General features: G+C 39.9%; 9 protein-coding genes, 1 long non-coding RNA gene and 1 other non-coding gene across 18 annotated transcripts; 5 read left to right on the top strand and 6 right to left on the bottom strand.

The window, feature by feature from the left end:
* Positions 1-20858: 20858 nt before the first annotated feature.
* On the top strand, positions 20859-23906 carry LOC124206136 (serine protease inhibitor 88Ea-like). The gene is made up of 7 exons (XM_046603807.1): positions 20859-21214; positions 21742-21880; positions 21959-22273; positions 22585-22878; positions 22956-23091; positions 23152-23372; positions 23456-23906. The coding sequence occupies exons 2-7, from the start codon at positions 21770-21772 to the stop codon at positions 23741-23743; spliced, it is 1365 nt and encodes a 454-aa protein (XP_046459763.1). The 5' UTR covers positions 20859-21214; positions 21742-21769; the 3' UTR covers positions 23744-23906.
* Positions 23898-26947, bottom strand: LOC124206137 (arginine and glutamate-rich protein 1-like). Of its 4 annotated transcripts, XM_046603808.1 has the most exons (8): positions 26639-26895; positions 26506-26566; positions 26327-26396; positions 25889-26064; positions 25677-25820; positions 25388-25613; positions 24415-24498; positions 23898-24337 (listed from the first exon to the last, which is right to left on the bottom strand). In XM_046603808.1, the coding sequence occupies exons 4-8, from the start codon at positions 26041-26043 to the stop codon at positions 24176-24178; spliced, it is 771 nt and encodes a 256-aa protein (XP_046459764.1). In that variant the 5' UTR covers positions 26044-26064; positions 26327-26396; positions 26506-26566; positions 26639-26895; the 3' UTR covers positions 23898-24175. The 4 variants fall into 4 exon arrangements, with proteins under 4 accessions (XP_046459764.1, XP_046459767.1, XP_046459766.1 ...); XM_046603811.1 differs by lacking the exon at positions 26327-26396 and having other exon boundaries at positions 26820-26947; XM_046603810.1 differs by lacking the exon at positions 26327-26396 and having other exon boundaries at positions 26639-26938.
* Positions 26948-27429: 482 nt separating this feature from the next.
* LOC124206135 (melanotransferrin-like) lies at positions 27430-30743 on the bottom strand. Its single transcript, XM_046603806.1, has 10 exons — positions 30592-30743; positions 30277-30413; positions 29963-30216; positions 29665-29893; positions 29498-29596; positions 29045-29419; positions 28763-28981; positions 28506-28707; positions 27883-28431; positions 27430-27821 (listed from the first exon to the last, which is right to left on the bottom strand). Exons 1-10 carry the CDS (start codon positions 30698-30700, stop codon positions 27577-27579), a joined length of 2418 nt encoding a protein of 805 aa, XP_046459762.1. The 5' UTR covers positions 30701-30743; the 3' UTR covers positions 27430-27576.
* A 517-nt stretch (positions 30744-31260) lies between these two features.
* On the bottom strand, positions 31261-32543 carry LOC124206139 (elongin-B-like). The gene is made up of 3 exons (XM_046603812.1): positions 32299-32543; positions 32094-32235; positions 31261-31670 (listed from the first exon to the last, which is right to left on the bottom strand). Exons 1-3 carry the CDS (start codon positions 32405-32407, stop codon positions 31559-31561), a joined length of 363 nt encoding a protein of 120 aa, XP_046459768.1. The 5' UTR covers positions 32408-32543; the 3' UTR covers positions 31261-31558.
* A 359-nt stretch (positions 32544-32902) lies between these two features.
* Positions 32903-36300, top strand: LOC124206134 (ATP-dependent RNA helicase DDX54-like). 2 transcript variants are annotated; one of them, XM_046603805.1, is made up of 10 exons: positions 32903-33232; positions 33291-33629; positions 33704-33885; positions 33966-34134; positions 34201-34411; positions 34480-34916; positions 34986-35329; positions 35393-35528; positions 35594-35819; positions 35937-36300. In XM_046603805.1, the coding sequence occupies exons 1-10, from the start codon at positions 33041-33043 to the stop codon at positions 36176-36178; spliced, it is 2478 nt and encodes an 825-aa protein (XP_046459761.1). In that variant the 5' UTR covers positions 32903-33040; the 3' UTR covers positions 36179-36300. The 2 variants fall into 2 exon arrangements, with proteins under 2 accessions (XP_046459761.1, XP_046459760.1); XM_046603804.1 differs by having other exon boundaries at positions 32907-33232; positions 34480-35329.
* A 625-nt stretch (positions 36301-36925) lies between these two features.
* Positions 36926-42482, bottom strand: LOC124206140. Its single transcript, XR_006879583.1, has 3 exons — positions 42216-42482; positions 37088-37143; positions 36926-36990 (listed from the first exon to the last, which is right to left on the bottom strand). It is a non-coding gene; the product is annotated as an uncharacterized LOC124206140 (long non-coding RNA).
* A 2542-nt stretch (positions 42483-45024) lies between these two features.
* LOC124206142 (thrombospondin type-1 domain-containing protein 7A-like) lies at positions 45025-75022 on the top strand. Of its 3 annotated transcripts, none has more exons than XM_046603815.1 (22): positions 45025-45602; positions 61121-61282; positions 61889-62048; positions 62907-63036; positions 63865-64034; positions 65186-65434; positions 66743-66954; positions 67230-67480; positions 68855-69575; positions 70244-70453; positions 70666-70867; positions 71136-71271; positions 71863-72032; positions 72184-72328; positions 72428-72669; positions 72795-72925; positions 72997-73142; positions 73424-73571; positions 73938-74042; positions 74167-74212; positions 74286-74330; positions 74396-75022. In XM_046603815.1, the coding sequence occupies exons 2-22, from the start codon at positions 61186-61188 to the stop codon at positions 74502-74504; spliced, it is 3825 nt and encodes a 1274-aa protein (XP_046459771.1). In that variant the 5' UTR covers positions 45025-45602; positions 61121-61185; the 3' UTR covers positions 74505-75022. The 3 variants fall into 3 exon arrangements, with proteins under 3 accessions (XP_046459771.1, XP_046459772.1, XP_046459773.1); XM_046603816.1 differs by having other exon boundaries at positions 67233-67480; XM_046603817.1 differs by having other exon boundaries at positions 45040-45602; positions 61895-62048.
* An 871-nt stretch (positions 75023-75893) lies between these two features.
* LOC124206141 lies at positions 75894-82283 on the bottom strand. The gene is made up of 12 exons (XM_046603814.1): positions 82043-82283; positions 81611-81704; positions 81337-81540; positions 81019-81245; positions 80700-80903; positions 80517-80627; positions 80155-80457; positions 79788-80091; positions 79498-79708; positions 77990-79427; positions 77570-77863; positions 75894-77495 (listed from the first exon to the last, which is right to left on the bottom strand). Exons 1-12 carry the CDS (start codon positions 82229-82231, stop codon positions 75975-75977), a joined length of 5100 nt encoding a protein of 1699 aa, XP_046459770.1. The 5' UTR covers positions 82232-82283; the 3' UTR covers positions 75894-75974.
* A 1287-nt stretch (positions 82284-83570) lies between these two features.
* Positions 83571-83643, bottom strand: Trnar-ccu. The gene has a single exon. It is a non-coding gene; the product is annotated as a tRNA-Arg (tRNA).
* A 74-nt stretch (positions 83644-83717) lies between these two features.
* LOC124206143 (protein phosphatase methylesterase 1-like) lies at positions 83718-86135 on the top strand. 2 transcript variants are annotated; one of them, XM_046603818.1, is made up of 8 exons: positions 83727-84014; positions 84072-84270; positions 84339-84694; positions 84781-84846; positions 84908-85097; positions 85178-85355; positions 85439-85571; positions 85638-86135. In XM_046603818.1, the coding sequence occupies exons 1-8, from the start codon at positions 83938-83940 to the stop codon at positions 85654-85656; spliced, it is 1218 nt and encodes a 405-aa protein (XP_046459774.1). In that variant the 5' UTR covers positions 83727-83937; the 3' UTR covers positions 85657-86135. The 2 variants fall into 2 exon arrangements, with proteins under 2 accessions (XP_046459775.1, XP_046459774.1); XM_046603819.1 differs by lacking the exon at positions 85638-86135 and having other exon boundaries at positions 83718-84014; positions 85178-85376; positions 85457-85575.
* A 590-nt stretch (positions 86136-86725) lies between these two features.
* On the top strand, positions 86726-88690 carry LOC124206144 (U-scoloptoxin(16)-Cw1a-like). Its single transcript, XM_046603820.1, has 5 exons — positions 86726-87744; positions 87829-87949; positions 88082-88196; positions 88310-88327; positions 88424-88690. Exons 2-5 carry the CDS (start codon positions 87847-87849, stop codon positions 88560-88562), a joined length of 375 nt encoding a protein of 124 aa, XP_046459776.1. The 5' UTR covers positions 86726-87744; positions 87829-87846; the 3' UTR covers positions 88563-88690.
* The last annotated feature ends 52670 nt before the right edge of the window (positions 88691-141360 follow it).

The following is a 141360-nucleotide window of genomic DNA, read 5'->3' on the forward strand; positions in this document are numbered from 1 at the left end:
TTCATAAATTGAATGTCATGATATTTATCGGTAAAAAATGCAGTATATAGATTTAGATATTGCGGGTTTATTGGTAAAAAATTACGATCAATCTAGTCATGAATTATCGTAGAAAAGGGAAAAGCCTGTAATGCCCCGCCCATCCCATGATGGCCGCTCCTGAGGACGTCACAGCCTGACGTCATACCCTGACGTCACGACCGGCAACACTGACGTCACCCCCGACGTTACGCGGGAGAACCTCAGCGCAGTCAGCACTTGCAGACTCTGAATGACTGGCCACACCAACCCGGTCCGACTCGCCGCGCCAACCTGTCCCAACTGTCCGCACCATCCTGTTCCGGCTGGCCACGCCGTCTCAAGGTGACTGTGTGTGGGAAGATGAGCTGCTCTGCAGCCGGCGTACACCCTTCCCAATATATAAACCCCATGTATTCATGTCCCTCTCTCTCTCGTTGTACTCCCGTCTAGTAGCTCACGCGCAATACATCTCCTGCCACTACTCAACCCGGTCCCTTTATCATAGTGTAATCTCTGCATTACAAGCCTCCGAATAGCCCCGGTGTCCCTTAAAGGTAAAAAAACATTGAATAAACAAACAGTTTTTGATAACATTTCAATCACTAATTCCATTGAAAGGATTCAATAGTACAGAGTGTTTTCAAGAAAGAAAAAATCAATCTCATGATCACTTATCTAATAAAAAAATGGATCACGCTAACAAAAAGGTTAACAGCAACTAATAGTAAACAGATTGAATTGGAAAAACATACATGTTGTTATGATAATTGTTACAGGGAAGTCTTTAAAAAACTTAGTACCCATTACTTAGTACCCAAACTTGAACGTGATCCCGAGAGTTAACTTCTTTTTTAGAAAAATTCTTATCTTGATCTTTTTAACCAAATATTCACTGACGAATCTGAAAAATCAGCTATAACAACATTTTCCGGAAAATTGCCCCATGAGAGGTCACCTGAACTGAAGTCAACGTTGGAAGAAATTGTATTGAATTGTATTGAATTGATAGGAAAATGGATTCCTTTGAAAATGTTTATGCTTCTGGAGTGAGTGGCACTCGTTTATTTGATACTCGAAGGGGAAAAAGGATCAAAGTTAACAGAAAAATTGCTTACAACAATTCGGCTGCCACACTACGAAGAGGCGAATCATGACAAGTTAGAAGTTTTCATCTTTTCCCGGAATTATTCAAATCTTGTTTATTGCAAACAAAATGGAAGTATTCGTCGGTTAATTCTGTTATGAATAACTCTCACTATTGTGAAAAAATGTCTAATCGCACAGGTAAAAAATTATTTGTTTGAAGTAAAATTAGTTGCTGCGAGCAGTAATGTTTCTTCTAGAAAAAAGTGATACTATTTGCTTTCCCCAAAAGCATGAATGTTTTTTTACCTGTGGTCGATACAGCTTTATTTAATGTAGGTTTGAGTAACAGATTTATAATAATACAAAAAAGAAAATTATTTAAATTATTATCTGGGTTACATGTATAGGGGTTCTTTACAGTTATCTTTTAATTTGCGAATACTTGGCAATCCAGAAGCAACATTTATAGCGCGAAAGCTGGGTCAGTCTGGGTGACCAAATCCCACTTTGGAGAGGGGGTACTTCACTTCACTTATCAAGCTGTAACAAGGGCTGCTGCGTTGCTAAGTACTCTGCGCTTCTGATAACAATCTGACAAGTTTTTGATGGTTTTTTTTATTTACTGTCACAAAAAAATATAGCTTTTCGGTTTTATCTTGTACATTTTTTTTAAGATCAATATGACATCCATTTCTCATCTATTCATACTTAAGTTTTGAAGAACGGCCGTTGAAATGTAATAATTTGATTCATTTCATTATTTCGTCAACGCAAAGTAACATATCGATGAAGTCCCAAGGGTACCTAAGTGAGCTACAAATACCCATAGAAGCAAACAACCTGATCTCTAAAATATATCAGAAGCTTCATTCTCTGGCTTTTCCACCGTTTCCCTAACCCATTTCTGTGTTGCAAGAAATATTTAAAGTTGTCCTGCGTCATCCACCAGCAGCGAAAGGGCGTTTAGTACTATCAGCGGTATCCTATTTTCTAGCACCAACGAGAACTCGAAGTAGAAATAATTCTAATTTGTTTGAAAAGTAACTTTTCTCGAAAAAGCCAATGTTAATTATTTTATTGTGTCAATTCAACGATAATGTTTGTCAAATACAAAGCATTGATTTCAACTGTAATTCAGTCGTTTCAAATTATCGATCTGCTGTAACTAACACCTCGTTCGTTGAGAGATCACATCACAGATCTTGTTTTGTCTGGAATTTATTTTCATGAGCAGTGATAGCAAAAGCCCTCAACACTAGAATCTGTTGTTTCGGATGGCAATGAAATGTTTTCATGATAAAATGATGGTATTTATTTGCAACATTTCAATACTGGATTTGAATTTTTTTTGAAATATCTTGTACGATTAGTAAAACAATAATTAACAATTCATTTGGTTGCGCTCATAAAATCCATTAGGGGTTAGCTTTATAGTTTCAATAAACAATAGATCTAGTGCTACTCTTACCATTATCAGAACAAAGGTTTCATTTCTTACCATTATTATGGTTTTCAAATCAGCGTCAGTTGTAAAATGTAGCACATATGAGAAAGTTGAACTATTAACTTCAACCATTTCAAGGGCTTTGTTTTAAATTTCATTGTGTGAGTCTGTGCAAATAAATTAGACTTAGTTTTGAAAAATTTTAATTTCAATATAGAAATGTTTCAGGCTTCATTTAACTTACAGTTCAAACAATTCGATGTTAGGGCTTATCCCACTCTTCCTTGAAACGTTTCAGCTTAAATTAATACATTATCTGTAGCAAAAGAACAAATGGATATTTTATCAAATATCTTTTGTTGTGTATAAGTTTTTTAACACACATACACCTTCATCTGACATTGTCTTACCATCAGATGCGCTTTTTGCCTGCAAGTCATACATGGCGTAGTAAACAGGCAGCACTGGTAGTCTCTGGTTCCTTTCAATGTTACATCCAAAATAGATCCATCAATATAGTGAAGATTCTACTTGAACTGTTGAGCTGACTGATATATATTTAGAAATATTGCCCATAACTCGGCAAAACTAAAAGATAGTTGGGTCTTCGTTACATTCCCATTGAAATTTAAAAAAAAAAGTCCCTCAACTATCTTCGGTGATCCGACGTTTCGGACCCTACCTTTTCGGATGAAACATTTAAAAAATACTTAATAACTGAGAAGTTGTTCGTTTTCCCTTTTGTTTATTTTGCATTTCCGGAGCTCAGAGCTTAATTTTTGTACAATAGTTTGGCCTGTAAATCAATTGATTGTTTGGCCTCTGAACACAATGCCAATAAATTTAATGAGATTAGGGGAGTTGGAGTTCACAAGAAGACGAAGAGATTTACTGAATCTTTCTACGTGGTTTTTGGTTCTGCACACATCTGCATGAACATTGACCAATTTTATGTGGGCCAAATCGAGCTATTAACACAAATGTGTTTTCTACATGAATGCAAAAGGATAAAAGAATAATCAAATCCTCTTCCATCTTAATTTGCTCTTTAATTTGAGAGAAACGCTTTCTGATTTTCTCAGCCGGTAGCACTTTTAAAGATATCAGTTGACGGAAATCACTCTATGTTTCTATGATCAATAAAAATTTGAAACTTGAAATCTCATTAATTGAAATATGGTATATTACCCCAATCAAAGCCAAAACCAAGGATTAGATAAAATATTTAGTCCTCTTCTGCGTTGAACAGCACGGATGACGTTTTGTTTGCAATTCTTTTTTCGGTGCGTCATCGAAGTTCTTTTGAACCATAGGCTTAACCATGCGTCGAGAACTTGTGCACCGCTCTTCTTTTCCCTTGGCTTAAGAATCGGTTACAATATTTTTTTATAACCACACATCCTTTTTTGGCACTTTTGCCTATTTTTTCCTGGTATGAAGGTCCTTATTTCGTTGAATCAACAGTGCTCTGCATTCTTTAGGTTTCGCACGATCGTTGCATGGCCACGTAGTTGTTTTAGAAGAAACTTTTTTTATATCGTAGCTATATCCTAGGCCGTCAATCAGGGCATTCCTATTATAAATGATTCATTATACTGAAACTAAACAAAAAAATTTAATAGTGGTACCTTTGCCATAAGTATACGTGTACCAATTAGGTTTCACTGTGATATCCTCTTTTCTTCATTCTATAATTATTGACGCGACCACACTTCCTCCACGTCCCAAGCCGTGGCTTGAAGAAGATACGGGTTGAAATTGTTATAGAAGTGCTCTGTGTTTTCAAATTCAGTTTCCGATCGATTCATGTGATGTCAATAAATCGTATCAGAACTTTTGTTAACCTATTTCAGTTTTTAACTATACCGCTGTTCTTGATAAATTTGGTTGGTTTAGCTAATAAAAGGTTTTTATGTGATGGTCTCATTTCAAACGTAACGTTCTATACGTCAGTGACAGTTGGTTTCTTATATTTTTGTTTTCTGGTTTCTTTCTTTCTTATTTTCTTCGGTGACATTTGTTTTATATTCCTGTTAAATACAATTCCAAGGGAATGTTTTCCTTTTTCTTTGTTGCAAAAACTAAAAAGTGACATTGTTATATTTTAAAAATGTGACTTGACAATGAATACGATGGCAATGTGGGAATATATGTGTTGAATTTTCCAATGGTTCCTGAAACTTTATTTTCACACAAATTTACTACTCTTGGAAAAACTGGGAACTGCAGTAAAACTTATTACTAACACAAGAGATACCTGTCAATGTTGTTTATTGTCATTTATGTACAAATGAACATGTAGACTGAAAATATGAGACTCAAGAAGGGAATCAAACATCTAATGTTTTGAACACAATTTTTTCGTCTTCTGGTCTTACTGATTAGCTGGATTGGTAGGCAGTTAATTCAACAAGAATGGCTTGGCTGCCATCTTCCCTCGTCTTTACTTCATGCTTAATGGTGTGTTTGGACTGGGATGGGAAGGTTGATCTCGATGGAGCCTTTGGGAGCTTGAGCCTTGTGCAGTCGGGTGAACTTCAGATCTTCTTTCAAAGCCAGAATTTTGGGAACACAAGCTGACATCTCTGCTTTTTTTATTTCTATAAAATATTCTATAACCGCCAACATTGACCCTGATCCAGAACCAACTAAACGAAAACGAATTTCGGTGGCGCCGTTTGGGAGGACGCAGAGCATGATGACTTTTTCTTGCTCTGTTACGTGGTCTTTGTAAACAGAGACGAGGATTGGTTGGTTATGATGATTAAACCTCGAGTCCAGATTTTCAAAAGCAGTAGCACCTTCTTCATTTAATTTGGAAACTTTTGTTACGCTTCTACTGCTGCTGCTAGACTCATTTGAGGCAGTCACTTCAGCTTGTCGCTTCCGTACTAAATAAATTAATATAAATGTAATTCAAATACTAAAAAAATTAAAAGGCAAATGCTTACATAAAAGACCAGTTGAGCTTTTCAATTCGTTGAACACATTACGAAATACAGCCAGCGAGAAGCCAGAAGTTTTAAAGATTTCATGTGCTTCGAAGATAGTTTTAGGTTGAGTAGTACGTTCAATGGCACCGTCCTCAAACAATTTTTCGAGAAAACAATAGCCGGATTGCTGGAATCACGAATCCAACGCGTAGGCATCAAAGCCATGAAAAAGCAAAGGAATTGAACTAGTATTTGCTGCACACGTGAGAAAAAACTAAAAGACTGTATGTCGTCTGCTCTATTATTGCCAGATTTGATAAAATAAGTGAAATTTTTTTTTAAATTCAATATCTGTGAAATAAAGCGTATTTTGACAAAATGTAAGCGTAATTATTTTTTAACAAAATAAGTTTTTACAAAATAATATCGAGAAAGAAAAAGTTGTGTTGTTTTTGGAAATTAACTTGTGGTGGGTTTTGCAAAACTTGCAAACTTTTGCTCGAAACTGAAAACGCAACCCACGCAAACTCGATCAGTAAGTGATAAATTGGCACAAGTGTAGCAAAAATTTGTTCTTCAGATTAAGTTACGCCTGTAAACATAATCTTGTGCCTGAAAACCCATCCAAACCATAATTTGTGCTATTGCAAGAACAGCAAAACCCTCTCGTTCTCTACTTTTTCTGTTTTCAAGGTTTTTATTTTCGAAAGTTTGCGTAATTTACGTATTTTTTTTAGTAATTTTCTTAAATTCGAATCGTTTAGATAATGATAAAATGATATTTCCCCTATAAGTAAAAATATCAACTTTAAGTAAAAAATATCAACTTCAAATCATGGGGATTCTTTCAAAGCAGTAGCTTCCAATTAGTTGTAATTTCACAACCAACAACAACTGCATACGTTTAAAATCTTAGCGAAACGGATATCCACCGACAAAATACGCTTCCCAATGTTGCTTAAAATAATAAGAGAATTTGAAGAAGGTAGCAATGTTTGTTTGTGTTTGTTTTATTTGTAATAACGAAGATAAACTGCCATGCAAACCTGTGGATTTGGTATTATTCTTTTTTTAGTTTAGTTTAATTACAGTGATAAATTAAATATTATTATTTCTTCCAGGATTTTAAAATTGATTTACTACACTACTACTTTAATTACTACATTACTACTATTTACTACTTTAACACAGAGCCATTTTCTTCCGAACCAATCAATTCGATGGAAAAACTGTTGAATAATAAAAAATAGATATGATACATAATGCAGTTGTACGAGGTTTTATTCAATAGACTCGTTCACATACGTGATATTTAAATAAAACAGATTAAATATTATGAGTTACTTTTTTACTGATTCACAGTCACATGAAGAACAGGGAATTAAAGGGATAAACAGTTTTCGGTGGTTTCAGCAACCTTGATACGGTTGCGATCCACACGCACACAGTGTATATTTAAACACCTCCTCTCATTTGAGCATCTATTGTTGAATTTCCATTTCCATTTCCACATGGTTTACTGAATCAAGGACTAGGGAGTGCCTTAGTGAATATATCTGCTCATTGCTCAATCGCATTGACATAGGAAAAGCGGAATTTTCCTTGTTAGCACTCCCAGATTCCCCTTGCAGTCCCAGAGACGTCCCAAACACGTCACTTTGAGACGTCTGAGATGTACTTGGCACATAGCAGATTCCCAAGTTTACATTCCTAGGACGTGTCTTTTACGTATGGCCAATGTCCGCTTCGCCGAGATCTCATTGCGGTCCCTATCCCGTCCCATTGGACGGACTTTAGACGTACTTGGGACGGAAAAGGGATCTCAAGAAGTCATTAATAATAAATCTTTTTCTGGACTCTGAATTTCGTTCCTTTTTTCCTTAGTCTTCTTTTTCTCATGAGTGTTTGTTGTTCCGACATTTTTTCACGAACGCTCATCCGGATATCCGGACGACAAGTTTTTTTGTCAGAGTATGCCATGGTTTAAATTTTAGAGAGAACGATTGAGGGTCGCTGAGTCGTGTTGCTTGCATCGTTCAAATTAAATAGTTACCATAGAGATATATATCTTCGAGTCCAGTCCTAATATTTGGAATTTTTTGCTGAAAGTCATGATAATCCTTCCCTTTTGATTGATTAACCCCAAACTTTAACTTATAAAGCATATAGGTATGTATATATTTTCTTTCTTGCCCTGTAGTTAACAATTACCAACTTAAGAGGGTAATTGAAAGTGTAAGTGAGGCTAGTAAAACCGAAAGTTTCTTACTTGATATTGATTTGTCACTTGAAGCACAAGTGGCGGTGTGTGGAAAAAGAAAAAAATATGTACTATATGTAACATTACTGTAAGATATTACAAAGAAAGGAGTTCATTTACCAAGCTTAAGTGATTCATCAGTGATGTTGTATTACTCGGGACACATTTTAAAAATTTTGACAAGGGTTGTATCGTATTCCACCACTGCCATGTTTATTCAACAGTTTTGAGTTAGAAGAATGTTCTATAGTTCATGTATGTTTATGTTTTTAGGAGGAATTAGGAAAGAAAACATCCGAATTTCAAAATGAGTGACGAAGCTTTTAAAAATATTCTCAACATGAGATGGCTCAGGAGGGGTGGTAAGCGCGGCGGACACGGTCGTGGCGGGCCCGGCGGACGCGCTAGACGAGGTTGTTAACTTAAATATTCTTGTTGAACATTAATTTTATCTTGAATTTTATTATAGGTTCGTTAAACGACAATGATTGGGTGTGCACAGCATGCGGATGTAAAAATTTTGAATGGAGGTCTCATTTCTTCCATTGGAATGTCCCACGTTCCGCTGCAAATATGGAGGAAGAACCCATGGTTTGGGAATCCCCCGTCGCATCCCAGATAGGAAATCTTTTCCCAAGGCGGGACCAAAGCCGTGCGGATGGTGCGGTGGGCACAGGGGAATCTCTAAGATGTCCCATTGCGAGCCCTTATTTGAACACGTTACTCATTTTCATCTTGTCGGATACGTGATTTTTTACTCCCTCTCGTAGAAGTCTCTGATGCGTCCCGTTTTTATTTTTTGGCTCCATCTCCAAACTTAGAAAATTTCGGAGAAACTGTCTTTGTTTTTTCGCGGCAAAGTTTGATTCTAAAATCTTATGATTAACTTTATCTTAAAAACTGTAGACATGAATTCGTGGCTCATCTGTATAGTATTGGCTTCCCACCACGACGATCCGGGTTCGATCCCCGGTTCAGGTACCTTATTTCATCAACTATGCTGTTAGTATGCAGAAGATTTATGAAGTATTTTCCGGTAACCCTTTGCGTACTCTGACAAATGAACTTGATGTCCGGATATCCGGATAAGCGTTCGTGAAAAAATGTCGGCACAGCAAACACTCATAAGGAAAAGAAGAGTAAAGAAAAAAGGAACGAAATTCAGAGTCCAGAAAAATATTTATTATTAATGACTTCTTGAGATCCTTTTTCCGTCCCAAGTACGTCTAAAGTCCATCCAATGGGAAGGGATAAGGACCGCTATGAGATCTCGGCGAAGCGGACATTGGTCATACGTAAAAGACGTCCTAGGAATGTAACCTTGGGAATCTGCTATGTGCCAAGTACATCTCAGACGTCTCAAAGTGACGTGTTTGGGACGTATATGGGACTGCACTGTGCTATCTGGGATGTTTCGCATGCCAAAGACCATTTGAAGCCTTTCAAGCTATATCCGATCGAAATTCCGCTGATAAGATGTCACAAGCTAAATCAGATCAAAATTCTGATGATGAGATGTTCTTGCTCCTTGAGTCGGTCGGACTCACGCGCTATTTGAGTAAAATAATTTGTTTATTGAAGTTATCCAATTGTTGAATTTCATTTTTCAGATCTATTCACTTCCAATGATATCGGGGTCATTCCGCTGAAATCGAATTAATTTTGGCGCTCGACATCACCGATTTTTTTAATTTTTTTACAGTGTGTTCATTGTGATCGTATAAAATTTTCTGTAAAGGGAAAAATTTTTCCCGTTTACAGAGTGGGAGATAAAAAATCCTAAAGTTTTGGTTTTTTTAATTAAAAAAATTGATTTTTTTCGTTCAAATTCAATTTGTTCCGATACCGTTTTTGCTATAGATTTAATAAACAGATGAAAGATAGAGAATTTTTTTCTCTTTTTTATCATCTATTTGGAATTCAAATTAAATTAAAAAAAAGTAAGGATATTGGGGTTTAAACATTTTTTTTTAAAAAGGTCTTAGCGAAGATATGTTAACTTCGATTTGAAAATTTTTTTACTCATCAATAGCTCTAATGTGTGCGCATCTCGTGTAAAATTTTCAAGTTTTACCCACGCTTTGTTAATTAGTTATGCATGTTTAAATATTTTTCAATTCTCCGTTTCAATTGCACAGACCCCTTCACTGTCATGGCAGGGTTTCCCTAGAGTAGCCACCGTGCCCGTTGAGTGGCGCTAGTGTTCTCTGTGCAAAAGATATGGCAAATAAATAAATAATAAGTGGACGACTATCTATGGTCCGCAAGAAGCACGAAGTGTTCGGTGCAGTTTGAAGTACCAATAACAGAGACGCTCTGGGCTTCCGGATAAATAACCCGACCACAGATGAATACACTTGTCTCAGTTTTACCAGCGAGGTTACCAGAATCTTCAACCCACTTGGGTTAGCAGCCCCTATAATAAAAAAGGCAATCATAAAAAGACTTCGTGAATTAGAAATCAAGGGGCTGAAGTAGTCCGACCCCGTGGAATGAGCCGATCGTGCGTGGTGGGAGTCGTGTTTCCAGATCATGCAAGAATTGGCCCATATATCCATTGAACTTTGTTTATTTCCGGAAGAAGAAGTCATCGCCGAGTCTCAGCTTCACATTTTTGGAGATGCTGCGGAGGAGGCATACGCCAATGTGGAAGATGTCCCTACCCATGGACTACTTAAGCTAGAGGACGGGTCTCTTCGACAAATCCTATGTCGGCTACCATTTTTTTTTGTTACTTTAATGAATCGAGCTTCAAAAATGAGCTAGAGTCTATTAAATTATCCCTATGCGGGAATTATTTAATTTCGGTGATATTTTAATTAGAAATTGACGTAGGTGTTCGTTAGTTGTCGCCGCCTAGCGGTGATTGTTGGTTTACCACTCTATGATTCTCTGGTTTTGTTTTGGTTTGGTTTAATTAGGTGCGTCTGCTATCTGTGATTCTCTGGTGATTCTCTGGATTCTGTTTGTTTCTAAAGACCATAGTTTAGAAATCTTAGCGCTAGGTGGAGACAACCAACGAACACCTCTCCCGTCCCCTCAAAATTTAACCGCAAATATCTTTTAATTTAATATCTTCACAAGAAAGGTGCTTTGGAGACTTAGAATAGCTTTTTAAATCTCTATCGATTGACCCTTCTTTAAAAAATATGATTAAAAATCCACCCGACAAGCTATAACACGGCGGGATAGGACGAGAGACCCGTCCTCTAGCTTAAGTAGTCCATGCCCTACCCAGTACCACAGCGGTCAAATCATCGCAATAATTTTGCAGGCAAGCAACAATTTGGCCTCAAAGAAGATATGTCGGTGCCAAAACTGGAGTTTAATGCAGCTTTATTGTCCTCCCGTGTCGCCGCCACCGTCTAAAGCTGCCACATCCATATCCCACACACCGCAGATATTTCTGAACGGACAGCAGTACCGCCCGTAATTGGATAAGAGCCACCGCCTCATTTTATCAAATCTTCGTTGCTAACCAAAATGGGGAAATACAGACGTTACCGGGGAGCGACGAATGGCGTTTTGTCCCCGGTAAACTGAACCCTGTCGACGCTGCTACACTTTCCGCCATCGGAGAAGAAGTTTGGCCAAGGATCTGGCAAGATGGCCCGGAATTTCTACTTCAACCCGAATCAGTCTGGCACAAGGATCTGCCTTGGATGGCCGCAACTGCAAAACTCAAAGCCACCAAATTATATCACGCCAAGACAACCTAGGATCATCCTCCTTTACTGCAAAGCAAACCCCACTCACGGGAAAATATTAGAAGTTGTGCATGGTCAGATGCATCACGCCGGAACTGACTATTTGTTCGCCAAATTATGTCAACATTTTTGGATTATTCACGGAGAGAGCTGATCAAAAAGATGCGTCGACTGTGTCCAACAAGGAGAGAGCAGTACAAATTGCTCAACTGATGGACGATCTACCAGTCGTGCGACTCAATTCTTATTCTCCACCTTTTTCTCACATGGCGGTTGAATATTTTGGTCCTATAGAGACGAGTCCTGGCCGTAATAGAGTGACAAAGCGGTACGGAGCACTCTTCACTTGTCTGGCGACAAATGGGAGTCCCTGTCCTCCGAAGATTTTCTACAGGTTCTTTCGTCATACCTGTCACTGCCCACTCTTACAATGGAACGAATTTCGTCGGAGCGGAGCAAGAGTTGAAAGATGTAATATTGTCGCGTACAGTTTAACACAAACGTCGATCATCGAGACGATTCTGGGAAACGACGATAAGGGGACGACTGTACTTAGACGATGATGACATAAAGTCACCTTGGATTTCCCTACATTTAAGACGACCCCCCTAGTAGTCGTAAGAGTGGAGTCGAGTTGGGACCTTTCTGGTGTGTGATGGGTCTCTCGTTTTACTGGTGTGTGATGGGTCTCTCGTTTTACTGCTGTTGGGCACTGTCGTCCGTTTTCGTGTCTTGGGAGTGACGGCAGTGCATGTGCTTTGGTGGAGGCTGGGCTCGTGCAATCACAGAGTCAGCTCCGTTAAACTACACCACTGGTCGGCCACAGCAACGTGAAGCCCGCATTGACCCGCCCGTGACAATATATATTTGACGAACAATATCGTCGATATTGTTAATCAACTAAAATAGGACCGAAGCTGTCGCAGTTCCGAAAAGAAACGGTAATCGACTTGTATTTAGCCTCCCCGAGCGCCGCATTTTGGAGGAGCTCTTGAGAGCTTGGCGTGTTCTACAAAACGCGTTCTGTACCATGCCTTGGATTTGGAGAAGAAAGCTAGCTCTACGCTACCCAGCGGACGAAATTTTACGGACTCTTTTTGCAAAAATCGACGGATTTCTCAATTCTCGTTCTTTAATCTATGCTAGTTCCGATCCGGAAGACTTTCTTGCTATTCCAAAAGAGCAATTTCGCAACGTCCTGAAGATGACTAAGTTGTTTTGGGACTTATGAACGAAACTGCCTCTTCCGTCGCTAGTTACGAGAAAGAAGTGGCAAAATCAGCTCAGAAGAACCTTGCCGTCGGTGATGTTGTCCTACTGCTAGATCCTAATCAACCGTGCGGTTTGTGGAAAATTGGTCATGTTAATCAAGTTTATCCGGGAGGAGACGGACCGAACGCGTACTAGTACGCGTACACGTCAAGATGAAAACGGAAGACGGAGAGTATCGTTCATCGTCTAAGTCTTTTCGAGCAAGCTACCGTCGCAGATGTTCATCCGAAATCATCATCCTTTATCAAAATAGTCTCCTTATTTCATTTTGAATTTACTCATCTGTTCATTCTTTACTTATCTTGTCCACCGGATGTTACATATTCGTGGGGAAAATGTTGCGGCGAGATAAGCGCAACTTAATCTCTGCCTTTTGGCAACACTTAAATTAACGTCAAGCGCGATTTCCAACTCTTCCCTCCCAAACCCTTAGTGTAAATTCTTCTGTTCTTTCCTGTGACGTGAAGCCCATGCTTATTTGTTATTTTCGAAGCAGACAGTTACGAAGTCCTGTCACGATTATATTCTTTACATTCTGTGTTTCGTGTAGTCATCTCCTGAGTCTCTGAGTATATTTGTAGCTACCAATTGCCTGACCAATTGTCTAATTTGTGAATGTGTTTGTTATTTCTAGTTTCGGTTTATTTCCGTTCTGCACTGTCAGTCTGAACGTAACTCTGAATGTTTAACTGACCTGGCTCTTGGTAACTATTCAAAACTGTTTGTTATCTATTCTATACCCATTGCTGCTTGTTCTAGGCCTTTTTGTCTGTATTTCCTATCTGTGGTTATATTGGTCTGGGTGGCCACTCATGCTTGCTCGTGCCATCCCAGGTACGATTTCTCATTATTCCGTTCCGTTCCACTTTATTAATTCTTTCTTTGTTGGTTTAGACACCTCACCATCTACACACATAAACTTTCATGCTTTGTGGTATTTTGTGTCGTGCATGAATCTCAACTTCAAAGAATAAATTCCATATGGCTGCAACAGTCTTTCGGAGGAAATCTCTGGAGGTTCTCAACTTATAGCGTCGGAACGAAATCTGAAGGGGTATTTAATCAAATAAAGGTTTTTCTTAAAAAATTTGAAAGAGGGGAAGGCGAGGAGTTTTCCTGAGTCCCAATTTCGTAAGGGAAGAGGTTTATAAAAAAAGGTTGTTCCTGGCTTTATTCTGTGCAAATATGATATAAAGGAATATTTAAAATAAACTCGAGGAGACAGCTAAGATGCTTCTTTTTTGTCACGTCTTTGAAAATGTCACCATAATTAGCCGTGTATTAAGAGAATCAAATTAAAATATCTCTTTAACGGGAGAGAAATGTCGTAAGTTCACTTACGCCAACAAATAAGGCGTGCAGAGACGAACACGCCTGAACATGTATTTATTTTGAATGTCTTCTTCTTTTCGGAATTCGGTGCACTTTATTGTGAGGATTTTTAATATTGTAAATAAAGAAATCAAAACAGCATCAAAATCCGAAAAAAACTTTAAAAATATAACAAAGCAAGTTCGTCTTCCCGCGTCTTATTGTTGGTATTTTCAAAGATCATGAAAATATATCATAAGCTGTCGCCTTATGATGTTTGTTTGTTCATTAGTATTCCTTTTTATATATTTACAAAAAAGATTGAGCGAGACAAAAACTTTTTTTTTCAAATACCTTCCCTTACGACGTTGGGACTTGGGACATGGGAAAATTCCTCACCTTCCACTCTTATATTTTTATGATCTTAAGAAAATTCCAGCATCAGACAAATGAAAATGTCACCAAGCCCTTCTCAAATCCTGTTGTTATTAATTAATTTAATCGATTTAAACTTATTTGTACAATTTAATTAATTTTGAATGATTCGAATGAAGATGGTGGGTGGCAACTGTTGTACTTTTTTGTTTGAGGGGGGGGGGGGGCGTTAGTTAAAGAAGCAATAGTTTTGGGGGACTTTTTTTCAATGGGGGAAATCGTCGCTATCCCATGTGAGGTGAGAAGGTATTACTGAACGAAGCGGAAGTCAGAAAATTGATCCAAACTTGACTGGAGAAAGGAGAAAGGAGTTAATAAAATTACTGTTTTTAGCGAAGAAAGGACGCGTGCAAGCCGCCGACGGTAGCTGGATAGCCGCCAACGTCTTTGCCAATGAAGGTAGCGACACAACTTTGATGAGGACGGCCTTTGCGTCCAGCCTGAAGCTGCAAGGATCGTCGCAAGTGTTAACAGTTGACGGAACCGGTGGTGTTATCAACAAGAACCAATCTAAACTAGTGCAATTTCAGTTACGTGCGGAATCCGGTGAAGTCGCCTCGATGGAAGGTTCGACGATGGAATTGGTAGCCAGTCCCACACCAATCACAGACTGGAGTAAAGGAAGGAGAACTGGCCGCATCTTCCCGACCTTCCGGTTGGTGTAGTAGGAGGAGAAGTAGATATTCTCGTCGGCACTGACTACTATCATCTATTAGTGGCACGTGAAACCCGAGAAGGACAAGACTACGAACCCATTGCCTGCAGAACCAGATTAGGCTGGATCGTTAGAGGAGTGATCGATCGAGATTACCAAATTTCATCTGCCCGCAGCTGCACGATTACTAGCAAGACCCCTCCGCACGATTTGACCATGGAATTCGGTCATTTTTACGACACCGAGGCGTTCGGGATCGAGCTTTACTGCTGGACGCGTGTCAAACGATTTCCCGCGGCCTTTTCTGAAGATCTGCCAAGCCGGATCTTTTGAAGAAGAAATCTGTCTCGTCCGGAAAGGCAAGCAGTTGCCGTCTACCCCCAACATCTTGAATCCGGAACCAGCCTTAAATTCTGGTGGAATCCTTTGGGCTGATGATAGAGTCGGGCGGGTACAGCTGACTTTTTACCAGTTACACCTACTCTATTGTCATCTGAAAAAAAACGCTTTTACCGAGTTGGGAGTCCTTGCGTTTCATTTAAATTTGAAAAATGCTGGAACGGATATCCTGCTAGCATACGGGCGCGGGGGGCGCCATCCTATTTGGATCACCAACGGTCGCGAACTGGCGAAAGGAAGGCGTCGTGATTGTTTCGTCTGCGACGACGCAATAAAGACAAACGACGGGGAGTGTTCTACACGTGTTTGGTGACATGAGCCGTCCTCGAGTTGGTGCCTTCTCTGTCCAGCGAGCCGCGTTATACTGTTGAAGCCTGTTAGATTACTAGTCTGGGTAGTTAATTAGATAATTAACTCAATGTATTCTACGAGACAGAACGAGCTCCTTCTACAAACCCAAGCCGAAACAAGACTGCCCCTCTCTCCGCCCGCTGCTTCTCACGGTTCGAGCGCGCGGCACCTAGCGGTCACGAGAAGAAGGGCACACTGACACAACAAAGCCCTGGACGCTTTCGAAGAAATTCCTACTTGCATGGAGAAGGCTGGGATCGATTGGACCTTCCAGTCACCTCGTACGGCACATTTTGGTGGCGCTCATGAATCGTCTGTCAAGTCGACTAAACACGCTCTTTATTCACCAGTTAGGCGTTCTGATGGTGCAAGCCCTCGTAACCAACGGGTGCTCAACTTATTCTGGAACATCTGGAATATTCCGGCGAAGAATTACGGAACTATGTCTACTGGAATCCAGCTCGGCCGACGAGCCAGCCTCGGGGGAGGAATTAGTAGAATTGACACCGGAACAACTAGTCCAGTCCATTCGTACCCTTATCCAGTGAGCATAGTGAAGAGAAAAGTGATTCAGAACCAAGTAAAATAAATGAAGAAAGGTGGCATTGTCACTTTATCACGGAGTTCTAGAGCTCGGAAGAATCTATCTTTGTCTCACACAAATAATGTAGTATGTGTCTCAGACAAAGATAGATAACCAGCGACGTAGTTGGCGATACCGAGCACTAGAGGCGCTACCTACCTGGAAGGTTGAACGGAAGGGGATGGGTTGGAAAAGCTACACTACAGCGGGTATGGCTCGATCTCCTGCCATTAGAGAGGTCATTAGAAGAGAACGACAGAGAAAGCGGCAGAAAAAAGATTTTAGTAAAAAAGGCAACGTTGCATAAGCAAAGCTTAAGCCGAATTTTGAAGCTCTCTGTGTCTCCGTGACCTCGGAGGGGGACCACGGAGACCAATTAGAAAAAATACATTCTCACATGGCAACGTTGCCTATGCAGAGCGGGCTTCGCTTTTTAGCCGCGAGGATCTCCAGCACCCCTCTCACGGCCACGGGAGTGGGGGTCCTGAAGGGGCACTCCAGCGGCCGGCTCTCTAACCACTACACCGTTGTGTCCCAATAATAGGTCTAATACCAATAGGAGTATTTCATCAAAGGTGTTTGATGTGACATAGGCGATGCTTGTCGTCTGGTCGATAAGAATGGCCGGGGTGGCCTAGGCCACCGAGACTAAGTTTCATGTGGCATGTGTTTTCAAATTACATGGAGTAAGAACAAAGGAGTAATCACTACACAACCGTGCTTACTCCTTTAGTATTATTTCGTGCTCTTTGTAAACACATGCCGCATCTGCTTCGCCATGCTGCGTTGCCAGACAAAACGGCAAAATAAAACAGACCCCGAAGAGCCCTATACAAAAATACAACTTTTGGAAAAATTAGTTCTTTTTTTAAGTCCGCTTTTTTTCCAAAAAGCGATACTAAAGACCCCCTTCCACCTAAATCGACGAAATTTGAAAAAAAACCTGAAGTTTAAAGTTAAATATCTCCTGAACGACAGAGAATATTTTCATACTGCGAAAACAGAGACAAGTCTGTATTTTTTTCAAATGTTTAGGTCCCATTTTGGAATGGGAAACAAAACGGGGGTCCATTAATTTGGTGCTGTTTAGTGATGGCAGAGCAATAGATGCCTGGTCGGTTCTCGGCTGTGTTGGCTTCCCTATCCCGGTTTTAGGGTAAACGTATCCCCGATTTTCAGACATTTTAGGGCGGAGCTTGTCAGAATTGTGAAGTAGAAACTGGAAACAGAGCCATCTAGGCTCTCAAAAGTAGCTGAGCGTAGTAGATGACACACTCACTAGAGCGCTCATTCCAGTTTCCAAATCGGACCACGTTTAGCCTGAAAGCTGAAACCGGGATAGGGAAGTCAACTCAGCCGAGAACCGACCAGGCATCTATTGTTCTGGTCGGATTGTTTGTTAAATTAATCGTAATTTAAAAAACATTTTGTCAGCAAAATTTTAATCAGTAAATGGCTGATCTGTTCACTTCAGTCAACGCTGGAATTTATGAAACCCAGGTTTGAAAAGGCACTTCTTTGAGAACTACCGAAAAAATTGTTTAGTTTTCACGTCCTGTTCTAGGTGCCACTTGATTTTCGTGTGCTAGTCCAGCTCGGATGTGTTTGTGCAGTCGATCGGAGTCAGCGTTACACCATAGACAACGAAGTGGAAGACCACGAAGGGGTCCATTTCTCCATCCAGGGCTGAGAGGACGGGGGGGGGGGGGGGGGGGGTAGCGATGCGCGTGCCATGCCGTATGGTGGCGCGTCGTAATATAATATAATAATTTCTGGTTTTATTCCTATTCTCTACTGATCCAATGCTTCACACACCGCCATTACCCCGTGTAACTATATCCACGATATAATTTTCGAATACGCATGTAAATTATGTAAACAAATTCCGCGTGTCCTGTGAATTTTTTCAGATTTTTAACGTTTCTTTAACCTTCATTCATAAAGCAGCTGATATTCCCCCTTCTCCCCCCTTTTCCGAGGACGGAAAAGGGGTGGGATAGGGAGGAAATAGGGGGACAATTTTAAAATTTTTTTTTACCGCGTTTAGCGGTCTTCCACTTCGTTGTCTATGCATCTACCATTACAAAAGTGGAAATAAAGTTATGTTGGTACTATTTTCACCGCCAGCCAAAAAGTATTTTTAAGAAAAAATAAGTAAACTTTGTGTTTTGTGTTAGGTGACGTGACGTGATTGTGTGGTGGTTTTTTGTTACTTCGTTAAATTATTATTTCTTTTTTTTTTCGTTCCTTAGGTTAAGATTTGTGTCGTTGGCAGTGTGCTTTCACAATCTGTTTTAGATTTTTAATTAGAGCTTCCTGGGGGCTGGAGTCTAAAACTATAACATCACAGAGACCGGTTCTGCGATCAATGGAAATAGGGATTTCCCAACCAGCATCACTCGAAAACAAAATAATTGCATGCAATACAAGGAAGCATGAAAGAAATTAAATTTAAATAAATGACAGGTTTAAAATGATAGTTTCGAAGTAATCGCATGACCTCCCGGCATAACAAACAGAGGTGTACCGACCATGAGGTTTTGTAAATTATTGAAATATCTCCCCATAAGAAAAACGGATCAAAATTCTTATATCCCGGAAAACAGCAGTGGGGGACATTCCAATCCCCCCCCCCCCCACCTCCCGGATAACCAATTCTGGTCATACGACAGCACATAAATACATAGTCCGTATTTTCGACTAGACGAATTAAACTAATTTTATTTCAATTACAATTTTATTTGTGTACCCGACTTCTGGTACCCGATTTACATTTTGTCAGCATTGGTTTCGTCTGGACGGAACGAAATAGAATAGTTTGGTTTATTCGGCAGGCATTGTAGAATCCATATATAATAAAAGAACAAGCTTTTTTGGGAGGAGCTTATTCATGTGCCTATGAGAGCACGCTGTGATTGGTCAGTCCAGTCGCCCATCAAGAGGGGTGAAAACCGCCGCAGGTTTTCACCCTCCTTGCTGATGGTCAAATAGGGGGGATTGCTGCAAAGGGGAAAGGGGGGAAAGACAATGGGGTAAATTTCCGCGCCGTTGCAAATAGAAGGGTGGGTACTGGCTCACACTCACAACGCAGTACGTGCATCGATTTCTACGCGGCAAATATCGATATGTCAAATAGCACCAAATTCAAATCGGCATTTCTGTTCGAAAAATACTGTTTTCCGCCCCCCTCCCCCCATAGATTTCCCCTCAGATCAAGTCACGTCTTATTTAAAGTTAAGCAATTGATGCAATTTTTTATCACGCGAAAATGTAGTTATTGGCGGGTAGAATAACGAATAGGAACCCACGGGCAGAATAACTTTGGACGAGATATCCACGGAATGATTTAAAATTTAAAAATATAGGTAGAAAATGACAATCTGTTGACTTGGCACGGGCAGATTTTTCAACGAGAAAAATTGGCGGGCAGATGGTAAACGGACATATCTGTCTTATAAAAAGAAATCAACTGAATTCCAATCGGCAGGCACCAGGCAGAAAACGAATAATTATCGAAATCACAACAATAGAAGAGCCTGTCACTACGCATGAAAAAAATTTCTTTTGTCTGGGAAGGGGCAGATTTCTACGATAACATTGGCACGGGCAGATGGGCAACGGCCCATGAGAATTTAGTAGTAAATGATCCATATTTATAATTTACCCATTTTGCTTAACAACCTGGGAAATAATCATAGGAAATTAATTAGTCGCAATCAAATTACATGGTTAAGTAATACGAATTGCTATCACAAGGCAACTACCTATGAAGAAACGGACGTTGCCAAAAAAGATTATATTTGAAGAAAAGCCTCCACGCAAGACCAAAATATCTATTGACTGGGCAGGGGCAGATTTTCACGAGAAAAATTAACAGGGCAGGTGGCCAACGGGACTACTTTTATGTTTACTGTAGAAATTAGGAACACAAGTGAAAATTGCTGATCATTTTATTAGTGAAAGTTGCATCCATCGTTTTTGTTCTTTACGTTCGACACTCACGTTCCCTTACGTTCATTTCCTTTAAAAAAGGTGAAAAGCAAATGAGTTCAAATTTAAGCTAGACCTAAGTTCCCCGGTCTCGACCGGGCCCAAGTTACTAGTAAAGGCTCGATAAACGAATTTTTTTTTTTTTTTACTTTGATCTTTTTTGCCTTTACACTTTTTTATTCCATCTATTTTAGGAAATCATCATAGCACAATCTAATTGAAAGGTCATAGATAACGTCGTTATTCGTTAACCTCGGAATGAAAAGGTTTTTTTTTTCATTATTTTCCCTTTTATAAATGTGGCCTCGAAATATATTCATGTTGTTTGTTTGGAAGACTATTCAACACTTCCGGTGCAATAGACGTGAATGGATGACGCGATTTTTTTTTTGTGCGTATTATTGCCAGAATTTTGGTGGGAGTAGTAGGAGGAGGTACGCTGGTAGATCGTGTGACGTGAGTTGCTCGGTGAGTTGTTAAGTCATTTGACGTCAGACGAGGAAAAGAGAAAGTGGCCTCGAGGCTGGACAAACCCCACTGTTTAAACGCATCATAAAGAACTGTTGTAAACATATCCTTGTTTGGGTTTTTTCTTTGCATATGGTGCAATTGGTGCATGCGCTGGGACCTGCAATAAAGTCAGTGAGTTGGGAGTAGTGGAAGCAGGTAGTTGTCTCTCATTACGACTCTACGTGACGTGTTTCAACAGAGAAAAAAAAGTATTTGCAGGACACAATTAAGTGTTGATTTATCGCAAATTTTGTAAGGTAATATTTAATTTACTACTTTAAAAAATACAGAATTGTAAGAAAATATTGATATGCTTGATGTTTTGGCATGTAATGTATCTCTCGCATGTGCATGTGTTTCAAAATATTTGTCACTAAGATCTATCGAGTTTTTTTTTATGGGGTTAGTAACGTAGTAAGTAGAAAACTTTCACTCACCAAGCTAAAAGCAATTTTTTAAAAAAGAATATACTAAGGGCAATAAATATCCAATGGGAGTTTACAGAGGTGAAAGTCCCTTTTCTCCCGGCTTTCCACTTTCTCCAGTCCTCCCTCTCGAGTCTCGATGAGCTTGAAACGACTCTTTTAGGGTGTGTTGTTGGAAAGTACTACTTGTGAAAGTTTCTAATAAATGATTACCCTACCTTTAGTTTTGGCGGCCATTTTCATTGTTTCCTTTCTTTCACTCTTGGGTAATACTCTCCAACAATCCACATTAAAAGCAGTAAAAAAAAGAGTAATTTTTCACCTGCTGTAAATTTGTGATGTGCTTTCTCCCATGGCAGAATTTTAGTGTAGCTGTCGTCTCTCAACATGGAAGGAAGGTTGTTTTTAGTGGTGCTCTGTGTTCTCGTGTCTCATGGGCTTACCGCGTCAGTCAGATCTGTTAAAGGATCACCCCCACTTGGCGAAAGAGTTAGCCAGGTAAGTTCCATTTCGTTTTATTTTTTTTATTTTCTATTAAATATGGCAATATTGAACTCGTGAATTATTTGAATGTAGGAGGAATGTTTGAGCAAAGGAATACGGTTGCTCGGCAACGGATCCGAATCAAATGCTACTCTGACCAGGAGATCGTCAAATCAAGATGATAAAGCCCTTACTGCTCTATTCGCTGGACAGATGCAGTTTAGTTTGAATTTCTTCAAGAAGGTCTTTGATGTAACCCAGTCCGATGTGCAGTCTAAAAGTGCCAGTGAAAACCTTTTCTTTTCTCCAATGAGTATATACTCGGCATTGCTCTTGGCCTATTTCGGCGCCAATAATCGCACTGAGGATCAGCTGACCGAAATTTTAGGACTTCAGAATATGGACAAGGTAGGATATCACTCATGAACTTTTTTCGCGACCACTCATTGACCATGTTATTTTGATGTTGTTCCTCATTCACTTTCTCTCTCCTCGCTTTATTGTTGAGCAAAGAGAAATTTAAAGAGAAAGGTAATTTTCCTCGACGGCTTAAGAGTAAAATTTTTCGTATTGCCTAAGGTGTTTTGTTAGGGAACATCCGGGTTTTATTACGTAGCGTCTGTTTTCGAGAAATTTTATAGAAAGTCCAGATTACGACATAGTGGCTACACCTTCCGACTCGAAAATGTTAAAACACTAAATTTTCTTTTATATCGCAGGTCGGAGCGGTACAGGCTTACAAGCTAGTAAAGTTTACTCGTCAGTTGATGCGCGTCGCTGGACTAGTTAAATATGATTTTGATATTGCGAATCGTTTTTACTTCAATGAAGATGAGAACATTCGCCCGTGCATTAAGGACATTTTCAACGAAGATATCGAAATGCTGAATTTTGCTTTTCAACCAGCTGAATCTAGGACTCGCATTAATCAGTGGGTTGAGGACATTACGCGCAACAAAATTAAAGATCTGGTTACATCTGACACCATCAACGCCAACACTAGAATTGCTTTGGTAATTTTTCTTTTGAAAATCCTTGAAGTATAACCTTGTAACATGTCCATGTTTATATTTCTCGGAAAAAAAAACAGGTTAACGCGGCTTACTTTAAAGGTCAGTGGGCCTCTCAGTTCAAAGTAGCCAATACTCGGCTCACCTCCTTCGCCATCAACAATAAGGAAGAAGGTGTTGCCAATATGATGTTTCAAAAAGGACGCTTCCGCCACGGTATTATCTATTCAATCTTGTGATTGTTTTATTGTTTAATTATTAAAGTTTAATTTACAGCTGCCGTCGAAGAGTTGCAAGCCAACCTGTTGGAAATGCCTTTTCTGGGAGGTGACGTCAGCTTCTTTGCATTGTTACCCGAAGGTAATAATGGACTGGAGGAAACCGTGAGTCGTCTGACGTTGGATACCTTGCGCAACGCGATGGCCAGCACCTTTCCTTTGACTGTGGATGTCGGTATTCCTAAATTTCGCCTGGAACAAACTCTTAGTCTCCGTAATGTGAGTCACAATTTCTAATGATTGCCCTTTTTTTCGTCTTTTTCAAGTTATTTATTTATTTACGTCCTTTGTTGCTTTTACAGGTTTTAGTCAAGATGGGCTTGACAGACATGTTTGACTCATTGGCGGCAGATTTTTCCGGTTTCAACGGTGTTCCCGGACTGAAATTTGATGCAGCTACACACAAAGCTTTCATTGAGGTGAATGAAGAAGGATCTGAAGCAGCCGCTGCTACTGCTCTTGTCGCTTTCCGCATGGCTCGACCTGTGAATGTAGTCCAGTTCATTTGTGACCATCCGTTCATGTTCTTCATCTATGACAACCTCTCCGAAAGCATTCTTTTCATGGGAGTCTACAGAAATCCAAAGTAGTGACTAATAGGGCATGTGAAAATATTCCTACGCGAAGCCCCATTGATTTCTTATTTATTGCTACTGCACACTGGTTGGTTGGTAGTTTGCATTGATCTATTTTTCCTACCTTCGCGTGAAATGATATGTAATGTGCACAAAATAATAAATAATATCCGTCGAACCATTACTGTAATATTGATGAAAATTTTGACGGTACGGTGATACAAACAAAAGCACAACATCGGAGGGCACGTACTACGCACTACATTTCAAAAAGGATTATTGAAAAAAAAAACATGATTTGCAGGTCAAATGGATGATGGGATTCGACTGAAATGAAATTAATGTGGAGCTATCGTGAAAAGAAAATTCTGTACAGCATAGCAATACTAGGCGAAAGAAATGGCGAGAAATATTAAATTTGGTTGCTTGGATACCCGTAATCAGTCATCACTGTTTACTAAGTGAAAAAGATAATTTGGGTCGAGCATTCTTTTTTCCCAAAATCAAATATTGCTCGTCGCGCATCCGTTTCTCGTGCTCGCGTTGCATCCTTTGTCGATCCTCTTCCATTTTTCTCGATTGCTCCACCATGGCCAAACGTTCCTCCGCCTAAAATTTAGGATAAAAATGCATACAATATTTTGTAAATTGATTATCTTTCAAGTTTGTTTTTGTATGAAACTCACGAGTTTACGCTGGGCTTCCTCGATTTTCTTATTATTCTCTTCCACGATCCGTTCGAGCTCTTCGCGTTTGCGCCTTTCCTCTTCCTGTTTCAAACGGGTATCCGGGTGCATAAGGGAAGATGAGGCAGGATAGGAAGGGACGATGGGTAAGGTTAAAAAAATCGATACTTTAGGACGACGTTAAACGGCACGCGGAACCATATACCCATCCAAGTCACGCCATTAAAAACGGGGTGTAGGGTAGTGATGGTGGCCGAAGTTACCAAGATAAATGGCATTTTTTTTTTAATTAACATAAATAGTGAAGCACAAATGAAATGAACAATCAGTCATGTCAAACGATGAGGATAATGTCAAATATATCGAGAGAGGGGGAAACAAATGTGTTTTGTTTGGTGATGATTTGCTGTTACCTGCACAACCCTGATGACCCTTGAATTGACACTGGAGGTCACGGTACCAGAAAATAACTGACCTTGCTCGGCGGAGAGATCTCACTGTCAGCATACTCCAGATGTCGATCGAAATGATGACCCACCATTAAAAAGGGCCTCAAACCGTTCAATTTCTCTCTCATCACTTGATAACATAAATCGAATTCTCTGCAAATCTTCTTTTTAGGTTTAGGAATAAAATGTCTTGTATAGAAAAAACAAAACAAGACAGCCCGCTCCTATTCGGCGCGGAATGCATATATGAACGCCGGGAGAAAAGAGCTATAAATTTGTGAACAAGATGCAAGATGGGAGAGAAATGTCGCCGATAGACTTCTTCATGTTTTGTATGCGCGGAAACGGCTGAATTTACAATTTTCCACTTTAACAATTTCCTAAATCTTGAGAAGATAACGACATCGCCACCATTTTAAAAATGTGGCAACTACATCGGGAACGAGCTGTAAGTTGATTGCAAATTCAGCGTTTCTTTGCCCGTGAGAAAACGGGAGATAACTGGATCCAACCAAATACGATACCTCGCGGCGGTTTTCTTCTTCCAGCCTCTCTTTCCGTCGCCTTTCTAGCTCCTCCAGCATTTGTCGTTCCATTATTTGTTTGGCTTCTTCGACACGCCGTAAGACTTCAGCTTCAATTTCGTCCTTCCGCTTTTCCAATTCTTCTGCCACTCGTTGCGCCACCATTTCCTCGATTCTTTTGACAGTTTCTTCTTCCACTATCTTTTGTTCCTGTTCCTTTTGACGCCTGAAAGAAACATGACAATTAACGGTTACCCAGACTTCAAAACAATTTATTGTTTTTTCTTACATGATTCTTGCATTATGGGCTGCTCTTTGACGTTCAATTTCAGCGAGTCTTTCGACTTCACTAAGTTTACTCCGACCAAGCCTTAATCTCCGGGAACCAGCATCAGAATCACTGTTGGAAGAGGACGATGATCTTGACCTCTTCCTAATGATACATTTCAAACGCTGAATAAAGAAATTCTATCTTTTTTTGAATACTGCAATTGAGTTAACCTGTATTTAGTCTCAGAAGAATCCTTGCGACTAGAAGGCATCCGATGTTTTTCATTTTTTCTCGATCGCGACCGTGACCTAGAGCGTCTTTTATGTTTGCTTCTCCTCACCCTGTCTCGTGATTTTGAGCGACTTCTGCTTCTCGATTTTGTCATTATTGTTTTTCAACTCTGAAACTGAGAATAGAAATAAAAACTTTTAGTAACTTCTTTATCTTTGGATTTTCTTCAATAACTTCATGCAGTTAAATAGAAAGGTATAAGAGCTCAAAATACACACTTTGATTTAAGAATTTCATTGACTACAGCTTTTATGATTAAAGTCTCATGCATGCGATCCAATCAATTTAATATGATAAAGGTTTTGGTGTACAACTAAGTTTTTTTTTAATAGCCAAGTTAATAGTGGTACGTAACAAATTTCGTTTTCGAGTCGTACACATTTTTTTGGTTGCTTTCAGATTAATCCATCCGAATTTAGGAAAACGCCTATATAACAGATGTTTCTTCTTCAATGGAAGTGCACAAAACAAAGGATTAATAGCATCTATGATACATTTGAACACCAAGGTTTCGATTAAGACTTCTTAAATATCTAGAAATATATTGAATTCATACCTTTTTATGAAGCACAAGATATTCTAGTCGAATTCAACATCAGCACACACACCACAGCCATCTAAAATCAGAAACAGAAATAAAACTGATGTGAAGATGGAAAACAAGAAGTGCACCAGAGGAAGTCACCAACCACATTGGAAAGCCTGAGCTACGCATGGCGAGCTCCACAGATGACGTTGCGGCTGGTTAGTTCGGGCATTTGAAGGAGGGGCATAGGTACATGGGAAATGGGATGTGTACATTCAGATTCAGGGAACTAGGGAAGGAATTTAGAGAACAGTTGATGAAAAGATGAGTAGGGAAGAATTTACCAAGTGGTTATTCCCTTCCTTTAATTTCCGACCACAATGTTATCTAATATCTAAATCTAATATCTATCTCTGAAGTCTGAACAATGCGATACGCAGCTCAGGCTGTCTTACCAAGTTACTACGTTTCTGCGTGAGTTCTCCTGGAGTGCTACTTCATGTTTCATGAAAATGTAATCGGGCGATTGAGCTGCCATCTGCCGGAAATGGGGTTTATTCAATAAAAGATTTAAAAGTCAGCTGAAAATAATAAACCCCAACCAAAGTAAGAAAAAAGCTCAAATTTTGAATTTAAAACTAAAATAATATCAGACAGCACAACTAGAAAGATAAGAACTTAAAAAAAAATATATATTATCCTGCATAAGAATGTGTCTGACCACAAGAAACATTCAAGCTCTTGTGATTATAAGATTTTTTTTTTCACGACATAAAAATCTAAAAGAAATTCGCCTGAAACGTTAGTTTAGATTCCTTTAAGCCAAGAAGACGAAACACTAGCAACAAGGTCATTTTGTTAAAATTACGGTAAAGAGTGAGGGTGAGCTAAAAATAACAGTCATAAAAAGGAGTCCACGATCGCTTTGCAAATTCAAATCAACCACGCATCAAGAAACGTAAATTGGATGTGTATTTCCAATTTAAAAAAAGTCGATCTACATCATAAACAGAGATTCATTGCAGTGAGAAAATGGACGGAAAACATTAGGCACTGTGTCTGTTCACTGAAGTCAAAGTCATTTAAAAAAAGAGGTAGATTCTATAACCTAATATGATTAAAAACGAATATAAAAATTGTGAATGCTGCAGTAATGCTTGATTTTAAAGTGGGGGCCCCAGCTTGGCAATCCACTAACTGTCTGGCTCTCAAGAACTCAGGTCCCAAATATTTGTGATAATGCCTTTGGCTAGGAGGGACGATTTGCAGTTTCTGTGTGGCGTCTTGAAAAATTACGTCGTTATAAGGAGGGTCAGACGTGAACAACGCAAAATCCAAATAATCTCCTAAATTACAGTAATTCAAGATTTTAATTTTTTGAAATAATTAAATGTAAAAATTGTTTACCTTTCAGCCCGTAAAATTGTTGCGCATACATAAAAACGTTTATGAACGCATCGATTTCTGTTTTATTGTAGCCTCGTCCTCCTCTTGCAACCATGGCATTAGCTTTGACCTTCCCTAGATTACAACGAGCGTAATCTGACACGGGAGCTCTTTGGCCATCACGACACAGAAGCTCATAATCTCGCGAAAGCTGATTTCGGGACCAATATTCTCGGCTTTTACCATCAGTGTTTTCTAGAACAGTAGCGTGTCGGACAAAGGCAACGTGACCTCCTCCCTCCACTAAACAGCGGAAAGCCCCAGTATTGCCAAAATAGTCCTCAGAGTGATCACGGCGGCAAAATCGAAAACTTGTGCCATGGCACAAGTCGCACATATGAGGAAAGCTTAAGCCTGTTGGTTGATATTCTTGATTCATTGCACCAGGTACACAAGCTTTGGTGAAGAATGATGCAGCAGACTGAACAGAATCACACCCGTAACTTCTAATCCTTTCGTTGGCTAATAGATGGGCTAACGGTATAATCCACCCAGCAGCATGGTAAATACCTTGATAATAGAAGAAAGGTTTAATGAAGTTACCCTACATCAACTTGTTATTTTATACAATTTTTTTTTTTTACCTGTGTGACATGTATTTTTGTTTTTGAGATAGATGAGTTCAGTTTCCGGATCAGTAGCCTTAGCCACAGCAACCACGTAGTATTCGGGTTTTCCAAGATTGTACACTTCCGAAAGAATGGAGATCATGTCAAAATTTAATCCTGCTGTGTAAATGTCACCAGCATCCAACATAGTCACGTCGGCTACTCCAGTTTGAATGGCCTAATAGAGAAAGTCGTCAGCTTAAGTTTACTCAAACATTTTTATTTATACTAACCCGCATGCAACCGATGTTTGTATCTGCTCTGTAGCAGTTCATTTCCGGCTGGAGTAGTTGAGCTTTCATCGCCGTTCGCATACGGACACATTTAGTCAACTCGACCGGAGAGGTGACACACAAAGTCATTGCTTTTACCGGGCATTGTCTAACACCCAAGATGGAATCCAGTGTACGACCCAAAAACCCTGAATAGGTCTGCTGATCAGCTGGAATAGCCTGGTCGATTCGAAACAAAAATCAGTTGTTGACCAGTTAGGGGGAAATAAATTGTTATACAACCTTCAGACTGACGCTGTCATCCTGAAACATTAGATTATTCAGCATTCCATAGCGAGGAGAAGATTGGAAAAGTTGGAATGGCCGCGGAGAAGTCGGTTGATTAAAAGAATCAACGGTATTAAAATCTCGGCTTGGAAAATCCTCGAAGGGTCTAAATGTTGTAGTGTTACGAAATTCCGTTCTTGGATTTGCCGTGCGCGATCCAAATATTTCCACTAATTTGGTTAAAAACTTCTGATATTTTTGACGCATTTCGATGCCTCTTGCTGAAGTAGTCACCACAGCGTCACCAGGAATTTGTCCCCAGTTACAATCACGATACTCAAGAATCGAACGGCGTGTGCCATCAACACATAAGAGTTCAAAGTCGTCAATCTTAAGAAAATGTTTACGTTATTTAGCCATCTATATGGAGATGATGGAAAAATAAAAACCAAAATTAACAAAAAATACCTTGATGGTTCCAAACTGCCCTGTGGCGAGCACTTCTGCTACAGTTGTATGCTTTAGGAAGGCGACTTCTCCTGCTTCGACTAAACATTTAAACGCGCCCTACAAACTCAAAACAGTTTTAGGACCATCATGATTTCAAAATAAAAAAATTTCTTTATTTTTTATACCTGATACCCTGCATAGGGGTCATGTGCAGTACACCTTTGACCAAGAACTTTGCTCGCGCACAATTGACAAAGATGATCCGAATTATCTCCCAATGGGTTGTAAATATCCGAAAGAGAGTCAACAGCACAAGACGGGCCAAAAAACTCACTGGCGGATTTCACGTGATTATTACAATCAACAATGTCCATATGTCTCAGTTGCATCAGTGTGAAGATAGGTTGGACCCAACTAAAATAAATATAGATTATTTAATTAATTAATTAAAATAGCTTTATTATATGTGTGAACCAAACTTACCCTCCATGGATACCAACACCAGGAAAACAGGCTTTCTTTCCTCTTAGTTGAGTAATGGTTTGTACTTCTGGTAAAGAAAATTTCTTTACCACAGCAACAGAGAAATAAAATGCTTGATTATTTGTGTAAACTTCTTGCATTATTGGCAATAAACTATGGTAGCGGCCTCCAACAAAAACATTTCCTGGATCTAGAGTGGTAACATCAGCCTCACTTTTGTCCAAATACTGCATGCATTCTGCTTTATTGAATGCCTATTGATTTATCAAAAATATTAGAAACACAAATAAAAATAAAAATATTTGATTCCTTACCCTGATGCACTTCACAACCATTCCTAGCTTTCCAAATTGTGAAAACTGAAGATCTACATTATGTGCCATTTCTTCACATTTCTCTTGCTCATTGACATTAGTTGTACACCATTTCAAAACATCTTTTTGGCAATGAACTAAAATGAACAAAATAGATAAATAAAAAGTTGTTCTTCCTCTTTTACCAATCATAGGGTTCCAATGAGGCAAGTAGGGTGGGGCATACAAGTAATACAGGGAACTTTACTTTATTAAACTTTACATTTTAATAAATACTTTTGTAAAAATTTAAATGATCTTCTAATAATGAATTACCAGTAACGAAAGAATAAAAAATCGCAAATATCCAACACAGTTGGGGAAAACCGATTTTTTTGTTGTTGGCCATGTCAAATTTTCTCAAACACACAACAGCATTTCTCATTCCCAAACCTACGTTGCCATGTATTCATTTGCTTCTGAATTTGAACCCGCTCGCCCACTCCGGACTGGACCACCGCGGAGCAGCCCACATAGACTCATAAGAGTCATAGACAAATCATAGGTATAAGTAAAACCAGAGCTATAGATCTATTGCTCTGGTAAAACTAGGATATGAGATACACATAGAACTAGGTAGGAGTGTAGAACCAGTACTTCCAGTAGGACTCCAACTCTAATTCACGTTAGAATTAAAAAAAACTTCATTCAATTCGAATTAAACTTACACTGTCACGACCTTTTTATCGTGACGTTATTCAACTAGCAGTTCAAACTTTTTCTCAACCATAACGAAGTGGCAAAAAAATGTGAAGCTGAAGCAGTTTAACAGTCAGCAACACAAACATTTAAAAAAATTACATATTTAGAATAATTAAACTTCTATAATACAATAAAGATTAAAAAAAACTAAGAATTAAGTGAGAATAGGTTTGCTACTATTAATTCCTGAATCAAATAAGAAAACCGTTAAAAAAAGAAACTTTTAATTTTTAAATCAACCTCTTGTCATGTGAACTCCTGTTTATTTATATAACCTTTCGAATGTTTTCTTGATCAATCAATTATGAATCAAAATATACCAAGGTGAAAGCAAGCCATGAAGTAATACCGTACTGCCACGTGTCTGCGTTCTTTCTTCAACGTTTCTTTCTTGAGAGGAAAATGAGGAATTATGATAGTATTAGAAAGGTGGAAAAGATAACGGGGTTGGGCTCGACAATAAGGTGTTACAAAGGTAGACAATTTTTAATTTGTTAACACTCAGTTGATGGCTTCCAATTATTCTTTTAAATGTTGCCCATTAATTGGCTGAAGTTTCATGGGTAGCCTCTTGACCTTTCATCACATCGGGTAGCTCGGGAGGCGACGAAAGGGGTGTTATGTCGACTGTTTCAAACTCTCCATTATCCAATCTGAACACAATAAGTAATATTTAAATTGTTCCAGTTATACATATTTTTTCATGAATACTGATTATCATCCCATAGTACACTCAAACTCATTAGCAAATGTGATTGGGTTCCATGATCATCATTAGTATTCCCTACACTGCTCTTTTTACAAGATGTAGCCTGAATATGAACTTGATTTCTATAACTTCAGAAATAATTAAGGGTACAATAAAATCTTAGAACTTTACAAGCAATACTACTGAATTACTTTAGAAATAGTATTCTATACCCAATTTCTTTACACTCAAGATTTTAGTGCGAAAAGGTAGAAAAAAACTTTCACATGCTTGTTTCAAGTTGTGATGAATTTACTATGTCATGTACTTAAAAGACTTTGAGAAAGAAGACGGTACCAGAAAAATTTTACAAACAAAAAATATTTACCGATAGGCCAAGCTGAGGGATGCAGGACTTTGGGCTCTAGCAGTTGTTGAAATTAATCCATAGTCTGCCAAACAACGATTATCTTCCATGACCCGATCATCTTTAAACAAACGTTGGCTTTCTGGTGCAATCTTGGTTATTCCTGTATGCATATTTTGGTTAAGAAAATGTGTGGGCAACATCATAAAATGAGAATTTTAACAACCTTGGATGATTTTTTTCAACTCAGATACATTTGTGGTTTCTTTAGCATCAGTAAATATTGTCGTTTTCTTCCTCCTTATCATCAAATAAACGCACATTCCTGCGGCCATTTCGGGACTTAAAACGAGTTTCCCGAATATTAAGTCAACCTCAAAATCTAGAAAACGTTCTCTCTTCTCTGTTTTCACGGTATAGTCTACTCTCCAAGACCAAGTCGAGTCAACAACGTTGTCAGCTCAACTTTTTCAGGCCAAATTGAACAGGAGAGGAGAGGAAGGAAAAAAGGGGGAAAGGAAAGGTAGACAAACGCCTTGAGATTTGAGAAGGATGCGGAATAAGGGTAGGTTCTCCAGAATTCCGCTACGAACGCCACCAACGTGGTCCACTGTAAACTATTGCTTGCACGATGGGCGTGGCGTTGTCCCTATATGCGCTATAAATAGTGAATAAATACATATTATATTTAATGAAAAACTTCAGATATACAATGAATAAATTAATTTTACATCATGTTATGTGTTAAAGTACAATAATATTTACTTAAAATAATAAATATAAATTGGAAACTTCACCTAGAGGGCAGAACTTGAAGACCTTCCTACTTTTCTTTGGAGTTCGGACGGACGAAAAGTCGTCTGCTGTGAGCCAGACCACGTTGTGTTTTAACTTTTAAGTTGTAAAGACCGAAGACCAGCAGTTTGAAGTGTCAGCACCTCAGCGGGTTACTTCAATTTATTTTAAAGATGCCCGAGCTTCAAGGGTTTGGAGATGGAGGATATCAATCAGAAGCTGAGCTTGATACACGAGCTCTGGTTCAAGAACAGAATCGTAAAAAGAAAAAATCAGGTGGTTTCCAGTCGATGGGCCTTAGTTACAATGTTTACCATGGAATAATGAAATGTGGTTATAAAATACCAACACCAATTCAAAGAAAAGTGAGCAGTATTAAGTTATTTGTATTAATCAGAATGTTATGTATTTTCTTTTTTATAGTGTATTCCTTTAATCATGGAAAAAAAAGATGTCGTAGCCATGGCCAGAACTGGCAGTGGCAAAACTGCCTGCTTCTTAATTCCTTTATTTGAAAGGCTCCAAGCACACTCCACCATAGGAACTCGTGCACTTATTATGTCCCCTACAAGAGAATTGGCATTACAGACTTTGAAATTTACTCGAGAGCTTGGTAAATTCACAGGGCTGAAAGCAGCTACCATTCTTGGAGGAGATTCTATGGAAGCTCAATTTGCGGCAATGCATGAAATACCGGATATCATTATTGCAACACCTGGACGATTTGCCCATCTTTGTGTTGAAATGGAATTAAAACTCAAGGTTTGTTTTAATATTCATAAAATATACATCTCTGTGTTTATGATAATAATCTACTAAGCAATATTTTATCTTAGGAAATTGAATATGTGGTTTTTGATGAAGCCGACAGACTTTTTGAGATGGGATTTGGGGAGCAGCTGTTGGAGATTTTGAATCGACTACCGGAATTGAGGCAGACTCTCCTTTTCTCCGCTACTCTTCCAAAACTGCTCGTTGATTTCACCAAAGCTGGACTAACTGACCCTGTCCTTGTCAGGTAAGAACTGATTTTCCAAAAATATATATTCATTTTTGCTAATTATTTTGTTGTAAATATGTTGTTCGCAAACTCATAAGATTGGATGTTGATTCAAAATTACCTGAAGCACTGAAATTGGGTTTTGTATTTTGTCCGTGTGAATCGAAAGCGTCTGTTCTTCTTCATTTACTACGCAATGCAGTCAAGTCGGGGGAACTGACACTTGTGTTTGCAGCGACCATGCATCACGTGGAATATTTGCACTTGGTAATCAATTTGTTTATTAAAATTTTGATAATATAAATGTTCTGATTTCGATTTACATCGTTCCAGTTGCTTGACAAAGCTGGCATCTCTAATACCTACATTTACTCCAGTTTGGATCAAGCTGCGCGTAAAATCCATGCAGCCAAATTTCAAACAAAGCAAACACATGTTATGATCACTACGGACGTTGCGGCCCGTGGTATTGATATCCCACTTCTGGATAACGTTATCAATTATAATTTTCCGGCTAAAGCAAAACTTTTTGTTCACAGAGTCGGTAAGTTTTAGTAAGCTACACTTTTGTTTGGTGTTCCATTGTCATCTTGCTGTGTTGAAACCTTTCAGGACGTGTTGCCCGTGCTGGACGTTCTGGTTGCGCTTATTCCCTGGTTGCTCTTGATGAACTACCAGCTTTAGTAGATCTGCATCTCTTCCTGGGACGGCCGGTTAAACAGATTCCGCAAGATGGACTCGGGAAGGATGTCGACTGGGACGGCTTTCTTGGTCGCGTCGGCCAGACTGTAATAGACGATGGAAGTAGTGCCATGACGCTCTGGCATCAAGAATCAGTAGAACTTCAAAACATGATCAAGGTCTACACTTCAGCTTACAAGCAATACAAACGTTCATGCCCACCTCCTTCGCACGAATCAGTCAAGAAGGCGAAAGAAATCAAGCTTGAACTTTTAGGCCCTCATCCTGTGTTTGTTGCAGAAAGTTCTGAACTCGAAGGAGATCGGCTAAACTTGTTGGAACAGATGAAGAGCTATCGTCCTCATCACGTGAGGCTCTTGACCTTGAAAGTTTGTTCAATAGATGTTGCTAATTACCTGTTTTTTTTTCGATTGCAGACTATATTTGAAATTGGTGTAACAGCCAATTCCGTGAAAGCTAAAGTTATGTTAGAAAAACGCATCAAACATCAAAGGATCATCATTAAGCAGAAAAATGCGAATATGAAACAGAGCGAAACGAAACCATCAGACGAGCCTGAAAGTAGTGGTGTTCCACAGGAAGAAGCCAACGAAGAATTGGTTCAAGAGGCTTTCAGTACCGTTATAGCCCAAAAGAAACGGACCAGCCGAAAACCATTTGATCCCAACCAATCCAAGAAGAGACGACTTCAGTCTCAAACAACCAAGGACGAAGAAAACTACATTAATTACAATTCGAAGGATCACCAGACGGAATCGGGGTAAGATGACTTACGTTTTATTTTTACTAGTCTAGTTCATTTTAACATTAAATTTAACCGTAGATTGGCCCTGGGTTGTGATTTTGGACGAGCTGCCGCTGATGCGGTTCTGGATTTGACAGGTGATGATGACCAGGAACTTCGTAAACAGAGGAGCCTCTTAAAGTGGGATCGAAAGAAGAAGAAGTTTATCGGAGAGGTCGTATTTGCATTACTTTTAAATATTTCTGAATAAAAATATATTTCATTCTTTTTGTACTATAGGACGATACCAAGAAGCGTAAGATCCGTACCGAATCTGGTGTTTGGATTCCAGCTACATACAAAACTGACCGTTACGAGAGATGGAAGGAAAAATCTAAGGTTGACCAAAACGACCCAGCTAGTGAGGATTCGGGTGATGATGAAAAGGTTGGCAATCGTAATGCACCTGCTCGGTTCGATGGAGGTTATCAGAGACGAGGTATCCCTATGGGGATGAATCTTGAAGGTACAGTTTGTTTATTTATTTTGCTTATCACCAACTTGCAATGGCGCCTACGGCTTATCACCAAATTTCAATGTCGCTTGCAAATCACTCATATTAACACTTTTTTCTTTTCTCTAGGACGATTGGGAAGCTTACCAAAGAATCATCCAGCCATGGTCAAGGCTTGGGCTGAGGTTAAGCAAGGTGGACAGCGTGTGCGTGACGAGGTGAAGCGCCCTGAGCAAATCGAGAAGGCTCGCAAATTGAAGGAGAAGGCTCGACTGCGTGGAAATAAGGAAATTCGGATAAAACTTCAAATGAAGCAAAAGAAGCCAACTTTGAAGACCAAACAAAAGAAGGGTGGTAAAAGGCGAAGGTAAACAACTGAAAATCGGTGCGTGCTACGTGATCTGTAAGGCGCTTCTTTCCTTTTTTGTCAATCGCAATTTCTATTGTGACGAGAATTAAGGAAAACTGCCAATACAAAGTATGTTGTCGCGTAGTTTGCATTGTTTTGTTTCTTACTTCTTTGCGTTTATTTCAGCAATGTTCAACGCGTGATGTTTCAAGTGTAGATGTTAGAAATCTTGCGTGGGCGTGTCAAACGAAATCGAACGCATTACAGCTGCAATATTATTTTCACGATTGGAAAGGACTTTGGAGGATATTTGTCGGAAATGGCGAAACGTTCTAGGAAATTTGTCAACATTTCAACCATGAATACCTCCTCCAATCGATTTTCCGCATATTTCGCCTCGTATTTTTATTCGAGTCGTTGAAAAAGCCTCAAGTGCAGATTTCCGGGGGGGTCCAGGTTTAGACACTTTGAATGACGAATTTATTTTATTTTTTTATAACTTGTAACAAGTTTCGTTGTTCTTAACGCCTTTTAATGTGTCACGGGTCAAAAGAACTTACGGTATGTCTGCAAAGAGCGTACTTTACGACGACTTAAGGTGCATTCACACTGCCACTAACGCAGCGTTACGGAGCGTAGCGTAGTGTAGCGCCACTGGGCTACGCTACAGTACCAATTCTTCCGTAACACCCAGTGGCGCTACGCTCCGTAACGCTGCGTTAGTGGCAGTGTGAACGCACCTTTACGAACTGCAACTTTCCATTTTCTGGTACTTTTCGAACGATGTCCACGATGTCTTATTCGGCCAACAAATGCGTATAGAATAAGGACAGCCTGACCAGAATTTGACCAGCGTAAAATAGAAAGGAAAAAGTCTAGTTCAGCAACACAACAGAAAAACGTGTAATCTGCTACAAAAAAAAATATTTACCGGAATTCGTAACGAAGCCCGTGCAGGACTTTTAATCCGTCTCCCATCGGGTCAACCTAAAAAAAGTGCAACAAAAAATTAACCTACGTGCTATACATAGTTCGTCCAAAAGAACTTGTTGAAAGTTCCTTGCTTATTTTTGGTATAACATAATTCTGGGTCCCAATCCCAATTATATTATTTCGATTTTCACGTCTAGAAAAAAAAGTGATGCAATCTAATGCATAAAGTATAGCCCATATCAAAATTGAGGTGAGTGTCTTGACCCCTTTATAGTAAAAAGATGATTAGTCACCACGATGAACGCGCAGTTGCACAGCCGTAAAAAAAGGCAATTGAAAGAGCTCGACGTTGTATCCTTACCACTGGGATGGATAAATTTTGCGCCCGCCACACGTCATTCCTAGTACCTACTCATAAAATAAGTTAGTGGCGTCGTCTTTCCCCCCACGAAGTGCATACCTTTTATTGCTATTGTAAAAACTGTATATGCACAACAGCACACGCAAACTTTGAAGATGTATTGGAAGTTTTGTCCAAAATAAAACGTCGAAGAAAACGATATCCATCACTTTATAATGGCAGTGCGTTCTCATCCTATATCTAAATTATACACTCTAGTGTTGGGCTGTGTGTGCTTTGTGTATTTCTCTATCATTTCTTTTTTTTTTTTTTACGAGAAAAGAAATATTTTCATCCATTTTTATTTTGTGGAAGCCGATGAGGATTTAAGGAGTTGGTAGCCTAAAGAGGACGAGATAAGGCAGGACGCCCAAACGATCACGAACAGCACGCACGGAGTAAGAGCGCAAACCGAGAAAGAGAAAGAAATGCGAGTCAAAGAATTCAACTCAAAATTCGATCGATCGCATTTGGAGTGTTTAATGTTCAGTGACGATCAAATATACGGAGGGTTTGGGATGACTTTTTTGGCCGGGATCACGATTGAACCTCGAAGCGTTGAAAGAACGGCGATGCGTGATAAGGTAGAGAAGCGATGAGTGTACGGCATGAGGTAATCGAATAGGTTGGGTTGACCGAGTTAGACGCTGCGTAAGAGCCGAATGGATGGATCGTGATGACAGTCGTCGTCGCATAAACTTTCAGCTTTTGCCAAGGATTCTTATAACTTTCTTTTTTCCATTTTGACACAGTTTGCTCCGATATCTTCTTCTCCCTCTTCGCTCCCCTCGCCCCTTTTCACTTGGAGTTTCCATTTGCCCGACAGGAAACGTCTCCTTCCCTCCAATCTCCCCCTCCACTCTCTGATTAATAGTGATTGCTTCGGGGGCGGGAGTGAGTTCAGAGAGGACTCTTGTCGCCCGTTTGAATTTTATGTCAATTCACCCCACATCTCCTTAGGTCTCTTTCTCTCTCTCTCGTTCTCTCTTTCCTTATTTTATCGCTGACCGAATGGACGACTTCACGGACCTTCGTTCCTAATTCTCTTTTTTTTTTATTTCGTGATTTTAAATTTCCCACTTCTGCTAGGAATAGACTATGACTACCTTAAGGTTCTACGTACTACGTAGTCATCCGCTATTTGATTGGTGACGCCTTCCAATTCCTAAAAGCACTTTGAGTTTGAAAAAATGATGCACGGCCTGAAATGACAGCCGTGGCCGTTGTCTCATTTTTCGTGATTCCCGGCGAATATTAGTGTACACCTGATTCGAGCCTTCTTTTGTACTATATCGCATTAAAAAATAACAATGTAAGTTTCTCTTTCTTCACCTTCGCTATTGTTTTTAAAAATGCCAATCGTGGGCCTATTGACGTTGACGTTCAAGTCGTTCAATAATTGAGCCTGACAACAACGTCAGTCCTGGAATCCCTTATAAATGTTTGACATCTTTTCTCCCTTTAACCCCGGCAGCTACTAGTCCTTGATCAAAAAGTACAGTGGGAGTGTGGACTGAAAAGGCCAGGAGCGACAGGACAGGGCTGCTGGTCCTCGAGAAGAAGCGTCAAGATCCACACGTGAGAATAATCGGGTAACAACGGCCGGCCGAGAGTGAGAAATAAACACTATTGACTATTTAATGGCTCCTCTCTCTCTTTTCTTCTAGCTCTCGGCATTTGTGTTGCATTGTCGTAATAGCGGCGCAGCCTTCGACCCCCGCCGTTATCAACCGCGGAAGGTTGTACACAAACTCGTAAAGTGCTCCAATCCGATTTGAAGAGGCCCGCACCTCTCTCCCTTTTGCCCCCCCCCCCCTGCCATTTCGTTTATATACTCGGACAGAGTCGCGTCGCCCAGCCTAGCTGCTCGGTAGATGCACGATAATGTTAGAGGGATCGAGTGAGGAAAGAAAAAGCCAAAAAGGGGCTTCTGTGCGTTTTGCCGCACGCGCGATTTATGTACGGTTCTTTCTCTATAGAAAAGAGAGACTGTCATTGTTGGCCGCTGCTCCGCTTCCATTGCCTCTGTCACCTCCGGCGCTGTGGGTGAATCACTGACGCGCCTTTCATATCTTTTCTCTTTTTATTTTCTTCACCCTTTTTTTGGCTTCGACTCAGGGACCGATATATAACGACGCACGACGATCAAGATAAGTCCAGTCTTTTCCATATCGATTGGCCGCAAGCCGAGAGACTGAGAGAGACTCAATAAAAAATACAAGAAGAAGAAAACGGAAGAGCGTAGAGAACGCGAAGCTCACACACACAGCACGCTCATCGTCTACCACATCCTGTGTAAAGCATTTATCTCAACGACAACCCCCATCAACCAACCCAAAAAGAAAAATAAGATGAAGAAAGGGAAAACGACAGGGAAGATAAAAGAGACATTTAATAATGCTAACATAATCATGTCGCGTTGATCAGCTGATTTCTTTCTTTCTTTCCACCCGCTTCCGGTTTTTCTCTCTCCATTTCGGCTATAACGAACCCGAAATTTCAAGTGATCGACAATGCGCTTCTTACAGCTCAATGACTCAATGCTGGAATTGGCACAGCCAAATCCCCCGATCCCGATCCCGAGAAAAGTCTAAAGCAAAGACGATAAAAGTCTCTAGGTTAAATATAGGATCTATCATTATTTTATTTTCGTCACTTTTCTGTTTTTGCTTGTTAAAGCTTTACATACATGGCATTACAAAACTATAGCAGAGAAAAAAAGACTCAATATAATCCTCTGAATGTCCAAATTGGTCCGCTTTGTTCCTACACACTCGCAGGCAGTGGCAGTGGCACCTGCCACTTTCGACCTTTTTCTTATAGACGGCGATATTATAGAGACGATGTGTTCTATATACGGTCTATTCTTTTATCCCCTTTGGGCATATCGCGCCGCCTGCTTCAGTTCCTATATACCCGTCAACAAAGTGTGTGTTCCAATAAAGAAAACCCGATAGTGTCCGCCCTATCCCTTTTGTAAGCGGTGGACTGGCGAATGTAATTCTATCTACATCCATGACGAGCAACTCCACGGCATAGAGTCTCTCAGCAGCTAGTCTACCCGCCGCCATACAGTGCGGACGACGAGAGTGAACGAGGGGCGACAGCAGATAGAGATATCTGATGACCGGATAGACAATCGCCAGAAACAGTACAGGAAAAGGGAGAAATGAAAAGAAAAAAGGAAAAATAAAGGAATATGAAGGAAAAAGGAAAACAAGGCTTTTTGTCATCGATTGAACGCGTGTGTGTGCCGACTGTCAAGTTTATCGAGTTGGTGGGAAGCATGTAACAAAAAAAAAAGAAAAGAAAAAGACAAAAAAAAGTAGCGAGAGGAAATAAAAATGTAAGGCAAGCAGCTGTGTATAGCTGGCATTAAAGGACAGCAGCACGGGCGAAAGAGAGAAAGAAAGAAAGACACGTACAGTAACGGCGTGTGTTGGTAATCCGCCGGAGTGAAATCGATGAACGTCACCCAGGGAACAGCGGAACAATGAGCGCAAAAAGAATACGAAAAGAGAAGAACAAAAAATAAAAAAAGCAACAGAGTACAGCTGAATATTTCGGTGACTATCCTATATGGAGAACAACGCCCATCATACAGCAGAGCGCCACCCTTCATTTATGAATAGACAAATCTGCCAGCGCGCACCCAGAATATCCTCTTCAATGGAGTGTAGTCAGTCTGAAGCAGCGGGCGAATAAAACACACAGGAAATGTCCAACAATCGAAGGATCGGGGAAAAAAAAACCCAAAGAAATTAAAAGATTGCGCATCGTCTTCTTTGATTTGGATTGTGTCTATTATGTGTGGGGGGGGGAGGTTTTCGGCGTCCCTTTTACCTATAGACACTGTCGATCTGCTCGTTATAATTTCCGCCTTTAATGAGCAAAGTCTCTGAAGTAACACGTTCACGGTGCGGGGGAGATGCGGCTGAAAACTTGTTCGCGTCTCTAACCCCGTGGCTGATGGTTTACTCAGGTTTACTATAGACTCCACCTGGATGTGTAGTGGCGCCCTAGGGGCGAAGCTGTCGCAATCAATACATCGCAACCGAGGCTCTCTCACTCTGCTCTGCTCTGCTGTGCTCTGCTCTGCTCTGCTGTGTGTATGTATATAGCGATTCTCTCTGTCTCTTTCATCTGTTCGCAAACCGTCACGACTATTATTCTCCTCACGGACGTGTACATTCACGCAGCCCCTTGGACCACTGCACAGAACAAGGCGGGCCGACGCCGGAACGCGAGAGAGAGAATCAAACGAGTGCAGCAAAGAAGTAAAGTGCAAAGAAGAGAGTCGCTCTCTGCTGGTCGGCAAAAACTTTGTCTCCCAAGTTGATGATAGATGAATGCGACGACTGCTGCATGTCCTGGGTTTTTAGTTTCAATGCAATTGTTAGATGTTCGCTTAGACCAGGGGACTTTTGCAACATGTTCGCTATTGATCTATTCTGAATGGAAGCTATTAGCCATTCAATAAACAGACGCCGTGTTCTTTATCACATTTCTTAACTTGGAACAATAATTCGTCAAGAGACCCTCTTACATGTCCGAGTATATACTGACCTTTACAACTGGTTCATTTGTGTGGCACTTTGACTTTGACTCACAGTATATAATAACAAAAGTCGCTACCTAAACAGTATTGTGCAGACTATGGTAGTTTTCCACCGGGACTAGGCTATATGAGGAACTTTTTGATGTACTTTTTCAAAAACGTAGTAACCTGAGAATGCCGAATCGATAAGAGTCCACTCTGGTAGATTTAATAAAAAACGACGTCGGATGGAATGAATTTTCTTTTTTTGGTAGATCGCCATAGGATTCATTTGATAAGAGATACAAGTCCATATACGTAGGCAGTATATCGATTGCCATCGATTTGGAGTAGAAACTTTCTGCTCCGGAATGAAAAGAGAATCGGATAAATACGAAATAGATATACTTTGACCTTTTTTTTCTAGTCCGATTTTTTCCCCGTTGAAAGCCTAAAATCCCATTGGTAAAAGGAGGGAAATCTAAAAGAAGAAGAAGAAAAAAAAAAAGAAACATTCAAAAAAAAGAGAGAGACGTCGGGAGACTAACTCGGATGTTTACCCATCGAGATGGTTGCGCTTCGACGCCCGAAACGGACTGACGGACGGCCGAGTGGACGGACGCATTTCCGTCTAGCTGCCGCTCCAGCAGCAGCAGCAGCGGCCTATACAGAGAGAAGGAATGCAACTACCGCTCGACCAAGCACACATAGACATTCTATATACGAAACTGTATTTTTACACGAGAGATTCTCTCGGCTGGCACACAGCACAGACTAAAAACTCTCTCGTGTGTGTGTGTGTGGATGAGGGCAGCGCGTTCTCTCTCTCTGTGCTAAGTCGGCCGCCGCCGCCGCCGTCTTGCACAAAGAAACATTGGCGGAAAGATGGAGCGCGGCTTTTTCCATCGAGATTTGAAGGAACTAAGCAAGACTGGCATATCGATCGATCGGCGAGTGAGAGAGAGACTGAGAGAGTCATCAGATTGTCATGGCAACAGAGTCGCCAATTTCTTTTGTTAGTCGTCATCAGTTGAGCTTTTGATACGCGTCCACATCCGTTTTTCTGTTTACGTCATCGCTCGTTTAGTCGTCGGCAGCCCGGCAGCTACATAACCGAGATGATCCTGCAATCTTGCTTATTTGCATAATAGTAAACATAACATTTGGTAATGTTCCGGGCATTTGGTAATGCATTTCATCATTTGGAAAACCACACAGAGTTAATCCCACGTTTTCAATTTTTCTCGATTGAATCAGATTTGTCAAATTCCAACAGGGGTTTCGTTTCAAGAATTGAACCGAGTGACTCCGACAAGAATTTAAAAAAAAGTAGGCCTAAAAAGAAGAACAGTGATATTTCACTGAAATGTCAGCAAAATGATCATAAGTTCAAACAAATTACCCTTTGACGTAAAATTCTCATGCATTTTCCCTGTGATTCTCTCTTTCTATATATAGTTCTACCCTAGAGAACTTTAAAGGGTACTTCCGATTCAGCGTATTCTCTGATGTATCCTGTACCTCCTACGCCTAGTACAAGTGACGAACGACAAAAAGGGAAATTCTCACATTTGTCAACAAACTGCAAAACTCTCGGGATTCAATTTCTCGTCTTTTTATGAGCATTCGTAGACGTTCTAGGTAATCGATTCCGTGCTTTTTTTTTCTTTTTATAAAACAGTCAAAATAAACCTCAAACCCTCAGGGCTGTCGAATAAGTTGGCCAATAATATGTTTCTAACCTTCTCCGTTTTTCTCTGCGCCTTGCGGCTAAACCGTCTAACGCTCCTTCATTTACATCGTATACCTTCGAGGTTAATAGCCCCTCCTCCCCATTACCTTTTTTCAGCAATTTTGTGTGACTCTTTTCAATGCGACTCTGCCGCCAGCTTCTAAAAATTCCTTGGCTGTTGTTCAACGCAATCAGCAGTTTCGCTCGCATTCTCTCCCCCTGCGCACCCAGTTGAACTTGTTCCGCCTTCTCTCTCTCTGCTATCCGTATCAAAATAAAATCAGAATTAATTGGTTCAATCGAATGCCTGCCAGAGATACTAGACGGCCTGTATACGCAGTAACCCTCCGCTTCTTCGCCCTTGACTGGATGATTTATTGTTCGAGTTCTTCTAAGATGAGTCTATCCTCGATCTATAATAGTGTCTTCAAGTCTTCTTTTCTAAACAGTGGCTCTTGACGGACCCATTATTATATATTTGTGTCGACTGGAGATACACAAGGGCTGGTATAACGTAGTATATACACACTGACACACTATAGGCTGTCGATGGCGCGGGTAATGATGGTCCCAGTTGGGTTTGTTTGATAGAAAACACACAAGAGTCACACACCATTCCGTGTACAAACACACACAGCTAGACAAACAACAACAGACGACTAACACACTCGAGAGGAGGCGAGTGCGGCTACTCTCAGGTCACGTGATACCCCTTTGCGCTTGTTAATAGAGAGCCGGGCCGAATGGAAAAAAAGCGCTTTTATTCTCTTGCTGTATTCGACGAGGAGATATTATTTTCGTCTATATCTGGCGCTCTTTTGCTCCATTCTGCTCCAGCACGATGAAGGTTATTAATCGACTCTTTAGGCAGGGCAGGATCGATCTTCACTATACAGCCCAGCTGTCATCTCATACAGTACATAATACATCCAAGTTTTAGGGCGGAGGCCGTCGAACTGTCTCTATTCTCTCTCATTGATGCCACGCCTACATTTTTTCTCACCCCTGCTGACTATATACTGCTGGACCATATATCTGATGCAGCTAATTGCAAAAGATGGAGCTAATGAACCTTCGTATGATTGTTTCTGTAGATGTCTGAGGCGCCCGAGTGTCTAGTCTAGTAGTGGCGATACTCGGCCATGGCATGGCATGGCCGAGTTGCATCCACGCGGAGTTGACACGCACGGCGCAGACTCCAGCCAAACACCGACTGTGTCGTTGAGAGAGAGAGACTATAACGAAGCGCTTGTTCTTAGCCGGGCCAAACAGTCGGTTGCGCTCTGGCCCACGTGTTGGATCTCTCTTGCTCGAGTAGTCTGTGACAGTCTATTACTACGTCTATAGTGTGAACATTCCTCTCTCGCTTTTTTTGAAAAGAACCGTTCGTCAGTGGACACTGTGTGCTGCATCGCATATACCTTGAATCTGTTTGTTTTTGTTTCTATCGAGTCGGTTATTCGTTATTTTCGGTTTTGGGTTTTTTCGCGTGCGTTTGTCGATTGCAGCGACTGATTGTTGGGCGTTGGGCGGCATCTCGGCCGGGCCAATGTTGTGAGCATCGACGTCTACAGTCGACCAGCACGCAGCGGCGCTAGTCTTTTTTCTCCCGCGGGTGTGTTCCGCAAGTCACGACAAGAAAAGTCGTGCATGCACCACAGGAAAGTTGCCATAGAACTCGCCTCATAACAAAATACACGGACACAATAACCCAAGTGGCAACTCAAATCGAGCAACGAGCAAATCGAAGAAACCTATAGCACCCAACAACCTATTCTTTCTTGTCGGAAAAAAAAACTGACGTGTTTTTAAAAGAAAACATCGGCAACCCAGGACGTATACAGGTAAACAATTGCACTATAGCCTAATTCTTTTGATGTACACTTATTGATATTGATGCTGCATAACATTATATGCGTTTTGGCTGTAACCTTCTCTGCGAGATTAGTCAGATAGACGCGCTAAAGTTGGACAGAGTGAAACAGAGAACGAACGAGAATTTGAGATGAGTAAGAGAGCTGTTCATCAGTCTATATACTCTCTATATGTATACAGATATACAGAGTAGACACTCAAAAGTTGCGCTCGAAACTTTCCCAACTCTCTAAAACTCGGAGAGCGAAATCGCGACGCTGTCAGTGCGCAGTTTTCATCGCCAATGTACTACGGTACTCTTCTTCTCTCTCTACTCTTCGCAGATGAGAGAACAGAAGGTATCGCTGTAATGCAGCACCAGTCGAAAGGAGAAAACGCTGCCCATGGCGGACTAAAAGCAAATTAAACACTAACCAATCGCACAAACTCTTTTATATTAATGCGAAACTATATCTTGGTGGAATATATAAGGAATTAATAATATAATAGAATTATATTTTACCCGCTACGCAGACCGTGACTTTGAGCTTTTTCGTCCTACGCTATATAATTTCAATCATTAGGGACGACTAGAGAAAAAAACAAACAAAAAGCCATTATTAATTAGGATGTTGTATAAATTTCGTCTGAGCATATATACACGGTCGAAATTATTAAGTATTTCCCCCCTCGTCTAGATTGCATTTCGATCCACTTCCGGCCGTTTTTATTTCATTTTATTTTTTTGATGATTTTTTTTTTTTTTTCATCAAATAATTGGGAGATTGTTTTCAGGCTACACTAATTAGCTGGCGGGAGCGAACGAGTCAAGAAGCGAGGACCTGACGAGCCTTATTATTGGTGTGGGATTTCAACGTCGAGGGGTGGGGGGGGGGAGAGGGAGTGTATATATATTATTAAAGAAACTAATTAAGAAGAATGCGTTAACAGCGTAAAATGGAGCAACAGTTTTTGTTTTTCTGGGAACGAGAATTTGAAACAAAAACCCAGAAACAAAAGAAAAAAAACACAAAATAACTATCAAACAAACAAGCCCCAAACTCCGCCAGGAGTGGCTCTTAGCTGCTGGTATATAGTCTCCATCAACTCGTCTACAAAACCCCCAAGATTAATACATGACTGTGAGTTTCAAGGCTGCTATATACAGCCAAAGGAAAGAGTCTCTACATGGAAAATTCATCCACCATTTTCCCCACTCTGTCTCTTTTTTTCTTTTTCTTTCTTTTCCCGAGTCTTTTCCTCTCTAGTTCTTTTTATTTCTTTCGTTTCTTGCTAGTTTGATACTAAACTCACGGGAGTTGAGAGGGAAGACAAAAAAAGAAAAAAAACCCCATTAGGGAATATGCAGAGAGCCATCCCTTTTGTATTGTGTAGATATTGACTTTTATCAACTTTTCGGGGGTGGGGGGAGTTTTTTCTTTTCTTTTTTTTTCTTTTTTTTCCCGAAAATAAAGGCAAACGGCGAATAGTCAAAGAAAAACGAAATGATAATCAGATAATCAGAAAGAAGGAAAAAGAGAAAAGAGTTCAAGGAAGAATTTCGATGACGAAAGGGAAACCCCGAAATAGCCCATCATTTCTTTATGTACTGGATGGTCGTCGTCGTCGTCGTCTATCGAGAGGTTGGCCCAGTCGCCCACGGACGCTATTCACGACGCCCGACTCCCATAAAGCGCAAACTAGCGTGAACAGTCGAGCCAGGATGTGCGGCCGGCAGCGCAGCATAGACGAGAGACGCCCAGCTAGCGCAGTACATATCTAGTATCTCTAGACGGCGCTTTTCCAGTAAATACTGTACACCACATGCATTTATTTCATCTGATACTTGCAGAGCAGCACAGCAGTATAGTGCACTCTCTAAATATATACAGCACATTGGGAAAAAGAGAAGCTTTGATCAGTTCGGTTGCTTTGCTGCCATCGACTTTCGTCGTTGACGTCGGGATAAGGGGCGTGTAGAAAGGCAATTCTGCATGTCAAGCGGGCGGGAGGTCGAATCTGACAACACTGTCACGTCGTCACGGATTTTCTGGGTTTTTTTTTCTTTTTTTTTTGTTTTGTTTTTCGTTTTATTCCTTTTATCGAGATAGACCCGTTTTCCCGCGGTTTTTCTTTCGCTTCCCCCCGCCATCACCAATCGCCATCGCCGCTGCATTGTCCCGCTGCCTTCCCAACTCCTCCCTGCATGTACGAGTTGATCCTGAATCCAGTCGGCGCGCCCTCCTCTTCCTTCACTCTGTCATTATTCATTATCATCAGATCATTCCGGTCAATTGGCGCTTCGTTAGAATTTCATTCAGGATTAACGCAGGCCACCCGGCAGCTGTTCCAGCTGACGCCGTTCAAAAAGGAACGAACGCCGACCAATTCGATTCCCTTCGACTGTATACGCTGATGTGACGTGCTCCCGTATACAAGATTACAATTCGATCAAACTACACATACACAACAAGGAGCTTTTTCATGTCTAATCAAATCAACTCAAAATATATACTATAAGCCCGTCTGGTATCAAAATGGGGAAATAAGAGTACCGTAGGCCTATACTATTCTTCCTATTGTTATTACACTTTTCTTCATTATGGCGGTCGTAACATCCGACATTTTTTTACGTTAGCGACTGTAGAGAAGGCCCCGGGTTATATACGCCTTGACGGCTCCAACGAAAAAAGGAAAAATTATATGAGAATGAGAGTGCAGGTTTTATAGATATTTGTTGTTCGCTTCTTTACTTTTTCACGATGATTACGTATACTTTCTCTTTCCATAAAACAGACTCCCCGACACCCTTTTCCTATTTTCCTTTCTTTTTATTTCTCCTATTTCCCCCTTTTTCCATAGATTCTGTTTGTTCTGATCCTCGTCTTGCACCGCTGACGGCGCAAAAGTGTCATCAAGTGAAGCCGTCGATGGGTCTGAGTTTCTTTACATTTGCTGCTGTACAAAGTATCTTTCATAGCGTGGGGTTCACTCAGGACAACTCGTTGAAGATCAAAATCGATGCAGAATCCTCCGTGTTTCTAGATCACCAAATTACGATAATGATCATAACAATTAAGGAAGTCACGCGGTGTTGGATAATGCATGTGTCTGCGTGTTGGAATTCCTCCCATCGATCGCTCAGTTGCAATCAGGAAAAGTGTCAGTTGGCCAGCAACTCGAAATCGAATCGTTATATCGACTATTTTTCCTATATCTTATCTCCAGTTATATTCTGCCCCACGGGATTTTTGTACAATGTCGAATTCGTGTTGGATCCAACATCGCGTTAGCGAAATATTTCCCGATTGAGAAATCAATAGATTATTGAATAAAGTGAAATAAAAAAATGATGGAGAACTCGGGCTCGTCTTTTTGTGATTTCGCAATCCATTACAAGACACTCGACCCGATTTCAATTCAAACACAATTCGGCACAAAGATTCTCTCACCGTCACGGGAAATTTTGACGGGTAATGACTCATCTCGAGGCCAACAACCTTTGGAAATCTTCAAACCACTTGCCAACTGCTGGCCTTTATTGCTGTGTTTTTATTGCGATAAATCAAATGGTCTCACTGATGGTGATTTCTCCTCCTATAGATGTTGGATTTATGAAGTTTTTTTCCCCTTTCACGCACACAATGACAAGTAAGATCTGAAAGTATTTTTCGCTCCTTCCAAGTTCTAACTTGTGTCTATAGTCTAGCTGCATCTCGATATATATAACCGCATAAAATAGAACTCGGTTGCTCAGGGTAATCGCGCTCCACTTGTCACATAATTCACTGAAGGGCTCCGCTCCTCCCATCAATTGCAGCTCGAAACTTGGGATGGGCCAGGAAGTCTCCGAGTCGCTTGACAATCCATTGGAAAATGCGGGAAAATCAGTTGCGGCCTAGCGAGAGTGTTGGGAGGGTCTAGAAAAGGATCTCATATTAGATGCAATGTAATGGAAGATTTGTCTAAAGCTGTAAATATCATGATAGATGAGGGAGAAGGAGAGAAAGAGACGACACACACATCCGTGAAGCCCGAAACGACGGCATTCACGCAGTGTGGCTGTGGCTATTATATTCTTCTTCTACATGTAGTTATTCTTGTTCGCATTGCTGCTGCATTGTCTTGTCTAACGGCTTTTTCCGATATTTTTATGAAGCAAAAGATCGAAAGAAACCGACTGACTTTTGGCTCTTCTTAAGTGCGTCCCTTTTTCTTTTTCTTTTATTTTGGTTTATGCGCCCAGCATTTCTGGCGATAGAGAGGCGGCGGCCAATCATCGAGCAACCCGTCGCTTCGCCATGTATCTTTTATCCTCTTTTATAGGAAAAGAGCTGCACACCCGAGAGTGAATGGCCGGTGGCCGCGTCGTCATGTGTTTTGTCTTTGGCGCCATTCTAGCGTATAGAAAGACATTGGCTAGTCTTTTTTTTTTAATAATAAAAAAGAAAAATAGCATACATTTCTATTTCTTTTCGTCACGTTTTAAATCATCAATGGGAATCTGACTAACCATCAGCATATAACCGTCCGTGTGTACAATTGTTCAGTCAACGAGATTACGTTGCCATTTCCATCAGCAGGAAAGCGCAGGGATCCGTCAATAATATGGATCCTTTCGATTTCTAGTTCAATCAATCGATGCACTGTTGCCAGTCAGGCCCGTTTGTCGTGATTGGGCAAATGCTAGAAGCCCGTGTCCCCCAAGGCTTTTCCATTCTAGCGCTGCCTTGTAAAGAATTCTAATGAATCACAAAATTTTTAAAAATGTCTAAATTGATAAAAGGGAGAACTTTTAGAGTTGGAGTTTATTTCCCTTTCAACTTTTTACACCCTTACACGTATTATCGAGCTGGGCTATATTATTCTAATTCACAAGTTTACTAAAACAGAGTTTTGTACTCTACGCAGAATTTTCTGTAGCTCTTATATAACAGTGTACGGACGATGTGCACCCATGAACGAAACTACAAACTATTACAAACAAAGACTTTTTGAAATCCAGCTAGCGAGTATAATATAATATATATTATAGTCCGTTCTTTAGAAACTCCTACTCGCGGAGGCTTTATAAATTGCACTTTCGTCTGAATTCTATCAGTGTCGCTATATATTATACGGCTATATAATATATATACTTTGTTTCAGACTGTCGTATTACGTCTCTCTTTATTTCGACCAAACTCTTGTTACCAAGTAGGCAGTTTTGAACTTGAGCGTCCCCTGTTCCATTATATGACTTTGGTAATTGATATCTCATTACTTTGCTAGCTTGCTGTATTCATCCCGTTGTAAACGTTTCACTCGATTCCCAGCGGCTGTCCATCATCGTTATATATTAGACTCGTCGTACTCTTAATCAGATTTCCTCAAACATCTGTCAACTGTACGAAGCGACCATGGGCGAAGAGATGGTCGATTTTCCGCACATTGTCGTCAACTGTTTTTGGGCGTGAGCAAACCTAAAAGCCCTAAAAGATGATGGAAAGAATACAACACACGGGAAAGGTAAGCGAGAAAGTTGTCGCCATTCTGCCAACATTGGGAAATGTTAAACGATGAATGGGTATACATATGCTGTGCACAGGGAAACTTGGCATAGAAAATGAAATGGGATGCCTGCATAGTCTGATTATTAGTAGTCGTTCTTTTATCTCTTTTTTTTTTCTTTGTCGACGGGGCCAAAAAGAAGAAGAAGAAGAAGCGTAGAGAGAGATAGTGCCACATGGTCTGAATATCCGCTGACGGCATGCAGAACGATACGAGAAAGCGGATTGGCATTGATATTCAAAAAAGATCTCTCTCTCTTACTCTATACTCTTCGCAGGAGTGCACACGTAGGCACAAAATGACAGAGTCAATATTCTCAGCTCACCTCCTACACGCAGTGCAAGGAGAAAATAGGGAAGAAAGCGTCGCCAAAGTCTGAACAAGTTTCGAATCCCATTTCCTATATATATTGTCGGGAAAAAAAAGCCCTCTTTTTACTGTTCAGAAATTCTTTTGTGATTCATCGGCTCTCAGCCGATTTAAATGGCTGGTATTACATGCGAATGCGACAAAACTTTCAAAAGACGCTCTCTCCGTATCACCAAGGAAAAATGTCGCAGAAAAAAGAAGAGAGTGATCATCTGATATTATATTCTCCGCTTTAGAATTTGGACGCATACATACTCGATATAAAAAGAGGACGCAAATACGAGTAAGGGCTTATATAATATCCCCGATCGCTTATTGCAAATTTGCAACTGCGTATGAATCGAATGGCAGCCACAAAGGAAAAAGGCTACACATTCATTCATTAACTGATATCTGTTGTATCTTTTTCGTCGTGTTTGTCCAATTAAAAAAACGTGTCTGACTGGCCAAGAAACCCCAAAAAAGGATGTACACAAAAGAAACAAGACGCCGACGTGCAATGTGTGTATATTGCTTATAGCCCGGCCGATAGAAAGTATATAGGCAAGCGGTATGTTGCACATATAGGCGTCGAGGAGCCATAGCTGGCATTCCTTCATTCCTCGTCTCACTACTACTACTACTACTACTACTACTACGACTACTATTATGCATGGGCGCTTATATTGTTGTCCTTGTGTCAGAGCATCGACATGCCACCCATGTTGTGGAGAAGCCAAAACAACATTTGGTGAGGCCATCAAAAGAGATCCCCAATGTTTAGCTGGCATGTCAAAATATGTGTGTTGTTTCTTCTTTCTTTTTTCTTCCGTAGGTCCCAAGTAGAGAGAGAATTCACGGTAGTCGGGAGAAGAAAGAAAGAAAGAAAAAAAGTTTGCCCCGGAAAATGATTCGCTTATTTCAACATCTTTTGAAGTTTTTTTTCCCCCTTCTCTCTCTCTGTGTGTGTGTGTGTTGCAGCAGGAGAAGCCGCCCCCATATTCCCTCTCTGTGTCTCTCATTTATTATTCCGAAGCTGCAGGCAATTTCAATGTTGATAGGATACGCCGTCGTCTATATTGGAAGAAAAAGATTGGAATACATTCTTCTCCGTCTATCTATATATTTCTATGCCGGTCGCTGCTGCAGCAGCACGGTGAATAACAAAAAAAAGTAGAGTAGTTGCTTTTTCCCTATTTGGGGCCATCGGTTGATGTTTGCTCCCTCTTGTTCCTCATTTTTCTTTTGCCTCCCTCCCCCCCCCCTCCCCCCCCCCCCTTGCTCTCCGTTTAAACGGACATCCATTTCTCTGGATCGCTCTGGATGGATATGCTGTCTCCTCTCTCTCTCGCCTTCCTTTTTTTCTATACTCCAGCAGCATAGGCCTTGCCCCTATTCATGACAGATGGATGGAGTACATCAAACTGTGATTCTATTTGCTTACCGGAACGGGGAAAATGGGAAGAGCGGGCGCCGGGGTATGGAGCGGGAGGAGGAGGATATAGACTATATACTCCAGCACACGCCTTGCGCTTCTCCACGCTGCTCTATCGCCCGTGTGTGTATATTTATTGATTTTTGCGTGTGTGTGTGTGTGTGTTCGAGTGTAGAGAAATCAGGGAAATGAGAATAGCTTGAGAGTGAGGGGTGGGGAGGGGGCTTGTGTTATATAATAGATTTTAGACTATGGCAGTTGGGGTGGTTATACGGGAAAGAGAAAAGTTCCCCTCGTTGAATTTCGGCTGGCGTAATGGTGTATAGACGGGATATAGCGAAAGTTTGGTTATGTTTCAGTACATGCACCTATTTATTGTGCGCCTAAGGCTTGTTGCTGGCTTGTCAATAGGCCTCGTTATATTCCATGGCTGAGCATCGCGGAAACATGTTTACTAAGCCAAGCAGCTCTCTCTCTATATATATTGCTGCAATATATGACTCAATACGACCTGTTGATGAACAACACAGTATACACCAGATGAGTCATAAAATAAGAAAAAAGAAAAAGTCAATTTACAATCTTTTCCCTTTTCTGTATTTATTTATTGTTTTTAGCCGATGCTGCTCTTTGTGGTTCCTCAAAGACAAGCAACGCGGCTCTTGCCGTTTTTATATACTATTCCATTGGAAAAGGTCTCCGATTTATCCGCGGGAGACTGTGCAGGCTTATATATAGTTGGTAATAGCTGTCTCTGTCTATGACTCTTTGGCGTTCGTTGATATGGAAATAAGACGACAACGATGACTCCGCAGAGAGGCGGGCGGATGATGAGCTGGTAAGAACTGCCTGAATCTCTAAGTGGTTTCCGCACGTTTACTCCGCTTTTCCTTGCCCAATTCAGACACCTATTCCTCGTCATCTCCTTTTGCATCCGCATCCGCATCAATAGGGTGGGTCTGGATAGGCTTCCGGGCTGTGCGGGGCTGTGCGGGCTGTGCTGAGACGCTCTGCTATTTACTATTTAGACCTTTTGCCTTCAAGTTTCTGGCTGTGTGTCACGCAGTGGAAGATTTTGTGGCCTCCCGCCTTGTGTGTGTGTGTAGATTCCCGGAGTCGGGAAAGAAGCCGTTGCCGCGTCCCAATTTGAAAACTTTCTTCCGCGGATTACTAAAATAAAACTTGAACGTCACATGAAATGGCAACACCCTCACGGAAAACGACTTTTCTCTCTCTCTCTCTTTTTGGTTGAATGGTGCAACGATATCATTTGATAATCTCATCGTCATCATGGCCAAGTTTCTGAATTTCTTCGTCACACTTTGTATACTATCCACTTTGAGTTTCTCTCCCCCAACCCCCCCCCCCCTCCCCCTTCCTTTCTCCCGACGCCCCCCCCCCCCCCCGACGCCCGCCCGCCCGACGGGCACCCACACCCCTCTTCTGAAAGAGTATTTTACTATGCAAATGACTTTCTCATAAAGGTTTCCAACTGCGGCATTAGACACTTGCCAGTTTCGTTGTGCAGTAGCTCTACTACAAATCAAATCAAATCAAAATGACTCCCGGAAAATTCGGCCAAACCCAATTTCATTCGTTGATCTATAGATAGCGCCGTCATAATGTTGCTAGTGTCTTTACGCGTTACACAATCCAAGCGTTTGCAATGAGTGGATTGGGCTAATTACCGTTAGGATGATGATATATTATATGGCTAGTGTCGTCCTAATTCAAATCAAAGGCAAACATTTTCAGTCAATAGAGATCTAATTAAAGCACAAATAGCTAAAGCAATAATGTCCAATGCGGGGCGTCAGGAATTCGGTCCGATACACACACACCGCCCGCGCGCCACACGGACCAAAGAGTTGATTAGATGGATTCGTTTGCTTGCGCTGCTGACTAGAGAGATATATCTATCGATTTGGTCTTTCTTTTTTCCTTCTTCTTTTTTCTTCTTCTTCTTCTTTTCCCACCCGCGCTGTCCCACCGGCTTATCTATAAACAACTCGCTTCTGGCACAGACCACCCTTCTCTACACCGTACAGTCTAGTAGAAACGTGAGTCTCTCTCTCTATAAGCAACGACGTGATGGCCCATATGAGAGAGAGAGAGATAGAGAGGAGAAGAAGAAGATCTTTTATTTTTTATTTTCTTTAGGCTTTCCTTGCTCAGGCAGGTCCTACCGCCGCCACTGCCTCTCTTGTGTGTACCGAACAACTTAGCACTCGGGAAAATTGTTGATATAGAGGGTTAATCGAAAGGAAATGATATTGGAAGACGCGCGATGTTGGTGAGGTAGATGGGGGGGGGGGCGTTGCCTTTTATATTCTTCCGTTTGTATTTAGACACAAACACACACAGACACGGAGAGATCTGTCGCTGGTTGCTGGTGGGCATTGTGCTGGTTGCTGGTCTCCTTGTGAGCCCCGTCGTCCTGTACAAAAGAGAGGGACTTGAGGCGATTGTGCCCGTCGCAATGAAGCTTTATTGTTGTTGGCTGCTCTAGGGTGATTTCTCTTGTTGTTCAAAAAGCGGGCGGACCTCCACTGATGGCCGAGAGGGACTCACGTGTTGTTGCCGTCTTATTCAAGAGCCATCCCCCTCTCCACAACAACCAAAAAAAGATGGACAAAAAGCCTAGAGCTCTTGGAAATATGCTCTACAGCTGGGCAAGAAGAAGAAGAAGAAAAATAAAGAAATACAAAAGGAAAAATACGCGAAGAAAGGAAATAGAATAAAAACGCGGTGGCGGACAGGTTCCGATTTGGTTGACCCAGCAAATGCGGGTTTTTCTCCAAGCTATATGAGGTGGCAACCTCTGTAATATTTCCGTACCGACAACAAAACGACGTTTGCTGTGAGCAGGGTGTAATTTTCACGTTCTTTTTTAAAATTGTGATGTCAATTTGTCATTTCTTTTAGATATTCGCACGGCCACCGTATGTAGTATAAGCGTCATCGCCACAGCGCATCACCGCAACCTTTTTGTCTTTGACTCTTTTGGCTGTAAATCGATCCCGACTGCACGCACGGTCCGCCCGGCCGTTGTTGCTGCTGCTGCAAATGGGGAAAAAAGCAAATTGAATTGACTCTCGACAGGATTTGATTGCCTTGGCTTGACTATATACTAGACTGCTCGAGCGTCTGGTTCTTATGGCCGTCGTTTTCATCCAGCTATGTACGGTATCTGGCCCAACACACTCGACAGCACAACCCGGAGCTCGGCTGCAGCATCTCTGGCCACGTAGTGAAATATTCACTGTGCCATTCAAACGCTCTGACGGGGGACGAACGTTAAAGCTGCATGAGCACGAGCGATACTTAGGCTGCCTCAAGAGGACATTAACAACAGGAGCTATGACCCTTTCTGGGCTCCATGGGCATATAGCAGCTATATGGCTTCTATAGAAACTATAATACACGCTGCTGCTGCTGCTGGGATCGACGTGAATGCAAATAGTTAATAGACAATGCGCATTGGTGAATTGGGGACACGCCGACGACGGTTCTCCCTGTCTCAGTTGTCACATTTTCAACGGTATAATGACCGTGGAGAACAGTGACACGAGTCAAGTGACGCGGCAGCAGTATATGGTAACCGGTAGTCATGGCAACAAAAGTAGCATCTTCTTTCTCCAGCAGCAGCAGCAGCAGGCCAGCAGCGCCAGCAACCACATCATTCACTCAGTTCAGTCACTTTGATCCACCCGTCTGTCTATTGAGCAGACATGATCGCTGGATAGCCTACCCCTAGCCCCAACAATCCGGCGCCGATCTTTTTGACATCCAGCATGTAGAAAGAAAGAAAAAAAATAAAATAAGGGAGAAAGGCGTATCGTCTTTTTCAAACATCAGTAACTGACGTTGATCCAATCAGTAGGATCGCTCACTTTTTGGGTTCTTGTCAGTTTCGCCTGACACCACTGGAACGCCAGTCTCTATCCCCCCCCCCTCTCTTTTAGATTTCTCTCTTCCAAAATGTGACTTGCATCGATTCAGCATGTTTCAATTGGGAAGCCATCATCTTTCGGAGAATGTCAAACTCATCAGATTATCTGCGGAATGATGCACTCTGCAGCGGCGCCACACCGACATTCTTTTTTGCTTCTTTTTCCTTTTTCTTTTCCTTTTTCTTCCGTTGAAATGGTAGAAAGGGCTTTCCAAGTCATCCAACGTACAGGCATGAAATCAAGGAGAGAGAGTTGTACAAGTTGCATCAATTGAATCAGTAAAGGAATGGGGGGAGGGGGGGGACAATAAAAGAAATGGAAGATTTGGCTAGAAAATGGAGGCAACACGGTCTATTTGGTCTGGCAATTCCCCTTTTCCCTTTGATGATGTGTGTCTCGTGAGTGAGCTCACAATTGCGTCATCTCTTAATAGTCTCCTGCTCTCAAAGGGAGAGGAGAGAAATATCTTGGCGATATATCAACCGCAGAGTTTTTGTCCTTGACGTCTTTATTAAGTAGCCCAGGCAATACTTGTTGGTAGTCAGATTCATCACAAAGTTCCTCTAACGAGAGCGTCTCATCGCCAAGGTTGGTGGGACGATTCGTCTCATCCCTTAATCAGCAATCAGTGACGCACGGAAGTCAATCAACTCTGGCGTTTCTCAAACGATGAATACATCGAAGCGAATTATACAACGCCAAACTTTATATGCTGGTATATACCCCATTACATGTCTCGCTAAAGAACAAAAGGCACAAACGATGTGCAGTTTCGGCGGGGCTTTTAGATTGTTCGCTTTTTCGGTCAATTAAGTGGAAATCGCTGAGTTTGCGGACGTATTTCGGCAATGGAAAATAACCCTCTATTAACCGAGTGATAGATGTGTGAAGCATGCCAAGCAAAAGGCGGTCCAGTTTAACCGAAAGTTGGTCTTCATTTTCCCTTCCCCATGTCGGGCGGGGGGTATGGAGAACACACCGCCATATAGCATATAGCTGAGAGCAGCAGTTAAGCTGGAAATAAGTAAAAGGAATAAGTGAACCGTCAAGGAATCTCGGGCTGTAGAGTGCCAGTATAACATAGACGAGATTTTCCCATCTGCGTCTCTCCCCCCTAATATCTACTTTACAATAGAATAAAAAGGGACGAACAACCTCTTTCTCTTTGCCACCGTCCCAACTGCTGCCAATCTCCTTTTAGGGGCCGCTCTTCTTTTCTCTCCTCTCTTGGCTCCTGCTGCCACGCCTTGGAACCCTCCTTCCTTCTCTGCTGATGCTGCTGGACTCTCTGCTTCGCTTGCTCGCCTTCGTCCCTCTCTAACTTAATGCAATTATATCTACGGGGGGAAACCGGGTGCGGGCGAAGGATTGCGTGGACGTTGGTGCACGTAAGGAGCGACCCCAAGATGGGAACGATCAATTTATTGTTCCTTGATCTCGCCTCACGCTCATTCCATATACTAGACACTTCACCCTCGTCCTTATTATTATTACCAAGGAAATGGTGTCCTATACAAGGGACGAGACAGTCTACACAGACAACAGTCTTCTGTCGTTCCTGATATTGATATTGCGCCATATACGTAGATCAGTGCATCAATAGGTTTATCTCACTCCGGAGCATCTGATAGGTTTCCGATAGGCTCAATCTCTCCCCCCTACACAAACGAAGGGGAGATATAGTGTAAGACATCTATTGTGGCCCCAGCACTTTATTTTTTTGGAATTATTAAGACTTTGTTATATTGTGTTACATAACGTCGATAACTTTTGATGCACACAGTTTTTATATAAGGAAAATATATGGGGAATATTCTGAAGCTTCGCCTGGTAATAATGGATGGGAGCGGAAGGCGGAAGGGGTCTGGGTGACTGCTGATATCACAGCAACACAGAGAGAATGGCACAATAGATGGCCATTTAACAATTTGATTTACTAGGCTACTATACTATATATAGGCTTCGATGGCCTGGCTCTAGATATATAGCTACGTTTTCTATTTAAGAGCAATAGTCTATTAATCATCGAAGGCCATGCCTGATGCTGCCGAACCCGGTTCATTGTTTAACATCGAGTCCCACGGCGGCTCGCCTCGACCAGCCTTGCTTGGTGTTTGACGGACGGATTACATACGCGCCCATTTGCTGGATGTGTTGCGTCTCTAACGTCAGTGCTCGTCATTTCCCGTTTCATGTACAGCTTATAGATATGACGTAATGGCGTTAAAGCAATGGGCTTTGTCGGATCCACTTTTCTCATCTGTTTTCAGCCATAAGAGCTTTTCTCCCAATCTTAACCTGTGACCTTTGCAAACGACTCGGCTCTGATCGGTTGCCCATACCCAAAAGGCCTGCAAACAATAAGAGAATAGGGCAAAAAGAACTGCGAGCGAGAACAGAAGAATGTATGATCTATATGTAGGCCAAACGATCGATAGAGTAGGACCGAAAAATACGTCGAAGTGGTGGCTGCTACTGCTGCTGCTGCTGCGTGCATTTGAATACACAAAGACAGAGCATTGACAAAGTGTCTGGAAAAGTAGCGAAAGTGCTAGACGGTGAAGCTGCTGCTGCACTGAGAATATGCGGGAGGAAAACCCCAAAAAGATAAGAGACTGCTGTAGTGGAAGATGGATGCTATAGGCCGTCGTCGTTCGCTTTTCTCCGAAAGTCGAGGACCCGACGGAAAATCCCCCCCAACCCCCAGCGCGCTCTCTCGCTTTCCTATTTTCTCTGGATTTGCATTGAGTCGAGTGGTGCGATCCGTAAGCCCCTTATCCCTTACGTGCTGTATTGCTCCTGTATTGCGCGCCAAGCCTTTTCGGTCCTCACCATTTCCAGTTTAAAATCAAAAAGAAGAGGAAAGGGGGTAGGATGCAACGCAATGAACGCGGGCGGGGAGAAAGAGAGGGTGCCAATGTCTCTCGTGCTCTATACAGTAGCTATATCTACGACGTCCAGCCGGCGTGTGCTGTGCTGTGTTGCTCCTATATACTAGTCGATTCCTGTAGTATATAATCCAATAGGTTATACATGGCTGCATGTTTTATGTCTCTGCAATATAGATGGATGGATATTGCTGCATATAGAGTATCAAGTAGTAGAGAGACTGAAAATCTATACGGGATATACCCAATGTACCGTGCGCCAGTGAGTTCGGCAAACGATTTTTTACGGCAACTCTGCTGCACACGCCCACCTCCGCAATTAGACATGCTGGATACACACCGGCGCTATATAAGACGCACTTGGACTGCACAAATGTATGTAGTATGAGTATGAACATAACTCGGCTGCTGCTAGCCTGGTCCTGGACTTCAACAGGATTCCTGGCCAGCAGCAGCACCCCCAACCCCCCACTCCCCTCCCAGCCGCCGTTCACTCTCCCGGCCCGCGCCGCTTGCTGTCCCTCAAGTTATTACACGGAGCTTAAACACGTCTATCTGTTGGGGCGTACCAACGTGCATTATTAAACAACGCCTCGAGCGGCATGTCACGCGTTTGGAAAAGGCAACCGAAATAACTGGCCGGCTGCGCTCAAGCTGATTACGCCAAGCACGCGCTTCTTATTTATTCTGCGGCCAACAAGTTGAAAAACGACCGAAAAAAAAAGGAAACGAGCGGGTGAGCGGGTGCGGTGGAAACAGGGAGATGGGGGGGGGGGGGGTAGCGAGAACACAACATTGATCCCGCCCTATGGCTTCTGCTTATAGACTTCTTTCTTTCACTTCCTTCCGGCTCAAGCAATTATTTTGTTGCCTTTTTTTCCCTCAACATCAGCCATCAAGGTTTTTCTTTTCTTGCCTTTTATTTTCGCTTTCTCTTTTACTGCTCGGCAGCCAAACAAATTGGTCGTTCCTTGGGTGTTGTTGCAAGATTGGTCTGAGACGGATGGCTTTGATTTATAGAGTTTCGCAGCACGTGTGTAGGAGAAACAAGAGCTAAAAAGATGTAATTGAAGCGTAGCAACTCTTGATTCTTTGAACAAGAGACCAATCAACCCGCTCACAGTCTATACCCGCAGATTTGGAGGCTCTAAAACGAAGCCAATACGTATTATATCGATCGTAATCTCAATCATTTGAAAGGAATCTTACACTTACGTACATGGCTGGCTTATTTTTTTTTTAAATCAATAGAATTATTCTAAATGCATTTCACACATAGCTCTTTATTGATTGATTCTTATGCTTATTTTGTTCATTTGAAATGTATACTTTAGAGTTCAGTTTGGCTAGTTGTGGAAGCCATGCACCTGTGAGCCGTCGTCGCCCCACACAGCCAATCATGTCGCAGGATCATCTCGTTACCTCTCTGTTGCTGCTTCTAGGGCTGACATGCTGGATCGTAACGGGTCGGCCGGACGTTGGAATTCACACTCAAGGTATACTAACTATAAGATTCTGACTTCACTAATCCCATTTTCTAAAAATAAAAAAAAAAAAAAACGAACGGCTTGAGTGGCTTAAATTTCAAGGAAACAAATAATTAATAGTAAAGAAACAAAAGCGTCACTGCGAGCTTATTATGTAACGAAGTGAAGAAAAAAAACCCCGGAGTCTCCTTATATAATTGGATGAAGCTTTAGAAGCCCAACAGTCACTCGAATGCGACGCTCTTTGTCCGATTCGACTGTAGTTTGACTCGACGTCTAACGAGCAGTTGGCTCTCATCTCTGTCGAATTTCCCAACTTGTAGAATGTCGTACTCACAGCATGCATGCCAGTATAAGTTGTGACCTGTCGAGTCAATAGACCTTTGGTGAGATCCGACAAAAGCGGACAAAAGTCGGTCGACAGTTCATGTATTTATAAAAATCCGCGCTGTTCGGCGGTTGGGTTGCGTGAAATGGCGTGCCGTTCTCTTTTTGTTTTCAATTCAATTTGGTGGTTTATATTCTCGACTCGCTTGTTTATGCACATATCCTATCCGCTGCTCTTTGATGTTTGACATTCACTGACGCTCTACTTGACTGTACTTTTGTTCAAAGTCTTAGGCGAATGGCACACGACGTCGTGGGAGTCTTGTGAGCCGGAGAAAGTTTTCCAAGCGGTGAACGACAGCGCCAGTCGGATCATCACGCCGACCGTTGGTCTTCAACGACGAACGCTGACCTGCATTTCGGCCAACGCTTCCGTCCTTCCGCCCAGGTTTGCGACTACTTTTCATTCGTTTTCCTGTTAAATATGCATAACCCTGGCCCCTGCAATAAGAGAAAAAACAACCCAGTCTTTTATTTGGTGTCTCTGCTCGTTTAATACAGTTAACAACCTTTGCACAGGTGACACCATCAAATGAAATATTCCCCAGACACGCCGCGCGCGTTTTAGCCTTTAGCTGAGTAAATTTTATGGCCCACCAAGTGCAGTGCTGCGCCAGAAATGGTTTCCTTGCTGTAAAAAGTCGTAACGAGTGCTGTGCCTTTTTGTGTTGTGTTGGTGGAAATCTGGAACGAGCGTGTGCCAGTGGCGCACTAAGAGTCTCTCGCCTCTCCCTTGTCAACTTATCCGAAAGTTAATACAAGAGAAAACGTGAAATACAAAAAATCCGACAAAATTGCCCTTTGACAGCTCTATCGATCCAACATTCGAGCATATACATACATGGCATGCAGCACCGTGCAGGTATATACGACACCTTATAAATGGAACCAGCGGCACGACATCCATGAGAGAGTAGAATTCCGGAATCCATATTTTTCCAACTGACAAAAACGACATGGCAATGGCGACTGTTTGTTCTATTCTTTTCAGTGGAAGAAAAGAAAGCAAACACGTCCGCTAAAAATGGGTCGCTGCATTTCCTTCCGCCGGCAACTCCAACGGAATAGTAGTGTTGCTCTTTCAGGCGATTCTACGTAACATACTATATGATTCTTCGTTCTATATAATTCATTACCCCGACTACGCCCAGGGCGACAGATAAAAAATAGTCTCATTCGACATTTGTGACGAGGTTTTCTTTTCTTTTTTTTTTCTCTTTGGATTTATTTATGTAATACGAACCAGTTGGTGCGGAGATACGAGCCAGCCGCAGCCGCAGCAGCACCGGCGCTGCATTGTAGCGCAACCTTGCCGAGTGGCTGATTGGTCTCCGTGGGAAACACTGCAGCAGGGCTGCCGAGGAGACGACGACCAGGTAACCGCCTCTGCGCTGCGCTTTTTTACTTGGAGTCGGAAATAAGAGGAAAGAAAACGTGGCTTAAAAATGATTCGTTTACCTTTTACTGAGCAATTCAACAGACTCTAAAATAATAAAAAACCCTGCACATTTCATGGGGAGACACATTTTTTTTTTCTATTTTGAAATTGTGCTGCCAGGGAATTGTTTTCGGTTGTCGGCCTATTTATTGCATATTCCGGCGAGCAGGAGGATCTCCTTTCCAAATGAGATTATAAGCCGGAGAGCTTATAAGCGGAGAAATGATTCAACAGAATTCGGAGCACATACGCATTTCGAATGTGAGATCAATGACGACATTAATACCAAACAGGCTCATCAATTGTCGTCACAGCGATAGACGCGGCGTCTCTCTCCTCGTCGCTTGGTTGCCTGATTAAAGACGTGTACGTCGTACCTCGTCGTTTCTCCTGCCATCGAGATTGTGATGGGTTGTATCAAGGAGGACGAAATTTACACAAGGCTGGAGGGAGACAGAGAGAGTAGCGATGATCAAAGATTTCTGTTTCAAGCCCAACATCGTTCGGCACACCCCAGCATCTAGCTAGTAATCCCGTGTAATATGATACTTCGTAGTACGATGTCATGTGCCAATTTAGGCTTAGTTACATCATCGTCGACAACACAGGTTGTCTCCGCATCAAAGCAGATCCAGCTGAAAGAGACGGACCTGCTTTTTTAGAGAATAAATTACTTTCATGTAAAATTGAAGTCGGCAACATTTGCCATCAACTTGATACCGGTAGTTGATACAGCATTAAAGTGACACAATTGCGGCCTTTGCAGGTAATACCGGAAATTCGGAGTCGTCAGAGACGAATCATTGAAGCACCACTCGTCCCGACAAGGATCCGCACGGCGGACTCGAGTCGGTGGCAGTCGGAGAGCGAGTGCCCTCCGTGGGAGGAGAAGCTTTTTATCGACCGACCCTCACAATTGCCTCTTTGCAATCAAAGGTATTATCTGTCCTCTTTTTTCTTTCTCATTCCACGCTTCGTTTCTCCCTTTCGCTCTTCATCCAACACTCAATCCTCTTTGCTTTTCCTTCATCTCAACTTTTGCCTCCCGCCCTCTCCTTGTAGACTTTGACTCCCCCCGACCAGTAAAAAGAAGCTAGAGAACTTTTTTTCTTTTTTTTTTTCTATCTCTCGTTCTTCTAAGCTCTTGCGTGTTTTTATTGTTTCTTTTAAATTTTGCTATAAAAACACTATCGATCTGGGCCAATGCAAAAGACAAAAGATTTGTTTTTATTTTGCGATTGCACATACAGTCACGCTTTGAAGTTTCTGGAACAGATTAAAAATTTAATATGTTTTAGAGCATTTTGAAGGATGGTATATATCGGATAGTGCTGTCTCTTGATATCGTTTTCTTATTTCTATGGGAAATGAAAGAAGAAACCACGAGAAAATGAGAGAAAGAAATAAATAGAGACAAGGTCAGCACGACGGTACCCTATCCGTCAACATGCCTTTAGAAAGCAGATTACATTTTAATTTTTAAATCCTATTCGAGAAAATGCTGGGCGTAATTCAATAGTTATAAGTTCAAACGTTGCATTTTTATTGGATCAGACAATCAATCAATCAGATTTCTGTCTGGCCTTTTTAAAATATATTATCTGAAATTCGGGGTCGTCCAGATCGTGAAATTTGACGATTCCAATCTGCCGATCACTGTGACGATCTGAGTGAGCGCACCAATAAAAGAAACTGATTTTTTTTATCGAAATTTATTTGCAATCAATATTCCTCAATTTATTGTGACTGTAAGAGTTTATTGTCAATCGAAAGCGATACAAAATCGATCGTTTTTTTCGAGTACAGGCAAAAGTAATCAGAAGGGTGGGATCGAAACAGGAAAAAATAAATCAAATAAATCGCGCACAACTCAGCTGAAATCACAAATGTTACAAAGATAAATAATGCCACCGTATGAACTAATGTCAACATCAAGATACTGTACAATATTGCTTTAATTTAGTAACCACAAGTTTTTCTTGATTTATACGAAAGAAAAGTAGCATGTCGGTATATGACGCAAGTAGAAATGAAAAAAAGTAGCTCAGCAGTTGGATATTGAGTTTGGGCAACTTTAAAATATTCAGGTACAAGTGGCAGCCGTCACCTTGGAGTGCGTGTCGAGCCAATTCTCCCATCTCGCCCGCCATCCGTGTGGACACAGGCCCAAATGCAGCCTTAACCTCAGCTAACCCTCCGCTGACATCTTCGTCGTCATCTCAAATCTGCGGCGGTGGCATCCAGATGCGTGGTCTGACTTGTCTCCGTTTGAGCGACTCTCGGCCCGTCAACTCTCGACTCTGCCGGGCACTCACTCTCCTACCCACCGTTCAACAGTGAGTATCGATAATTCGATATATATCGAATATACTAGTATATACTGCCTGTGTGTGAAGCCTGTGTTGGTGCCAAGTGCTTGTTGGAGAGAAGCAAACACAAGAGCATTGCAAAACTTTTGAGAAAGTTTCCAGCTCAGAGTTTGACAAATTTCAAGCGCACTTTCAACGTATGTTTGTTGGATTTCTTTTGCAAATATAGTACGTACTACATGACGGACTCTTTTCATCCTCTTTTTCAAACATATATTGCATTGCGGAAAATATATATCTTGCTGTAATACATGTTTGAAACGAAACGACGAAACGGCGTATTTCGATACCGAACAGGAGAGTCGTCTAGTCTATTTTTGTAAGCGGAAAAGCAAGTTGTATGATCCGGTGCGGATGCAAGTGCTTTGAGGATCAATGAAAGACTATCTCTGCCTGCTCCGTACGTCTCTTCTCCCTCTTATTTCGTTCTCACTGTTTTGTGTGCGCTCATCGTCAGACAATCCAATAATCCCTTTGCTCTATTCTCCCGTTTCTTTCCTTTTCCTATTTTTCTTTTGTTTTTGGTTTGGTTTTTTTCCCCCTTTCTCCTTTATTCTTTGCTTCTGCATGTTCTCCTTTTTGTTGGCTATAGCTGGAAAAGTGCCCGGATATGTATACCGAATCTACTTTTTTTGTTGTTTTCCTCCCGCACCCCCCTATACTTTCTAGTTCAGTTTCTTTCCTTTTTTTTTTTACTTTTTTCTTTCTCATCTAAATCCTTCTTGTTTTCTGCTTTCTCCCTCCGAAAACACGAAAAAACAAACAGAAATCCTTCCCTATATATAGACTTATACTATTTTTCTCATCGTTTCTCTTTAAATTTGATACCCACCGTACTCCACTTCACCCAGTGTTCAGTACGTCCGTGTAAACAGTAAAGAATACACATAGTCATATATACAACCAGTAGCTATATGGAGCAAACTTAGGTCAACATTAAGGCAGGCTAGAATATAGACTTTGGACGCCCCAATAAATCTGTAGTGACATGTTTCTACGATCATCTTCGTTTTCTCCGAAATTCGTCGTAACCATTGACTAACCTATCTATAACACGGACCTGTGTGTGTTACGTAAACAAGTTAAAAATAATCCAACGATATCGTGAAAGCTGCCGAAAATAAATAATAAGGAAGGAGCAACACTGATAAATGATTGTGTACTTTTAGCAAACTTAACGATGTTAGAGCATTTTGACAATCATGACTGCTTCGCTGATGAATGAATTACTACATTCCTGTTTTTCTGTGTTATGTGTGCCACTTTTCCGTTTAGCTGCGAGATCCCATGCGATTCTGATTGCCAAGTGAGCGAATGGTCGCCCTGGTCGTCGTGCATGGCGGCCGCTTGTGTCGGAAACATCAACCCACCTGGTCTTTCGCCATCGCCATCAGTCAGCCACTTGGCGAACGAAGGAGCGACTGGAACAGCGGACAAAGAAGACGAAGGAACAAACCAAAACACAGACACACTCTACTATCGTTTAGGTATTTATATCATTTATACTTGAAATAAAACGCAAACTGAACAATAGAAAATAAGTTGATGAGAAAAAATGGAATAGACTATACACAGTATAGACGACTGGAGTGTTAATAGTCGCATTTCTTATATTTACGCTTATCTAGTTGTTCTCTTTGATGCTTTGATTCGAGTCTGTCGACATGTTTATATGAGTATTAGCGATGTTGTTCACATATTTGTCCGTTATTTGTTTCCAACTCTGTTATTATTATGTGCTGCGTCGGAACTGAATGTCAAGAAGCTGGCAAGACGGATGACAAAGTAGCGAGCGGATACCAGTTTCGTCACCGACGCATCCTGTCCAACGCCAGCGCCGACGGAACTGAATGCCCGGCGCTGAGCCAGCTTCGACGCTGTCACACCGACTGGGGCGATGCTTGTTCCCGCTGGGAGGTTCAGCCGCTTCTGGACACCTGCCATCTGGCCGACAACGCCACCTGCGGACTCGGCTACCACGAGCTCGTCTTTCGATGTCGTCGATACGACGGGGTGAGAGTTAGCTAGCCTACTTTTCATTTTTCCTCCCGTCCAAAAGAAGTTGGTGCCACTCCGCACAACTTTTCGCATATTACATCGTCATCGTCTGTCCATTTCGAGTCGGGAAAAAAAAGCGGAAGAAAAGTCGTCTCGGAAGATGTTGGCCGCTTTCTCTTTAATGATTTCATTGATGCTAATGTCGCTGTATTCCTTCGTCATGTCCTTTCTCTAACTGCTAGTCTCCACCATCGCAGCTCCGTATGTGGGCGAGTTTCTTTACAACGAAAATAGAAAAGAAGAAGAATAAGAAGAAGAAGGAAAAAAAGCGAAAGAAAAGAAAACGCATCCAATCGCATTACGTCTGATGCATCTCCTAGGATGAAAAGGGACTCGTGCCGTCCGTTTTTCCTTCCATCTATTCTTTTGTGTTAGATATATATATACTACTCGCTTCTGAAACTGCTGATACTGTCGACGGATGTATAGGATATATAAGCTAGACGAGCTGAACTCAACCGAAAACTGGGCCGGACTGCCATGCGTTTTATACTATTAAGCTGCTCTCTCTCTCTCTCTCTCTCTCTCTGCTGTTTGTTGTATATATATATATATGTTTAGACAGATGGCATCCAACAATTCTCCAGAGAAGTATTGTTGTCACCAGTTTCGTTTTCCTTCTCCTTTTTTTTAGGGTGTTGTTGTTATTTTTTTTCTTGTCCCAATTACTGGTTATAAAAGAAGAAGAAGAAGAAAAAGGAACAAAAGAAGTAGCGTAATACAAAATTGATAAAGAAAATGGAAAGAAACGAAATAAGAGAGAGAGAGAGAGAAAAAACAAACAAAAAAAAAACACTCAAATTCTCTTGACAACCCGTCCGGGGACCGAGCAATATAATACACGAGATAGAGAGAACTCTGGAGAGAATGAAAAACGAGCCATCACCAGAATATGTACTAGCTAGCTAGCGAACTGGGGTTCATATATCTCCATTGGGAAACCCTGGTCGAAATGGGGCAAGAGCGAGATAGTAATGCTGCGCAATAGTCCAATAAAAAGAAAGGAGAATGAAGAGTGCCTGTGTACAGCAGCAGCAGCAGACGATCTGAAACAATCCGGAACATTCAAAGACATCCACAAGGAAAAAAACGACTTACTCCTTGCCATATATAGGGTCCTAAGACTACTACTTCATTCCGATCCGCTATTTCGACACAATATAATGACATAATACAATACAAAAGGCACGGCCGCGTTGAGAGAAAACTGCGAAAGTTGCGAATTTCCTGTACAAGTTGACCCCCCCCCCCCAGACGCAATCAGGAGCGACTGGTCTAATTGTTGACACGCGGATGTTGTAACCAGCAGCTCTTTTTGCCATATTTTAGGTGACGGTGGATGACGACGAGTGTTCAAACAATACACTGGCGCCATTGGAGCAAGTCGCCTGCACGGTCCAGTGCTCGTCCGACTGTATTCTGTCGCCCTGGTCCGAGTGGACGCCGTGCATTCATCAGGGACGCAGACGGAGAACTCGCTACGTGGTCGGGCTCCCGCAGCCGGACAGCCAACCTTGTCCGAATCAGCTGATGGAGGAGCAAGTCTGCTCGGTCGAGCAGCAAATGGAACAACTCCGCTGGCCCGTTTTCGGTTGGTGGCCCCTGCCGTGGGGTCCGTGCCAAATGATTGACGCCACATCGTCGTCATGCGGAGCTGGAACGCACACACGCGAAGTCCGCTGCACCAGAGACGACGGACAGCACGTCGACGACGCCCATTGCGCTCTTCTGAGTCGCCCTGAGAGCGTCCACGTTTGCAATGTGCCGTGCCCGGAAGAGTATCGCTTGTCGGACTGGTCCGAGTGGTCCGAATGCTCCGATCAATCTCAAGATGACGCCATTCAATCGCGAATCCGGGTGGTTCTGCAGCAGCCGGCCAATGCGGCCTCGCCCAGCTTATCGTCGTCGTTCACTTGGCCGCCGCTGGTTGAGAAACGCTCCTGCTACGATTGGCTGGTCCAGCAGGAGCGCATCGGCTGGCAAGTCTCTTCGTGGTCGCCTTGCTACCTGGCAGCCAATGCCAAATGCGGGACTGGAATATCCATTCGAAGTATTTCACGTTCACGTTGTTAAGCTCTTCTTGGCAATCTCATTATAGTGTTTGGTTGACGTCCGGGTTTGATACGGAACGTGTCGTCTCGTCGACAAACACACGAAATGCCGGACGTTTCTCTGAAATCCTTTCGATCAACAACGCTAATATTTCACGGATTCTGGTAGCGCGCCAGCTACAGCAGCTTTTGAACCCCTTTGTCGGCTGGCGCGCTTTCCTTATTGCACATTTGATATAACCCGTCGAGCGCTTAATTAAAAGACTCCATCATCATTCAAACGTATATACTAACTGCCCCCAAGGAATTGTTGGTCCAATTCCCCGACTCCCGTTCATCATTTCTCATTCACATTTCTTTCTTTTTTGGCAGTTAACATTTATTTGATTATAGCGGGAAAAGTAATGACTATAGAGGACCTTGTAGTTTTATAAAAAAATTAGTCCGTAGAAAACATATCTGTGGGGAAATAATTATAAAGGCAGAAGGCAACCATTTTTTTTTGTAGATTCCATAACTCTTTGTTGAATTTGGTACAAAATAGAAGGTCACCCTCCCGCTTTTCTTTTGTTGAATACGCCCATTTTTACCGTAACACTGAAAAAAAATGTCTAACGAATCACTTTGTTCGTTTTTTTTTTTTTTCTTTCTGTTGCTGCGTCGTAAGGTGTCCACTGTCACGACGGTAACAATGTCACCATAGACCCGTCCGTCTGTCTAGCCAAGTTAATGGATGAATATCGCCAGTTGGAGACGTATCGCGAATGCTCCGTTCCTTGTCGACGAGATGGCGATTTGAAAGCGTGCCGACATCAGGATCTTATAGAAACGAGATCACTTTGTCCTCGTAATTGCATCGGAACTCGCAGCACCTCTGGTACGTTGGTCCCATTTATCCATCAAACCCCCTCCCTATCACTCCGTGTTTGCGGTTAAACAATTACACCGCGTGTGGATATGTACGACAAGGAACGTCGACCAACCTAAAGAGTAAAGAGAGTGGGCGTACGGACAAAACGTCCATTGTGTCTCGGTATTTTGGATATTGATGGGCTATTAATAATCAAATATTTGAACGGGGCAATTTAGGGAGTAACGGTGGCGAGTGCGACGACGGTGATGACGACAAAAAATTGACGGAAGATTGTCCCTGTGAGAGAGTCACTCTAGAGCTGGAGGATTGGTCTACCTGCCTGATAGAAGAGGATCACGCGCGTAGTTGCGGACGCGGTAAACAGTACCGCCGACGGAAGTGCATCGTCACAGCCAACGGCCAATTAGCACCGCTCCAGTGAGTTGTCTCCTCTGTTTTTCTCAAAATTATTTACATAGACTTTCGCTCGCATGCATAACTTATTCACAAGTTTCCGTCAAAACTTGTTGCATGGCAAAGTTGGATTCAACTAAAACTGCAAGTTGGAGATTCTGTTTAACGTTGAAGTCTAACTGTATTCTGTTGAGAAATAAAATAAGATTATATTCCTGTTATTATTGATTTAGCGGGTTTTAACTGCAATCTGATTGAATATTGTTCTATTTGATTAATGCTCGAAAATCAGCTGGTGTAATGAAGAAGATTTCGAAACGAGAAGCTGCGACGTTCCTTGCCCAGTCGACTGCCAATTATCTGCTTGGGGTTCATGGACGAATTGCAATTCGACTTGCGGCCCGGGCGTCCAACAGCGTCACAGGAAGGTCCGTCCAGGATATCTTTATCTATTCTTTTCTCTTTTATTTTTTTTTCCGTTTTAGTTTTATGTTTCTCATGACTGCACTGTAGTGGGTTTTTCTACGAGATGGTAAGAATGGACGGTAGTGGGTAGTCGCAATTACACGCTTCTCCGATCTAACTGATAGTAGCACGGGGGGTTATCCAGTGCCAACGCAATCGATAAAACAACAGCACGGAAGTTTGTCAGTTTCCTCGTTTCCTCCTTGGTTCATGCTCATTAATGTTATACTCGGGGTTATACTTTGACTTTGGAACCCGTTTTCTCGTGCTGGACGCCCATCAACTATGCAATTTGAGAAGAAATTAATAAGAGCCGTTGGGAATTTGAACTACGAGTGACAGCTGACATCCGCGAATTTCAGTTGCCATTGTGAATGTTCTGATTACGCAACTTTGAATTGGGCAAAGGAAATGTTGAAGGATAATTAGCAAATAGTATGCTTTCCCTACTGCTTTTTACTACTCCTAAATGATATGCATGACCAATGACCCTACATTAGAACATTATACATCCACTAACGTTAACCCCAACAATATACGAATGTCAATTGCAGATTGAAACCGAAGCCGCCAACGGCGGCAGACCTTGCGGATCGATGGAAGAGACTCAAGCGTGCAACCTTCATTCGTGCGACGCTTATCGGTGGCGAACTTCCGACTGGACCCCTTGTCACTTGGCGTCGGACGAGCGATGCGGCAGCGGCCTCCAAACGCGATACGTCAGGTAACCTACACAATAGTTGCACACATAATAAATCACTAGATACACGACGACCTGCAGTCAAATTACAAGCGAGCAATTGATAAACGTATAGTACGTTGGATATACTCGAATAACTGATCAATCTTCTCTTCTCGGCATGGAAATGGAACAGGTGCGTCAATGTCTTGGAAGACATGGTGGTGGGAGATGCGATTTGCGACGTGGCCAACAAGCCTGCGGCCGAACAATCTTGCCAGATCGCTTGTCCTGGCCACTGCGTCATCAGCTCCTGGTCGTCTTGGTCACCATGCCAACACGTACTGTGATTTCTTTGATTTCTTATTTTCGTATTTATCCAAGAAGTTTGTTGCTAGCCAACTTATCATCATATCAAACTCGTATATAATCCACTGCAGTGTCGTGGGGAGAGAAGACGTGAGCGCTCCATCATCAGGAATCCCATTTACAATCACACATGCCCGCCATTGGAGGAGATGGAATCCTGTTCCAATCCGGCTAGCGGCGGTTGCTTTGGTTACGATTGGCAGGTGTCAGAATGGAGTTCTTGTCAACCGCTGGGCGGATCTAATTGTGGCGAAGGCGTCCGCACTCGAATCGCCTCATGCGTCAGATCTGACGGATACATCACTGAGCCTAAGTAAGATTTCAAAGACCAGCACTATATTGTTAAAAATAAATCCCAAAGTGCAGCGCGACAAGGCGTAAACAAACACGATCGTATTAAAACATTTTCAAAAATTCCATCATATTCTCCGTCTGTAGCAATTGCGATTCCCACACCAGACCGGGCTTGACTGAGATGTGGTGCCACGTCGAGTGCCCAATCGATTGCCAAGTCTCTTCGTGGTCGGCATGGGATGATTCCGAATGCGCTCCGTGTGGTCACCATTCAGGTAAATAATTTCTACATTAAATACTATTAAACTTGTAATTGCATTAAATTTTTTATTGGCTTCAAATGCAGGTTTGCGTTCACGCCACCGCGAGATTCAAATGATCAACAATCAGTTTGGTCGCAGCTGCCCGACCACCATACGCCAACAGCTCCCGTGCCCGTACCAGCCTTGCTACGAATGGCGGCCATCAAACTGGTCTGATTGCTTCCTACAGGTTGGTCATTTTTGGGATTTTACTTGATTATTTTACTACCGTCACTCCGTCAGTCTAGAACCTAAAGTTTAATATTCATCTCTTGTTTGTACGCAAACTTCTTGTAGAATATTTGTTTGTTTAAGGTTAATCAAGTTTTAGTAAAAAATTTGATTCAAGAGACCGAGAAGCTGGAACGGGTTAACTTTAATATAAAATATTCAAATGTTTTACTACATGTTAAATTGTTATTTAAAAAAACTAAAATAATAACGTCCATGTTATCTTCTGAAAACTTTTAGGGGGCACAATGTGGAACAGGAGTCCGCCGTCAGTTGTCTGAATGCATTCTGGAAGAGACGGGAAAACGAGTTGATCCCGAATTCTGCCGACTCGGTCGTCGACCGCCTCCCTCTCACATGTCCGAATGTAAAGTTCTCTGCACTTTCGGTGAGTTGTTCCATTTTTTTTATTTTTTTGCTATTTCTTTGTTTGTTTTTTTTTGTGTGTGTTTTTCTCCATTTCCCGCTCTGGCGTCATTTCTTTTTTCGGTTGTTTATTAAAACTGTGAAAAACAGCAGCGGAGAAGCTGCGCGCGCGTCCATCGTTCTCAGACGCTTGCGCAAGCATTTAAGCAAGCCATTCACATGTTCACACCCCCGTCCATTTTGCTTCCGTTTCGTGACATTCTCTCCTTGACGCCATGTTTTGGCGCCCAGCTTTGTGGCTGCCTGCTGCCCACACCAAGGTGTCTCTCACAACATAATCCTTTGCGTTTGTCTTCTTTTTTGCTGGAACATATCATGGCGGATTCAGAGAAACTGGTTAAAGTGTCAGTCGAAGACACGGCCACCAAGGACAGCGTGAGCAGCATCTTCCCCTCGTCTATTGATGATGACATCAGCGTCCTCTACTATCCAAGTAAGTCAAGAATGACGACGACTTAGCACTTGGCCTACATAGACTTGTGGACCAATACGGTTCATCATGTTTATTGACTATTTTGTCTTTGCTTTATTTGCGATGCTTTAATCCGCGCACATAGACGATGGTGAATTCAACATTTGGATGGTGGCCATGGTCGCCATTGGGTAAGAAACGCAGTTTTCTTTTAATACGTTCACTAAGGTATAATCAAAACAAATAATAATTTGGTTTTTGAAGGTCTTTGTTCCTCGTTTTCGTTGGAGTAACCATTTTTCTTATCTGGTAGGTATCGATACTTCCGCATTTTGTTTTTCTTATTCATTAATCATTAATTTGATTCCATGTAGTTCTTCGCGAGAGGAATCAAGCGGCTGTAAGCGCAACGTGTCCATGGCGGGACCGCCAAGTGAATTTCGCACCAGAGTCCATCGTGTTAGCAATGCTGGATCTCATTAAACAAGCTAAACATTTATTTATTTATTTTTCATCTGTACCGACCATCTGTTTTTATTATTTGACTTGTTATCATCATTTTATTTTGGGGTGAACTGGGATATTGACGATATAGAATGGTTTGCCAGTCGACCGGTTGTTGAACAGGTCAGTTATACTTGAAGGAAGCAAACAAGAACGAAATGACATTTGCATGTTATTTTCGCTTACTCATGTTTTTTAACCGATTTATGTTGTAAATATTTATCTACTATAAAGAAAAGAAAAAGGAAAAGAGAAGAAACCCCTCGACCCAAAAATTAAAACGAAATCTTATAACAACCAAAATTCATTTCTTGTCTGAAAAATCATAAATAATTATTCAAAAAAACGAGTCTTCTCTTTTTTTTCCCTCTCATTGTTTGTTGGATGTCTAACGTCCTCTATCTCATCTGCTCACATTCATCTAAGGCTCGTGTCCATTCTCGTGTCAACATCCCCCTCCCTCATTTGGATGTAATACACTCACTTTCTTTCTCTCATTCCCTGACTGAATATTATACAAGTCCCGTATATTGAAACGAACTTGAAAGCTGTTTAAAAATAAAGCTTTCACCCGAAATTTTCAGCCTTAATTTTATTTTGGAGACTACCAAAAACCAGCACCTTGCGCTTCAACTTACAATTCTATTTTTTGAAGCAAAGTTATCGGCGATTAATTAGTTTTTATTTTTTGATCATTCCTTAACCTAAAGATTTCCGTTGCAGCTGCGGGGATAAAATAATGTATTTTTTTTTTCACTGTTTACCGAGTGATAACAATATAATCTATAACTGCATCTATTTTTGCGTGTTGGATACAGCAAACGCGTATTTTTAAGTGCATCTGAATTCTGAAGTTAGGTTAGTTGAAAATCTATAGCAGAAAAATTCCAATAGATTAGGTTAGAATATTTAGGGTGTTTTGCTAATTCCATTTCGAACCAAACAAAAAAATTTACAACATATCGATAGAATAGAATATTTTCTTAGATGCGCACAGAGTATAACTCAAAGTTCAGCATAGTTACTCAAGCTCACGCTTTCGCTCGTTACAATACTCTCCACGTGTCACATTTCTTTGCGGTTGCGTGATGGAACTCGGATGGTTGTTGATGCTGAGTTACCGACCTTTGATTCTTTGATCTTCATCCCCTAATTGTATGTTATTGGTGTTACAGCTTTCACTTCTCAGCTTTTTTTACATCTCTCCCATCCCACTTTAACACACCCCCCTGATGTGCTTGAGGTAATTATAATGAACCTTGTGGATATTTATAGATGACACGATTCCACGACTTTCCTATTTTGTTCACTGACGTGATGTGTGTAGTTCATTAATTACGTAAGGCAAATAAACTGTATCATGGCATATTTTCTTAGTTTGCATATCGAGTTATATTTATGGGTTAGTACACATATACACATTATGTCGCATTAGGACCGATTAGGACATCAACGATCGGTAAGATATTCGATAGTGGAGCCATAAATGGTTTTCAGTTGCAAATCCTGACCAAGTTTGCGATTGGAATGTTGAAATTCATGTTTGACCGTAGGGTTGGCTACCAGCGTGCAGAAAGTGCACAGCCAAATAAGACCGAGCAATGATGAGGTGAAGCTGAAAGTGATAGCAACCGGAGTTGAATGTAGCCAGCTGTTGTCCGAGATGGCGAGCAATCCGGTCAGGCACATCAGTGGCGTATTCACGGCTCCCAGAACGTCACTGGCGTTCCAATCTGAGGCGACTCCGAATTCCCTTTGATCGCCAAGATTCTTCACATTTAAAATGAGACTGACGAGGCTAGCCAGACAAACTATGGCAACCGTCAATCCAAAATCGATCGGATCTTCTATCCAGCATTCTGATATTATCGCCAGTTTGGCGTGAACGTATTTCCACTTGTAAATCGGAATCGTCACAACGCTGAGGGAACTGAGCGCCCACACGGCAAAAGAGAGTTTTGCTAGACAGGCGTGTTGATTGCTGATCCAGCGTTGGTGAATTTGCCAGCGCCGGACGACCAGGAGAATGATATTCCAGAAGAAAGCGGCCGTCAGGAAGAACTGAAACAATGTTGTCAAGATAATGCAACCAACTTTTTGGCCCGGTGCAAAGTATTGGCCAAGATGGCAAAATAGCATCGTTAACCAAGCGATCACCAGCTGGAGACGTGCGCCCAGCTCCACCAAATCCATTTCACGGACCGCTTTTCGACAGACGAATGCCGAGCGAATAATCAGGCAGGAAGTCATAAAGAGGAACAGGATCACATTGATGACAATCGGCAGTCGTCGAATCAAAGCCAAGCGCAGTGTTCTGTCCTCTTCGGAGTGGAACAAGCCGTAGATGCCGGAAGAATGGCACTGACAGAGGTGAGTTCCGGCTTCATCCGTGCGTCCGAGATACCAGCAATCGCCCGTTAGCCAACCGCCGTGGACGTCATTCAAACGCGAGTCCCAGCGCGCACACAAAAAGGTACTCTCCGCCGATGACGGCCCCTCAATTTTGAAGGCCAGCATAAATGGAGTCGCTGACGTCTTGACGACGGATTTCAAGTTGACGTGTACGATTGTTTGGCTGGCGATGAATTTCCCGAGTATGCTCCTCTGAGTCCGATCGCTGGCATCTACCTTGTACAGATCGATGATGCTGTTCTTTGTCACCGGATCGATAGCCAAAAGCTCAGACGGAAGTAGAGCCACGACGGTGGATAAAACGCTATTCTCGGCATCTTTCTGGATGGTGACTGAGAGGCGATTGAAATCGATCACTATCTCGGATGCAAAGTGTTGGTTTCCGAGCGTAGTATCAATTCCATCCGCCACGACAGAGACCTGGTCGCCAATATTGACCCGAACTCGCGATCCCCTGTTGTCCAATGCAGGTAGATCGGAGAACAGCTGAATCAAATCTTCTAGAACGTCTGGTAAGAATTGCAATTCAGTCAGCGGACATTTACCTGGGCGTAACATCTAAATTCAGAAAATGATTTTTAGAATCTCTGAAATTATTTTGCGCGCTCAAAAAATAGACGACAAAATATTACCCGTTCGATAACTGTGGTTAAGAGAAGGCGATTTAGCTGGGCAGTTTGATTTCGAGATCTGTTCAATATTTGACGAAGGCTGGAAATAGTTAATTCGAGGCTAGCCATAGACAAGAAAGTTTGCTCATCCCATTCTTTTAGCAACTCTGTCAAAATGGCTTCTGATGAAAGAGAAAGACCGTCGACCGTGGCAGCCATTGACAGTCGTTCTAGTTGATACATCTTATTTTCCGTGTAATCTGCCACTTGGCAAATAGTGGTTGCTTCATCCAATATCTTGTTCGACTCCGCAATCTTAAGAGACACGTTTTTTTAAAAGATTGAATGGACCGCGATAATTAAGAAAGCAAATCAATAAAACAACGTTAGTTGTTCAAAGTTATGGGAAACACGAATTAATTAAGTATGAATTAAGTTTACCTTTGGTGGCCCCCAAATGGCACCTTGCTCAAAGCTTCCCGTGCAGGTACGACGAACAATATGCCCTTTTATAAAACAGGGGTTGGTAGATCTAGTCATCCGGTTAATATTTGTCATCGGCCAAGCGAACCGGTTGATCGCCATGGAAGTTTCATCATGAAGGTGATGGCCAAATGTCTCGGGCGGATGAATTGATGGACAGGCTACAGTGCTTCGTACTTCAATAAACTGGTAATCTTCGCCATTTCGATAGACCAAAGGTAAGCAAAACTGGAGGAGTAAATGAAGGATGCTCTCGTAGTCTAGCGTGCTGGTTTTAAATGCGTTCGAATCCCACCCTGCTTGGCATTGTCTTATGTTTGCAAACAGATCGAAACGCTGGACATCCGGCGAAAGGAAAAATGACACTAAATAATTGATAATATTTGCAGTACCAGTCGCATTATTCTGGTTGGGCTCGACACTTATTGTGACAACCGAAAAATTGGTCATGAAATCCTTGAAATAGCGGAATCGGTTCAAATTCATTCGTTGCAAAAGGTCGTTAACAGCTGATTCGCCATTCCAGTTTATTTCTGGTGACTGGCGGTAGCCTGGATAGAGAGGATTTTGTTTCGACACAACAATGACGAAGTTGTGCCAGTGAGCGGGTCGGTGAATGATCGTATTCGATTGGAATCGAAAGGCCGGTTTGTTGAACCATGCTTCGCAAGTGAAAGGTCCCGACCCCATGGCCGTTGACACGGGGACCAGAGCTCGATACTGTCGACGAAATCCTCTGGGGAAACTGAAGCGTCGAACGTAGTTAGTGAAATGACAGACAACGTCAAAATCGGATAGCCAAAAGGATTTAGTCAAATAAGAATGATTCAATATCTTCTTTGTCTCGAACGCTGCGGGTGTGATGTAATCATCGTTTTCATCTTGAAGAATGGGTTTGGGTTCGTACGTGAAAACGAGAGCGTATTCGCCTTCCCTAATTGGGTCATTAGACGGTTCAAGCAGCAATCGAATGCCGTCTTTCCAATCGGACGCGTTCTTTTGGCAGACCAGACCCCACAGTTTTGTGTGACGTGGCCAATTCCACCACATGCCATTACGAAATGCTGACGCGTAGCCTTCACTAAATTCGTTATAAGGGTGCCAGTTGTACGTCTTGCTATGGTCACCAGCCGTTTCGTTCACCCAGCTAAAAGTTCCTGGCTGGCCATCTTGATTCCTCAGTCCGATCCAAGAGTCAACGACGCTTCTGTTATTAAAATAAGAGTAGACTTGCTCCAGAGCTAGTCGTGTGCTGTGAGTTGGGGCGTTGGCAAGATGTCCTCCGCGTTTTACGCAGAATTGCTGAGCTTCATCCGCATCGATGGCTTCCTTTAGCGTGAAGCGTTTGTAGCAAATTCCCGTGTCCAGCACAAGCCAATGAGTCAGCCAACCGGGGCTATAAATAACGAAATGGTTTAAATATTTTTATCATACTGTCCTTTCCTTTAGGTTATTGATAGTCATACTCGCAAAAGTATTCTCCCACGTCACCCGATTGAGCGGAACTGAGGGGTTGTGATAATAATGGTCGACTACAGATCATCGGAAGATGATTTTGGCATGAAGTGCTGATCAATTTATTCCTTACTAAATCGTATGCCGCACATAAACGGCTGACGTCAGAGCTTTCAACTGTGGTGTTCCAATCGTTGGCCATGTGAATCCACCGGTTGCTCACTGTATGTCAGAATGTCCGAATTGAAAATGTTATAAAAACTTTCAAACAGAAGGGAAATGAATGTGTTCAAAATTGTACTTGTGTTCCAACTCCAGACTGGGGTTTGAAGAGGAGCCGCCCTATTAACGCGTCGTAGGGGAAGCCAAACTAGGGAAGCTGGTGAATAGTGAGTCTGATAGATCCATTCGCGTGAAGTCTGCACCCAATTGGATATACTGTTTGGCAGCAATATTTCGGGTTGCACTGGCCATCCGACCCAACATTTAGCGACAGCTGTGGCAAAATCAGAAGCTTCTGTCATTCGGTAACATTTCCCATCAGCTGGATAGAAGCCGTTGAAACATTGTGGGTCTTCTCGTCTAATTTTCATAGAGAAACATTCCTTCCAGCATATACAACTTTGTTTGTTATTTATTCTTCGTGTTCATTGCATTTGAATATTTACTTCGTGAGGTGTTGGACGTAAATCAGACAAACCGCATCTGGCTGTTCTTGTTACAATGGCCCCATGATTGTTAACGCAGATGGGGCCATCAATAAAATTCCCGGATGGTACCGTTTGACCTAAATAACCAATCCATGTCGTGTTCTGACGATCCTGTGGCAAGACCATGTTGCATGGACTAATAATCTCAAGAACTAAATCGGAATCGCTGGGAAGAAATAGAGAACGACTCTTTGCCCAGCGCGATAGTTGGAATTCGTTGCCAAGTTTTTCAACCATTCTGAAATCAAACTTATCGATTTTCTAAAATGTGTCATAAAAAATTAAAGCAGTGTCTAATAAATATAGATATTTTTTTCTACCTTATTCTTTATATGAATCATGAACGAGATCGTAGTGTGGTGTATGACGGGAGGCTCAATGTAGAATTCCATTGCTGTTCCTTTACCTGGAGTGATTTCCATCTCTACAAACTATAGCAATATACGTTCATTGTAATTTTTTAATTTTTTAAGAATCTATGTGATTAAATTATGAATTTTTACCTGTGCTAAAATAATTTTTGCTGTCTCTATTATGCTCTGCACTTTGCATGAAATACAGGTGGAAATGAGACGTGCTGTCACCGTGTTCCACACCACCAAGTGAATTCCTTGACTGTAGACTGGTTGGTGATTCAGATAAGACGCTTCACAATGAATAAATCCAATCCAAGGAATTAGATCCTCCGCAGAAGCAAAACTAACCTCCTGAAGAAAAAAAAAATCACAAAAAAAAGAGTTGGGTTATTTACTAAAATAGTAATGTTTTGTTTGACAAATACAGAACGCTACCCTGATGCGTAACTATTATTCAAGAACGAACCTGAGAAAAATTGCCTAAGTAACCATTATTTCGAATCCACCTTACGCGGACTGATGATTTATGAGCGTCGTTTGTTGTTTGGACGACGCATTTTAATTTCAGAGAAGTAGCTTGGAGTGGGAAAATATTTACGAAACCGTCTTGATTTTGCCTTATAGGGCCCCAGTCTATATCGGTGCCCTCAGCTATCATCGAGGCTGATAATACATGTCCTCCCAGCGTTGATCCTAGAAAAGTTTTCAACATAAAAAATTAACTTGCAAACCCAAGTAACCACATTTAGATTTAGTAGAAAATGTATACAATGTTTATTATTACCGATGAAGGAGTGAGTGAATCGGTAGTCTGAAACACACATAGATCCTATTAAATGTTGACTGTCTTTCAGAGAGAGGCCGAAAGTTGTCAGTGGATCAACCATGTTGCCGTTAGTGTAGAAACAGTACATTTTGCCGTCGACATCGTGAAGTGTCGTCAAGCCAGGCAAAAATGTATCAATAAATGCAAGATTTCGTTCCTCGTCTAATTTGGAGAACAAAATTCGCTAATCAATTTCTTATCTTAAAAATAATTAACGCAAACGCTACAGTACATGAAATGGTTCCTAACCATTGCAGACGTCCATTGCTGAAACACAGACTTGTCCAGAAAGGATATTCATTAACCCATGCGTGGCTCAATACATGCTAAAATGAATTTGGAAATAATTTATTCATGCAAAATGTGATCTAGCGATGGTTACATGGCTATTAAACAAAAAAAAAAACGAGATTTTGTTTCCTTGATTTATATAAACATCGATTATGCACGATATAAAAAAAAAGTTTTGGTTGCCGATTTTAAAAGAATCTTATTACTAATTGCGTGTCTTTAACTCAGACAGACAAATGTAATATGATAATATGTAATAAATCGATTTTTTTTTAAATATTTCCCGCCAAATGAGGATTTCACTGTTTTTGCATTTGGCTAGTTAGCACTATTGACTTATATATACTTATTCGGTTATATTCGAATTCCATACCAAATGGTCTGCCCCAGGAAGATCTCCTCCTATTTGGGCACATCTAGCTCGGGTTTCATTCCAAGTCCTAGGGGGTTCGTTTATCCACTGAAAACAATATTTATTCCCGACTGGGCAAATCCAATCTGCTGCCGCCAACGAAAATAAAAAATAAAAAATCGCGCCTATCGATGACACAGAACGACACATATTGTTAGACAGTTCAGTTGCAGTAGTGGAGCACAACTGTGGTTGAATTTTTTTAACGAATTCTACTCTTATTTTCTGTTAATGTCGGGAAGTGGCTTTTTTCAAGGAAGGAAGTCAAGGCGGAGCTACAATGAATGATGATTGTGTGCACGCGTGACCATGATTACGTCCATTGCGACCCCGACAAATTTTAAGTTAAATTTCTCCGCTTATTTTGTTGTACTGTATTTTACTTTCTATTGATTTTGAAACGGCTCCATATAGTATCTCTACCATCTCTGCTTTAAACATGGCACACTGGATGAGACTGGATGAATGTCCATTGTTCAGCAACATACAAATAATTATAGACTTTCATTTTTCTTTCTCGAAAGAATCATATAGGTCAAAACTAAACCTAAAATACATGGGAAGTGAAATGTCACATGGACCGTCTATTGCTTTTCCGGAGAAAGGTGGAGCGCAATTCTTACAAAAGCAGAATATAACAAACAGAAGAACAAAAAAGGAAAACGAAAAAATATATTGGCTAAATACAGAATGTCTGAATGTACTGTGCTCGAGGAGAGGAAATATTCAATTCAATTTTACACCGTACTATTAAAAATTTTGTACTTACCTGTATATATTCCATCTTTTCAAAACATTTCCATTCGTTGTTAATTTTATTTGACCCATCGCTACTAGTAATTAAGTTATAGAGTTAGCTGATATTATAGTAAGTTATAGTTAATAAACAAAGTCGTCTTAGTGTTCAAAACGAAAGAAATGTGAACTTACGGATACAATTTGGCAAAGTTTTTAAATGAAAAATCAAATAGCGTGGAGCATACCTAATCTGTTGTGTTTTCACTTTTTATGGAAATCTAAAGTCACCTTTGACCTGCTCTACTGAACCGTTACTACATCGAAAAAGTGCGTGACTGTCAACTTCCCGTTGCCCGTTATTATTTGGTAGGCCCATAAAAAGAAAAGAAAAAGAAGTATGTGTGACAGGGAAAAACTACACGTATGTATTAGGTAACCCCTTGTACGATCTATTAGGAAATGGGAAAAATTTTGTTCTGTGTTTTCAACTGTTGAGTAGAGACATAGAAATGTCTATAGAACCAATTCGATAAAATGTCTAGGATGTTCGACCAATGAGAATGGATATGGCAGAATTTGCTACTAAATGCCCCTAAAAAAGTTAAAATATAAATTCATGCGTTTAATTCTCCGATATGAAAATGATAGAAAAATCTGCGAAGAGAAGGAAAAGAAGATAGTAGATGCGAAAAAAGAAAGAAAAGAATAATTTAAAATTGCTTTTGGTTTTTGAAATACCAAAAAGGTAAGATACCCTTGGTGGGACTCGAACCCACAATCTCCAACTTAGGAGGCTGGCGCCTTATCCATTAGGCCACAAGGGCTTGGTTTGGATGTTATGAAATCAAAAATAATTCTTTTATTAAACTTATTTAATGGAAGCTGCCGAGAATCCTCCATTCAATTTATAAACATTCATAAACATTCAGTTAAAAACTTACTGACAATCGATCTTGATTTAATTTAATGCGTAGCGATATATTTATGTTGCAAATCACAGTTGCAGACGACATTATTCTATTATTCCAGCAGCCAGCTGCTGTGTGCACTGCCTGACAGAAAATCTGAAATGAAATCTGGTTAGTCGGTAATTTTTACAATAACATTTGATCTTAAAAATGGAAGCAAGTGCTTTGAAGAAAGTAAGGTGTAAATTGATTGCTCCTTTGGGCCTCCCTCCTCCTTCATCCAAAAGGTACCATTGTTTGTGGTACTGTATCTGAGACAACAATATTTTTATTTTATTTTTTAGCTTTTCAAGACCTAGTGGAATGGGAAAGAAGAAAGATTATACCCCTATTCATTGGAGCCGTTATTTTACATCACGTGAAAAAATAGTGGTAAATGAAGATGGAGATTCATTTCAGGTTTATCGTAGAGGATCTTCTGGCCCTCTTCTTGTTCTGCTTCATGGAGGTGGATTTTCTGCTCTGAGCTGGTCGTTGTTTGCTGTAATTTATTCTTATCTAAATAATGTTAATGTTTTATGATGTATGTTTCTAATTCACTGTTTTATTAGGAATGCATTGAAGGGCTGGTTTCCTGTCAGATTCTTGCAATTGACATGAGGGGTCATGGTGACAGCAAGACACACAATGATGAAAATCTTTCAGCAGAAACCCAAGCTGATGATATTGTATCAGTGGTCAAACATGTCTTTGGATCAGACCCTCCTCCCATTGTTCTTATTGGACATAGTATGGGAGGAGCAATTGCAGTTCATGCTGCTGCTACAGATCAGCTCCCAATGATTGCTGGGCTCATTGTGATCGATGTTGTGGAGGGAACAGCAATGGAAGCACTAGCCTCTATGCAAAATTTTCTAAGATCAAAACCCAAACAGTTTCTCTCCTTGGAACAAGCCATTGAATGGAGGTATTTAGGTTACTGAAATACTATTGAATAAGTTTGATTGTAAAAACTTTCTAATTATAACAATTTCATTTGTTGTGTTTTTATAGTGTCAGAAGTGGTCAGATTAGAAACGGTGAATCTGCTAGAGTGTCTATGCCTGGTCAATTACGGAGGTATCCATTGAGTTGTGTATTTGAAAATGTAGAACTTCAACGAAATTTTCAATTCATCTAGTGACGTGACTGGAGAATGCGCTACATCTGATGTGCCAGAAACAGTCACCACTCCTACCGCTTCTTCACCACTTGATGCTACAACACAAACTTCGAATGCGCTCAAACATGGTGAATGTATAACAGAAGAAGATGAAGATGAAAAAATTGAAAGTTCTCCTTCAACTAGAGAACCTACATTTTTCCCTCCAGTAAGATTTTCGGATAATTTATCAAGTTACATCACATTTAGAGTAAATTTTAAGCAAAAACTTCTCGTCCTTGTATTTAGGCCGTTAGTCCTAAGACTGGCTATCACTGGCGTATTGATCTGACAAAAACTGAACACCAATGGCCGGGATGGTTCCATGGTCTCTCGGCTACATTTTTAGCCATTCCTGTTGCGAAGCTCCTGCTGTTGGCCGGCATTGACCGACTCGACCGAGAACTAACCGTTGGTCAGATGCAAGGCGAGTCAAATTCAAATAATAGTTTGAAAAATATTAAAATCCGTTTTCGTCTTAATGTCAATTTTTGTTTGTGGCCTAAATAGGAAAGTTCCAAATGCAAGTGCTTCCTCAGTGTGGGCACGCGGTACACGAAGATGTGCCAGACAAGGTTGCAGAAGTGGTTGCTACATTTTTAGTAAGAAATCGCTTGACATCACCAAAGGAGAAATTTAATTGGTAAAAATAAATATATTTTCTTTTTTAAAATAAAAAATAAATTAAAAGATTTTACATATAATCTAGGGTGATGCCTGCTTGTTAGATTTTCCACTTATCACGTTCGACAACAAATGAAGTATTGAGTATTGTGTTCGATAATGCGACAGTAGAATCTGGGTCCTGAATATTTGTGTTTACTTTATGGTCATATTGTCATATTCTTTGCGTCATATGCATTGTTCTACATACTTTCATTTTAAAGTGTTTTGTAACATTTATTCAGCAGTTTTACTTTTCCTACTTCAAAATGGCGTACTTAAAACTGCATTCTAAAGAAAATGGGTCATGCTCCGCCGCATCAAATTTCTTTGTCAAAATCAAATGACAATAACAATTTGTGTCGGTTCTTTGTCGACAACAAATTGCGTGTCGGTTCTTTGATGTCGATAAGCTAACATTGAAGGCGAAATTATCCTTTGCACCTGAAGATATCTAAATTTTCGTATTTTCTTCGTACGTGGTGATTCGTATTAATAAAGTTCGTCAAGGCCAAAAGGACATTCCCTTTGTTGGCGAATTGAATTACTGATGCTGTTTCGTTGTTTATGGAAACAAATATTGATACGTCACAAGGTCTTATTGTTTATTGAAGACAAGTTTGATACGTCACAAGATCTAAAAGTTTTAACTTTTTTTAGAATCAGTTTCATCCATTCAGTTCGAAGTTTTCATAAATACAGAACAGGAAAATAAATAAAAAAGTTTTCAAGTTCAAAATTCTATTAGAAATAACTTCACTAGTCACTGACGCATTTGAATTAATACGTCAACACGGATGTTATTGAAATGGATTGTCTTTGGTGCGCTTCAGGCATTTTAAGAGGCGGAAACCAAATTTTTTGAGAAAACAGTTATAGCCTGCAAAGCGACCGGATTTCCCTGAGCTCCATGTCTTAAACCGGTTTGAAGTGGCCAAGAAAAGTCGAAAGGCCTTATGTTGGGTTTTTTTCCGGTTGCAACTAATGAATTCGCTTTGCATAAACAGGGGAAAATGGCATTTCACCTGTTTTTTCTATAAAATTGGGCTTAACTTTTTCAACAAATAATCTACCTTGGAAGAAAGTCGCTTTTGCCGTGCTTCGTTTCTCCAAATGTAGTGAAAGCGTTATTAGTCAAAAAGAGACAGGAGAGAAAGGACACTAATGGATTTTGTCTACAGATTTTTTATTGTTAACAAAGTGTTGAAAAGGAAACTAACGAAGCCTAAATCCTTTAATCATTGCAATGCGTTGCAATGATGAGTTTCTCTTCATTCCTGGAAGCGCCTTTGTGTTGTTTTTTGTTTGTTTCAAACACGTTTGACCTTCGTTAAATCTGTCATTTATTGTATTCGCTACAAAGTTAATTGTCGAAACATTTAGGTAGATGTTGCGTAGTTAGATGTTTTATTCGAGTTTAGCGATGGACATTTCATTTCCAGTCTTAGGACGGCGTTCTTTCAGGTATTGAGGTATATTCTATAGGATAAGTATAGATTTTGTTTTTGTTTGGTATTTTTACTATGTATTATCAGCACATGTTTGAGCGAAGTTGAATTTGTCTATAAAGTAATAAGACATCTCAGTTAGTTCTCTTAGACTCTTATCAGTTTTGCGACTCTTGCTAATCAACTGTTATTTTTTAAAATCTGCGGGGAGTAACTTTTAAGTCTGTACCCTTCAGGAGTTTCATAGTGATCACACTGAATTAAAACGAGGCCACGCTATTGTTAAATTTTAGAAGGTGGAAAAACCAAGTATTTCCCTCTTCAGGGTAGCGCTGTAGTTTATAGTTATGCTAGCAGTATAAAAAGAAACTGAGTATTCGTGATGTCCTTGAGACGAATGGTTTCCCCTGTTCCAAAAGTTTCATCTGATTGGATAACTCCGAAAACAAGGAAACTCTCGCTGTTGCTATAGCGCTTAGTAAGGGCTGAGAGAAAAAGAAAGCAATAAGAATTTTTTGTAAACAAAACGAATGAAAAGAGTGTTGAGGTGAGGGAATATACACATTTCTTGTGTACCATTCGGTACCATTAGCTCAGAGGTTCAGCCCACCTAACCAGCCCTCGACTACTAAGGTATAAAAGCCGCTGAGGAAAAGGGTTCTCGGCAGTTGCTTTTAGAATTTGGCGCATAACGCAGTACACAAGGTAATTTACTAATAATTATACGACTTTTTAATGACTTATACCGTTATACTGAAATTAACAATCTCGACATTGGTTGAAATTTAGCTCGAAATTTAGAAGAAAATGAAATTCATCCTCTGCTTCAGTCTTTTATTTGTCCTTGTGGCTAGCGTTGAAATCACTCCTAAAACACTGACTCGTGAAATCAAAGCCGACGTCCTAAGAGGTATAATGGTTTATGTGAATGCTTGCGTGTCTGTAGTTAATATTTTCCACTTTAAAATACCGGATAAAACAAGAAAAAGACTTAAGAAGGATGAGAGTTAATTATTTGTTCATTGATGCACATCTACGATAGATTTCCCTGGCGTTTGTTATGCTTCGACCCAATGCCGAACGTTTAAGGAAAACGAAGAATGGGATCTAAAACCTTTCTGTGGAAAATCTATCTGCATAAAGGGAGCTGATGGAATGTAACTATTTCGTTTTCTGCTGATTAATTTCAAATTAGAACTTTTAGAGAAAATAATATATTGGTAATTTTAAAATTTTTGCTACAAATATGACTTCGATACGTCTTCTGCAGTTTGAAGGAACGTGTCAGGTGATTATTATTTTTGAAATTAATTATTTCAGTTTAATGAAATGTATTTTAAAATCGTGAATTTGCTATTGATCTACTATATGTTTCTCGAAACAGCGACTGCGGTCCACCGGCCAAGGCTAATCCAGAATGCAAAGTCAATGCCAATGCTACACTTCCCTATCCTAATTGCTGCCCCGTCTATGACTGTGCGCCTGGTGTTCAACTAGAATTCCCCGATATTCCAGTTGCTTAAGCAAATCTTATACTACACAGCATTGCAGTTTTTAAAGATGTGGTCGTTAAGATACGTGATTTTTGTTCGTGAAACGTCGTTATGAAATCCAAGCTGGGCCTTCATTTACTAATACATTTTAGACCTCAGTCGCCATTTTAAGATATTCACAGAATCGGCAATCATAAACATGTTTTTCGGTGCCTTATTAGTTTTCTCTATTAACAGCAAAACAAAATAAAATAAACAATAGAAAAATGAGGGGAAAAAAATTCCGGGATTGCGACATCGCTATAGGCTCACACTGATACTCTCGGAACCTTACCCCTGCTATAAATATGGCTGTAACCCGGAGCTAATTAGGCGGAATTTTTACATGGGAACAGGGTTGGGCAGAGCGCGCTCGTTTTCCGCTCCGATCACCCGATCGATCAGCGATTACCGAGCGCTGATTTGATCGAACCAACAACCCCAAAAAGAGATCGCGTTTACATCGATGAAAATAATTTCCCCGATCAAGCAGGAAAAAATTGCAACACGAATTTTTGTTTTCATGAGCTTTGTTATTACTATAATTTTATATTTGTTGTAAAAACCCTCCTCAGAAATAATAATTTTTGCTATAAAAAAAAATAGAAAACAAAATGTAAAAATTAGAAAATGTATTAGAATTGTGATAAGAAATAAAAATAATTTTTTTACAGCTAATAAATGTTCCTCGTCTTTTTATTGATCAGAGTTTCAATTTTTAATGTTCTAGCTTTGACGATGTTTTAGTAATTAAATATACTGTGAGGGACTATGCCTCAAATTTTATAAAATCACCAAAAGGTGTTTACAAGGGACCTTATGGCGGATAGTCCATCCGTAAACTCATTATATCTAGTCATGTAGTTGTCCTAAAATTTTGATCTTTTGTACAAAATTAGTTAAGATATCAATTTTCCTAAATTTAAAAGTCGTTTTGAAAAATATTTAATAGCTCTTAAGTTATTCATTTTAAAAGTTCGCAGAAAACAATTTTTTTCCGCTCTGGTTCATAAAAATGCCGCCGCATACAGATGGCGTTTGGTTGTTTGTTTTCTTTACGAAACGTGAAACGAAATACGAAACGAAACGCCACCTTTTCTAGTAGGTGATATTTACCCTTCCTACGAAGTAGGAAACCCTATTGTCATAGAGCCAACGAAGCTCTTTATTTTGCACTTTTTGGCGTCTTTGTAGGGTTATTTTTCCCCAATTAGGTTGGTGGCAAAGTAGCAACTTTTTAATACGCTTCTACAGCATGTTTCCAAACTTCTACATCCATTTGTAGCTGCCCTCCCCTTAGATATAAAAATCTATAAAAAAATCAGGAAGTAGCCAACCATAATGGCTACTTAAAAAAAAAAAATCAATACCCTCCGTCGAAAACCCGATTTTTGGGAACGCGGCAAAAATCAGCTTTTTACATAAGCTTCTCTCGCGCATTTCCAAACTTCTGGTTGGTACTCTAATTATTCAATCGATTGGACCATTTTCCGATCGATTTTGGTAGAGTGGGAGTGCTATTTATTCCTGATATCTCTCTTTTCTATACTTTCTTATCAATCAAATAATTTCACACGTATCATGTTTTTCGTTAATTTTTTTGTGATCTCATGTTTTGAATTTTATATCTCCCGCAATCAGCACGTACCCCTAAACGTATATGCATTCATTACCCCCAGATGTCGTTGTGAATTGTTTGGTATTATTATGCATGTCAGCCACTAGAGGGTTGAGGCGGATGGTGGGAAGCAAGGCGAAGTCAGTAAGTTTCCCACTTCCGGGCCCACTTCTTCCCGATACACCGTGCCGAGAGGGCTGTTTAGAGGTGAGCTTCGGCAATACTGGCTACTTCTAGCGATAATTTTCAGCGAAATATAATTGTTTGAACTAGCTTTATCCCTTATTTATTCTTATTATATCATCACTTTATTCCTTCGCTTTTATCTTTTTAAGGTCTCATCCAAAACCCTGGAAAAGGCATTATAAAAGTCTTTTTCAAACTAAAATTAGCTTTTTGGTAACCATGGTACAAATTTGAATTATTTTGGCAATGCTCGGGATGAGACGAACATTGGGAATAGGGAAGGAGGATCTTTATGGACAACTGCACTATAATGAACTATGGCGTTTCATAATAACCTAAAATCTAAAAAAAAATTATGTATAAATAAGTTGCCAAGTTGCAGTAAGAAGTTTTTCGCACAAGATTAAAATTAAAGCCTGTTTAAAGTTATGTCGACATGTATAAATGAAGGCACGTACTCATAATCGAAGTGAATGTTAGGATTGATGATTCTCTTGAATCTTATTGATGATGTTTTGATACCATCAACTATATTTCAGGAAGAAACAGAGACAGTAAACTCCAACCTCAGGCTCAAGTGAAACAAATTCAATTATTTAATTTTTTGGGAAATTCCTTCACAAAAAAGGCAACAGCTGTTGAACTCGGCCGAATTGAAATTTTCTCATCACATTTAACATCTAAGAGAAATGCCGGAAGACATGAACCGGTTCAAAAAGAAAGATCGCCAGATCGGCGAACAGATCGGTATCCATTTTCCATACATCCAAAATAAAAAAAGAATATCACAAATGAATTGACTCGCTTCCAACCAATCTATAATTTTATAGGGAAAGATTACAAAACACAGGGAAATAACGAACAAAACATTTTCAGTTGAAATTTTTAATTTATGTGCCTCTTGAACATTTAAATGGTACTTAAATTAGTTGTTGGCTCATCTGGGTATTCCGGTGCCGGTTTTTTTCAAGGTTTTTTTCAAAGTAAACATCAATTTTCGGTGTAACAGAGTAAAATATAAAAATATATTTTGATTAAAAAACATCATTAACATAATCAACTAAAATAACACCCATTTCATTATCTTTTGTTCATCCTAGGTTTGGGTTCAGTTAGTTTTTTTAAATACTCCTCTGCCCATACAGGATAACTTTTTTTACCAATATTGGCCCGAAAACTTTAAGAAACAGAAGGCATGATGCGTGCAGATGGACATGATAGGCTTACACTAAGGCTAGATCCCTACGAAAGGATCGTTATTCCACTCCAAACAATAATTTCTCCAATTGACACAGGTGGATTCATATGCAGCGTTTGTATTGTTACGGCTCCCCACCAGGAAAAGTTCGATGGACAGTCGCGAAAAACTCTGCAAGTCTGATCGCCTGAGAGTTTCCAAGCGGCTAAATTCAGAGCGCCGGATCGGAGCAGCGGGTGAGGTTAACCTCGTGCTGATGTTAGGAGCGCTGGCAACGGTCGCAGGAGCCGGAGGGATGTCGCATTCATGCTCCAATGAAAAAGGAAACCAGGGATGGCCTGTTCAGATGGGACAGATAAGTAAAATTGACACTTTCTCCCACCGGAGCTACTCGGGGCATTTAAAAATTAATGAAAAGGGGGGGGGGCAATATCTTCCAACTAAAGGAAAAATCGTTCGACGTGACGGCCCTAGGCTGGGGTCCTCATGAGATAAAATTGGGGAACTGATTGTTCCGGGACGCGGCAAACAGATCGGTATCCATTTTCCATACATCTGAAATAAAAAAGAACGTATTTGTGATTAATCGCCAGTCAGCGTCGACCTCGGCTCCAGATTCGCGGTCCGCGATTATGCTCGCCCGCAAGATGGACTGCTTCTACAGAAATATTTCTCGCCTCGCACCGAGCGGAAATGGCTTTGGCCGTGGTTGTGAGAGCGACTGATCTCGTTTCATTGCATTTATTCACGTAACTGATGGCCGTCGCGTTACAAAAAAATATTCTAATTTGCAATGTCCGACTCTTTAGCTAGGAATTCCTGAACCTATGAGTTCTAATTCGTTAAAATATTTATATTTGTCATGCAAGGTCCAAGGGCCCCGAGTTGTAATCCCATTGCGAAAGGTCCTTATCTTGTCAGCGACGCATCAGAAAAAATTTCAAAATTTGGGTTGCACGGGAAAAATATTTTGCCGTTTGCTTTTTCAATGTTGGCCACCCACCAACTGAGGTCCAGCTGGGCGCTTGGTGATAAAAACAAACTTAAACTTCTCGGTTTAAGTGGACCCGTTGCGCATTGGAAATATAAAAACGTTGTAGACTGTGATAATGCGACTGCGCAAACGGAATGGCCGAAATCGCCCAAGACAAGTTGCCTTGTATCGAGGCTAGTGTTCGCAAGGATACTCTACCCTCGACTAGAGCCAACTCGCACATCTTATTGAATGCTGCCGCTTTTCTGATAGGAAGCAGAAACGATAGGTCGGTCGAATCAACGATTAGGCCTAATTACTCTATCGTTTGAGTTAGAACGATAATTGATTTTTCCCAATGGATCAGGAAGCCGAGCGATTGGAGGAGGTCAATAACTATACTAATGTCCACTAACAGCCCATTTTTGGACTCGTTCAAGATCGAAATGTCATCTAAATAAATAACTGTCGGATGTCCTGTCGTCGAAAAACGCCATCATTATTTAAGGAATTTGAGTGAAAATTCTGGCAGCGGGGGCGAGGCCAAAGGCCATGCTGTTAAACTAAAAAACGCACTCTTTCCAGTGAAATCGCAAGTACTTGTGTTGCGATTTCTTAACTGCTACCATAAAATAGGCGTCCCTAAGATCTAATTTCACCAACCAATCTCCCTTTTTTACTAGGAAGCGTACGGACTCCAGATTCTCCATCTTAAAATGTTAGTACGGAATAAATTTGTTAAGCGGCTTTAAATTAATAATGGGCCTAAACTAACCTTGTTGCTTTTTCTTGATACAAAACAAAGAGCAAACGAAGCCGGATGAATCATCACTTCGATAATAACTCGTCCACTTCCACTTCAAAAACAGCAGAATTATTTAACAGACATTGTGATCTGTGATGGAAACATTTAAAAAATCGGTTTGGAAATGAAATCAATAATAGTAAGGCCCTCGCGGACCGCTTTCAAGACCGATTATTCTGAAGTTACAGCCGGCCAACGGGCTGCGAAATGTTAAAGTCTCGATACTACGGCCTGCGGGCCTGGGTGCGTCAAAGGAATGACCTGGTTGATTGACGAGGGCGCGCCTTGTACTCGATCGTCTAGGAATGCGCACAGCAGCTGCTGCCACTGCATGGCCCGAGGTATTGTCTTGGTTGGCGTCCGCAAAGAGAAACGAACGTGCTTCTATCCCAGATTCAAAGGCATCAGGATCACGCAGCAGATATTTTATTCCTGGCTCAACGAGAGCTATCACAGCGCTCCGGTGCTAATTAGTAATGTGGAACAAAGCCCATCTCCACTGCTGGAGAGAGGCATACACCGGGCGTTTAAGCGATTCACTATCCGGCAACGAATGTAAGCCAACGTAAAGATCGATCAAGGGTGGAATGATGTATATTTTCTCATTTACACTTTAGTGAACGATTCCTTATCTACATTACTTGATCTAACGATGCTTTTGTCGGCTTTCAATTGCGCTCGGCATAAAATCCAGTCATCAAGTTTGGATGGTTTTTGAGAAAATTTGGCGTCAAAGAACTCTAGCGGAAATTCTCTAAAAATCGCATTCGAGGTATTGGTCAATATGCCCTTGGTCTTCAAAGATTAAATCTCCTGTGAGATATATTTTGAAACCGAAAGCAGCTGAAAGCCTGAACCACCAGGCAAGCTCACCCCTTCAGTGGTTATCACAGGGATTGGGGCTACAGTGTCCGCCGGTGTGAGATTGACTACCACCGATGCTGGCAACATCCAAGTAGTGGACGCCTCAGCTCCAACCCCCCTCTCATTGCGCTGGCGATCTGGTCGTACTAGGACGCCAAGGACGGCTTCTTAACGTTTGGTCCGAATTTACCTCTTTTTGCACCTGATGTTCGCAATGCTCGGAACAGCGCTAGTTTCCTCGACGCGTGGAAAAATCTTGTTACCACTAGGAAGGGGAACTGATTTGCCGCTCGGCGGCTGATCTGTCTTACTTTTCGGGTGAACTGACTTATCACTCGGCAGAGGGGCTGTTATATTGGCTGGGGGAGGACCGTTTGCACCGGACTCCTCATCTGATTGTCACGAATACGCACGCCTTTCTCATCAAACACAAAACAACCAGAATCATAACTATTGCCACTCCCTACGTCGTAATAGTAATCGTCTTCTTCGAAATGATAGCAATAGCCCTCTGCGTCATAACAAAAGCCGTCTTCTCTGTACAAATAAAAGTCTTTCTCTCCACAATAGTAGCCTTAAAAGTCTTCTCGCCTACCATCGGAGGGTCACCCATTATGGGCCTGTGAATAATCGTACGATGGTCGTAAAAAAGGCCGTCGTGGTCCTCAAACGGAGAAATGAAACCGAACCAACTACTGTTGCAATGCGACGCATGGCAAGGAAAACCAACCGTGATCTTTCTTTGGATAACCGGGATGTTGGAGCTGTTAACGTCGACGCATCTCTCGTTCTCGCATACTTTCGTGATCGGGCACGGGTTGGTCGAAAAAAGTTACACGTTGGTCAAAGAAACGGCTTTTTTGCAAGTGCATGAAACACATCAGCAGTGCAGCAGGTGGTGAGGACTTTCAATTGCGATTTTAAGACGATTTAGGACGATAAATTGAAAATGTTTTCCTTAGTAGATTTCGCATTTTGATAACTAAGACTGACATAAAAATTACAAATTAAATCAGTGACAGGAAGATTGGAAGAAAGATGCTGGAACAAACCTTTTGTTGAAAGCCTTTGTTTCCTATTTGAATCCATTCATCTCTCTAGCAGTCATCCATACAGCTTGAATTTGGACTGCCACTCCACTTCATCAGGTAATAAATTAAAAATATGTAATAACAAAACAAGAAACCTTTTCATTAACGTTGATATTAAAGTGTAAAATACAGAAAACTTGCCATTTTAAGGAAATAAATTTGATCTCGTCAACCGCGATGTGATCTCCAATATTAGAAATGGTGACTAGCAATACTTTTAAACAACATAAACCATGTCACTCAATATATGATATGTGCATTGATGATCGTGTCGTTTGTTAAGGAAAATTTTAGATGTTGGATAAATAAGCGTGAGCTGTCATAAAAAGTTGCGTTGCTAACAAAGAGCACATAAGCGATTGACACCAAACAAGTGATTACCCTCTATGAAACTCGATGACATCGTATTTTTATCGTCTGTCCACGTATAAGAGCAGTCATGGATGTATTAGTGTTCACGACAGAGGAAACTCATATCATGTTGTTTGGGGACGAATTGAAATGTTTGTAAATGAATAAGAAAGCGTGTTTCAGGTTAAATTTTTCTCATGGATGTTCTTATAGTCAAATATGTAAAATATTTAAACTTTCAACAATGTTTAATAAAAGTCATTTGCAGATTAAAGACAATTTTCTGTCAGACAGCTGAACTTCACGGTTTGCCTTTCCAACATCGAAAACTAAAGTTAATGAATAATGGAAAATTAAAATGGGTATTGCAAAATGGAAGAATGTCCTCATTCTTGCAACAAGATTCCTTCGGAATTTTTTTACACGTTAAGACAGAAAATCAAGGTTAAATAGTAGGAAGTAAATAGAATACATACTATTATTTTTGGAAAATTATGTTTCCCTTTATTCTCTTAAATGATTTGATTCTTTTTAACTAATTGACTAATAATCTGTCAATATTATGAGTGGTGCGACTTAGGTGTGGCGGAGGCTTCGCCCCGCCACCCCACGTCGCACTTCATGTTTAGATTAACTTAAAGTAACACTTATTACTATAGTAACAATACAATTATATCATGCGGTCACATGTTGCATTACATGAGTCTTGTCATTCTTGCAATACTAAGTTTTCACTCGACATTATTTCTCTCAACTATGTTGATCATATAGGATAACAGATAGGATCACCGAGTAAGGAAGCCTCTGGGAAGACAGAGGACATAGTGATTTTGAATTTCTATGTTTTGAAAGAGTGCAATTTCATAGCTTTGCTTTAGCTTTCCAAGATGCAAATACCCAGTTATAACTGCAATGCCACAAAGTGGTTTTTAAGAAAACAACTTAATGTTGGCTGAAGCTCAGTATATCTCTGAAACTGTAGAGGAAGTTCTGAAATTCCTGTAAATGACAAACAGTTTTTTCCCGTAGTTATCTCAACTCCACCATTGAGAGCCAATAGAAAAAGTCTTTGATAAATTGCAGCATAGCTAACGATATGTGGGTGTGCATGTTGGTCCAACACCTGGGACGCTGTTAAAAAGCACTACGTTGTACTAGCAAGATTCTTTTAATACCACTACAAGCCCGATTACGATAGCATATGACCCGCATCACCAAGATAGAGACAATGACTACCCAATTCTCTGATATCGGTGCCTATGATGCCATCTCCATTATAACAAAGATTATGTGTCGTAATGAGAACAATTGGCAGAAGCAAACTAGAATCAAGAACGAGTACTGCCTCGAGACTGATTATCAATGTATTCCTAACGATGTTATTACTACACGTCATTACTAGACTTTAAGACCTCAGGCTTTCTAATATCTTAGAAAGCCGCCCAGTTATAATCTGCCAAAATCCGTAGGTATATAAAGGTGACTCAATCGGATATCGCAAAAATATTCATATGCGCAGTTATATACATTGTATTATTGAGTATGTAAACCTATTTAGTACATGGTAATACAGTGCTTCCTCACACGAATCGTCATTTTAACTATTATTTATCTTTAACCCCTGTAACACACCTGTTACAATTGGTGACCTTGTCTTCCGAACCTATCTCTTCTATATCATCGATCCTGCCTGCTTGAAGCAGTATATTTTCATACGATCCACAATACGAACAAGTTTAATCACCAAAAACAGTAAATAAAAAAATACTTTCTGTATTCACATTTCAACATGTTGACAGCTCTATTTCAAGTCCTTGAACTAACACCTATAACCACAAAATAAATTTTGAAGTAATTTTCATGTTTAGTAAGAATTCACCCGGCGATTCAAATTGGTTATTGAAAACCAAATCATTGAGCAACCAATATTTTTTAATACAAAATTAAAATGCTCAAAATATCGTGCAGCGAACATGGGTAACTAAGGAGCAAACGTGCAAATGCGAAATTTAACTGTCGTTATTTTAGAAAAAACAACGGATGCATCCACGAGGAGTCTGGTATAGACTCAAGGAACAAAAATATGTGAAGTATGGAATCATGAAACATCTAAAAGTCAAGTATGGACTAAAGAAACAGGAATATGTCAAGTGTTGATTCCAGAAACCACTCTGTTGCATACGCCGCGAAAAACACATGAAGTTTGTCCCGGCCCAGAATGTTGCATTGGAATTGTGTGCCCTTTGATGGATCATGGCATTCATTATAGTTTTGAACTAATCTAGCTGCACTGTTTTGAGGTTCAAGTTAAACCAACAAGATAAATTGGAGAAGGCAGCTTGTGAAGAAGGAAGGACTAATACCGTTGAGTACATTACCTCTAACTACTCTTTACACACCTGCTAAACCACTTTAATCACACATATTTTTTCACTTAGTCAGCTAACGGGTGTTCACACACTTTGACAAGACATTTATCAACACTTATTACTATATACTCACTAGAAAATGGTTGATAATACAGTAACTCACCAAGCGAAAATCGATGTTTGGTGAATGCGGGGCATTATCTGCAGAAACTATATACTGAAAATAATAGATCAAAGTCAAAAGATTCTCCTCTACATGTGTCCCACAACAAGATAGATGTGGATTAAACTAAATTCCCAGCATGTCACGAGAGAAAATGACACTATTCATTAGCGTTGGCAGGAACTTTTGCAAGTTTCATTATGGAGAGGATGTTACCTCACAGGGAAGACCGTTCAAACGTTTGACACCTCCGATTTTCCCCATTATAACCCCCCTCTCATGTCAGACAGGGTCGGAAAATGACGAAGGGTTCATTTTGAAATTGACAAAATATTTAGGTGAAAGATATTCAACTAAGGAAGAACTACAATATTATTTCTCAAAGAAATATTGTCCGGAAGAGGTGGATACCCTGGACTGAGGGGAAATTATTATGATGCCAGAAGAGGATCAGCTAATCGAGGAACTGTTGGATACAATCAATGTGAAAAACCGATAAATTACACTCGGGAGTTCGAATGTGCGCTGTGTCAACCAGACTCTCATAAAGCACAGGCAGAATTTCGAAAACGTCGAAGTAAAAAAATTCAGGACTCGACTACTCGACGATCACAAAATGTAAAAAGTCCAAGTCCAACTCCACATTGGCAAATAAACATCAAGACTCCGACTTCCCAGCAGCACCATGCTTTGCAGCAAGAAGTTGCAAAAAATGGTTGACCCGCAGTCTTAGGCGCAACGCAACACGTGACTTGTCAGAGAAAACTGCTGAAGAATTACAAGCTATAACCCCAGAAACAAGGACTGTACCGCAAATCTGTGAGACGGTGTTAAATGTTCATGGAGTACGAGACACCGAAGTGAAAGTCGTTGTTAATGATGCAGAAAAAACTGTTGGTTATTCAGAAAATACTATACTTACCTAAACTAGGTACAAATTTATTTTCGATTGGAGCGGCCACAGAGAATTTAATGGAGGTAGTTTTCATGAATAATCGAGTTTACTTTTTCTGTCACGGAAAACTAAAATTTTGCGGTAAACGCACTGGGAGAACACAGTATCACCTCGATAACATCAAATCGTTAACTTACACCGAAGAGACAACCCATGTGGACACCAAAGAAACGTCCATCAATACCTGGCATCAAGGATTGACTCATGTGAAAACAAGGACCATCCGAAGAATGTTTACTCAACAATTGGTATATTAGGTTTAAAATTGAGTAGGAGATCCAAAGAAAAGTCATCCCATTGTAGAGGGTGTGCAGAAGGAAAAACGCAGCGCTCCAGCTCTCCAGTTGGACGAAATAGAGCTTCCCATCCTGGAGAACTTAAACACTCAGACGTTTTGTGGCTCGATGTCTGTACCTACCCACGCTAACTAATATGAAACGTTCAAAGGTGACTACTAATGGCTGGTTAGTCGTCAAATTAATGAAGACGAAGTCGGAGGTTCACCATTATACATACATGTTTTTCGTCTGGTCGTGGCCACAGTAAACGATGAGCAATGCTCAAACTCTTAGATCAGAAAACGGAAGAAAATTTTCAAGCAAGGAATTCATATATTAGCTGTTTGCAAGTGTATTAATTATATAAATAATTAATTAGAGATTGCAAAGTGACATAAGAAAAGTACCCACTGCACCACGGAGAAAAAGGGAGTCTCCTAAAGAGAACACAAAACACCCATGGAAGCAATCAACCACTCTTCTTATTGTTGGGTGAATCAGTGGCGTAAGCCACTGCTGATCCTGAATAGAGTAACGTTTAATGTGTCAAAAGAGACGCCTTGCGACATCTGAAACAAAATGTAACCCGACGCATCTTACATCTAGACATTTGAAGCAAAGGTCCACATCCCCGATTATAAAACAAGCAAATTTGAATCAAAGTCTCTAGAAGGCATCTTAGTCAGACACCGTGAATTTACAAAAGGATACCACGAGTGTATTTGCCCGCTTAAGAAAAGGTTATCGTTAGTGGAGACGTCATTACATATGAAGCAGAAAGTATCAACATTTTAGACTTCGATGAAAATTACCCACACAACTCGCAAAACAAAATGTAAGGGTAACGCATGTAAAGTATTTCCTTTGTCCCCTTCCCTCTACCATTCCTACATGTTTCTACGATGTACTTCACTACATTTTATCGAAACGTTGATTTTCTTATATAGATATCGAAAGAAGCTCGTGTTTGATCCTTTTAATCGATTGACCGTTAATTTATAATTAAAATTTGAAAAAAGCGAGACAACTTCTCCCAAGTCCGGGGTAACTTGTTTAAAGTTATTTAAATATAAACAAATTAACCAATTGTTAAAATTTTTTTGATTAATACAACAAAGTTAGATACACATTAATAAAAAATAACATCGATGAAAATGAACTAGAATTGTTAGAAATTGTCACATCAAGGGACAACTCAAATCATCATTCACAGTTATTTGCTTCTCAATTTTAAGTACTGTGAAGGAAGATATAGTTCTGTTCTATTAACTATAAAAAAAATATAAACATAAATTAATAAAAAATTAAAATGATAAAAAACAGCTTATATGGTGAAATAAACTTCTTATTACAGTATTAAATCGCTTCAATGTACCCAATTACTAAACAGGCCGAAAGGTTCCAGAAAAATAAATGTCTAAAGTAATTCAAATAGTGTAAATTAAAGTGAAGAATGCTATAGAGGAGAAGATTCACCGCTAAACAGGTAACATTTTCATGAAAGTATCATATTTTTAGATATCACAGAAAACAATTTATTGAATTTACAAGTGGTTTGTTTACATTTTCCTTTTTTTGGGGGGGGCAGACATTGAAAACTGTTTTGAAATTTATTTATTAATTATTATTTCTAATGGCAAGCAGTCTCTTCTTTTCAAAATAACAACTAATATAGATGCAATTTATTTCGTGGTTTCGCTAGTCCATTGTTTAAAGGGTCAATTATTTTGTATTTCTGTTTACGTTTTTGTGTCTGATAGAGTAACTGGCTAAAAGCATGATAGTTAAAAAAAGTTTGAATATTAGTTCCTTGATATGTAGGCTTAATTGCTTGGGCGGCCCGGGGTGGCCACTACTAGCGATAGACTCTGTTCATTAATAACGTTGGTTCTTTTTTTTACCTCCTTTTTCTGTTGTAGTAACATGAGTAAAATTGGTAAACTTTCATAAGTTACGTAGTAATATCCGTCATCTTTCCCCTCCAAAAAATGCTTATAGCATAAAATATGTGTTTTTTGAATGAATTTTTCCGAGGTTAAGCGGGAAAAATACCAAGCAATTTCGTACATTAAAGTATGTTAAATCCATCGCGCAAGTAATACGAAAGATTTTTTGTTCTAGACTTGCCTGTATGAAGCTTCTCCTGCCAGTAACCCAAAACTATTGCAGCATAGATTAGTTAAAAAGAATGTGACATTGTCATTGATGAAGATGCCTATGGGACATCAACCAAACATAAATATTCACAGCAATTTTATTATCAAGTTTTTTAAGATGGGGCTACCGATTCTTGCTGGCTCTCATCGCTCATCGCTCTCTTCGCTGTATGCTGGTTCAATATTTTTTTTCTTTTTATGTTGTCTTATCATCCACTTGGCTACTGATTCAGTATGTTTTCGTGTAATTCATGTTTCGTAATTGATAGGGATGTATGGGTGAGTGATCCCTGCTGAACTAGTCAACAAATTGTTAATCGCGCCTCCAACGGCAGCACAACACAGATTCTTGATTGCTTTCAAGATTGCTTTAAAGACAAATTTCGTTAAATATACGATGTATAATGTGTAACTCATCTAAAAAAACTGAAACGCTTTGACTGTTTATGAATAGGAGCTATATAAATACTACGCTATGTAATACAATACATTACAATACAATGTTTTTCAAACAATTACGTGAAGAAAAAACTATGCTATCTAATATTTTTTAAAACAACTCTAAAAATTTCTGATTAACTATAATTCTTTCGTGTGACATTTTTTTCTGAATAAGAAATTACCTGTAATTTAACAGAAGTATCTTTGTGCTAGGGAAAATAGGTCTAAACAAAGAATATTTACTTTATTTCCAACTATCTTCATCAAACGTTTTTGAAATTGTTACGTCAGCCTTGACATATTATCCATTTCCATTCTTCAAGTTTTAATGCATTTGAATACAAACTGCTTTCCCCGAAACTAGATCTTACTTTTTCTATCAAATGTTAAAACCACAAAGAAATCTATGATTATTTAATGAGAATGCTGTATTATAGCCTATAGTTGTATTCGGTAAATATTTAAAAAAATTATATGTAATTCTGTTTTGTCGTCTAGACAATAGACGGGAGCTAATAATAATGATGGAAAACAAATTTGAACGTTACATTCTCTTTGTAAAGAATTATCATCGAATGAACGTGCATTTCTGTAAAGTATCCTGCACGGAAATGAGGACAGTGATTTTTATTTCATAAGCCACTTAGTATAGCTGGTTAAATAAATAAAAGTCTAAGCTTCTAAAAAAAAGTGAAAAGGTTTTCATCTGGGACAATTAAAATGGTCTCTTATTTTATTAAGAAGAAGTGCTCAAAAAAGCACGGAATCAATCAACACTGATGTCAGAAGTGTAAGGGACGTCAGCATATCTACCAATACTGTTGGTCCTAATGAAATAATCGCCAGTGTTTCCACCAACACTGTGGGCCCAAGTGGAAGGAACGCCCGCGTATCTATCAACACTGCTGGACCAAGTGGAAGGAACGTAAGCGTATATGTCAACACTGCTGGCCCAAGTGGAATGCATGCCAGGGTTTCTCCCATCACGGCTGGCCAAAGTCGAAGTGGAAGAAGTGAAATTACTGATGCGAATGAAGAGGATTTCAATGAAGATGAGAATATTGACATATACGACGATCCATCATTTACTCACCAGGGAATTGTATTGTATCTCACTACTTAGAAAACATTACAAGATAAAAGGAGAATAGGCGAAACAAAAAAAATACAACATTCGGAGAATATAAATACGCAGTAGATTAGTATTCAAGTCCACTCACGGGAGAGCTTTTTATTCATATACAGCCCGATAGTCCGTTGTGCCAAAAAATCAAAAGCTACCTGTTAGTTGTTGTTGTACTTGGTGCGTCGGAAAGTTCAAAATAACCGGCAGGTTTTTTTAAAGTTGTTTTTGCCTTCACTAGAGTGCGCTGATCTCAATAAGAACCTCGCTTAAAAAGAGGTGGAGACTGCGTCAAGACGAAAGCACGGGAGAGATGGGGAAGCTCTAGGCTTGAACTATTCCATCAATTCGGCTATGTTAAGACACGCTTCAGAATTAGGAACACCTAATTCAGACTGCGTTGCAGAATAAGAATATATTGATTATTAAAAGTCGTGTTTTTATATTCATATTTGGCATTGGCATTGCTGTATATTCTTCCTGTAATCCTGTATCTTAGTCAATGAGGTGACAGCGTCGTCAGGAGATAGTTGCCAACAGATAAATGTAAAGAAACGCATTGAATTCCATGGAATGTTTTCGTCATTGTAGGGGGGGGGGGGATTCACAAACTCAAATGTATCTAAATATTATTTTTTATGAAATGCTGATGCAGTAACATCAAGCATCGTCTGGGACTTTTCTTTACTATGTAAAAATAATGTGTAAAACTGTAGTTGATTTTTGCAAATTAAATGGTGGGGTATATATTCATAAACTTGAGTGTATGTATTGTTAAATAATCGCCATGCAACTAGGCTTGAGCCTCACTTTATTATATTTTCTTTAATTGAAAACTAATAAAATAAGTAATAAAGCTCACCTTAGCACAAATTGCCCTGAGAAATTAGGAAAATAAATGTTTTTGCAAAGGAAATCTTTCAAACTGAAGACAGACAAACCGCTGTTTTACACACAACGGTCAAACAGTCACACTTCACCATAGCCAACTAAAGATACCGTAACTCGAAACTTGCCGTAGCACCTTTCGTCAGGTCACTTGACGAGTTCTGGATTCAGCTAGAACCTCAATCGGTCTACGTCATAAAGGAGCGCATCGACAAATTTATCCTTGATCCCCAGTTCTTCAACCAAAAGGAATTCTCCACAAGCATCGGCAAGCCTTGCTTGCGGATTAGATTTTGCAGCATTGTGCTTGCACTGGGTACTGCAGTTTGAAGTTATTGATGGCACAGTTCTAATTAAAGAAATAAAAATTAGATATGTATCGATTTTCAATTATGAAGGAGGAAAAGGAAAAAGGGATTTTTTACCTTGAATGACATTGAGCATTAATCTTCTTGCGCCCAATGAAAAAATGCCGATGGTGAGTAAATCTTCGTCGGTCAATGTTTGGAACATGACCAAATCAATGTCGTTCTCGAGGAAAACGGATGCATGACGTTTGAGGCTGACATCCTTCAGCAGCTCAGTTAACTGATGGGACGCGATCCTTTGAATCGTACTGGAGGGTTGTAGGACGATGTATCGTCTCCTGGAAGACGAAGAAGCAGCGGAGACGAAGATCATGTTCCAGCCTCGGTGCGGGGTCGTTTGCATTCGCTGCATTTGGGGGGGGGAGACGTGGTCGTGGTCTCCCATTCCATTTCTTCCTCTTCTTCGTCTTCTTCGGTTCGAAGCCATGTTGTAGAACGGCCGATGCGCGGAGCTCCACATTTCTGGCAAAAAGACCGCCACTCACGATTCCATTCCCTACACTCTAGGCATCGCCAGTCCCTTCCTTTTGACTCACCTCGTCCACCTCCTCTTTTTCTTCCATCACCTCCTCCTCCACCGTTGTACCTCCCGTCAACTCCTGGAGCACTACTACCTGACAGTAATGGCTCTCCACCTTCGTGAGAAAGTCGAGAAGGTTTGGAACCACCCGAATTGGCATTTCAACCTCCTACGCACACGCCACCCTCACCTCGGAGGCGTGCGAATCACCACCAAAATTGTAAAAAAACGTTTTTTATGTATAAAAATCTTTTTTTGTTTTCTTTTCTTTCTTTTTTCCCAAATTATTTTGTAATCCTCATTTGTATTAGAAATATTTTGTTTGTTTTCACGCCCAGGGGGGGGATTCCCCCCCCCCCCCCTCAATTCTTGTGATGGTGATAATATCACTTTTGTAACGTGTATGAATTCCTCTGTAATATGGAAGAAGACGAAAAAAAATTTGACTCGGATGTGTGTGTGTTAGTGTTGCTGCGTGATCGATCTCAGCTGTAAACGGTGACTTTTCGAAACTGGACGCTGGTAGCGAGATCAAGGTTTGATGCGGTCCCTAAATCTGTGTTGTACAGTGATAAAAGCATGCGAACACCTGCACTATATTATATGCATATATATACATGCAGAAAGAGACGCCATCGAGCTGCAGAGGATCCGAAATGTTCGCTTAATCCTAAAAGTCTCGTTCGAGCTTCGGACGAGCTGTACCTTGACCGCGAAATTATAGGTTATAGACTTACCTTGTAACGCCTCGGCCAGCCTTGCCTGGCTTTCTTCGCCGTTGATGGATTCTGGTATCGTGCGATCGATTGAATAGAAATAGAACGCCTAATCCGTTCTACTATTTATAGGTAGTAAAATCTCTGTCCTTTGTTTGCAGTAGGAACCGAGATTTGTTGTTTGATATTTGCTTTTACGTAACCTGTTTTCTAACCCACAGGCGGAGGTGTAGGATTATTCCTGTAGCCATAATAGCTGTGAAATGAAAGAAACCCGTTTCCAGCGTTGAATCAAGTTTTTGATTGTAGGAGGTCATTCTGATTAAGAAGCCTTCAAATGAATTCCCTCTATATTATAAGCGCGCCTAATTTTGAAAAAGAATTTGAACAATTCTTCCCGTTTTCTTGCCATGTTGAGTCGTTTGTTGTCTCTGACATTGCGCTTATCATCCCCGAGATGATGACATCGATATATCGACCGAGGTCGTCCTCCTAATCTGCTACCCTATTATCTTCAGATACTTCTGTCAAACAAAAAACTTAGTATTTATAGAAATTCTCCGAAACTGAAAATATTCACATTTCACTTCACACTTCACCAAGACCAAAATCTCCAGCCCCCCAAACCAACAACGAGAATAAAAGATCAGATAGTCACAAGCATAACACACCTGTCACGTACATATATTTAAAATTGAAACTCAGAAAAAAAATGTAAAGCAACGTAAGTAAATAATGATTTTGTAAATTTAATTGACGTAGTTTCCAAATCAATTGAATCCATGTTGGATCAATGACCAAGGAAAGTTCTAGCAATCCCCATTGGGCCGTTTAAAGTCTTTCTGGGCATATGCCTGCCTATTTAAGTATTTTGAATGCTAGTAGGGAAACTTTATCTACAAAAACACTACAACTTCCCAACACGAGTTGCTGATGCTACTTCTAACGCTACGCTTCTACTTTGAAAATGCTATGATGGTTTACTTCTTCCGTTCGTTACTGAGAAAATAGCATTTTCTTTCAGAGATTTGATTCTTATTTCCTTCCATTCAAATATTTTGGTTGGGCTGGTTGGTCCATTGGCAAGGCATTCAAAAAATGCACTACCATGAGCCATATGGGTTAGCTTTTTCATGATTTTTTCCAGATTTTGTAGTTAAGGGGAAAGTAGCTATAAATAAATATAAAATTTTGGGATTACGCCGTAGAACCTGATTTAAAATCAGCTACTTTGCCGGTCTGTAAGTAGAGAAAAAATAAAATTAAAACGACGCAAAATATTTTAAAGTAGGGACCTTTGTTACTTCACACATAGGTAATTTTTTAAATATTTCTTAATGAATTGAATTTTGAAATTAAAAAGGGATTTAGTCACATTTCCACCCCACGATGTTATCGCAATTCCTCCTTTGTTTTATTTTTGTAAGAAGGGTAAATATACCTTTAAAACAAATAATATATTTTCCTACCTCCGAAATCAATAATATCCCTGATTCCCCATGTCGATTTCTGCAATACGTAGCTATTGATATTGAAGACCATTTTTTCCAGTAGAAGCCTCCAATAAAAAATAATTCGTGAAATTTTGACACAAGAAAAGCTTGGGTTAATTTAAATCTTTTTAAATTCATGTACGACAAAGAATATTGTAATGAATTCGTTTGGATCTCTTAAATAAGTTTATTGGCGACTTCATCTTCGACAAAATGACTCAAGGCTTCTTCCCTGAGAAAACTTCCGTACTTATTAACTATCGTACATTGCACAGGAAAACCTGTCTAACATGAACGGCAGGATTATACTGACTACACGATACTACCGGCAGGATGCTACGAGATACACGATACAACAGTTGATCACCGGGCAATAACTTTACCAAGCGTAACAACATGGGTGGGGATGGTATCATCTTGCAGTTACAATGAAACTGTCAAATCTTTCATGGTCTGAAGGAGACAAATGAAGACATTTTCTGTTCTGATCTGCAATGTCAAAAATGTGAGTTTATTCACAAATATATAAAAAAAAACTGGATATAATTTAGTAATATTCCCGTGGATGCTGCGTTTCCCAAGGTTTGCTGTTTCTTAGTAGTACAGGCATATAAATTCCATGTCAATAAGATATGCCAATGCCATTTAGACATCCATATCGAAAATCCCGACATCAATTTCAAATATATTTTCTGTAATTAATTTGATATAAACAATTTGATATATTTATGATGGCAATTAAAATTTATAAAATTAAAATTTTGTGTATTAAATATAACACGAAATAAAATAGATTAGTGTCCAACATTGTGTCGGGGTTGTAATATTAAATTCAACACTTCCCCTCAAACCGAGATGTCAAGTTGGGGATTGGAATCTTGGGATTGCATATATTAAACATCGACACTTCCCCTCAAACCAAGATCTCAAATTAGGAACATGCATAATGTCTAATACATAACACTGAAACTTTCAAGCTTCGGCACAGGAAGGTGTTAGTTGCTTTTCTTTTCTACATTTAAAATGCAGCTGGTTCTTTTTCATTTTGTTCTTGCTCTGCTCTTTTCTTCTTTCTGCATTCGTGTGTTTCATGACCAAAGATAGAGCAGTAGCCACAGCGCGGACCTTCACGTGGTAAGCGTTGATTAACGAAGCCATCTTGAGTTCGGTGACGAGGTCTTGCACCCGATGAACCTCCGCATTTGCAATGGTGGTTTCCTCTGGTTGAACTGCGATTATGAGCTACATAAGCAGCTTGGCTGGCGTCTTCGTTCCTCTCGTATGACTTGAGAACGTTTTCTTCTGAACGTAAACGTTGGAGTAGATTATCCATGGTTCTTTCTTCTAGAGGGACGTTCGCCCAAACCGATCTAACAATTCTGAATTTTTCTGGTAGGGTAGCCAGGGCCTTCGTTACCAACTGCATCTCGTCCATGGGTTGACCAATTTCTCTTAATTTGTCGGCAATGCTTGATAGTTTTTGTAAATGGGTTGTCATGTCATCACCAGAGAGATGAGAAAAGTCGTAAAAGCTCTGCCAGAGAAGATGGAGATTATCGGCTGCCCTGAGCTGATATTGATTGTTGAGTTTTGTCCACATGTCAGCTGCAGTGCCACACGAATAAAGACTCTCCTTCATTGGCTTAGTAAGTGTGGCGAAGATGTAGTTTCTGGACGTGACATCTTTCAGATTCCAGGCTTCAATTTCAGCGGTGTTGGTAACCTGCCCTTCAGCATTAGTTCTCTGAAAGTTGACAAAATGTTTCTAGCATTATATAAGACAGTTTGTGTGAACACGTGTGTGTGAATCGAATAAGTCTGGGATTCGTACATGTGACAACATTAAACTGCAGGTTGTTGAGAGAAAAATGTCAGGTCAACATATGTGTGAATTGAATAAGTCTGGGATTCGTATATGTGAGTGACTAGAATAAGTCTAAAGTTCTTGCATGTGTGTGAATCAAAATAAGTCTGGGATTCGTACATGTTTGAGAATATCAAATTGCATAGCCTTGAAATAAATATGTGGCTTGCACGTTAATTTGGATTGCATGATTACCTCTGTGGGGATTGTGTGTCCAACTCTTGCTTCCATGATTGAAAGTAAACCTAGTTGTTGAAGAATCATGCGAAGTTCGTAGCTCCACTCACGAAAGTTGCATCCATCAAACTTAGGGACATGGCTGACATCTTTGAGATGATTTTCATTCACGTTGTTTGCCATTTTTCTAATCGGTCGATGCGTGAACCTGGGCCCATAACCTGTTGAAGTTATTTATTAATCTACCGTTACAATTTACCGTTAACAACGTAATCACAATGTTTAAGGAATGATATTTAATAAAGAAAATCAGTTACATCGTTTTTATGTAGGAGGCTTAGAGATGGGTTAAATTCATCTTAAGGAATGATCCTGGATAAATTCCACTTCGACTACCGATAAAAAGTATATCATATTTATATCAAAAGTGGAACACAGTATTTTGACATAATTTTGATTTATTTAAGATTAAAGTTCGTTTTCTATAATTGATAAGAATAATAAATAAAATCCAAACTTTTATGTATGGTAAAATCTGAAATGCTTTCGGGTTTTAACCAACAATTTATTGAATTTCCACCCTTCTCAGGGGAAAAATCACAACCAAAAAGAAAAAAAAAACAATTACAAAAAAATTTTCAAAATTTTTTTCCGAATTACAAAAGTCCCAATTCTGAGACCAAAAAGACTTATAAACAAAAGGTTATTTCATTGATATAGTGACAGAAATAGCTCATTGGAAGAGGATCTGACTAGCATGTCGGATATCGAGAGATAGATCGGAGATCCGAGTTTATAATGTTCGTGAAGGACCAATTTATTTTCCTTTTTCACAATGCCAATTATCAATTTCATGTATTATTTGTGCTATCGAAAGTGGTTGAGTAATATTTCAGATTTCGTTTACTTGTATATTATATATTTGATGCATTAAATGCATTATATTTAAACATCCCAAAAGTATCACAAAATATACATGATTATTTGAATATCTTTTGGGCCAGTATGCAGCAGTATATGGAGTTTCAAAGAGAAAGGGACTCGTATATTATCTATTTTAAGATAATAAGATATTTTCTATTTTTTTATTATCTAATTTTAAGAAAATATTTGATTTATTAGGCTAAAACTAACACGCACAAGTCACAACTAATATGGTATCAATAACTTGATGCACTGATCTTTTTTTTGTAATTGGTTTATTAGTTATAGCCGTGTCTTGCCACAAATATTCTTGTTTGAAATATAAAAATGCTTTTCATTCGTTTTTTCCTTCCTATCAATGTCGCGTTACGGAGTCGCGTAAAATTTTGCTTATATTTCTTAATCAGCACGGTTTAAAATTTAGGAAAACTTTAGCGTCTACAAAACTTTTTGGGGCATTTAGTCAATTAAATCCAGAGAAACGTGCGTTTCAAACATAAAGCAGGTAAGAAAATCGGAATAAATTGTGTTCTTTGCACCAACGATTTTTTCACGTTATTTTTTCTATACCTAGTCAGCCATTTGAACACTGAACAGCCACTCCGGCTTCAAGTTATCCATTTTGGTTTGGTGGTACATACCGAATTACATACCTCGACTATTGCTATTTAAACGATTGGCGTGCCGATCGATATAAACGAGAATTTTCAGCTGGATGGTGATCAGGGAATATATGTGTATTTAAAATTGGAAATCGGGATCGACCCCCCAAGAAGAGGAAGTTATTCAGTTAAAACTTTAAGCAGATTAATTATTATCATCCAACGATCCCTTGATTAGTTTTAATCGAATACAATGGAGACGAAATAGTTAATTTCTGTCTCGGAAATGCCACTCCATAACAAAATAAGACACTCCATTCTACCGAACTGCAAAGTCAGTACAAAAGACAATGAAGACTACTATAAAACCACCGAAGCAACTATATTGACAAAGATAAAGCTAAGTGATTTGGGAAGTCACAGAACTAATGCGCCTCGTGACAAGGCAAGTTTGGAATGTCTAACAGAATCTGAGCGCTGAAAACGTCGGACACAGGAAAGTTTGTATAATTTGTTGCTTGGAGCCCGCTGAAACTGGATAAAGCAAACGAACGTTTCTTCACGAGAATCTCACGATGATTTGTTATAACGAAAATATAATGGAAAAATTTAAAGCGACAAACAATCAGGCCAATTTGCCAACTCTGTGTCTTTGGTATAGCGAAGATCTCCACATTTAACAAATGCCCCTTGCGTTTTTTACAGTTGCCTCTCAGACTGTTGCCCTCCAAAATTATTGCCCTCATATCTAAAGCCCCCCTAACTAATTCTCCCCAATAATAAATAAAAATTTCTCACCTAATTTAATTTGAATGAAATAAATTAAATAATAGCCTATGAGTAAGTTTAAATCAAGTTAATCATTACGATTTTTTTTCCAATACCTTCTTAAATTTGTACGGAATTAAAAGTGTAAAAAATCTCATGACGGATCATGAGGCTTCCGTAATCAAAAACAATAAAAAAATACCTCCCCTTCCTAACAGGAAGATTGAAACGAGAAGTGAAAAATCTGTTCATGCAACCGACTAAAGTTGCGTACTTCGAGAAACTGACTAGGTTTCAAATAAATTGGACTTCGCAATTCTCTTATTATTATTACATAAACATACATGTCGCTATCGAAAAATTGGGGTTTTGGGCCTGTTATGGTGACAGCGAAATCACCACTTTGAATTGAAGGAAGCTTTGATTGACGTCATTGCGCATGGTCTCTTTGAACTGAGAAACTTTAACAACAGGTAAATAATGAGAGGCAGATATCAGGAATGATGTATTTGGTTACACTTTACGTCAAGAGCGGAGCTGCGGTTGTTGATAAAATTGTTATCAATCTAAAAAATGCAAATTTGAGGAAAGAAGCATTTTTGGACAAGCGAAAATTGGAAGAAAAAATTGTTTCCACTGACAGGATGGCTTACACAGAATATCATACAACAACATATACTTAAGCCATGGATGAAATAGAATAGAAAAAAGTGTCTTTTGACATGGAGTTCGTTCATTTTATCGTACAGGGTCATTTAAGAAACTATTTCGTACAGCTGTTTCCTATAAGATATCGTTCCTGTGCGGCCATTGCCATTATGTGTTGAGGAATGAAAAATCTAAAAAACATAATTCTCCTGCATTCCAAAAGAGGAGCCGATCGTTGCCGGATAAGAGATCGGGTAACAAAAAAAACCGACGTTTGGATCTCGATCCCGGTGAACACCCCACAAAGGAATCAGGAAAAGAATATGAATAATTACGACTCATTGAAAATTATTTATCATCAAGTCAATTAGTGTAAGTTTCCTTCAGTTCAAGTTTAGTCTTTAAGCAACCCGAAGTCTATATTTTTCAAAAACTATTTTAAGTTCGATTCCGAACCAAAACCTAACACAACCTAACCAAAACTGCTACATTTAAGAAAACCACACATAACAAGACTTTGCTTTTAATAGACTTAGAAAAATAAAAGGGGCAATGAGAGAGCTTCTTACTAAAATAAATAAAACAGTGAAGCAGACGCCTCTGCACAAATTTGTTTATTTACAATTTAGATGTAAACAAGCAGACGAGTTTCTTTTTAGACTTTAACAAGCAATTATTTAAATTATGCACTAATTAACACAACTAATGAGGTAAATATTTTTCATTAGAATTCGATTTTTGGATACATCGAACAACATTGATTTGTTTTTTGAATTCGAATTCAATTGTTTTTTTTTTCGATTTAGCGACAAATATTGAATAGCTATTGTATAACATTAAAACTAAATTTTCTAGAAACCGATTTGTCATTATAATAATGTATAATAATATAGGTGGAGTCTGGATTGCTAATTGGGGTGAAGGCGGGGAAGAAAACCTTGGTGGAAGTGGAGGTGGTGGAAAAAACCCTGGTGGAAGTTGAGGCGGGGCTGGCCCCACTGACTGGATATGTTCATTTTGTAGTAGGCCTAACATGCATGGGCGGTTCAACTGTGCCTACTGCAAAAAAACAAGGAATTTCACGAAGGAATAGAAGAGGGTGTTAAGTCATAAAACAGACAAAAAATAACCCGAAATTTATGAACGCCACTACTGCATTGACTACTGCACTATTTGCAGCTATGTCTGCAGTAGCTTCCACTACTGCTGCTGGAGCTTTTGAATTTGAAAGTGGTTTTTTTCAAACAGTTTTTTTTATTTTTTCAGTTCAATTTGTGTACCTAAGGTGAGCTTTAGTTAATTACTCTTATATTTGGAGCTAAAAATCGTCATATTTACTGTATATTTACAGACTTCGAGGGGCGAAAACTCTTGCCGAAATTTAGCGTTGCCAACTTTTCTAATTGAAATTGGTTCATTTAAATTTAACTACTAGCTAGTCGTTTTAAAGTTAAATGTTTTTAAAGTTACACGTTTTTTTTATAAAATATTCTAATTTTGAGTATTGCAATTCATGGTGAAACTGATGAGCAGTTTGCAATTTGAATTGCAGCGTTGGCGTATCGAAACTTGACCGTTGAGAGCAGATTGAGAGAGCATTGGCTTAGTTATGCCGCGGTGAAAGTGTCCCGTTTGAAAGTGGATTTGTTTACAAAAATCAGTTTTTTCTATTTAATTTGTGTAACTAAGGTGAGATTTAGATAATTAGTGATATATTTCGAGCTAAAAATTGTCATATTTAATGTATATTTACAGACTTACGAGGGACGACAACTCTTGTCATAAGACCATCGTTTTTCAAATGTCTACGTTTGTGTCCCGAGGTATAGTATATTTTTATGTATTTAAGGGTATGAAGTATGTCTTTTTATAAGGTAAAATATATTTATTTTTCTTTTTAATGAATAGGTGGTTGCTGGAATGGAGGCAGAGGCGAAGGTTCTGGAGGGAGTGATGGAGGCGGGGCTGGGCCACATTGGATTTGCTCCACCTGCAACTCTCCAAACCCTCATGGCCGAATTCAGTGTGTGATCTGTAAGACAATCATAAGACTTAACAGAAAAGAAAAAAAACATCTTCAAAGCTGTCAAAAAGACCAAGATACAGAACAAAATACTCGCTGCTGCTGCTACTGCCTCGGCTACCTCATCAATTCTTTCTGAAGAAGCAGATTGTGAGTCCAATTCTAGTGAGTCAAATTATGATGATACTTTTGCCGTGACTCCTGCCAGAAACCCAAATGATGACACAGAGCCTATGGACTGCACAGAAAAAGGTAGTTCAGATTACAATATTATTTTTAAATTAATATTTTTATGTTTTTTGTTTTTTATTTTCAGCTTCCCAGGATACCGGTTACTTGCCGAGTTCAGGATGGATGGAGATTCGGTCACCGAATGTGGAAAAAATCGATGAAAACATCCTCTAAAGTCTGAAGCAGTCAAAGGTGGGTCAGCAGCGAGTGGAGCTGATGTGGTGGTAGCGGCGGTGGTGGTTTTAGAGCTAGCGATGTTGGTGGCGGCGGCCGAGGTCGCGGTGTTGGTGGTGGAGGTATAATTAAACTAATTCATTAACAAAAAAATTAAGGTACTAATTATATTTTTATTTTGAAACAGATGGAGTTTGGAGATGTGAGTGGTGCGGTGAATGGAATTTCATCCGAAGAACAAAATGCTTCCAATGCGGGGCTGAACGCACCCCAGGCGCCCCCCCCCCATGTCCAGATGAAGACTGGGACATGGAGTCATGCGAATGCACCACTCCCCATCCGGAAAACCAGCAGCACCTGGTGGGGACTTCGGTATCCACGCAGACCGAACCTTACTTCCGCGTTCCGGTCATCTTTGCTCCTGAATCTTGGAGTCAGATGGAGCAACTCCTGGAGGGAACTGGCCTGGCCGAATACTCCGGTAAGACCCAATCGCGTTCTAACATAACGTCCATTTCATTCTCTGTTGCATCATTTAAGGGGAATATGTCGTCAGCCGTTGTGTTTGTTTAATCTGGCGATGCAAGATTAACAAATTCGGGTTGTACGTCGTCGGTAGCACTGTTAACGCTCCGTCTATCCATATTCATATCAAGGGAAACTGTTGCAGCAGAATCATTCTTATCTAACCTAAATTTTTTGCTTTATTTTCTTTAGGAGTTTTTCGTGGGCATCATATAGATTTAAATATGTTTACCCAAATGACGGAGAAAGACTTAATTGCAATCGGGATTACTTCTTTCGGGGCGAAAAAAATATTGCTTCAAGTAATACAAGGTAAAATTTTTTTCTTCATTTTCAGTCAATTGATAAATAATAATATTATTTTTTTTTCAGTATTGCGAGCCAGCAACCTACCTGAAGACACAGAGCGTATGGACTGGACAGACATAAGTAGGTTCAGATTACAATATGATTTTTAATTTAATATTTTAATGTGTTTTTTTTTTTTTTTTTAATTTTCAGCTTCCCAGGATCCTCAACGTATTACCACAAGTTCTTTGGTCCAACCTCCTAAGGTAATTTGTCATGCTATATTAATTAACAGACTTCTCTGCAACAGTTTTTGCACCCCAAAGGGATAGTAAGGCATCACAGTAGGAGGAAAAAGATGTCGGCACTTCCTTCCCCAGGTATTTAAATTTTAATAATTGTTTATTTATCTAGTTATTTTGTTTTCTTAATGAATAGGTGGAGGTTCTGGTGGGAGTGGAGGCGAGGCTGGGCCTACTCCTCACTGGCTATGCAGCGTTTGCAACACGCCAAACCATTGTGGGCGTTTTGACTCCGTCTTCTCTAAGCTAAACAGAAGATTCAGCAAAGAAACAAACGAGTTTTCAAAGCAATAAAAAATACTAAAAAGCAGCAAAAATTTCTCAACGCAACAACAGCTTTGTCCATCGCACTATCTGCAGCTTCATTGGCAGCTTTAGCTGCAGGTTCCCCACCGCTGTTAATGCAGCTACTGCTATTCCTTGTATTTCTGCTGCTACTACTTCTACTCCTGCTGCTGCTGTCCCTACTGGTGCTGCTCCTTCTTTCGTGGCCTCGTATCCATCCATCAACTCGTCTCCCACTGAGCCGATGGAGTGGCGCAACATTATTAGTAGGCTAAGATAAGAATATATTTTTTTAAAATTTACATTTAAAAATGTTCTTTTTTCGTTTTAAACCCCTCCAGAAACAGTGGCTGCTCAACGTTGCGAGAACTGTGCTCGCTTGCTTCTTCTGATGATGCCAGGAGGAAATCGATCTAAATTTCAACGGCATGATCTAATTTCCCTGTTACATTTTTGGAAACGGTCTGTAAAAAAATTTCTTTTTCTCCGGTAGCTCCGGAAGCTGAGGAAACTCCGCTGAAAACTCTGCTTTTCAGCATTTGATAAGAAATAATATTTCCACTTTGGAGTTTGTGAATCCCCCCCCCCCCCTACAATGACAAAAAAATTCCATGGAGTTCAATTCTTTGCAATTCTTTGCATTTATCTGTTGGCAATTATCTGCTGACGACGCTGTCGCCTCATTGACTGAGATACAGGATTGCAGGCTGAATATACAGCAATGCCAATGCCAAATATGAATATAAAAACACGACTTTTAATAATCAATATATTTTTATTCTGCAACGCTGCCTGAATGAGGTGTTCCTAATTCTGAAGTGTGTCTAAATATAGCCGACTTGATGGAATAGTTCAAGCCTAGAGTTTCCCCATCTCTCCCGTACTTTCGTCTTAACGCAGTCTCCACCTCTTTTAAAGCGAAGTTCTTATTGAGATCAGCGCACTCTAGTGAAGGCAAAAACAACTTGAAAATAAACCTGCCGGTTATTTTGAATTTTCCGACGCACCGAGTACAACAACAACTAACAGGTAGCTTTTGATTTTTTGGCACGACGGATTATCGGGCTGTAGATGAAAAAAAAGCTTTCCCGTGAGTGGACTTGAACACTAATCTAATGCGTATTTTTATTCTCCGGACTTTGTATTTTTTGTTTCTCTTTTTCTCCATTTTATCTTGTTATATTTTCTAAGTAGTAAGAAGCAATACAATTCCCTGGTGAGTTAATGATGGATCGTCGTATATGTCCATATTATTATCTTCATTGAAATCCGCTTCATTCACTTCTTCCCCTTCGACTTGGGCCATTCGTGATGAGAGAAACCCTGGCATCCGTTCCACTTGGGCCAGCAGTGTTGACATATACGCTTGCGTTCCTTCCACTTGGTCCAGCAGTGTTGATAGATACGCGGGCGTTCCTTCCACTTGGGCCCACAGTGTTGGTAGAAACACTGGCGATCATTTCAGTCGGACCAGCAGTATTGGTAGATACGCTGACGTTCCTTTCATTTTTGACAGCAGTGTTGATAGATTATGTGCTTTTCTTGAGCACTTCTCCTTAACAAAATAAGAGACCAATTTAATAGTCCCGGATGAAAACCTTTTTACTTTTTTTTCTAGAAACTGTGACTTGTATTTATCTGACCAGCTATATAGTATAGTAATATGGTAGGTAGATAATTCAATTATTATGGTTAATTTAAATAATTCAGTTTGCCCAAAATGCTGGTATTCCTGGGTAAGAAATAAACAGTGTGTGTTGATGGATTCACGCTAGCTCGGTAAATGAATTTCGCGCCAAAAACAGTTTCAGCTTCTTCCACTAGGTGAAAATGTCTGCTAGAGCTAAAGAATATTCTTCTGCTAATGGAAATATTAATTTAGATCTCAAACGATTTCACAAATACCTGTTTATGTGGCAAAACAGATGCCAAACCTAAATTTGTGTACTCTTCAATTATTAGCTATTGGCTATACAACCAGATGGCGAGGCATCTGGCGTTCAACTCAAGAACCTTGAGAAAAGGGGTGTATTCTCATAGATGTTTTGGCCGTTTTTCAGCCAAGCGAATAGATCATTGTCCCCTCGTAGTCCAATAACGATGTATAAGAGTGCCAACTTCTTTACTCCTTGGCATGTGCAACGATATGGGAATGAACCACTATTAGCAGATCATATGACTATCACATTTTATTCATAAAAATGAAGTATTTTTCTCTCTGGCCTCAATGACAAATAGCTTTGTTAAATGCTACGAGTAACCTAGTCGCTAAAAATCATATGATTTGATTTTCTTTACCAACTATCAACTTAATTTTTGTGTTGTGCTTCTTAGACACATCGTTCGTTTATCAGAACTTTTAAAGAACCATTTTTGTATCGATTATTGAAAAAAATGCCTTTGCCGTTCGAAATTTTGGTTGATCAGCGCAAAATGTGCCCCGGTGTATTTTCACTTAGGAAACGTTAGACAATTTTGCCGTTGTCGTAACAATTCTTGAATTCCTTTTCAAGCTGAATTCTTGAGTACTTTTAATCCCCTAAATTTTACTTTTTACTTGATTTTTTTTTAACTTAAATTAGCCAACTAAAAGTGAATTTCCAATAACGAAAACAAGTTGTCCTATTTCGCCAATAGCCATATACAGTATTCCCAGATTACAGATTCCCTTTAGATAGGCCAACATTCTCTTAACTGCTCTCAGGTGGCCAACGAAATCTGTAATGTCCGGGCGTATAACATTTGTAAGATACAAAAGGACTCCAACTACTGATGTTGAATGGGACATCCCTCCCTCGCTCCTTGGCAACATTGATGCATTTGGGCGGGTTTTTGGGTCATTAGGCGTTAGGACTTGCCTTTCTTCTTGAGTAGACTGAAAAGGATGTACCTTTACGAAATAATTATTTGATTTTTTGGTCTGTCACGTTCCATGTAACGGGGAGAAACTGGGTAGGTGGAAGGTTGCGGATCTAGAATTCACTTCCATGTTGTCCACAATAGTTAGTGAGACCTCGTCTCCTCTAACACGACACGATACGTCTCCGTGCCGAGGTTTATGTTTCCAGATTCTTTTTTTCCAAATTCTTCTTTAAAAAATCAATAGCCGTCCTACTCCATTGGCTTCCAGAGACAGGTCTCCAAGGTTCAACCACGTACGTCAGTCAAGATGAATTTAGTAGCTAAAGGAGGTGAATCTTTGATGCATGCTTGAGTTTCAGTTTAATCAACAGTGCGTATAAGAGACAAGGTAATAGCGCAGAATTTCCCATGATCAACACAGAAAACATGAAATTTTCCAGTAGCTGCACTCAGTTTCAGATCAGAACCTATGGATTTATGCATCTCATTGTCTATAGATGTAAAGTACATTTTTTTTAGTATCCAGCTCATCTATTTTTTTAATGAGGACACTGCTTCCAACTTTTTATTCGTGTGTTGGATGCTATTTTTCATTCGGAGGCTTTTTTTGTGTGAGGCACCACAAAATACAGGCATGGTCCTTGAAGGCTACGATGAGATCGGTCGATATGCGTTACGTTCAAATAGGACAGCATCTTCCCCAGAATTTCTGGTTTGTGCAAAAACAAATAATAAGAAAAACAATTAGTCTTTTGTTTAAGTTTGAGAAAAGACATACATAGTTACATTCAACGACGAAAAAGGGATTTGGTGATTGATCTTAGTTGCAGGGCAAGACCGCTTTAATTACCTGGGATATCAACACTAATCAATTTCGAAAAATTTTGGCATGCAGGATGACATACCAAAAACAGTGTTGCTAATAATTCCGTTTGAAAAAGAAAACATATAATATTTAACCCATATTATACAACCCAAAGCAAACGCAATCATCCACCTATTTTCCTTTTTTCTCCTCCATCCTCCAGCTTCCGACTGGTGGAATGATAGTTGTTTGTCGGAACCCAGTAGAACGCTAATGTCTTTGGGTTTTTTAAAAATGGCCTGGATGGCCATTTCTCTCAGATAAAATTCTCAATTGACCATGTCGGTATCAATATGAGATTTGGTACGGTGATTGTGAGCTTCATCCTGAAATTTTTCTTGTCGATAAATGCCCAGTTTTCTTTTCATGAGGCGACGAAAAGGCTTGCCAAATAAAAAAAAATCCTTGTCGATTGTTTCGATGAGGGAATCCATTTTTGAGCCTTAGCTAATAATACTTAGGACTTGTTTCAAAACAATCGGCCAAAATTTGACACTGCGGAATTTCGATAAAGTCACGATTTTCGTCTTTCAGAGTTTTGGATACCCGACTAACTAGGGATTCGGTGAATTTTGTAACGTGCTCGTTATGTTGAAGCGTGTTTAATTTTGTAATGCAGTATTTCGAAAGAGATCTTTCTTCCATGTCCCATGGAATATATTACAGTGGGGGGGGGGTTGCTGCTTATTCCACTGGCTGTGCTGGTTCAACGACTGCTGGCTGCACTGGCATCACTGACTGACTTTGCTCAGAAGACAGATTTTCACCGGTTCGTGTTTCAAAAAATTTTCTTTTCAGATAGTTGCAGATACTGGATATGATCCTGTGAGACATCCAAGCCTCATACAAGTAAGTAAGTAAGTATCCCGCGTCAATAGTGCAAACGCTTGAAATTTTTTAAGAAAGTAAATTTACTTTTTAGGTCAAGATAATGACAGTAGGCCTAGTTATTAGAACCAAAAACCAATTTATTTTCTTTCTAGATGCCGTTTTTCTCTAGTATTTCTCTTGATTGCGCGTCCAGTATATATATATTTTTTCCCTCCAAAACTAATTATCCAATATCTTAAAATTGTTCAATTCATCGTGTTTCTTTTTTTATAATTGATTATATTTTGTTTTAAACTTGTTGTAACCCATAAAAAACTAAAATCGCTTTCGCTACGAGAAATCTTAATTAAAAAAAAACCCACAACCGATGATTGATAAATGCTTTAAATGAAAATTTTTATTTAATAATTGTTTTTTTATATATTGAATCTTTTCTTACTGTATTGTTATACTATGTGTGAATTTTGTATTACTCTATAAAATTTTGTCACCAGTAACGCACGAGAATGTTTGTTCTCCGTATGCTACTGCTGCTAGGCCTATACGCTCTAGGCCTAAACGCTCTCGAGGTCACCGTCTGTGATTGCGAGCAAGCGTCTCAAAAAGGAATTCTGCAATTCTCCGATGAAGACTGTCAGCCCGAAAAAAATGAAAATCGCACAAATGCAGTTAATTATTCAGTATATACTGAAAAACGGGAAGAATTAAAATTCCTTGGCTATATTTGTGCAAGATAGAAGCAAATCAAACACATTACTACAAGCTTCTTCGGTCAAAAAGTGGTTGTGCCTGACAAAATTGCCTTGGAAACCTCACCTCTTGAGTGCCTAACAATGTACGAAAGCCGTCGGTGCAACGAACAACCAATGACGATCAACGACAATAAATTTTTCTACGATCAAGAACCAGTGGAAGATGGATGGTGGTTGGAAACAGTCACAGTTGAATTATTAACTGTGCCGTCGAAAAAATCCAACTGTACCAAGAAAAAGAAGGGGAAAGTTTTTCAACTCCCCTTGGAGTAGCGCCAGCAACAGCAGGCAGCATATCCCACAATCACCTTACTTTAATTTGGGATAAAACATTTACCGTAAAATCAGAGCCTAAAGCACGTCTGGTTGAATCTGGTGTCGCAATGATAATAACAACCGACACATCGAATAAATTCCGAATGCAAGATGAAGAAAAAGAACTAGAATTTCACATACAAATAACGAACAAGAGGTGCCTCCCACCACTGACAACTTGTGACGTTAAAGCAGATGCTTTTGACTTGATAGGCCAACCTAAACTATACATTTTCACAACACTAATTATTCCGAAAAATTCTTTGCTAGAGGAAGGGTCAAGAAAACGCCCGGTGTTGAAAGAAGATGCAAGTATTGATGTCGTCGCCAACTTTCAATACTTGCGTGACCAACTCCTCGACAACGAAAACGACTTGACTCGAGAAATAGAGAACTTACAGTGCGAGAAAAGGAAAGCTACCCATGAACGTGTTGTTTCTACAGCCCAGTTTAACGGATGGCTGGCAGCATCCATGGTCAACCTTCCGAAGTGTACTAAACTGAGCGCGTTCGGAAAAACAGTGCTTGCTATTACTTGCAAAGTGCGCAACGTGTCGTTCGCTGCAGAAGTGACAAACTGTGGACCTCAGCCAAAATTTGAAAAATATACCATAAATCGTGACGGTTGGGAATTAGTTCCGTTTTCACCGTTTTATTGGTCTGTAGGCTTTATAAACTTTAATGATAAGCCGTATGCTTACAGCAATGGGACTTGGCGGCCAATCGTCGCACAGATTGTGGTCCCAACACAAACACTGGCGCATTCATTTCGCTATAATGAAGTGAAATATTTTGATTATGTGCACCAATCTAATCCAGCATATAACGACGCCCTATTGGACAGCATGAACGTGCTAGCAGATATCGTTTCAACAATTAACGATCACTCCACCGGAAATTTCACGCCATCTCACGTTCCAAGGACCACTAATATCTTAGTCAACGCCGAAGAATTGTCTGTCTACCCGGATTGGATTGAAAAAATAAAGAAATATTTTCTTCTTGCAGTAGTCATCATCATCGCTATTATCCTGATTCGCATTTTCATAGCTTGTGGCTGTTGCAATCTGCTTAAAAGTTTTTGCTGTTTTCTATGCAAACCTAAAGCTACCACCGCCGTCAATCCACGCCCGCGCCGTCCTTTGAATTGAATTACGGGGCGTAATTCAACGGAGGTGGGAGTGATGTATTATACTATTTTATTTGAATATTATTTACACATACCATATATAGTTATGTGCGAAACTAGCGCTATAGTTATTTTGGCCAAGTTTTTATTGTATACGCTTCATGTACTGCTTCTTCCATTATTATAATTTTATTGTGCTTAAACCAGCTTAATTAGAATTATGAAGCTAGATTTGCAGCCACAAACACGTTTATTTTCAGCTGCCAATCTGGAATGTTCTTACCTGTTCTCGATTTGCAAACATTTATATTTAGCATTTTGTACGAGGGTTTATAAGGGACTCTCGATTCGCCAGTCTTAGTTCAGTCTCTTTTCAGCTCTTGATTTACGTCAGTTCTCTTCCAGTCTTTAGTACTTGATTTACTTCCGTCTTGTGTTCCTGTTCTAGTCTGGATTTATCTTAGTTCCCTTCTTCAAATCGTGTCTAACAGTTACCGGTCCCTTTTTGTGTACCGAGAATTATTAGTGTTGAGCTCTGTGTTGAGTTCTAGTGCTGTGTCAACAAGTGTCTTACCCTGTCGCCTATTCTTCTATTTCCATCTCAGTAACGGTATGTCTATCTTAATTATTATTTGTGCTACTAGTTATTAGTGTTAGTCCAATACATCGGCTTGTGGGTAAAACGCCTCTGGTTGTTTATTCCTTATTATTTTTAGTCTTCTCTTTGTAAAGTTATTCCGTCCAAGAGGATGGATCTTTACATAATAGTAAGAAGCATTCCAAGCTCCAGTGATGGATTGGGATTGGAGACGGTAAGGAAAATATTTTTTCCTAAATATAAAAAAACAACAACATTAAATTTATGATGGAAATCCAAAGGGGGGGGGGATTTAACAGTGTGTGTTGACTACGGCTGTAGTCCAGGACGTGACGCACGGACAGATCATCAACAAAACATCAGATACAAATATGTAAACAACAATACAAAATAATGGACCATCAAAACAATTGACTAGCGAAACCACGTAATAAATTGCCTCTATATTAGTTGTAATTTTGAAAATAATAGACTATGCTGGCCATGGGGAAGGCTATGGTGGAATAAGAATGGTTTTAAGTAAGGCAGTGACCGACGAACAATTGAAATTCGTAAAAAGGTCAAACGAGTATTCAACAGCGGAGACCACCTTTTTTTTAGCTCTATCAAACTAAAAAACGTCGACCCCTTTATACCCCCTATACTCATACCCCTTAAAACTGTCAATGTGGGACTTACTTTTAATGTTGTTTAACAAAACTGCTACACTGGTCTGGCTAAAAGAAGAAATTGTATTGAGAATATCTTTTGGATAAAAATGTTGATATTTCATTTAAAAAACTTACAAAGTAAAACTCACTCCTATGAATCATTAACCGGACATGTTTACTCCATTGAAAAGGTAAATGTGTTCTAAGTAAAGATAACAATGCTAAAGCTCCACCAAAATGAAGTAAATATTTCTTGTAATAGTATTATTTTCTTTACTTGTTGTCTTTCTTCGGCTCGTAAATTTGAATTTAGTCAGACTTTTCTCCAAATTCTCCTTTAATCTCTCCTCAAAATCCAACGGCACCCCTTAACGAAGGTACTCCATTTGCAGATTATTCTACCAATTTTTATCATGCAAATAAGTTTTAGAAATATGAATATGTAACCATTTATTATTTCAGAACTATATCAGAATAATAAAAAACTGCTTGCTAAACAATGAAATATATGTTCTGCCTATAAATGCATTTTCTTGTATAAACTCTTTACAAAACCCAACGTCGGACACAGGAAAGCTTGTATAATTTGTTGGTTGGAGCCCGCTGAAACTAGATAAAGCAAACGAACGTTTCTTCACGAGGATCTCACGATGATTTGTAATAATGAAAATATAATGGAAAAATTTAAAGTGACAATCAATCAGGCCAATTTGCCACCTCTGTGTCTTTGGTATAGCGAAGATCTCCACATTTAACAAATGCCCCTCGCGTTTTTTACAGTTGTCTCTCAGACTGTTGCCCTTCAAAACTATTGCCCTCATAACTAAAGCCCCCCATACTAATTCTCCCCAATAATAAATAAAAATTTCTCACCTAATTTAATTTGAATGAAATAAAGTAAATAATAGCCTATGAGTAAGTTTAAATCAAGTTAATCATCACGATTTTTTTTCCAATACCTTCTTAAATTTGTACCGGAATTAAAAGTGTAAAAAATTTTCTCATGACAACAATCTCATGACGGATCATGAGGCTTCCGTAATCACAAACAATAAAAAAATACCTCCCCTTCCTAACAGGAAGATTTAAACGAGAAGTGAAAAATCTGTTCATGCAGCCGACTAAAGTTGCGTAATTCGAGAAACTGACTAGGTTTCAAATAAATTGGACTTCGCAATTCTCTTATTATTATCACATAAACATACATGTCGCTATCGAAAAATTGGGGTTTTGGGCCTGTTATGGTGACAGCGAAATCACCACTTTGAATTGAAGGAAGCTTTGATTGACGTCATTGCGCATGGTCTCTTTGAACTGAGAAACTTTAACAACAGGTAAATAATGAGAGGCAGATATCAGGAATGATGTATTTGGTTACACTTTACGTCAAGAGCGGAGCTGCGGTTGTTGATAAAATTGTTATCAATCTAAAAAATGCAAATTTGAGGAAAGAAGCATTTTTGGACAAGCGAAAATTGGAAGAAAAAATTGTTTCCACTGACAGGATGGCTTACACAGAATATCATACAACAACATATACTTAAGCCATGGATGAAATAGAATGGAAAAAAGTGTCTTTTGACATGGAGTTCGTTCATTTTATCGTACAGGGTCATTTAAGAAACTATTTCGTACAGCTGTTTCCTATAAGATATCGTTCCTGTGCGGCCATTGCCATTATGTGTTGAGTAATGAAAAATCTAAAAAACATAATTCTCCTGCATTCCAAAAGAGGAGCCGATCGTTGCCGGATAAGAGATCGGGTAACAAAAAAAACCGACGTTTGGATCTCGATCCCGGTGAACACCCCACAAAGGAATCAGGAAAAGAATATGAATAATTACGACTCATTGAAAATTATTTATCATCAAGTCAATTAGTGTAAGTTTCCTTCAGTTCAAGTTTAGTCTTTAAGCAACCCGAAGTCTATATTTTTCAAAAACTATTTTAAGTTCGATTCCGAACCAAAACCTAACACAACCTAACCAAAACTGCTACATTTAAGAAAACCACACATAACAAGACTTTGCTTTTAATAGACTTAGAAAAATAAAAGGGGTAATGAGAGAGCTTCTTACTAAAATAAATAAAACAATGAAGCAGACGCCTCTGCACAAATTTGTTTATTTACAATTTAGATGTAAACAAGCAGACGAGTTTCTTTTTAGACTTTAACAAGCAATTATTTAAATTATGCACTAATTAACACAACTAATGAGGTAAATATTTTTCATTAGAATTCGATTTTTGGATACATCGAACAACATTGATTTGTTTTTTGAATTCGAATTCAATTGTTTTTTTTCGATTTAGCGACAAATATTGAATAGCTATTGTATAACATTAAAACTAAATTTTCTAGAAACCGATTTGTCATTATAATAATGTATAATAATATAGGTGGAGTCTGGATTGCTAATTGGGGTGAAGGCGGGGAAGAAAACCTTGGTGGAAGTGGAGGTGGTGGAAAAAACCCTGGTGGAAGTTGAGGCGGGGCTGGCCCCACTGACTGGATATGTTCATTTTGTAGTAGGCCTAACATGCATGGGAGGTTCAACTGTGCCTACTGCAAAAAAACAAGGAATTTCACGAAGGAAGAGAAGAGGGTGTTAAGTCATAAAACAGACAAAAAATGCTCCACCTGCAACTCTCCAAACCCTCATGGCCGAATTCAGTGTGTGATCTGTAAGACAATCATAAGACTTAACAGAAAAGAAAAAAAAACATCTTCAAAGCTGTCAAAAAGACCAAGATACAGAACAAAATACTCGCTGCTGCTGCTACTGCCTCGGCTACCTCATCAATTCTTTCTGAAGAAGAAGATTGTGAGTCCAATTCTAGTGAGTCAAATTATGATGATACTTTTGCCGTGACTCCTGCCAGAAACCCAAATGATGACACAGAGCCTATGGACTGCACAGAAAAAGGTAGTTCAGATTACAATATTATTTTTAAATTAATATTTTTATGTTTTTTGTTTTTTTATTTTCAGCTTCCCAGGATACCGGTTACTTGCCGAGTTCAGGATGGATGGAGATTCGGTCACCGAATGTGGAAAAAATCGATGAAAACATCCTCTAAAGTCTGAAGCAGTCAAAGGTGGGTCAGCAGCGAGTGGAGCTGATGTGGTGGTAGCGGCGGTGGTGGTTTTAGAGCTAGCGATGTTGGTGGCGGCGGCCGAGGTCGCGGTGTTGGTGGTGGAGGTATAATTAAACTAATTCATTAACAAAAAAATTAAGGTACTAATTATATTTTTATTTTAAAACAGATGGAGTTTGGAGATGTGAGTGGTGCGGTGAATGGAATTTCATCCGAAGAACAAAATGCTTCCAATGCGGGGCTGAACGCACCCCAGGCGCCCCCCCCCCATGTCCAGATGAAGACTGGGACATGGAGTCATGCGAATGCACCACTCCCCATCCGGAAAACCAGCAGCACCTGGTGGGGACTTCGGTATCCACGCAGACCGAACCTTACTTCCGCGTTCCGGTCATCTTTGCTCCTGAATCTTGGAGTCAGATGGAGCAACTCCTGGAGGGAACTGGCCTGGCCGAATACTCCGGTAAGACCCAATCGCGTTCTAACATAACGTCCATTCTCTGTTGCATCATTTAAGGGGAATATGTCGTCAGCCGTTGTGTTTGTTTAATCTGGCGATGCAAGATTAACAAATTCGGGTTGTACGTCGTCGGTAGCACTGTTAACGCTCCGTCTATCCATATTCATATCAAGGGAAACTGTTGCAGCAGAATCATTGTTATCTAACCTAAATGTTTTGCTTTATTTTCTTTAGGAGTTTTTCGTGGGCATCATATAGATTTAAATATGTTTACCCAAATGACGGAGAAAGACTTAATTGCAATCGGGATTACTTCTTTCGGGGCGAAAAAAATATTGCTTCAAGTAATACAAGGTAAAATTTTTTTCTTCATTTTCAGTCAATTGATAAATAATAATATTATTTTTTTTTCAGTATTGCGAGCCAGCAACCTACCTGAAGACACAGAGCGTATGGACTGGACAGACATAAGTAGGTTCAGATTACAATATGATTTTTAATTTAATATTTCAATGTTTTTTTTTTTCATTTTCAGCTTCCCAGGATCCTCAACGTATTACCACAAGTTCTTTGGTCCAACCTCCTAAGGTAATTTGTCATGCTATATTAATTAACAGACTTCTCTGCAACAGTTTTTGCATCCCAAAGGGATAGTAAGGCATCACAGTAGGAGGAAAAAGATGTCGGCACTTCCTTCCCCAGGTATTTAAATTTTAATAATTGTTTATTTATCTAGTTATTTTGTTTTCTTAATGAATAGGTGGAGGTTCTGGTGGGAGTGGAGGCGAGGCTGGGCCTACTCCTCACTGGCTATGCAGCGTTTGCAACACGCCAAACCATTGTGGGCGTTTTGACTCCGTCTTCTCTAAGCTAAACAGAAGATTCAGCAAAGAAACAAACGAGTTTTCAAAGCAATAAAAAATACTAAAAAGCAGCAAAAATTTCTCAACGCAACAACAGCTTTGTCCACCGCACTATCTGCAGCTTCATTGGCAGCTTTAGCTGCAGGTTCCCCACCGCTGTTAATGCAGCTACTGCTATTCCTTGTATTTCTGCTGCTACTACTTCTACTCCTGCTGCTGCTGTCCCTACTGGTGCTGCTCCTTCTTTCGTGGCCTCGTATCCATCCATCAACTCGTCTCCCACTGAGCCGATGGAGTGGCGCAACATTATTAGTAGGCTAAGATAAGAATATATTTTTTTAAAATTTACATTTAAAAATGTTCTTTTTTCGTTTTAAACCCCTCCAGAAACAGTGGCTGCTCAACGTTGCGAGAACTGTGCTCGCTTGCTTCTTCTGATGATGCCAGGAGGAAATCGATCCAAATTTCAACGGCATGATCTAATTTCCCTGTTACATTTTTGGAAACGGTCTGTAAAAAAATTTCTTTTTCTCCGGTAGCTCCGGAAGCTGAGGAAGCTCCGCTGAAAACTCTGCTTTTCAGCATTTGATAAGAAATAATATTTCCACTTTGGAGTTTGTGAATGGGGGATTCACAAACTCCAAAGTGGAAATATTGTAGGGGGGGGGGGGCCCTACAATGACAAAAAAATTCCATGGAGTTCAATTCTTTGCAATTCTTTGCATTTATCTGTTGGCAATTATCTGCTGACGACGCTGTCGCCTCATTGACTGAGATACAGGATTGCAGGCTGAATATACAGCAATGCCAATGCCAAATATGAATATAAAAACACGACTTTTAATAATCAATATATTTTTATTCTGCAACGCTGCCTGAATGAGGTGTTCCTAATTCTGAAGTGTGTCTAAATATAGCCGACTTGATGGAATAGTTCAAGCCTAGAGTTTCCCCATCTCTCCCGTACTTTCGTCTTAACGCAGTCTCCACCTCTTTTAAAGCGAAGTTCTTATTGAGATCAGCGCACTCTAGTGAAGGCAAAAACAACTTGAAAATAAACCTGCCGGTTATTTTGAATTTTCCGACGCACCGAGTACAACAACAACTAACAGGTAGCTTTTGATTTTTTGGCACGACGGATTATCGGGCTGTAGATGAAAAAAAAGCTTTCCCGTGAGTGGACTTGAACACTAATCTAATGCGTATTTTTATTCTCCGGACTTTGTATTTTTTGTTTCTCTTTTTCTCCATTTTATCTTGTTATATTTTCTAAGTAGTAAGAAGCAATACAATTCCCTGGTGAGTTAATGATGGATCGTCGTATATGTCCATATTATTATCTTCATTGAAATCCGCTTCATTCACTTCTTCCCCTTCGACTTGGGCCATTCGTGATGAGAGAAACCCTGGCATCCGTTCCACTTGGGCCAGCAGTGTTGACATATACGCTTGCGTTCCTTCCACTTGGTCCAGCAGTGTTGATAGATACGCGGGCGTTCCTTCCACTTGGGCCCACAGTGTTGGTAGAAACACTGGCGATCATTTCAGTCGGACCAGCAGTATTGGTAGATACGCTGACGTTCCTTTCATTTTTGACAGCAGTGTTGATAGATTATGTGCTTTTCTTGAGCACTTCTCCTTAACAAAATAAGAGACCAATTTAATAGTCCCGGATGAAAACCTTTTTACTTTTTTTTCTAGAAACTGTGACTTGTATTTATCTGACCAGCTATATAGTATAGTAATATGGTAGGTAGATAATTCAATTATTATGGTTAATTTAAATAATTCAGTTTGCCCAAAATGCTGGTATTCCTGGGTAAGAAATAAACAGTGTGTGTTGATGGATTCACGCTAGCTCGGTAAATGAATTTCGCGCCAAAAACAGTTTCAGCTTCTTCCACTAGGTGAAAATGTCTGCTAGAGCTAAAGAATATTCTTCTGCTAATGGAAATATTAATTTAGATCTCAAACGATTTCACAAATACCTGTTTATGTGGCAAAACAGATGCCAAACCTAAATTTGTGTACTCTTCAATAATATTGCTATTGGCTATACAACCAGATGGCGAGGCATCTGGCGTTCAACTCAAGAACCTTGAGAAAAGGGGTGTATTCTCATAGATGTTTTGGCCGTTTTTCAGCCAAGCGAATAGATCATTGTCCCCTCGTAGTCCAATAACGATGTATAAGAGTGCCAACTCCTTTACTCCTTGGCATGTGCAACGATATGGGAATGAACCACTATTAGCAGATCATATGACTATCACATTTTATTCATAAAAATGAAGTATTTTTCTCTCTGGCCTCAATGACAAATAGCTTTGTTAAATGCTACGAGTAACCTAGTCGCTAAAAATCATATGATTTGATTTTCTTTACCAACTATCAACTTAATTTTTGTGTTGTGCTTCTTAGACACATCGTTCGTTTATCAGAACTTTTAAAGAACCATTTTTGTATCGATTATTGAAAAAAATGCCTTTGCCGTTCGAAATTTTGGTTGATCAGCGCAAAATGTGCCCCGGTGTATTTTCGCTTAGGAAACGTTAGACAATTTTGCCGTTGTCGTAACAATTCTTGAATTCCTTTTCAAGCTGAATTCTTGAGTACTTTTAATCCCCTAAATTTCACTTTTTACTTAATTTTTTTTTAACTTAAATTAGCCAACTAAAAGTGAATTTCCAATAACGAAAACAAGTTGTCCTATTTCGCCAATAGCCATATACAGTATTCCCAGATTACAGATTCCCTTTAGATAGGCCAACATTCTCTTAACTGCTCTCAGGTGGCCAACGAAATCTGTAATGTCCGGGCGTATAACATTTGTAAGATACAAAAGGACTCCAACTACTGATGTTGAATGGGACATCCCTCCCTCGCTCCTTGGCAACATTGATGCATTTGGGCGGGTTTTTGGGTCATTAGGCGTTAGGACTTGCCTTTCTTCTTGAGTAGACTGAAAAGGATGTACCTTTACGAAATAATTATTTGATTTTTTGGTCTGTCACGTTCCATGTAACGGGGAGAAACTGGGTAGGTGGAAGGTTGCGGATCTAGAATTCACTTCCATGTTGTCCACAATAGTTAGTGAGACCTCGTCTCCTCTAACACGACACGATACGTCTCCGTGCCGAGGTTTATGTTTCCAGATTCTTTTTTTCCAAATTCTTCTTTAAAAAATCAATAGCCGTCCTACTCCATTGGCTTCCAGAGACAGGTCTCCAAGGTTCAACCACGTACGTCAGTCAGGATGAATTTGGTAGCTAAAGGAGGTGAATCTTTGATGCATGCTTGAGTTTCAGTTTAATCAACAGTGCGTATAAGAGACAAGGTAATAGCGCAGAATTTCCCATGATCAACACAGAAAACATGAAATTTTCCAGTAGCTGCACTCAGTTTCAGATCAGAACCTATGGATTTATGCATCTCATTGTCTATAGATATAAAGTACATTTTTTTTAGTATCCAGCTCATCTATTTTTTTAATGAGGACACTGCTTCCAACTTTTTATTCGTGTGTTGGATGCTATTTTTCATTCGGAGGCTTTTTTTGTGTGAGGCACCACAAAATACAGGCATGGTCCTTGAAGGCTACGATGAGATCGGTCGATATGCGTTACGTTCAAATAGGACAGCATCTTCCCCAGAATTTCTGGTTTGTGCAAAAACAAATAATAAGAAAAACAATTAGTCTTTTGTTTAAGTTTGAGAAAAGACATACATAGTTACATTCAACGACGAAAAAGGGATTTGGTGATTGATCTTAGTTGCAGGGCAAGACCGCTTTAATTACCTGGGATATCAACACTAATCAATTTCGAAAAATTTTGGCATGCAGGATGACATACCAAAAACAGTGTTGCTAATAATTCCGTTTGAAAAAGAAAACATATAATATTTAACCCATATTATACAACCCAAAGCAAACGCAATCATCCACCTATTTTCCTTTTTTCTCCTCCATCCTCCAGCTTCCGACTGGTGGAATGATAGTTGTTTGTCGGAACCCAGTAGAACGCTAATGTCTTTGGGTTTTTTAAAAATGGCCTGGATGGCCATTTCTCTCAGATAAAATTCTCAATTGACCATGTCGGTATCAATATGAGATTTGGTACGGTGATTGTGAGCTTCATCCTGAATTTTTTCTTGTCGATAAATGCCCAGTTTTCTTTTCATGAGGCGACGAAAAGGCTTGCCAAATAAAAAAAAATCCTTGTCGATTGTTTCGATGAGGGAATCCATTTTTGAGCCTTAGCTAATAATACTTAGGACTTGTTTCAAAACAATCGGCCAAAATTTGACACTGCGGAATTTCGATAAAGTCACGATTTTCGTCTTTCAGAGTTTTGGATACCCGACTAACTAGGGATTCGGTGAATTTTGTAACGTGCTCGTTATGTTGAAGCGTGTTTAATTTTGTAATGCAGTATTTCGAAAGAGATCTTTCTTCCATGTCCCATGGAATATATTACAGTGGGGGGGGGGGGGTTGCTGCTTATTCCACTGGCTGTGCTGGTTCAACGACTGCTGGCTGCACTGGCATCACTGACTGACTTTGCTCAGAAGACAGATTTTCACCGGTTCGTGTTTCAAAAAATTTTCTTTTCAGATAGTTGCAGATACTGGATATGATCCTGTGAGACATCCAAGCCTCATACAAGTAAGTAAGTAAGTATCCCGCGTCAATAGTGCAAACGCTTGAAATTTTTTAAGAAAGTAAATTTACTTTTTAGGTCAAGATAATGACAGTAGGCCTAGTTATTAGAACCAAAAACCAATTTATTTTCTTTCTAGATGCCGTTTTTCTCTAGTATTTCTCTTGATTGCGCGTCCAGTATATATATATTTTTTCCCTCCAAAATTAATTATCCAATATCTTAAAATTGTTCAATTCATCGTGTTTCTTTTTTTATAATTGATTATATTTTGTTTTAAACTTGTTGCAACCCATAAAAAACTAAAATCGCTTTCGCTACGAGAAATCTTAATTAAAAAAAAAACCCACAACCGATGATTGATAAATGCTTTAAATGAAAATTTTTATTTAATAATTGTTTTTTTATATATTGAATCTTTTCTTACTGTATTGTTATACTATGTGTGAATTTTGTATTACTCTATAAAATTTTGTCACCAGTAACGCACGAGAATGTTTGTTCTCCGTATGCTACTGCTGCTAGGCCTATACGCTCTAGGCCTAAACGCTCTCGAGGTCACCGTCTGTGATTGCGAGCAAGCGTCTCAAAAAGGAATTCTGCAATTCTCCGATGAAGACTGTCAGCCCGAAAAAAATGAAAATCGCACAAATGCAGTTAATTATTCAGTATATACTGAAAAACGGGAAGAATTAAAATTCCTTGGCTATATTTGTGCAAGATAGAAGCAAATCAAACACATTACTACAAGCTTCTTCGGTCAAAAAGTGGTTGTGCCTGACAAAATTGCCTTGGAAACCTCACCTCTTGAGTGCCTAACAATGTACGAAAGCCGTCGGTGCAACGAACAACCAATGACGATCAACGACAATAAATTTTTCTACGATCAAGAACCAGTGGAAGATGGATGGTGGTTGGAAACAGTCACAGTTGAATTATTAACTGTGCCGTCGAAAAAATCCAACTGTACCAAGAAAAAGAAGGGGAAAGTTTTTCAACTCCCCTTGGAGTAGCGCCAGCAACAGCAGGCAGCATATCCCACAATCACCTTACTTTAATTTGGGATAAAACATTTACCGTAAAATCAGAGCCTAAAGCACGTCTGGTTGAATCTGGTGTCGCAATAATAATAACAACCGAAACATCGAATAAATTCCGAATGCAAGATGAAGAAAAAGAACTAGAATTTCACATACAAATAACGAACAAGAGGTGCCTCCCACCACTGACAACTTGTGACGTTAAAGCAGATGCTTTTGACTTGATAGGCCAACCTAAACTATACATTTTCACAACACTAATTATTCCGAAAAATTCTTTGCTAGAGGAAGGGTCAAGAAAACGCCCGGTGTTGAAAGAAGATGCAAGTATTGATGTCGTCGCCAACTTTCAATACTTGCGTGACCAACTCCTCGACAACGAAAACGACTTGACTCGAGAAATAGAGAACTTACAGTGCGAGAAAAGGAAAGCTACCCATGAACGTGTTGTTTCTACAGCCCAGTTTAACGGATGGCTGGCAGCATCCATGGTCAACCTTCCGAAGTGTACTAAACTGAGCGCGTTCGGAAAAACAGTGCTTGCTATTACTTGCAAAGTGCGCAACGTGTCGTTCGCTGCAGAAGTGACAAACTGTGGACCTCAGCCAAAATTTGAAAAATATACCATAAATCGTGACGGTTGGGAATTAGTTCCGTTTTCACCGTTTTATTGGTCTGTAGGCTTTATAAACTTTAATGATAAGCCGTATGCTTACAGCAATGGGACTTGGCAGCCAATCGTCGCACAGATTGTGGTCCCAACACAAACACTGGCGCATTCATTTCGCTATAATGAAGTGAAATATTTTGATTATGTGCACCAATCTAATCCAGCATATAACGACGCCCTATTGGACAGCATGAACGTGCTAGCAGATATCGTTTCAACAATTAACGATCACTCCACCGGAAATTTCACGCCATCTCACGTTCCAAGGACCACTAATATCTTAGTCAACGCCGAAGAATTGTCTGTCTACCCGGATTGGATTGAAAAAATAAAGAAATATTTTCTTCTTGCAGTAGTCATCATCATCGCTATTATCCTGATTCGCATTTTCATAGCTTGTGGCTGTTGCAATCTGCTTAAAAGTTTTTGCTGTTTTCTATGCAAACCTAAAGCTACCACCGCCGTCAATCCACGCCCGCGCCGTCCTTTGAATTGAATTACGGGGCGTAATTCAACGGAGGTGGGAGTGATGTATTATACTATTTTATTTGAATATTATTTACACATACCATATATAGTTATGTGCGAAACTAGCGCTATAGTTATTTTGGCCAAGTTTTTATTGTATACGCTTCATGTACTGCTTCTTCCATTATTATAATTTTATTGTGCTTAAACCAGCTTAATTAGAATTATGAAGCTAGATTTGCAGCCACAAACACGTTTATTTTCAGCTGCCAATCTGGAATGTTCTTACCTGTTCTCGATTTGCAAACATTTATATTTAGCATTTTGTACGAGGGTTTATAAGGGACTCTCGATTCGCCAGTCTTAGTTCAGTCTCTTTTCAGCTCTTGATTTACGTCAGTTCTCTTCCAGTCTTTAGTACTTGATTTACTTCCGTCTTGTGTTCCTGTTCTAGTCTGGATTTATCTTAGTTCCCTTCTTCAAATCGTGTCTAACAGTTACCGGTCCCTTTTTGTGTACCGAGAATTATTAGTGTTGAGCTCTGTGTTGAGTTCTAGTGCTGTGTCAACAAGTGTCTTACCCTGTCGCCTATTCTTCTATTTCCATCTCAGTAACGATATGTCTATCTTAATTATTATTTGTGCTACTAGTTATTAGTGTTAGTCCAATACATCGGCTTGTGGGTAAAACGCCTCTGGTTGTTTATTCCTTATTATTTTTAGTCTTCTCTTTGTAAAGTTATTCCGTCCAAGAGGATGGATCTTTACATAATAGTAAGAAGCATTCCAAGCTCCAGTGATGGATTGGGATTGGAGACGGTAAGGAAAATATTTTGTCCTAAATATAAAAAAACAACAACATTAAATTTATGATGGAAATCCAAAGGGGGGGGGGGGATTTAACAGTGTGTGTTGACTACGGCTGTAGTCCAGGACGTGACGCACGGACAGATCATGGAACAAATCATAGAAAATTTCCGTTAAGAGGCTCCCCTTTAAAAAATGTGTTCCTATAGGATGATTCTAAGGTTCACAGAAATCCCCATATGGGTAAAGAATCTCGAGATAAATACGGTGTTGAGTGTAGTGTATATGGTATGTGCGAATTATTCGATCAAAATAAAAAAATGGTGGAAGTTTTTTTGTTGGTGACGTCGTTCTTCCATTCAGTAATATGGTTGGTGGGTTTCACAGTGCTGACAGAAGAGAGTGATATTCAAACTTTTTAAACTATCGTGCTATTAGCCAATACCTCTATCAGATACAAATATGTAAACAACAATACAAAATAATGGACCATCAAAACAATTGACTAGCGAAACCACGTAATAAATTGCCTCTATATTAGTTGTAATTTTGAAAATAATAGACTATGCTGGCCATGGGGAAGGCTATGGTGGAATAAGAATGGTTTTAAGTAAGGCAGTGACCGACGAACAATTGAAATTCGTAAAAAGGTCAAACGAGTATTCAACAGCGGAGACCACCTTTTTTTTAGCTCTATCAAACTAAAAAACGTCGACCCCTTTATACCCCCTATACTCATACCCCTTAAAACTGTCAATGTGGGACTTACTTTTAATGTTGTTTAACAAAACTGCTACACTGGTCTGGCTAAAAGAAGAAATTGTATTGAGAATATCTTTTGGATAAAAATGTTGATATTTCATTTAAAAAACTTACAAAGTAAAACTCACTCCTATGAATCATTAACCGGACATGTTTACTCCATTGAAAAGGTAAATGTGTTCTAAGTAAAGATAACAATGCTAAAGCTCCACCAAAATGAAGTAAATATTTCTTGTAATAGTATTATTTTCTTTACTTGTTGTCTTTCTTCGGCTCGTAAATTTGAATTTAGTCAGACTTTTCTCCAAATTCTCCTTTAATCTCTCCTCAAAATCCAACGGCACCCCTTAACGAAGGTACTCCATTTGCAGATTATTCTACCAGTTTTTATCATGCAAATAAGTTTTACGATTAGGGGAAAAATATTTTTTTTAAAACTTATTTTAGAAATATGAATATGTAACCATTTATTATTTCAGAACTATATCAGAATAATAAAAAACTGCTTGCTAAACAATGAAATATATGTTCTGCCTATAAATGCATTTTCTTGTATAAACTCTTTACAAAACCCAACGTCGGACACAGGAAAGCTTGTATAATTTGTTGGTTGGAGCCCGCTGAAACTAGATAAAGCAAACGAACGTTTCTTCACGAGGATCTCACGATGATTTGTTATAATGAAAATATAATGGAAAAATTTAAAGTGACAATCAATCAGGCCAATTTGCCACCTCTGTGTCTTTGGTATAGCGAAGATCTCCACATTTAACAAATGCCCCTCGCGTTTTTTACAGTTGTCTCTCAGACTGTTGCCCTTCAAAACTATTGCCCTCATAACTAAAGCCCCCCTTACTAATTCTCCCCAATAATAAATAAAAATTTCTCACCTAATTTAATTTGAATGAAATAAAGTAAATAATAGCCTATGAGTAAGTTTAAATCAAGTTAATCATCACGATTTTTTTTCCAATACCTTCTTAAATTTGTACCGGAATTAAAAGTGTAAAAAATTTTCTCATGACAACAATCTCATGACGGATCATGAGGCTTCCGTAATCACAAACAATAAAAAAATACCTCCCCTTCCTAACAGGAAGATTTAAACGAGAAGTGAAAAATCTGTTCATGCAGCCGACTAAAGTTGCGTAATTCGAGAAACTGACTAGGTTTCAAATAAATTGGACTTCGCAATTCTCTTATTATTATCACATAAACATACATGTCGCTATCGAAAAATTGGGGTTTTGGGCCTGTTATGGTGACAGCGAAATCACCACTTTGAATTGAAGGAAGCTTTGATTGACGTCATTGCGCATGGTCTCTTTGAACTGAGAAACTTTAACAACAGGTAAATAATGAGAGGCAGATATCAGGAATGATGTATTTGGTTACACTTTACGTCAAGAGCGGAGCTGCGGTTGTTGATAAAATTGTTATCAATCTAAAAAATGCAAATTTGAGGAAAGAAGCATTTTTGGACAAGCGAAAATTGGAAGAAAAAATTGTTTCCACTGACAGGATGGCTTACACAGAATATCATACAACAACATATACTTAAGCCATGGATGAAATAGAGTGGAAAAAAGTGTCTTTTGACATGGAGTTCGTTCATTTTATCGTACAGGGTCATTTAAGAAACTATTTCGTACAGCTGTTTCCTATAAGATATCGTTCCTGTGCTGCCATTGCCATTATGTGTTGAGGAATGAAAAATCTAAAAAACATAATTCTCCTGCATTCCAAAAGAGGAGCCGATCGTTGCCGGATAAGAGATCGGGTAACAAAAAAACCCGACGTTTGGATCTCGATCCCGGTGAACACCCCACAAAGGAATCAGGAAAAGAATATGAATAATTACGACTCATTGAAAATTATTTATCATCAAGTCAATTAGTGTAAGTTTCCTTCAGTTCAAGTTTAGTCTTTAAGCAACCCGAAGTCTATATTTTTCAAAAACTATTTTAAGTTCGATTCCGAACCAAAACCTAACACAACCTAACCAAAACTGCTACATTTAAGAAAACCACACATAACAAGACTTTGCTTTTAATAGACTTAGAAAAATAAAAGGGGCAATGAGAGAGCTTCTTACTAAAATAAATAAAACAGTGAAGCAGACGCCTCTGCACAAATTTGTTTATTTACAATTTAGATGTAAACAAGCAGACGAGTTTCTTTTTAGACTTTAACAAGCAATTATTTAAATTATGCACTAATTAACACAACTAATGAGGTAAATATTTTTCATTAGAATTCGATTTTTGGATACATCGAACAACATTGATTTGTTTTTTGAATTCGAATTCAATTGTTTTTTTTCGATTTAGCGACAAATATTGAATAGCTATTGTATAACATTAAAACTAAATTTTCTAGAAACCGATTTGTCATTATAATAATGTATAATAATATAGGTGGAGTCTGGATTGCTAATTGGGGTGAAGGCGGGGAAGAAAACCTTGGTGGAAGTGGAGGTGGTGGAAAAAACCCTGGTGGAAGTTGAGGCGGGGCTGGCCCCACTGACTGGATATGTTCATTTTGTAGTAGGCCTAACATGCATGGGCGGTTCAACTGTGCCTACTGCAAAAAAACAAGGAATTTCACGAAGGAAGAGAAGAGGGTGTTAAGTCATAAAACAGACAAAAAATAACCCGAAATTTATGAACGCCACTACTGCATTGACTACTGCACTATTTGCAGCTATGTCTGCAGTAGCTTCCACTACTGCTGCTGGAGCTTTTGAATTTGAAAGTGGTTTTTTTCAAACAGTTTTTTTTATTTTTTCAGTTCAATTTGTGTACCTAAGGTGAGCTTTAGTTAATTACTCTTATATTTGGAGCTAAAAATCGTCATATTTACTGTATATTTACAGACTTCGAGGGGCGAAAACTCTTGCCGAAATTTAGCGTTGCCAACTTTTCTAATTGAAATTGGTTCATTTAAATTTAACTACTAGCTAGTCGTTTTAAAGTTAAATGTTTTTAAAGTTACACGTTTTTTTTATAAAATATTCTAATTTTGAGTATTGCAATTCATGGTAAAACTGATGAGCAGTTTGCAATTTGAATTGCAGCGTTGGCGTATCGAAACTTGACCGTTGAGAGCAGATTGAGAGAGCATTGGCTTAGTTATGCCGCGGTGAAAGTGTCCCGTTTGAAAGTGGATTTGTTTACAAAAATCAGTTTTTTCTATATAATTTGTGTAACTAAGGTGAGATTTAGATAATTAGTGATATATTTCGAGCTAAAAATTGTCATATTTAATGTATATTTACAGACTTACGAGGGACGACAACTCTTGTCATAAGACCATCGTTTTTCAAATGTCTACGTTTGTGTCCCGAGGTATAGTATATTTTTATGTATTTAAGGGTATGAAGTATGTCTTTTTATAAGGTAAAATATATTTATTTATCTTTTTAATGAATAGGTGGTGGCTGGAATGGAGGCAGAGGCGAAGGTTCTGGAGGGAGTGATGGAGGCGGGGCTGGGCCACATTGGATTTGCTCCACCTGCAACTCTCCAAACCCTCATGGCCGAATTCAGTGTGTGATCTGTAAGACAATCATAAGACTTAACAGAAAAGAAAAAAAAACATCTTCCAATCTGTCAAAAAGACCAAGATACAGAACAAAATACTCGCTGCTGCTGCTACTGCCTCGGCTACCTCATCAATTCTTTCTGAAGAAGAAGATTGTGAGTCCAATTCTAGTGAGTCAAATTATGATGATACTTTTGCCGTGACTCCTGCCAGAAACCCAAATGATGACACAGAGCCTATGGACTGCACAGAAAAAGGTAGTTCAGATTACAATATTATTTTTAAATTAATATTTTTATGTTTTTTGTTTTTTTATTTTCAGCTTCCCAGGATAACGGTTACTTGCCGAGTTCAGGATGGATGGAGATTCGGTCACCGAATGTGGAAAAAATCGATGAAAACATCCTCTAAAGTCTGAAGCAGTCAAAGGTGGGTCAGCAGCGAGTGGAGCTGATGTGGTGGTAGCGGCGGTGGTGGTTTTAGAGCTAGCGATAGCGATGTTGGTGGCGGCGGCCGAGGTCGCGGTGTTGGTGGTGGAGGTATAATTAAACTAATTCATTAACAAAAAAATTAAGGTACTAATTATATTTTTATTTTAAAACAGATGGAGTTTGGAGATGTGAGTGGTGCGGTGAATGGAATTTCATCCGAAGAACAAAATGCTTCCAATGCGGGGCTGAACGCACCCCAGGCGCCCCCCATGTCCAGATGAAGACTGGGACATGGAGTCATGCGAATGCACCACTCCCCATCCGGAAAACCAGCAGCACCTGGTGGGGACTTCGGTATCCACGCATACCGAACCTTACTTCCGCGTTCCGGTCATCTTTGCTCCTGAATCTTGGAGTCAGATGGAGCAACTCCTGGAGGGAACTGGCCTGGCCGAATACTCCGGTAAGACCCAATCGCGTTCTAACATAACGTCCATTTCATTCTCTGTTGCATCATTTAAGAAGAATATGTCGTCAGCCGTTGTGTTTGTTTTATCTGGCGATGCAAGATTAACAAATTTGGGTTCTACGTCGTCGGTAGCACTGTTAACGCTCCGTCT

This window comes from Daphnia pulex, chromosome 10 (assembly GCF_021134715.1).
Source record: "Daphnia pulex isolate KAP4 chromosome 10, ASM2113471v1".
In the NCBI taxonomy this organism is placed as follows: Eukaryota; Metazoa; Arthropoda; class Branchiopoda; order Diplostraca; family Daphniidae; genus Daphnia; species Daphnia pulex.

What these genes read in the sequence shown, in the direction of transcription:
- LOC124206136 (XM_046603807.1), top strand. Translation starts at nt 21,770, where the DNA reads ATGGAAGGAAGGTTGTTTTTAGTGGTGCTCTGTGTTCTCGTGTCTCAT. An exon ending in TTGGCGAAAGAGTTAGCCAG is followed by an intron (nt 21,881 to 21,958) that starts GTAAGTTCCATT and finishes ATTTGAATGTAG; the next exon opens with GAGGAATGTTTGAGCAAAGG. An exon ending in AAAAGGACGCTTCCGCCACG is followed by an intron (nt 23,092 to 23,151) that starts GTATTATCTATT and finishes TTTAATTTACAG; the next exon opens with CTGCCGTCGAAGAGTTGCAA.
- LOC124206137 (XM_046603811.1), bottom strand. Translation starts at nt 26,043, where the DNA reads ATGACAAAATCGAGAAGCAGAAGTCGCTCAAAATCACGAGACAGGGTG. An exon ending in TCTTCTGAGACTAAATACAG is followed by an intron (nt 25,821 to 25,888) that starts GTTAACTCAATT and finishes ATGTATCATTAG; the next exon opens with GAAGAGGTCAAGATCATCGT. An exon ending in GCCCATAATGCAAGAATCAT is followed by an intron (nt 25,614 to 25,676) that starts GTAAGAAAAAAC and finishes TGTTTCTTTCAG; the next exon opens with GCGTCAAAAGGAACAGGAAC.
- LOC124206135 (XM_046603806.1), bottom strand. Translation starts at nt 30,700, where the DNA reads ATGAGAAATGCTGTTGTGTGTTTGAGAAAATTTGACATGGCCAACAAC. An exon ending in TTTTTATTCTTTCGTTACTG is followed by an intron (nt 30,414 to 30,591) that starts GTAATTCATTAT and finishes TGTTCATTTTAG; the next exon opens with TTCATTGCCAAAAAGATGTT. An exon ending in ACCCCTATGCAGGGTATCAG is followed by an intron (nt 29,597 to 29,664) that starts GTATAAAAAATA and finishes TTGAGTTTGTAG; the next exon opens with GGCGCGTTTAAATGTTTAGT.
- LOC124206139 (XM_046603812.1), bottom strand. Translation starts at nt 32,407, where the DNA reads ATGGCCGCAGGAATGTGCGTTTATTTGATGATAAGGAGGAAGAAAACG. An exon ending in GTTGAAAAAAATCATCCAAG is followed by an intron (nt 32,236 to 32,298) that starts GTTGTTAAAATT and finishes ATATGCATACAG; the next exon opens with GAATAACCAAGATTGCACCA. An exon ending in TCCCTCAGCTTGGCCTATCG is followed by an intron (nt 31,671 to 32,093) that starts GTAAATATTTTT and finishes TATTGTGTTCAG; the next exon opens with ATTGGATAATGGAGAGTTTG.
- LOC124206134 (XM_046603804.1), top strand. Translation starts at nt 33,041, where the DNA reads ATGCCCGAGCTTCAAGGGTTTGGAGATGGAGGATATCAATCAGAAGCT. An exon ending in CAACACCAATTCAAAGAAAA is followed by an intron (nt 33,233 to 33,290) that starts GTGAGCAGTATT and finishes TCTTTTTTATAG; the next exon opens with TGTATTCCTTTAATCATGGA. An exon ending in GATCACCAGACGGAATCGGG is followed by an intron (nt 35,330 to 35,392) that starts GTAAGATGACTT and finishes ATTTAACCGTAG; the next exon opens with ATTGGCCCTGGGTTGTGATT.
- LOC124206142 (XM_046603815.1), top strand. Translation starts at nt 61,186, where the DNA reads ATGTCGCAGGATCATCTCGTTACCTCTCTGTTGCTGCTTCTAGGGCTG. An exon ending in TCCGTGTGGTCACCATTCAG is followed by an intron (nt 72,926 to 72,996) that starts GTAAATAATTTC and finishes CTTCAAATGCAG; the next exon opens with GTTTGCGTTCACGCCACCGC. An exon ending in GTAACCATTTTTCTTATCTG is followed by an intron (nt 74,331 to 74,395) that starts GTAGGTATCGAT and finishes GATTCCATGTAG; the next exon opens with TTCTTCGCGAGAGGAATCAA.
- LOC124206141 (XM_046603814.1), bottom strand. Translation starts at nt 82,231, where the DNA reads ATGTGTCGTTCTGTGTCATCGATAGGCGCGATTTTTTATTTTTTATTT. An exon ending in AGTCTGGAGTTGGAACACAA is followed by an intron (nt 79,709 to 79,787) that starts GTACAATTTTGA and finishes TCTGACATACAG; the next exon opens with TGAGCAACCGGTGGATTCAC. An exon ending in CCATTTGGGGGCCACCAAAG is followed by an intron (nt 77,864 to 77,989) that starts GTAAACTTAATT and finishes GTGTCTCTTAAG; the next exon opens with ATTGCGGAGTCGAACAAGAT.
- LOC124206143 (XM_046603818.1), top strand. Translation starts at nt 83,938, where the DNA reads ATGGAAGCAAGTGCTTTGAAGAAAGTAAGGTGTAAATTGATTGCTCCT. An exon ending in CCTCCTCCTTCATCCAAAAG is followed by an intron (nt 84,015 to 84,071) that starts GTACCATTGTTT and finishes TTTATTTTTTAG; the next exon opens with CTTTTCAAGACCTAGTGGAA. An exon ending in ATGCCTGGTCAATTACGGAG is followed by an intron (nt 84,847 to 84,907) that starts GTATCCATTGAG and finishes CAATTCATCTAG; the next exon opens with TGACGTGACTGGAGAATGCG.
- LOC124206144 (XM_046603820.1), top strand. Translation starts at nt 87,847, where the DNA reads ATGAAATTCATCCTCTGCTTCAGTCTTTTATTTGTCCTTGTGGCTAGC. An exon ending in CAAAGCCGACGTCCTAAGAG is followed by an intron (nt 87,950 to 88,081) that starts GTATAATGGTTT and finishes CATCTACGATAG; the next exon opens with ATTTCCCTGGCGTTTGTTAT.